The sequence below is a fragment of the Balaenoptera physalus genome, assembly GCF_965194825.1.
Source record: "Balaenoptera physalus genome assembly, chromosome: 1".
In the NCBI taxonomy this organism is placed as follows: domain Eukaryota; kingdom Metazoa; phylum Chordata; class Mammalia; order Artiodactyla; family Balaenopteridae; genus Balaenoptera; species Balaenoptera physalus.
Genome location: NC_138882.1, coordinates 24,663,268 through 24,770,312, shown reverse-complemented (window position 1 = coordinate 24,770,312; position 107,045 = coordinate 24,663,268). Strand labels below are relative to the sequence as shown.

Here is a 107,045-nt window from a genome sequence, read left to right as displayed (position 1 = left end):
AAAATTCAGTGGGTTGTAGTACATGCACAGAGGTGTGCAGCTATCACTGCAATCAATCAATTTTAGAACACTTTCCTCCCTCCAAAAAGAAATATTGTATCTTTAGCAGTTACTCTCAATTCTCCCCCCACCTCCCACCCGTCCCCCACCTCCCACTCCAGCCCTAGGCCGCCATTAACCTATTGTACTTTCTGTCTCTATGGATCTGCCTGTTCTGGACATTTTACATAAATGGAATCATATAATATGTTGTCTTTTGTGTCTGGCTTCTTTCACTTAGCATAATGTTTAGAAGGTTCATCTAGTCGTAGCATGTATTAGTACTTCATTTCTTTTTATGGCTGAATAATATTCCATTATTATTATTATTATTATATTATATACCAATTTTTTCAACAACCACTTTTATTATGAAAGTAACAAAAATCTTACCGTAGAAAAATAATAACTATAGATATAAAGAAAAAAAAAATCACCCATAATCCCAGAGACAGCCACCACTGTATATCTTTCGTTCTGGATTTTTGTCTATGCATATATATTTGTAAATGAGATCACATTGTGAGTCCTGTTTGTGCAACGTGTACTTTTCTTTTGGCTGCACTGCGGGCGAGGCTTGCGTGACCTTAGTTCCCCCACCAGGGATCGAACCCGGGCCCTCGGCAGTGAAAGCGCAGAGTCCTAACCACTGGACTGCCAGGACTGTATTTTTTTTATAGTGGTAAAGTATACATAATGTAAAATTAGCCATTTTAACTATTTTTAAGTGTACAGTTCAGTAGCATTATGTACATTCACACTGCTATGCAAACATTACCACCATCCATCTCAGAACTTTCTCTTTCCAAAAGAAACTCCATACCCACTAAACAGTAACTCCCCATTTCCCCCTCTCCCAATCCCTGGCAACCACCGTTCTCCTTTCTGTCTCTATGAATTTGACTATCCTAGGTACTTCATGTAAGTGGAATCATACAATATTTGTCTTTTTGTGACTGGCTTATTTTACTTAGCATGATGTCTTCAAAGTTAATCCATATTGTGCATATGTTAAAATTTCCTTCTTTTTTAAGGCTGAGGAATAATATCCCATTGTATGTATATACCACATTTTGTTTATCCATTCACCATTGATGGACACCTGGGTTGCTTCCACCTCTTGACTATTGTGAATAATGCGTCTATGAATATGATTGTACAAGTATTTCTTCAGGACCCTGTTTTCAATTCTTTTGGCTATATACTCACTCAGAAGTGGAATTGCTAGATCATATGGTTATGCTGTTTAATTTTTTTGAAGAACTGCCATACTATTTCCATAGTGGCTGCACCATTTTACATTCCTAGCAGCTATACACAAAGATTCCAATTTCTCCACAACCTTGTCAACACTTGTTGTTATCTGTCTTGTTGATTATAGCCACCCCAGTGGGTGTGAAATGGTATCTCATTGTGGTTTTGATTTGTATTTCCCTAATAACTAAAGATGTTGAGCATCTTTTCACGTGCTTATTGGCTTTTATATCTTCTTTGGATCCTTTGCCCATTTTTGAATTGGGTTGTCTTTTTACTATCAAGTTGTAAGATTTCTTTATATATTGTGGCTACAAGTCCCTTATTAGGTATATGATGTGCAAATATTTTCTCCCATTCTGAAGGTTGTCTTTTTGCTTTCTTGATAGTGTCCTTTGAAGCACACAAGTTAACACAGAAATAACTCAATATTTGATAAATGGGCCATGGGACTGGAAATGACCAAACAAATCCCTAAAATGTGGCTATGTTTATTTCTCTTATGATTTATTTTCACGACTTTAGTGACCTTGTCGAAATTTTAGGTTTTTTTTTTTTTCTTTAAGCAAACGATGACACTTATACAATCATGTCATTTTAAATTGGAATACACAATTCGAGGAAAGTTAACAACCTTGTGATGGATGTGTTATCCTAACATCACAGAGGGAAAAACTGAGGCTCTGAGAGTGGGCCGAATTCCTGATTCTATCACCCGGTCAATGTTGTCCTTGAACAAATTACCAGATTGTTGGGAGGATCAAGTAAGCCAAAGATTATAAAAATCTCTCTCATAAATATCCAATAAAGACCCTCACTGAAAATAATAAAGTGCCTTGTTTGCAGTCACACAGCTAACAAGTGGTAGATCTGAGGCTGGGATACAGCTTCAGGCTTCAGAGTGTGAGAAGACTCATTTAGGGTCCTTCTTTAAAATGCAGATTATCAGAGAAATAGCCTAAAAATATTTGTTTAAACAGCAGACCTGCTGTTGTGTGTGTGTGAAAACTGCCTTAAGATAAAACTTGGTTTGCCATTAGTTTTTTTTTTTTTTTTTTTTTTGGCTGAGTTGGGTCTTCGTTGCTTCGCGCGGGCCTTCTCTAGTTGCAGCGAGCGGGGGCTACTCTTCGCTGCGGTGCGCAGACTTCTCATTGCGGTGGCCTCTCCTGCTGTAGAGCACCAGCTCTAGGCGTGCGGGCTCAGTAGTTGTGGCACGTGGGCTCAGTAGTTGTGGCTCACGGGCTCTAGAGCGCAGGCTCAGTAGTTGTGGTGCACGGGCCTAGCTGCTCCGCGGCATGTGGGATCCTCCCGGACCAGGGCCCGAACCCGTGTCCCCTGCATTGGCAGGCGGACTCCCAACCACTGCGCCACCAGGGAAGCCCTGCCATCAGTTTTTTTCATCTTCACATAAGATAGATCAGAATGTGATTAGAAGGCACAGGAGGGGTTAAGTTACCTATGAAGGATTACTTTGTAAAATTTAATTTTTCATCCCCCTCCCCTTCACACCCTGTTTCACCTCCTACCTCAGCAAGCGGCAGTACCCAATTACCCAAGGCACGAAGTTAGCATCCAGTGATACTTCCCATTCCAAAGTGGTGGTGGCAATAGCTAACATTTGAGCCAAAATGTGTTCTAGGAACTATTACAAGGTCCTTATGTTTACCAAGGCACTTATGCTCAAAACAACCCTGTTATTATCTGCATTTTCCACATGAGAAACTGAGGCACAGAGAATTAATAAACAAACTTGCCTGAGATTATACAACTAGCAGCCAGAATCCCAGCCAAGCCTTGGGGATCCAGAGTCCATCCTCTGAAACTCTAGGGTGGCTGGTACAGATATCTCCTCTTCTTTGCCTGCCTGCCCCAACAAGCTTCCTCCTGACTGGTTTCCAGAACTCTCATTTTGTCACACTCCAATTCGTTTCCCACATTTGTGGGAAACAACACAAATGGAAACATGCCAGCCCTATACTTTAAAACCCCACCATCCATTGCTCCAGTGCTCTTAGCAAGTTCAGCTCCTTAGCCTGGGCCGGCCTCTGTGTTCTGCTGTCCTCATCTGTCTACCACCTTTTAACTTTCTGGTTCCTGGAATTCACCCGTGTTGTACTCTCATTGCTTAACTATCCCCCCGCCCGCCCCCCACCCCCCACCCCCCACCCTTACATCCCTGGAGAAAAAGGACTGGAGCTCAATAACGTTTGTTAGAAGAACTGTTGAAAAGCAAGAGTGGTTTATTACTGGACGCAGTTATAGACAGGAATTGTGAAATCTTTCCCTGGGCTTCTTTCAAAACTGGATGAATTCTCATTGTGCTCTCATAACATTTCTATCAGGGTACTTCATCATCTTTAAGTGTCACTGTCGGTTTTTGTTTCTGTAATTCTCTCCCAGCTCACTACATGGTCTAGTGTGAATGGGTGAAAGAGCTGAGCAAAACAGTTCTTCAGCTGCCGACCTAAATGACTAACTTCATGACCTCTCAAGGTCTCTCCTCCGAGCTCCACGCAACTCCGGTTCCGGCATTCGGGAGGGGTGGCCCAGACTCCCGAGGGGTTGCGGACACCGCGAGTCCTGGGCGGGCAAGCTGTGTGGTTGCCGCGGCCTGAGCCCTCCTCCCCGGCCCTCCCCTAGCTCTCCGGAGAAAGGAGGGGATGGAGACGCCGGAGAAACGAGGGCTTGGAGAGCCGCGAAAATTTTACTTCGGGTAGAACCCCCTAGGGGAACGCGGCCGAGAACCTGGGGCTTCTCCCCGCGCCGGGCCTACAGGTGCCGCCTCCCTGCCCCCCTGCCCCCCTCCTCAGCCGGCCGGGGCCTCCTTCCCACCTTCCCTCCTTTTCCCCACTCGGAATAAACAGCCTGCAGTTCCCGCAGTTGCAGCGCGAGACTCGAAACGCGCGCCGGGAGCGAGCCCCGGAGGGGGCGGGCGGCGCGGACCGGGAGCCGGGCCGGGCGGGACACGGCAGCTCGCGCCGCTCCCCCCGCTCTCCCCGCGCTCCGGCGCCGGGCCCGGGTAGGGGCGGCGCGAGACGGGCCTGGCGGCCCGGCCTCCTTCCCCCTCCCTCCGGCCCGGCCGGGGGCGGGAGCGGAGGGGCGAGGCGCGGCCCCACTCGGCGGCACCCCCTCCCCGGGCAGGCGCGGGCGGAGCCGGGCCCGCCTCAGCCGGCAGCGGCGGGAGTAGCGCCGCGCTGCGCCGCACCGCGGGCAGCGAGCTCCGCATTCGAACCTCCCTCGCAAAGACAGTCTCCGCCCCACAATGCACCGCGGCGGGCAGCCTTTGAAAAAGCGGCGCGGCTCGTTCAAGATGGCGGAGCTCGACCAGTTGCCTGACGAGAGTGAGTAGCACCTCAAAGCACCCCCACTCTTCCCGCCGTCCGCCTGCCCCCGGGTTGCATCCGGCCGGGACGGGCGGCCGTGCCCTCTGCCGGGCAAGTGGGCTGACTGCCAGCCCCGCTGTGGTCCCCTAGTCCTTCCACCCCGGTGTTGCCGCCGCGTCGCCGCCTTTGTTATGGTGTCTGTGTATTGGTTTGTGGGGTTGTGTGAGAGCCAGGGCCGGAAACCGAAAGCCCGGGGGCCCAGCCCGGGCGGGGCGGAGGCGGTGGCTGTTCCCCTGGCCCGGCTCGGGCCCCCGGCCGCGGTGGGGGAAGAGCGGCCGCTGGCCGCGGGGGCTGTCCTCCCCGCCTGCACCGCTCGCCCGGCGCGGAGAGACGCCTGGCGGGGTTATGTAACTCGCTTTCGGGGGCCGGGAAGGGCTCGGGCTGGGGAGGGGGTGGTCACAGCTCTCCTTCTTGTCCCGGCCTCTGATCCTGTCCTGTCACAGTTCCTGCCGCTGCAGGCACTTGTGATCATCACTGCCCTCCCCTCCCTCCTCCGGTGTGTCCACCCCTGGAAGCATTTCCGTGTCAAAGGGCTGACCCCTTCCCCTGGGACCACAGGTGGCTGTGGACCTTTCCAGAGATAATCCAGACTGGGTACACAAGTGTTCAGGCAGCCCCCATCCCGCAGACTTTCTTCTCTGCGTATGTGTCTTAGGAATCACGGGGGTACCTTTACTCATGGATGTGACCATCATCACAGGCATATTCAGTACTCTTCCTGACACCCACCCTGTGCGTTGCCTCCTTTAACCACGTTTATTCATCCTGCCATCTCAGACGTGGATGCTCACTTGTGTTTAGTAAGTAAAAGCACTAATTCTGTAGTTTAAGCACAATAGAACTTAATTTTGTAATTTACAATATTGTATCGATATAAAGTATACAAGATAAAGGCATATCTTTCAGTTAATTACAGATGGGTCCTGATGCACACTCACTATTCAGTTTATGTATATGTATCATTTGTGAGAGCTTTTAGTGTAATAGAAACAACTGTTAAATTTATCTGTGCAAGACACTTTTAAAGTGAGAACTGAATACAGCCAATTCTGTTTTCCTTGTGGGGTCGTATATTCTTAATGTGCTATAAAGTTGAAAGTTCAAGTTGCCGAACTGGTGAAAAGTTGTATTAAGAGAGTTTGTGTTTTAAATTTGGTCTAGACCAGCGCGGAATTCCAGTAGAACATTCTCAGTGATGGAAATGTTCTGTTTTGCGATGTCCAGTAGCGTAGCCACTTAGCCATATGTGGCTATGGAACTCTTCAGATGTGGCTAGAGTGACTTTTAAATTTCATTTGATTTTTGTTAATTTAAGTTTAAATAGTCATGTGTGTCTAGCGGCTACTGTATTGGATAAGGCACAGCCGTAGACCACCAATGAATTTTATTGTTTCTTATTTGGAGAATACAGTCGATTGTGATTTAGGATGCTCCTAAATAAAGGTGGGCCTACTAAACACAATGTGCTCGTCATCTGGAAGTCCTTGCTCTCTGTGTCGTAAAGATGTTTTATCACCTCTTGGAAGTCCCACCCACTAGATAACTGTCATTTAGAATATTTGCTCATTATCATTAAACATTTATTGAGGATTTACTCCAGTTCTTTGCAGAGACTTGGGACTCATACTAGGGTTCAAATTACAGCTACACTCTCAAGCTATATAAGATAATCATTTATATTGCTTTGTGACATCTCTGGTACACTAGGGTGTGTGTGGGCGTGCACCTTAGCTTGTGCGATACATGTCTTGTTTAGCTTGACCACAGCTGGTTGAAAGCAGGGATTGCTTTACCTGGTTTGTCACACAGTGCCATAAATCAGGTATATATGAATGCTTAATTTATATGGAACTGAATGTAGGGTAAGAGGCATGGTTAATGAAACTGCAGCAGAAGTGATTTCAGTTTGATACTAGAAGTAGCGATGTGTTTCTTTGCCAGTTTTAGTCAAGGGGGCTAGTTTGTAAGTTATCCAATAGCCAGTATAACATTATCAATAATAAGAGCTACTATTTATTTAGTACTAACTATGAACCAGGTGCTGTGCAAAGCATATTGTATACATTTGCTCATTTAATCCTCATTCCAGTTGAGGTAAGTACTCTTACTGATGAGGTAGCTGAGGCTCTCTTCAGCCCAGATCTTTCCTCTGGGCTTCTGTGCTTAATATCTCTTGCCCATTTCACATCTTCTCTCAGATGCCTCAGAGGCCCCTCAGACTTAATGGGTTCAAGATCTACCTCATAATCCTACTGCAGTACAGAGATACTTCCAGTGGTTCCGGTCGTAATGAATGGCTCCGCTGTGCAGTCGGCTAAAACCTAGATAGAGGTTGTCTTCCACACTTCCCATAATTAAGCCTTTACTAAATCTTGTAACTTTTACCTTCTAAATGTCTCTCGGTTTTACCTACTTCTCACCTTCATCCTGGTCCAAGCTGTCACCATCTCTTCTGCATTAATCGCTTCAGCCTCCCATCAATCCACCACCCCAGCCCTCCCCCGCAACCTACACACAGCCAGAGTGATCCTTTCAGAATGTATGTATGTCATCCTATTGCTGAAAACACTTTACTAACTACAGGACTCTTTGTGGTCTGGCCATTCCCCACCTCTCCAGCTACATTTTGTACCACTCTTCCTCTCATTCTATCCCTTTGAACTAAATTGGACCTTTTTCATTCCCTATACTCACTAGGCTTTCTTTTTTGCACATGCTGTTCTCTCTACCTGGAATGCTCTTCCTTCTTCTCACTTCCGGTTAAGTTCTACTTATCCTTTAGATCCCATTTTAAACTTCTGTCCTCCCTGACAAATAATGCATCTTCTTATTAAATCTTTTCATACCACTGTGTAATTTCTTAGTGGCAGCTGTCACAGTTGCAGCTTTACGTTTGTTACTGTGATTGTTTGGTTAGCTTTGGTTAGAAGCCCCACCAGAGAAGGTGCCATTTCTGTTTTTCTTCATGCTTGCGTTCCAGTTCCATGCATGACAGCTGGCTTACTTCTCTGTTCTTTTTTCATAACCACCCTTCTCTTGCCAGTGACTTCCCAAACATAATGCCCCCACCCTTCCTTGAATATTCTAAATGTTCTACGTCGGGGCTTTTTTACCTGCTGTTTCTACCAGCCTGACGCGTTGCTTTGCCCCCCTGTCCTCTCATGGCTAGTCCTTTTCACATGTTACCTCCTCAGAGAAGCCTTCCCTACCCGCCCTGTGTAAAGTTAGTTACTCCGCACGCTGCGATCCCTTGGTTATTTCCTTTACAGCGGCTGCCACCAGTGTAGCTGTCATTTTATATACTTGTTTATTGTATGTCTCCTCCCACTACAGTGTAAACTTCCCTGAGAACAGAGGCGTTGTCTAGCTTTTCCTTCAATTAACCCCAGTCCCTAGAATAGTGCTGTGGCAGGTATTCAGTGAATATATGTTGAAAGAATGAACATACGCAGTTAAAGCAGGAGTCTAACTTAATTGAATTCACCTGCCTGTAAAATACATGTTCTTAACCTAATCTTTTTTTTTTTGATTGATCAAAGTAATACTAACAATAAGCATGGTCTGAAAATTAGTCATGTACTATGTGCATTTTTCTCTAAGCACTTTTACATATAGTAACTCATTTAATCCCCGTTTTACAAAAGAAGAATAAGTAGCACAGAGAGGTTGAGTAACTTGCTTAAGATAACACAGTAAGACAGTGGCAGAGCCAAGATTCAAACACAGCTAGTCTCCATCTGTGTTCTTAACCACTATGCTATACTATCTCTCAAGAAGGGAAGAAGGTTAAAGGTGGTAGGTCAGAGTCTGCAAGATACAGTCCCTGCCTTCTTGGAGCAGGAATGAATATCCTTACAACTCACACCTCTTCCTTCAGATCTCTGCTCAAATATCACGTTTCAGAGAAGCTAATCATGAGCACCTTATAGAGAAATAGTCTTCCCTCCACCAACTCCCACCCCACATTCCCTATCCTTATTATCCTGCTTTATTTTTTTTCCAGTAGTGCCTACCATCCCGTGATATGTGTGTGTGTGTGTGTGTTTGTGTTTCCCCCTTGCTAGAATGTAAATTCCAGGAGAGCATCAGGAGCATCGGCTTTGTCTGTTTTGCATGCTGTCAGTATCCCCAGTGACTAGAGCAGGGGCCAGGATGCAGTCAGCACTCTACACATATTCACTGAATGAATGAATGGTTACCACTTTTTCTCAAATGCACCATGTTTTTCTTGGTAGCTACACTGACACGTCGTGCCCTGTCTGCTACTGCTGCTTTCCCAGTTGTGTTGTATTTTTTGAAGTTTCTTAGCAAGGCTTTATGGCCTCTCTCCCCCACTTTTCCCCTTACAACTTTACTGCCTTTGGTCATTAAACTTCACTTTGCCATACAGAAGCTGTTAACGTGTCCTGTTAACCATTCTCCACATCTAGGCAGGAGAGTAGGGGGAAAGTAAGAGTGGCTTTGATGTTGGTGGGTTGTCCGACAAGCCTCTCATACTGCCTTGCAGAGAAGTCAGTTGAGGTTTAGAGATCTGAGATACATAAAAATGTTTCATAGCCAGAACCATGATACTTTATCTGTTACTTCTCATTTAAAGTCTGTTGTCCATTTATGTGAGTTGTAAATCATTGCTGCTTTTGTTAAAAACCAAGGAGAATTAATTTGTCTTCTCTGATTCTTGTACTTAGTTCATGTTCTTCTATCTTACTTTATCCCTGAGGTCATCTTTTATTTATTTATTTTTGTGTTTTGTGTAATGTCATAATGGACTGGCTCCTTATAGATGTTGACAGGCATTTTTAACAAGCCACTTACAAATCTGTCTTTTCTCAATATAAGTAAAAGGCTAACCTTTCAAATAACATCACTACTGCCTAGTCTTAGATTATATTTTTTTAAACATAAACGGATGTCAGAGTAACTGAGATGAGAAATAGCTGGTTTTAAAATAAAACAAATTTAAAAATGAGGAATGACAAGAAATAATAATTTGACTATAGGAAAAGAAAAAAAGGTGTTCTAAACAGCTTTTTAAATTTAAAGAGGGAGATTTTGCTCATTAATAATTATGTGAATAATTTCTATTTTGGAGCATAGAAAGGTTTTTTTCCCCTGTTAATTTGTTTTCTTTTATTGAGATATAATTAACATAAAACATTGTATTAGTTTTAGGTGTACAGCATAATGATTTGATATTTGTATATATTGTAAAACAGTTGCCACAGTAAGTTTAGTTACTTACTAACTACTAATCACCACACAGTTACATTTTACTAATCACCACACAGTTACAATTTTTTTTTCTTGTAATGAAAACTTTTAAGATCTATTCTTTTAGCAACTTTCAAATATATAATACAGTATTGTTAACTGTAGTTATCATGCTTTACATTACATCCCCAGAACTTATTTATCTTATAACTGGAAGTCTGTACCTTTTGACCCCCTTCACCTATTTTGCCTATCCACCCCCCCTGCCTCTGACAGCCACCAATTTGTTCTCTGTATCTGTGAGTTTGGTGGGGGTTTTTTGTTTTATTAATTTAAAAAAATTTATTATTATTATTATTTTTTGGCCACGCCACGCAGCTTGTGGGATCTTGGTTCCCGACCAGGGATTGAACCCAGGCCCTCGGCAGTGAAAGTGTGGAGTTCTAACCATTGGACTGCCAGGGAATTCCCTTTCATTGCTTTTTTTTAAGATGTCACATGTAAGTGAGAGAGATCATACTTCATTATTTTTCAAATGACTTGAACTTCTTTGCAGTATAGTTATCCAACTCTGAGATTTTCAATTTACTGCTCCCCCTCTCTCATGAAAACTTCTTTCCCTATCAATTCTCCTACTTCCCCTCACCTATAGATCCTATCCTTTATTTACACCAGAACCTGTAGCCCAGTGTTTCTCGAAATGGGCCTGAGGGGTACCTGCAACAGAATCCCCTGAGGGCCTTTATTAATCATACGGTTTCTGCATGTCTGAGGAGCTTCCTGGTTATTCTAATATGCACTAATGTTTTAGTCAGTGAACCCCTCCAGCTCCCTAATCCAGCTTGGATCTTTAAGTGGTGCACATACCTGCATTCTAGACTTCCAAGGGACTTATTGTCTGCTATGACAGTCCCTGGATCATTTCCATTTTCTGTTTTCTCCACTCTATTACCACTTCTGATCTTTGCCTCAATAAATGTCAATTCCCTTTCTCTTTTCCTTCTCCAGCACACTTCTGGGTGAGGATCCAAAATCACTTCTGTCCCTACTCTTCCTCTTACCTCTCTTTCTACATTTTTCTCTCTTGGGAAGGTCTCCAGTTCTCACAACTTCAAACAAGACTCCCAGATATCTCCAGTTCTTCCTTACATTGTCTGAGTTTTGGTCAATAGCTTGAATTGTCTACTAGTTATTTCTAATTGCACATTCCACTGTCACTTCAACATTGCTAAAACTAAATGTATCACTTTTAACCCTAAACCAAGTTCTTTTTCTCTCACTTTGATTCTGAAGTAATACTGATTTGTTTTCATTGCAGGCTCTTCAGCGAAAGCCCTTGTCAGTTTAAAAGGTAAGAATCATAGCATGATTCTTTTAGGTATGACACAAACTAGGAATTTATTTCATTAAATTTATTTGGATATAGTATTTCTCTTTTCTTTCTAAGTTATGATTTATTATAGCTTTTAAATATTGGTTTTCACTGGTGATAATAAGTTCATATGGGGAATTGGCCCTTGGTTTTCTCCCCCTAGAATTATTGATTAAAGAAGTTTCTAAGTAAACGTTCCAGACATTTCTTACTAGAGTTAAATCATTTATTAAACAACTGGGCTAAGCTGTATTTTTACATAATTGTTTGTTTTTTGAGAATCTTGTCTTCTAAGTAGTAATGCAAGTCTCTTGAAATAAAAGAATGATAGTATTTTTTTCTGAGAAAAAGTTAGACATGTTCCTTGGTCTTGCTGTTTCTTTGTGTAAGTACGTTAGACCTATCCTCTTAATATAATTTATTTTGAAATTTTACCTCTTGAGCAAGATTCTACTGGGTGAGTAAATTTGGAACCAATGTAGATCTTCTCAAAGATTCATTAGTACTTTCAGTTTTTAAAGCTACTGTATTATACTTTGGATTGGTGATCTACCAAATTAAGTCCTTCTGGCTTGAGAACACTTATCTTCCAGGATTACCCTAATTTATTTGCCTAGCAGGATCAACCCCATCCCATCTCTTTTCTTTTGTACTTATTAAAATATATGTCTGAAAAAGTATTCCACTAATTTTTTTCTCCCAATATTAAAGCCATTTCTCTTTTTAAGAAAATACATAGAAGTGATATAAATTTTTTATAGAAAAATTAGAAAATGCTTTCAGGTAATTAGAAGGAAATAAAAATAACTATCTTGTGTATATTCATCCCAGTTTTCTATATCTCTCTCTAAATAAACATATCCTTTTTGTAAACATTAAACTCACCTTCTTTATTTTCATAACACACTTAATTGGTTACTTGATCGGATTTTTTCTGGTTGCATACAACTCTGAAGACGTTTCTTTGAATTAAGGAAAAATAACCCACATATTTCATTTTTTTATATCAAAGGTTTTGCACATTGAAACAGAAATATGCTCTAAATTCAAGGTTAAAGGAGCTTTTCCCATTTTCCCTTGCCTGCTTTCAGTCAGATTGTACTGAGGTAGTTCTTGGCAAATAAGAATAGAGGAATTATTGAAAACCAAAATGAAATAAGCCACACATGTTTTAATATGAAAATGTAATACTTTCAAGTAGCATTGCCTTGTCAAATTATTTACAGAGTTTGACAAAAAAATACAGAAAATTTTTTTTCATTTGTAATAAACTAAAATTATTATGGTCAGTATATTTTTTCCATATTCGTAAATATTTCAGATATATTGCTGTTATTAAAAAGGCCATGTTTATAGTATGAAATCCTTTGAACTAAACTTAAATATCATTAATAATTATTTATTACAGAGGGAAGCTTATCTAACACATGGACTGAAAAGTACAGCTCTTTACAAAAAACACCTGTTTGGAAAGGCAGGAATACAGGCTCTGCTGTGGAAATGGTAAGGAATTAGTTTTTCTTACTCTTTAGACTATGATAGCTAAATTGTCTGTATTATTGTCATGTGCACATTCTTAAAGCACTATAAAAATTTTCCAAGGGTTTTCCCCAACTCCAAGTATTTGTGTCATTAACTGTCATTGAACAGTATTTGATCATGTCTAGATAAATAATCTATAGCCTGTGATAATCTATTCATCATTAAGCATTTGTTAAGTAATTGTAGTTTCTTTAAATAGACAAACCCAAAAAACTCCAACAACCCGAAATCTTACTTTTAATAGATTTTTAATAATTTAATAGATTTTTTTTAATAAAAAGATTGTACCTGGCTCTGGTCCTACAAAAAGATATATAAATAAGTGGTAGGATACTGAAATCTTGTGTAAGTCAAGCATAAATGCATTTAGGGGTGGGAAGTAGAGATGAGCATATAATTGGCGTGACTAACAATTTTCGGGGCCTCTCTTCCTCCCCTGCCCAGCCAGGTAGCCAGGAAATTTTAGGGGTCAATCATGAAACAAGCCTGGAGCTAGGTTAGACAGTAGCTGTCAGTAGCCTGGGCAGCTGGCCACAGTGAGCATACAGGACTCTCCACGCTGTTATCATTTCTGTCACCATCACTCTCTTCCTCCTCTCTGCCCATGGTCAGAGGAAGGGAGCAGGGTAGAAGGGACTTCCTGTCAGGGCTCTGCAGTGTTGAGACTCTCAGTGGGTTTAATTTCACTGGTCCATACCTCTAGCCTTGACCCAGTTGGATGCTTCCCATATGTTGCTAGCCTGCTGCACCTGCTTCAGTTCTAAGTAGGCATGGAACTGTCTTGAATGGTGGGAGAAGGATTTGAAAAATGATGTGGGTGCTATTGGGATATTATTTCTGTTGTTCTTCCCTATTAAGCCTCTGAACCTAGGATGGACTGTAAAATTTTTCATATTATAAATCCTTAAGTGTGTGATATACTTTGGATACTTAAAATTTTTTAGTTCTACATGCACTTATCAAGTATCTGTTATAGGTATCTTGTATTTTTATTTGCAAATGGAAATTTGTCAACAGTTTTTGACAGCAGATCTAGTATAATATTATATACATTTAGATTTACTCTCTAAAGTGATCTAGTAACTTTGTCCCAACCCAGCCCTATCCAATAGACCTATCAGGTGAAACACCCAACTGGTTGGTATTAATCCAAGCGCCAACATAATGAGAACTAGAATTTCCAGAGCTTAATTTTCCTATCTTCAACATTCAAGACTGCCAGTGTACTATACGAAGAAGACTTGGGTTCTAGTTTTAATTAACAGCTAGGTGTTTCGTTTCTAAACAAATTACGTACATATGTATCTTTCTACTTTCTAAAATCTGAAGTTATTTGTGTGCTTTTTATTACCCATTCTTCATCCTTCAATACTGCTGATAATTCAGAGTTAGCTGTATTTTCCAAGTATAGAATTGTGTTTTGGAACAAAAATGGCAGGTGTTTGGCCTTTTCATTAAATAAAAAAATTTCTATCATAGCCTTTCAGAAATTCAAAACGAAGTCGGCTCTTTTCTGATGAAGATGACAGACAAATAAATACAAGGTCACCTAAGAGAAATCAGAGGGTGGCAATGGTTCCACAGGTATGTGTGTGCTAAAATTTTGTTTCATTGAACAGAAGTGAGCAATCGCTCAGTATAATAAAGTTTATATTTATTGTTCTATGACATTTTGAGTAACAGGTTCTTTAAATCAGTATTTCAGCTCAGCTCCTGTTTTAGTTACCTAAAAAAGGACATTATTTTATTGATGGGCTTTAAGCCAGCGTAGAAAGCCAGTCCTCAGTCTTACAAATGCACACTCTTCTTTTTTTTTTTTTTTTGGCCGCACCACAAGGCATGCGGGATTTTAGTTCCCCAGGGATTGAACCAGGATTTTGTGCCCCCTACAGTGGAAACACGGAGTCCTAACCACTGGATCGCCAGGGAATTCCCATGCACACCCTTTTTTTTAAGCATGGAGATAGTGGACATTCAGCAAATGGATTTGGCAAATTGGAATCAGCTTGGCGTTTGCATGGAAATCAGAGGGGAAAACTCATTTTACTTTGTCATTGAGTGAAGTATGTTGAAGACTTCCTTTATCCAAAAGAGGAAAATATAGAGCATGAAATCATATCTCCTTTTTCATTTTTGACACATCTTTTAAAGAAAAATTATAATGGACATGTAAGAATCAAAGGAATGAATGAAAATTAGATAAGGAAATATTAACTTTAAGAATACAATAATTTTCTCCTATGAAATGTATAATTTTTGATATAGTTATTTCCTACTTCCCATTCTTTTTTTTTCAAAAGTGTTATAACATTTTCCAGTAGGATGTATCACAGTAGAGGTAATTTTCTCAACCAAGGATTTGGCATCAAATTAATTAAAGGTATTACCAGCAATATGCCCTACCAAAAAAAACCACAAAAAACCAAAGAACTTTTACATACCTTTATAATCATTTCAAATAGTAAAATATGTTCGTTCTCTGTAAAATGAGCAAAAATATATGAACTTTTTAACATCAGGGACAAGTATGCATAAGCATCTAAAATTCAATTTAAAAATTTGACCCAGTTGAAACTAATACACAGTGTGCATTGCTTGGCTCAGTAGATGTCAGGTACAAGATTGAATGAATACAAGAATAGTCAACAACTATTTCTTGTATTGATTTTAGAAGAGCTGTGTTATTAGGATAATTTGGATCCTTTAACTCTGTTTAGATTTTTTAAATTTCCAGAGGTGTGGATTTTTTTTTCAGTTCTTTTTTTTCCCTCCAACTATTTACTAGGAAAATTTTCAAACATACAGAAAACTCTGGTCTTTGTGACTATGAAACTATCCTGCCGTAAGTCTATCCAAAGCCCTCCTTCCCAGGCGCATATCATTCCTTCTGGGACTATTTCACAAAGGCCTTTCTACTTGTGAGCAATACAGAACAAATATAACATAGGACAGACATGATATGAGACTTCTTGAACTATGTGAAAAAATTTTATATCCTCTGAGTTTTCTCTTTTCTAGTCTTAACATGCCTAGTTCTTTCAGTCTTCACATGCCTAGTTCTTTCAGTCTTCATTTACATGATATGTGTTGTTCCCTTACTTTCCTAGTCACAGCCTCAAATCTGGTGTATTCTATCTGTGTGTTTGTTTAAAGAGCACTATTCAGAGCTGGAAAATTATTAAAAACCAACGTTTATTCAGTACTTAGTATGTGCCAGATCCTGTTCTAAGCACTTCATATGTATTACTTTGATTTAATCTTCAAACCCCCCATGAGTTAGGTTACTATTATCTTATTTCCCATTTTCAGGTGAGAAAACAGACACAGAGAAGTATCTTTTTTTTTTTTTTTTTTAATTTATTTATTTTTGGCTGCACTGGGTCTTCGTTGCTGTGTGCGGGCTTTCTCTAGTTGCGGCGAGCGGGGGCTACTCTTCGTTGCAGTGTGCAGGCTTCTCATTGCGGTGGCTTCTGTTGTGGCAGAGCGTGGGCTCTAGGCCCGCGGGCTTCAGTAGTTGTAGCACGTGGGCTCAGTGGTTGTGGCTCTCGGGCTCTAGAGCACAGGCTCAGTAGTCGTGGTGCACGGACTTAGTTGCTCCACGGCATGTGGGATCTTCCCGGGCCAGGGCTCGAACCCATGTCACCTGCATTGGCAGGTGGATTCTTAACCACTGCGCCACCAGGGAAGTCCACAGAGAAGTATCTTGTTCAAGATCACAAAGCTAATAAGTGAAAGCCGATGCTAAATGGCAGGCAGCCTGTCTTCACAGCTCTACTTTTTTGTTGTAGCTTTATTGAGATACAGTTAATATAGCATACAATTTACCTATTTAAAGCATACAATTCCGTCGTTTTAATATATGCACAGAGGTGTGCAACTATCACCACAACCAATTTTAGGACATTTTCATCATCTCAAAAAAAATCAGTAGCAGTCACTCTCCATTTTCCATTTGTTGAATAAACCCTTAGAAGTGTAATTGCTACAAGGGTATTTACACTTAAACTTTGGAAGATACTACCTAATAATCTATTTATAAAAGTTGTAATAATTTATATTTCCACTAACAGATTGAATATATTTCCTCATACTCAACAGAGAAATCTTTAATACAGTTTTGTATGCAATGAGCCACCAATACCCTATTTTAGAATTTGGGTCAATAACTCAGTAGAAATAAAAATAGCACTCTTTCTGATAATAATACTTTATAATAATTTGATTATTATTTATGCTAAATAACTCATGACATATAATTTTTTTTTACATTAAAAAGTTAATTTTCTAAGTACAATGTGGTATCCTGAATTGGATTCTGGGACAGAAAAAGGACATTAATGGAAAAACTGGAGAAATCCAAATGAAGTCTGTGGTTTAGTTAATAGCATTATACGAATGTTAATTTCTTAGTTTTGACAGACCATGGTTTTATAAGATGTTAACATTAGGGAAAGCTGGATGAAGGGCATATGGAACCTCTGTATTATCTTTGCAACTTTTCTATAAATCTACAATTTTTCCTAAGTAAAGTTTTATACTAAAAAATAAAAAGTTAATTTTGACCTTCACCTACCCTCCAGATCTGCTTCCCTCTTCCACTGGTAACCAACCACTGTAGTTTGATTATCCTTTTAGATCTTTTTAATACTTCTAAACCTTTATATATGTATTCATAGAAAATATATGGTATTGTTTTGTGTATGTAGTTTTAAAATTACATTTATAGTATTATTTTCATGATACTGTATCAGGCATCATTCTGTAATTTATTTTTTCACTCAAAAGTGTTTTTTTTTTGTTTTGTTTTGGTTTGGTTTGTTTGTTCTTTTGGGTTTATTTGCCTCGTGGCTTGCAGGGGTCTTAGTTTCCTGACCAGGGATCAAACCCGGGCCCCCTGCAGTGGAATCAAAAGTCTGTTTTTGAGATCTGGCCATGCTGACTGATTTAGTTAGACAGGATTCAATATTTCATTTCTTTTTACTGTTTTGTAGTAGTCAATCTTATACCATAATTTATTTATAAATTCTCCGATTTTATGGGCATTCAAGTGGTTTCTAAGTTTTCATTATTACAAACAATGCTGTAGTGAACATCCCAAACATACTTGTATAAATTTGCAAGTGTTTATCTAGGGCAGATGGCTAAAATGTGGAATTGCTGGATCACAGGATATGCACATTTAAAGTTTTTAAAGTAGTGCCAAATTGTTCTCCAAAGAAATTGCACTGGCTTATACTTTCAACCAGTAATATGTCACAGTGCCTATTTTACCTAATGCTTGTTAACTCAGTGTATAACCAAACATCTAGATTTTTGCTAATCTCATAACAGCATCTCACTTGTTTTAGTTGGCATGTCATTTATGAGTGACGGTGAGATACTTTTCATATATGTTTACAAACTTTCTTTCCTTAGCTCTAAACTGTTTGTCTTTCTCCTGTTTTTTATTAGATTGTTGGTCATTTTCTTATTAGTTTGTAAGAATTTTATATATATTAAGAATATTAGCCCTTTGGCTGTTCATACTGGTTATAATTTTTTTCACAGTTTGTAGTTTGTCTTTTGCTTTGTTTCTATATTTTTCACCATAGAGGACTGAAAAAATTCTAAGGGTCAGATATAGCTCTGTTTCCTTTTAATGACTTTTTGATTTTATGATTAGAAAGACCTTCCCTAGTCTAACATTTATAGTTTTAGAATTCTCTCTATATTTCTTATTTCATTTTTTAAAAAAATGTTTAAATCTTCAATCCATCTGGAATTTATTTTGCAGTAAGGAATGAGGTAAGACTGCAACCGAATTTTTTTCCTAGAGGACTACTTAGTTGTCCTGGGTAACATTTACTGAACAATCCATCTTTTATACATTGGTTTATAATGCTGCTGCATGACAAGCTATATTCATGTATATATTTGGGATTATTTCTAGACTTTTTTTTTTTTTAAAGAATTCAAATGTGGAAGACCAAGTTACTTTCTTTTTATTCTTTAATTTGTTTTTTGTTTTCTTATAGCTGCGTTGGGTCTTCATTGCTGCACGCAGGCTTTTTCTAGTTGTGGCGAGTGGGGGCTACTCTTCGTTTTGGTGTGTGGGCTTCTCATTGCGGTGGCTTGTTGCAGAGCACGGGCTTCAGTAGTTGTGGTACTTGGGCCCTAGAGCGCGAGGGCTTCAGTAGTTGCGGCGCGTGGGCTCAGTAGTTGTGGCATGGGCTTAGTTGCTCTGTGGCATGTGGGATCTTCCCGGACCAGGGATCGAACCCATGTTCCCTGCATTGGCAGGTGGATTCTTAACCACTGCGCCACCAGGGAAACCCCTATTTCTAGACTTTCTGTCTCTTTATATCTAACATGTCTCTACATGTGCTTATGTCAACTTTTTTTTTTTTAATTTATTTTTTGGCCGCGTTGGGTCTTCGTTGCTGCACATGGGCTTTCTCTAGTTGTGGTGAGCGGGGGCTACTCTTCGTTGCGGCACGTGGGCTTCTCATTGTGGTAGCTTCTCTTGTTGCGGAGCACGGGCTCTAGGGCACACGGGCTTCAGTAGTTGTGGCACACAGGCTCAGTAGTTGTGGCTCATGGGCTCTAGAGCACAGGTTCAATAGTTGTGGTGCACGGGCTTAGTTGCTCTGCGGCATGTGGGATCTTCCCGGACCAGGGATTGAACCCATGTCCCCTGCATTGGCAGGAGGATTCTTAACCACTGCGCCACCAGGGAAGTCCCTCAAATTGTTTTAATGTGACTTTATATTGTGTTTTAATCTCTGATATAACATTATTACTTATCCTTTTTTAAGATTTTCTTAAGTATACTTGCACATTTATTTTTCCATATGAACTTTAGAATCAACTTGACTAGGAAAAAAATTCTGTTGGGATTTTCATTGATGTTGAACTAATATTATAAATTAATTTTGGGGTTATGACGTGTAACATTGGTACTACCCATCCAAGAACTGGTTGTAGTTCTACTTATTCAAGCCTTAATACCCCTTAGTAGACTTTAAAATTTTTTTCCATGTCAATCTTGCACATTTCTTAGGTATATTCCTAGGTGTTTAATACTTTTTGTTCTTGTTGTTTTTGTTGTCATAAACAGGATATTTCTTCTGTTTGATTGTCTAATTTGTTCTCATTGATATATAGAAAAGATAATGATTTAGTTATTTATTTATCTATCTATTTATTTATTTATTTTTGGCTGCGTTGGGTCTTTGTTGCTGCGCATGGGCTTTCTCTAGTGGCGGCGAGCAGGGGCTACTCTGCGTTGTGGTGTGCAGGCTTCTCATTGCAGTGGCTTCTCTTGTTGTGGAGCATGGGCTCTAGGTGCGCAGGTTTCAGTAGTTGTGACACTCGGGCTCAGTAGTTGTGGCTCACGGGCTCTAGAGCGCAGGCTCAGTAGTTGTGGTGCACTGGCATAGTTGCTCTGCAGCATGTGGGATCTTCCTGGAGCAGGGTTCGAACCCGTGTCGCCTACATTGGCAGGTGGATTCTTAACCACTGCACCACCAGGGACGTCCCGATAATGTTTTTTTTTTTTTTTTCAGTTTATTTTCCATTATATTGAAAACTTAAAGTACCGTTGTAGCATCTCTTGTCATCATCAGTGGAAACAAGCCCTTTGATGTACTCTTGCAGGGAGTATACATGACTAATATCCCTTTTGAGGCAGTTTATCTCCTCTTTTGCTTCTTCAGGATCTGGGCTTTAGGGGTTCTGTGGGGCTGATGTTTGTGTAATGACCTTGATATTTCCTGTGTCCTTGGGCCTCTGGTCAGTCTCCTTCAGGCATTGATAATTTGATTTCGTGGCTGTAGGTAGGAGGCCTCAGTTCCTTGCCACATGGATCTCTCCTTAGGGCTGCTTGAGTGTCCTCATGACATGGCAGCTGGCTTACCCCAGGATGAATGATCTGGCACAAGGTGGCCATCCCTGGTTTCACATCAACATGATCTCAGGCACAAACCTCCTTGTTTTTCCGTTTTGTCTTTAAGTTACTTGTTGAAACAACTGGCCCGCGGTCCCAAGGACTGTGGCGGCTTCGGCTGGTGGGGCCCCTCCAGAGCTGGCAGCCTCAGTGAGTCTGCCCTCCCCTCGGGCTCTGGGGCAGTTCAGTTGATAATGATTTTTTTTAAATAGAGATTTTTGTATAACAACTTTGTTTTCTCCCACTTTATTAATTTCTCTTATTCCTTTTAATGGTTATAGTTGATTTTCTTGAGTTTTCTGGAGGAGTCATATCACCTGCAAATAATGGTAATTTTGTCTTCTCCTTTACAATTTTATTCCTTTTGTTTAACTGGCTAATTCCATCAAAGCAGTGTCAAAAATAGGGGTTTAATCAACATCTTTGTCATATTCCTCACTTTAATGAGAATGTTTTTAGAATTTTAACATTGAATATGATACTGACCTTTCTTTTTTAAAAAATTAATTAATTTATTTATTTATTTTATTTTTGGCTGCGTTGGGTCTTCGTTGCTGCACGCAGGCTTTCTCTAGTTGTGGCGAGCAGTGGCTACTCTTCTTTGCAGCGTGCAGGCTTCTCATTGTGGTGGCTTCTCTCGTTGTGGAGCATGGGCTCTAGGCGCACGGGCTTCAGTAGTTGTGGCACGTGGGCTAAGTAGTTGTGGTTCGTGGGCTCTAGAGTGCAGGCTCAGTAGTTGTGGCGCATGGGCTTAGTTGCTCCGTGGCATGTGGGATCTTCCCGGGCCAGGGCTTGAACCCTTGAACCCTTGAACCTTTGAACCCTTGGCCCCTGCATTAGCAGGCGGATTCTTAACCACTGTGCCACCAGGGAAGTCCGATACTGACATTTCGATTGGAATGGGGAGGAATGTGTTTTGAAGGTTAAAGTGTTCATCTGTTTTTATTTTCTTGGTCAGTATTGCTAAAGGTTTGTCAATTTTGTTGATTTTTTTCAAAGAACTTTTGGTTTTATTGATTTTACTCTATTGGTTTTCTATTTTTTCTTTCTATTATTTATGCTCTAATTTTTATTATTTTCTTCCTCTGTTTGCTTTGAGTTTTCTTCTTTCTCTAGTTTCTTAAGGTGGAAGGATAAGTTATTTATTTGAAATTTTTCCTTTTTTAAATATAAGCATTTACCCAATGAATTAAATTTCCCTTCAAGTACTTCTTTAGCTGTATCATTGAACTTTTGGTATATCATGTTTTTTTAGTCATTTTGTCTACTTTTATTCCATTAAGAGTTTTTTTTTTAATGGATATTGAATTTTATCAAGTGTTCTTAGCATCAGTGGAGGTGATCATATGATTTTTATTGTTTGATTTATTAATAATGGCAGATTACATTAATAGTTTTCTAATACTGGCCCATCCTTGTATTCTTGACATGAATGAATTCCACTTGGTTGTGTTGTATTCTTTTGATGTTCTGATGGTGTTTTTTAAGCTTTTTAAAAAAGGAAATGTAATTGACATATAATATTATATTGAGGTATACATGGTGATTTCAATATCTGTATATATTGTGAAATGATCATCACAGTAAGTCTACTATAGTTAACATCCATTACCATAGTTACAAAAATATTTTTCTTGTAATGAGAACTTTAAAAATTTATTCTCATAGCAACTTTCAGGTATACAGTATGGTATTGTCACCGTTCTGTACATTACATCCTCATGACTTATTTATTTTATAACTGGAGGTTTGTATCTTTTGACCTTTTTTTATCCATTTCATTTGCCCCCCTACCCCTGTCTTTGGCAACCACCAGTCTGTTCTCTGTACCTACTGAGTTGGGTTTTTTGTGGGGAGGGAGGTAATGTTTTTTTAGGTCACACATATAAGTAAAATTATATGGTGTTTGTCTTTCTCTGTCTGACTTATTTCACTTAGCATAATGTCCTCAAGGCCTATCCATGTTGTCAAAAATGGCAAGATTTCCTTCTTTTTTATGGCTGAATAATATTCTATATATATATATATATATATACACACACGACATTTTCTTCATTCATTTGTCAGTGGATGCATAGGTTGTTTCCATGTCTTGGCTATTGTAAATAATACTGCAACAAACATGGGGCTGCATGTATCTTTTGGAGATAGTTCATTTCCTTTCGATAAACACCCAGAGTTAGAATTGCTGGATTATGTGGTACTTCTGTTTTTAATTTTTTGAGGAACCTCCATACTGTTTTGCATACTGGCTGCACCGATTTACATTTCCAGCAACAGTTCACAGGGTTCTCTTTTCTCCACATGCTCTCCAACACTTGTTATTTCTTGGCTTTTTGATAATAGCCATTCTAACAGGTGTGAGGTTATATCTCACTGTGCCATTTGTCTGATGATTAGTGACGTTGAGCACCTTTTCATGTACCTGTTAGCCATTTGTGTCTTCTTTGGGAAAATGTCTATTCAGCATCTCTGTCCATTTTTTAATCAGGTTGTCTTTTTGTTGTTGAGTTCTATGAGTTTCTTACATACTTTGGGTATTAATTTCTTATCAGATATATGATTTGCAAACATTTTCTCTCGTTCTGTAGGCTGCCTTTTCATTTTGTTGATTGTTTCTTTTGCGGTGCAGAAGCTTTTTAGTTTGATATAGTCCCACTTGTTGATTGTTGCTTCTGTTGCCTTTGCTTTTGGTGTCATCTCCAAAAAATCATTGCCAAGACCAGTGTCAAGGAGATTTTTCCCTATGTTTTCTTCTAGGAATTTTATGGTTTCAAGTCTTACATGTATGGCTTTAATCCATTTTGAGTTAATTTTTATGAGTGGTGTAAGACAGGAAGCCCATTTTATTCTTTTGCATGTGAAAACCATTTCCCAACACCATTTATCGAAGAGACTGTCTTTTCCTCATTGAGTATTCTTGGTTACCTTGTCAAATATCAGTTGACCATATATGCATGTATTTATTTCTGGGCTCAATTCTGTTCCATTGCTCTAATGTGTCTGTTTTTATACTAGTCCCATCGTGTTTTGATTACTGTAGCTTTGTAATATAGTTTATAATCAGGGAGCATGATGCCTCCAGCTTTGTTCTTTTTTCTCAAGGTTACTTTGGCTATTCAGGTTTTCTTGTAGTTTCATAACAGTTTTAGTATTGCTTGTTCTATTTCTGTGAAAAATGCCATTGAAATTTTAATAGGGATTGCATTGAATCTGTAGATTGCTTTGGGTATTATGGACATTTTAACAATACTCTTCCAATCCATGAGTACAAAACATCTTTCCAAACATTTCTAAAGTTCATACAAATGAGTGATATTTTCTGCAGGTTCTTTCTCTCGCTCTCACTCTGTCTCTCACAATAGTGTCAGAGTCCTTACTGGTCTTTTCTGGCCCAAGAGCTCTAGAAATATTTTTCACAAGTATCTTCTTCTGCATACCTAAATTGAAATTACACTGTAGTGCAAACATGGCGGGGGCAAATATTTCACCCTCCTTGTCAAAATATGTTATGAAATTGGAGGCTTTAACTTTGTAAGAAATAATCAGAATGTATATTTGTTAAATAATAACAAAAAATTTCATTTTGTATATTGTTGAATCTTTTTGAGTACCTACCATAATCTGCCTTTTTACGAATGTATTCACTGTTATAGATGTTCATTTTTACTTAATGGAACTGTAATTAATCTCTTTTTTTTATTGTACAGAAATTTACAGCAACAATGTCAACACCAGATAAGAAGGCCTCACAGAAGATTGGTTTTCGATTACGTAACTTACTCAAGCTTCCCAAAGCACATAAGTGGTGCATATATGAGTGGTTCTACTCAAATATAGATAAGTATGTATCGTGGCTCATATCACAAGTATCATTTGAACCAAAAGTTTAAGATTTTCAAATGTTAAAAGCCTCAACCTTTTCTAGAGGTCTATTTTGATTCTATTTTTTTCCTGAATTTCTTTTTCTATTCCTCATTCTAGTTTGATCCATTTCCGTTTTTCATAGTTTTCTTCCCTCCTCCCCCTTTTGGGGAAGAAGTTGTTATATGTTTTTCTGAAAAATCAAATGAAAGTATAATCTCCATATTATAATTTACAAAGACTATGGAGTGGAGATACCCTAAAAACAAAGCACCATTATTTGCAGTGAATGGGACTTGTTTTATAAATCTTGAGATTTTAAATGCTAGTATAATAGAGAAACAGTTATTAATGGTAAAAGTGATTCAGGAAGATTTTTAGGAGTCTTTCTATTTGGGGGATGATATTCATGCATTTTAGTTATACGTAAATGTTTAAGTAGAACATAGTAAGAGATTTGGGTGAAATCCAATTATTCAACAACAGAATTTATTGAGGAAAAATTCTGATTTCTCATCCACCACAATCTAATCTTATCTAATCCATGCCAGTCAGTGGTGCTTGCTTTGCTGACTGCTTATCTTTATTACCTTTCTCTGCTTTCACCAGTTGCCTACTCTGAACCTTGTGAATCTCATGAACATTCATATTTAAGCCCAAGATATTCATATGTCATTGCTGAGACTGGTTTCCCAAACTCATGAATAAAATTGTTTTATTTTTGTCCACAAATTTTTTCGTAGGCTTAAGAGAGCTCTCAGGGTGTCCTAGTATGATCCGAGTTCTCGATTTCCCTAGAACTAATCTAACCCTCTGGAGTCCCCCAGTTTTCTAAAACTGATTTACCCTCAAAGAGAACTCCCTGGTGATGGTATTACTTTTGGGACAAAGATACTTTGTAGCTACATTGTTTATCCTCACCAGATATAATGGTAATGCCAAGATAGCCTCTGCAAGGATAGACTCCTTTAGGAAATTTTTAATAAAAATCAGTGTCTTTTGGAATCTCAAGCACAGACAGTGTTTCTTGAGTAACTTTTACACATTATTTGTTTCGTAAATGCAAAGGATTTAGTTTAATTTTAACACTTGGAATTTGTGTCTGTTTTGGGTAGAAGTGAAGGTTTGGCATCTTGTGATTAATATGTTGAAAATTGGAATGCATATTTTGAATTTTATGGCTCTTAAGTAACACCTTGTATATTAACCATTAAAATACCATTTCTGTTTTACAGACCACTTTTTGAAGGCGACAATGACTTCTGTGTGTGTCTAAAGGAATCTTTTCCTAATTTGAAAACAAGAAAGTTAACAAGAGTAGAATGGGGAAAAATCAGGCGGCTTATGGGGAAACCACGGAGGTAAAAATAATGTTTTTATTTAAAATAAAATTAATAAATTAGTTGGTAGTATCATTACCATATTGACTTTTTCATCTTCAAAAGGACTAGTACCAAAACACAACTTTCCAGAATAGTTATATGTTTAATATATCCTACTGACCAACATTAATGTAGGTGCTTTTTATACTTAGGCATCTTGTAATTAAATGCACAATTTCATTTTTGTTCAGGTCACAGGCTTTGAACATAATTTTGTTATATTATCTATGCTCCACTATGTTCCAAAAAATATTTAAGAATGCACTAAAAGTCATTTAATGAAGCTATAAGGTTATGCATACATTGTTATTACCTTTTGTAAAACTCTTTTTATCACCTCAAGAGCCTTTCCACAAATGCATGTTTTACTTTATATAAAAACAAATCAAGTGAATATATCCAATATGTTACTTCCTGAGAATTACTTTTTGTGTTAAACTGCTTTTCCTTTTCTAGTGTTATCTTGCTTTCTTAACACATCAGAAAACCTTATATTACTTTTGAGTGAAATTTTGCAATATACTAGATCATTAGTCTCATGTCTGTCAGCCTAGTAAAAGCATGTGTAAGACTTTTTCAGTTTAAATGGTGGGGAAATTCAGAGAAGACCTGGAATTATAAAGTGACTTGGACAAGTAGGTATGGAATTTAGTTTTCATGATTTCTGTAGATGGTAATGAAATTCAAGGAGAACTTTTCATTGAACTGGTAATATTTTATTTTATCCCTTGTATTAAAAGATGACATTGCTGCTGATGTTTTAAATATTTCCCTCATTTATAAGAACAAATCAAAATGTGATATGTTAGTGTGTTTCATATAGGTAATTTATGGTCTTTGGTAATTACTTTAGGCCATTTGGGTGCTTTTTGCTGTGACTTTACATGTTTGAGTAAATTAAGCCACACTGTTTCTAATTATTGTCAGAATGAGAGTCCCTCCTTATTTTATTGTTTAGTTATAATTCTGCAGTTTGTTTGTCATCATAATATTTCTCTTATTAATTTATCCTCTTATGTTACCATAACATTGTTGAATTTTATAGTCCTTTACTTCATCAAGGTAAATTAATAGTTGAAATGAAGTCTTTATTTTCAACAAAAGTTTATAGTTTTTCTTTTCTCTGAGGAGGTTGAGGTACACTACAAATTATTGATACAATATACTTTTCCAAATATCCTAAAAAAAAGTAAAATAAAATACCAAGAAGGAGCTTAACAGGAAATGTGCAGGATACAAATGAGGAAATGGGAAGACATAGATGATCTTGGATTAGGATACTCAGCATTCTAAAATCAGTCCCAATAAAAATATCAGGAGGCCCCCCCCTTTTTTTTATTTTAAACTAGATCAACTAATTCTAAAATTCGCATATAAGAGGAGAAATCAAACAGGAAGATCCAGGAAAATTCTGAAGAAGCAAAGTAATAAAGGGAGACTATGTAGTCTCATACATACATATGTAGTACGTATTATCACCTATTAAAATAGATATAATGTGATCATAATCAAAATGGTGTTGTAGTGGTACATGCATAGAAAGATGAACTGAAAAGGAGAGAAAGCCCATGAAACTAACACAACATTGTAAATCAACTATACTCCAATAAAATTAAAACTAAAAAAAAAAGAGAGAAAGTCCAGATAGAATCAAAGATGTCTACAGGAATTTAATACATGATAACAGTGGTTGCATCTCAAGCACATAGGGGAGAGAGGGGTTAAGTTACTTGTTTAATGGATACTGAGACCACTCTGAAGCAATCTAAGAAAACACAAGTTGGTTTCATACCTCATACCTTAGACCAGGAAAGATTTGAAAAGGATCAGAGATTCACATTTTTAAAATGAAACAGTAAAACCACTAGGGGAACCTGTAGGAGAGTTTTGCTTAATCTTGAATTGGAGAAGATCTTTCTAACAGGCCCCAAAGCTAGGAACCATAAAAGAAAATATCAATAAATTTGACTTCATAAAAATAAAAACATTTTGCATTGCCCCTTACAAAAAATCCATAAACAAAGTCAAAAGACAATAACAGAAATATTTATAATTCTTATCACAGACAAAGGACTAATTTCCAAATATATGAAGAACTATGTATGAATCAATAAAAAAAAGTCAAATAACCTATAATAAAAGTGTCTGTTTATATGACAGTACATGAGAAAGGAAAAAGAAATGGCTCTTCTGAACAGATGAAAACAGTTCAGTCTTACTCATAGTGAGAAATATAAAATAAAATATACAATCAGAATACTGTTTTTTAACTATCAGATCAGTGGAGTTCATAAAGTTTTAATATGTTGGGTTGGCAATGGTGTGGTGAAAAAGTCACTATTGGTGGTGAGAGATTAAATTTATATAACCTCTGTGGAGGGCAATTTGGTAATATCTGTCAAATTTACAAATTTCCATACCCTGTAACCTAGTACTTCTGCGAATTTACATCACAGAAATACTTGTACATGGGTAAAATGACATGTACAGTATTATTTGTAGAAGCAAAAGATTGGCAAAAACCTAAGTGTCCATAAATAGAGGAATGATTAATTAAAGTATGGTACCTCAAAATAGTAGAAAACTCTGAAATCATTTAACTTAAAATCAGAGGAAGTTGGACTTCCCTGGAGGTCCAGGGGTTAAGACCCTGTGCTTCCACTGCAGCGGTCGCGGGTTCAATCCCTAGTCAGGGAACCAGCATCCCTCATGCTGTGTGGTGTGGCCAAAAAAAAAACCACCAAAAAACAGAGGAAGTTTCTAATGTACTGATATAGAAGTGATTGCTGAGATACTTTAAGAAAGCAAAATACACAACAGAGCATATTGTAGCTATTTGGGGAAAATAAGAAGGGAACATAAGCATTTTTTGCCTGTGTATTCCTAAAGTATCAATGAAGGACATGTAGAAAACTCACAGTCATGATCCGATGGAAGACAGGAAACCGAGGGACAGAGGTATTAGAGTTTCCAGTGCCTTTTGAACCTTTTAAATTAGAAGCCTATGAATGTATTGACTATGCAAAAATACTATTTAAATAAAATTTGATTGCTGAAAGTGTATATTATATCCAGAATGTATGAAGAACTCTGAAAATACAGTATTAAGAATCAAATGGGAATTCCCTGGTGGTCCAGTGATTAGGGCTCCATGCTTCCACTGCAGGGGGCACGGGTTTGATCCCTGGTTGGGGAACTAGAATCCTCATGCTGCACTGCACAGCTGAAAAAAAGAAAAAGAAACAGCCCATTTAACAAATTGGCAAAAGATTCGAACAGATGATTCACCAATGATGTAAGAATATCAAATAAACCAATGAGAGGATATTCAACATAATTAGTCATTAGAAAAACGCAAATTAAAACCACAGATTTTCTAGTTGAAAATTTATTAGACTAAGCATACCACATGTTGGTGAGGCTGTGGGGAAACTTGAACTCTTATACACCGCTGATGGGAATATAAAATTGTATAACCACTTTGAAAAAACTGTTTGGCAGTTCCTTTCTTTCTTTTTTAAAAGACTTAATTTTTTAAAAGTCGTTTTAGGTTTACAACAAAATTGAGAGGAAGATACAGAGATTTCCGGTTTACTGCCCCCCCCACATACATAGCCTCGTCCGCTATCAGTGTCCTCTCGCAGAGTGGTACATCTGTGACAGCTGATGAGCCTGCACCAACACGTCATAACCACCCAAAGTCCATAGTTTACATTAGAGTTCACTCTTGGGATTGTACCTTCTGTGGGTTTTGACAAATGTTTAGTGACATATCTACCATTATTATATTTTACAGAGTAGTTTCACTGCCCTAAAAATCCTCTGTGTTCTACCAATTCACCCCTCTCCCCATCCCCACAACTGCTGGCAACCACTGATATTTTTATTGTCTTCATAGCTTTGCATTTTCCAGAATGTCATATATTGGGATCACACAGAATGTAACCTTTTCAGATTGGCTTCTTTCACTTGGTAATATGCATTCAGGTTCCTCCATGTCTTTTCGTGGTTTGATAGCTCATTCTTTTTGGTGCTGAATAATACTCCATTCTTTGGATGTACCAGTTTGTTTATTCGTTTACCTACTGAAGAACGTCTTAGTTGATTCCAAGTTTTAGCAATTATGAATAAAGATTCTGTAAACATCTATGCAGATTTTTGTGTGGACATAAGTTTTCAACTCATTTGAGTAAAAACCAAGGGGCACGATTGTTGGATTTTATGGTAAGAGTATATTTAGTTTTGTAAGAAACTACCAAACTGTCTTCCATTTTGCATTCCCACTAGAAATGAATGAATTCCTGTTGTTCCACATCCTCACCAGCATTTGAAGTTGTCCGTGTTCCAGATTTTAGCAATTTCATAAGTGTGTAGTGATATCTCGTTTAATTTGCATTTCCCTGGTGGCATATAGTGTGGAGCATCTTTTCATACGCTTATTTGCTAATTGTATATCTTCTTTGGTGATATTTGGATTCTTTGATTTCTTAAAGCGTTAAACACACATTGACCGTATGACCCAGCCCTTCCACTACTTTAACCAAGAGAAATGAAAGCATATGTTTGTACAGAAGCCCACACACAGATGATCATATCAACTTTGTCGTAATAGCCAAAACCTGGAAATAACCCATAAGTCCACTAACAGGTGAATGGATAAACAAATGGTGATATATCCATAGAATAAGATGTGTCACAATAAAAAGTAATGAACCACTGATACATACACCAGTATGGACAAATCTTAGAATAATTATGCTGAATGAAAGAAGCCTGAAGAAAGAGTATATACTAGATGATTCCATTTATATAAAACTTTAGAAGATAGAAACTTTAATACAGAAAGCAACTTAGTGATTGCTTGAGAAGTAGGAGTATAGAAATGGGAGGAAGCAAAGGAGGGATAGTAAAGTGGCACAAGGAAACTTTGGGGGGCTGATTGATGTTCATTATCTTGACTGTAGTGATATGGATGTATATTTCGTGGCCTGAAAGCTTTGTTCAAATACCTTTGGTTCATCCTAGAATTTGAAAATAGAAATAAGACAGGCCCTAAAGATAAGAGTATATTCAGTATTCATACTTCAAGACAGGAAATATGATTAAAAGTTTACACGGTGGAAAATCTCATCTTTAAGTCCTGTACAGATAGGCTCACTGGGTCACAGGGAAAATATCATGTTCTTTTGAATAGAGTATTGAAACTGAACGTTGTTCTTAAGAGGAGACCTGGGATCCAGGTGCAGTTTTGTCAAAGGATGGTGAACAAATCCTCCTGCTTTATAGGAAGGAATAATCTAGACTTACGTATCTTTCAGTCTTGCAAGGTTCTGTTCTTAAAAAGACAAAGGTAATTTACTTTGAAGAGAAAATTATTATTGCTAAGAACCCATTTTTAAATATAGTACTTAAAAGAATGAGAAGAATAAAGGGAGTAGTGAGATGAATGGTCTGACTTGAAGTTTTTATATAGGACAGTTATCAGTTTATATGATTTTTATAATTTATTCTAGATGTTCTTCTGCATTTTTTGAGGAAGAGAGATCAGCATTAAAACAGAAACGGCAGAAAATAAGGCTCTTACAACAAAGGAAAGTTGCGGATGTTTCACAGTTCAAAGATCTCCCAGACGAAATTCCTTTGCCCCTGGTTATTGGAACCAAAGTTACAGGTAGGTGAAGATAAGCTTATTACTATTTTGACTTGCAGTTTTTCACCAAGATAACGTTTATTAGACAAATGGCTTTTATATTTAGAAAGCTTAAACTATAATTCTGTAGCAATATTCTGTAGAGGTTACTGTTTCTTCATCTGTGAAGTCTGTTTTTTAAAGAAATTGGATAAAAGTGTACCTTTTCAAAGCAATGTCTGCCACAACATAAACTAAAGCAAACTGCCACAAAGATGAAATTTAAAATAAGTATAATGTTTAAATTTTAAACATTTTGAATTCTATTTTTGCTTCCACATCATTGATTTTCTTTTCTAACCATTTTTACCTGGTTAGTTCACAAACACCATTGTTCTTGTGATCTTTGGGTTTAGAAGTACTCCATTTCTAATGACTGAATAAAACTAAATTATTCAGTAGGTAGTTTGCTCGAAATTTTGTAAAGATGTAAATTCTGTCAATTTGTAGGTGGTGATTCTATGTGTTCACTTCAAGTTACAACACTGAGGGAAATTACCACCAAAACCTCAAGTTTAAGTTAATCCTTAATAATTTGGTGATCTAAAATTACAAGTTATGTAATACAAGAAATAACAAGGTGTTAAGTGGGTAGGTAGGGTAGTAATAGTACTGGAAGTGTTTGAAAAATGGTTGGATTAATCAGAATATTTTCTGGAGGAAAGGGAACCTTGAATTACATATTTATATTACTATTTTCTGGATATAAAAGTGGTACATGTTTCCATTATATTGTAAAAATGGGTAATGAAAGGAAAGGTAGATAATAAGGAAGAGACTGTATCATGCATATAAAATGCAGTTGGAAAAGAGAAGAATGCATTTAATCATAACCTACCATGTATAGAAGTTATAGATGATATATATGGTCTCTCTCTTAACAAAATTAGTCTGGGAGTGGGGGTGGAGATAGAGTGAGGGAGAGAGAGCATTCCTGAAAAAATATGTTAGTTCTGAAAACCCCATATAAATAAGTACAAAGTCTACAATATAACTACGAATCAGAGAAATGCTGGCGTGAATAGAGTGACACATAGACCCAGTTAGGGAATCCTTAAAAGTGAAGGGCTCCAGCATTTAAGGATTGGCCGTACTGTTTGATAAGACTGAAAATTTTACAGTGTCAGTAAGTAGGTACTCATGTCACAATGCAGAATAGGTGGGACTGGATGTGTCAAGATATGAGAAAAGTTTGTAGGAATCAACTAACTACTAGAGCTTTTGAAAGTTTCTGTTTGGTTTAGAGGAGGTGTCAGCATACAATAAAAAATTATGAAACCTATGAAGAAACATAAAAACAGGTTCTGAAGTAAAGACCAAAAGCAGTCAATAGAAAATAGATGCTGGGATGACTCAGATACTGGAATTAGTTTTAAAATATCTGTTATAAAACATGTTCAAGAACTTAAATGTAAATATGGTCATAATTAATGGAGATATCACAGTAGATAAATGGAAATTACTTAGATAAAACAATTTAAAATTGAAAAGTATAGTGTCTGAAAAGAAAAATCTGAATGGGCTTAAAAGCATATTGGAAACAGCAAAACCAAGGGTAAGTGAACTTCAGAATAAATCAATATAAATGATCCATTGTGAAAACATGGAGGAAAAAATGGAAAAAACATTAATAGAGCCTCAGAGACCTGTGGGACAATATTATGCAAATAACATACATGTAATTAGTGTCCTTAAAAGGAGAAGAAAGGCACAATGACATGTGGGGAAAAAAAAGACAAAAGATTTGATTTTTTTTTTTCTTCCAGTTTTTTTGAGATATAGTTGACATACACACTGTAAAGTGTAGTTCATAATGATTTCACTTGCATCCATTACATTTCCCGACCTTGGAGAAGTGGCCTTTTGTAGGAGACCTACTGTGCTTCCCAGCAGCACACTCCCCTCTGGTCACCAGAGCTCTGTGCTCTAGGGGTGCCCCCCGTGTGGGCTGCCTGGGTCCTTCTGTTGTGGTGGCCTGACTACTTGTGGGCAGGCTGGTAGGTGTGGCTGGCCCTCCTTCAGGTTGCTTGCTAGGCCCTGCCTCGTGGAAGTCCTCTGTCTGTGGGGGGGGGGGGCACAAGGTGGCTGGCTGCAGGCGTGAGTGGGGGTTCCTGGGACTAGTGCTGGCCCACTGGTGGGCGGAGCTGGGCTCCCAGATCTAGTGCTGGTGGGTGGGCCAGTTCCTGGCATGGCTGTCTGTAGGGGCCCGGGATATCCCAAACCTGGTTATCAGCCTGATGGTTAGTGGAGCTGGGTCCTGAGGCTGCTGGCTGAGGGGCCCAATATGTCTGATGGCCTGCTGTCAGCCTGCTGGTTGGCAGGCCAGAGCCCCCGGTATTCCCTGGGCTAGTGTCCCATCACTGGTGGACAGGGGCAGTTCCTGGGGCGGCTAGCTGAGGGGCCCAAGGTGTCCCAGAGCTGGCATTAGCCTGCTGGTGGGCGGGACTAGGGCTCAGTGGGTCTTGGAGCTAGTGCTGGCCTGCTGGTCTGTGGGCTGCATCCAGACACAGCAGGCTATAGGGCTGTGGTGGTCCTGGGGCTGCTGTCCACCCAGTGGTGGGTGGGACAGGGCACAGGGGATGAGATCCCTGCGCTGGTGCCGGCCCCCTTGTAGGCAGAGCTGGGTCCTGGGTTCTCTAGCCGCAGGGCCTGGTGTCCGCCCACTGGTGGGCAGGGCTGAGGCCCAGGGGGTCCCCAGGCTGGTACCCACCCACTGGTGGGTGAGCCCGGGCCCTGGGGCTAGTGCCGGCTCACTGGTGGGTGGAGCCAGTCCCAAAGTCTCTGGCTGCAGGGCCCTGGAACTCCCTGAGTTAGTGCGTTGGTCTCTGGTGTGCAGGGCCAGGACCCAGTGGCGGGTGAGGCTGATCCTGGGGCTAATGCTGACTCACTTGTGAGCAAAGCCAGGTCCCAGGGTCTCTGGTGCAGGGCCCTGGGGACCTGGGACTAGTGAGGCTCGTTGGTGTCAGAGGCCGGTCCTGGGCCCTCTGGTGGATAAGTCCAGGTCCTGAAGCGGCTGTGGGCTCAGGGGCTCCCAGCCGGCCAGCTGGTGGGTGGGGCTGTGTCCCCGCCCAGCCAGCTGCTTGGCCTGAGGTGCCCCATTACTCGTGCAGACAGGCCGGTGGGCGGGGCCGGGTCCCAGCCCTAATAAGCTAGAGGGAGGGTTAAAAAATGGCGCTTGCCAGCACCGGTGCCCTCATGGTTGAACAAGCTCCCAGAAATGGCTGCCACAAGTGTCTCTTTCCGCCCGGTAAACTCCACTTGGCTCCTGCCTCTCAGGGAGGCTCTCCAAGATCAGCAGGTGGGTCTAACCGAGGCTCCTTTTGAATTACTGCTTCTGCTCTGCGTCCCAGGACTTGTAAGATTTTGTGTGCACCCTTTAAGAATGGAGTCTATTTCCCATAGCCCTCTGGCTCTCCCGAATGTAAGCCCTGCTGGCCTTCAAAGGCAGGTGTTCTGGTGTTTGTCGTCCTAGTGCAGGACTTCCAGTTTGGAGAGCCCCACGTGGGGTTCAGATCCCTTGCTCCTTGGGGAGAACCTCTACAGTTGTTATTATCCTCCCCTTTGTGGAGGTATTGTTCTTGACTATACTGTGTCTCTGCCCCTCCTACCTGTCTGGTCGTGGTTCCTTTGTATCTTTAGTTGTGGAAGATCATTTTTGCTTATCTTCTGGTCTTTCTCATCAATAGTTGCTCTGTAAATAGTTGTAATTTTGGTGTGCCGATGGGAAGAGGTGAGCTCAAGGACTTCCTACTCCGCCATTTTGGCCACCTTCCCCAAACTCGATTTAAAAAAAAAAAAAAGTACAGATCCACAGTACTCTAAACCCCAAGCCATATAACCCACGTGTAGACAAAACCCATAATTAGACACAATACAGAAAAAATACAGAGTAAGTCTTGAAAGCATTCATTAGAAAAACAACATTATATGAGGAACAGTGATACAAATAGCAGCTGACTTCTTACGGGAAAAGAACACTAGATGTTATGTCAAATGAACTTTTTAGATTGAAAGGATATGATACCAGATGGAACCTTGACTACAGAGTAACAGCACCGGAAATGGTAAATATATGTGTAAAATGGAACTGTTGTGTTTCAAGTTTCTTAAATTTGTAGTGAGAGTATACAGTATTAACTGAAGTAGAGTGTAATAAGTAAAGAGTGAATATTATAATCCCTAGAATACTGAGGTTCAGAAACCTTAGTGTGTGTCAGATCACCTGGAGGGCTTTAAAAAGACAGATTACTGGCCCCCACTCCAGAGTTTCTGATTCAGAAGGTCAGGGGTAGGGCATGAGAATTTGCATTTCAAGAAGTTTCCAAGTGGTGTTGGTGCTGCTGAAGTGGGGCCGTACTTTGAGAACTAGTAAAGGAATTACTTTTTAAAAATCTTTTATTGAGGTAACATTGGTTTATAACATTATAAGTTTCATGTGTACATTATATTTCATCTTCTCTTTACATTACAGCATGCTTACCACCAAAAGTTTAGTTTCTGTCTCTCACCATACAGTTGATCCCCTTTACCCATTTCACCCTCCCCTGTCCCACCCCTTCCCCTCTGGTAATCACTACTCTGTTTTATGGCTGAGTAGTATTCCATTTACGGTAATCACTGCTCTTTTTTTACCGTGGAGTAGTATTCCAGTGCGTGTGTGTGTCTGTGTGTGTAGCATATCTTTATCCATTCATTCATTGATAGGCACTTAGGCTGTTTTCATATCTTGGCTATTCTAAATAATGCTGCTATGAACATAGGGGTGCATATATCTTTTTGAATTAGTGTTTTCGTATTCTTTGGATGAATACACAGAAGTGGGATAGGTAGATCATGTGGTAGTTCTAGTCTTAATTTGGGGGGGAATCTCCACACTTTTTCTCATAGTAGCTGCACCAATTTACATTCCCACCAACAGTGTATGAGGGTTTCCTTTTCTCCCGTCCTTGCCAACCCTTGTTATTTCTTGCCTTTTTGATAATAGCCATTCTAACAGATGTGAGGTGATATCTCACTGTGGTTTTTTTTTTTAATTGAAGTATAGTTGATTTACAATATTGTGTTAGTTTCAGGTGTATAGGAAAGTAATTTAATTATACATATATTTTTTCAGATTATTTTCCATTATAGGTTATTATAAGATATTGAATATAATTCCCTGTACTGTACAGTAAATCCTTGTTGCTTATCTATTTTATGTGTAGTTTTGTTAATCCCATACTCCTAATTTATACCCCCACACCTCCCTTTCCCCTTTGGTAACTGTAAGTTTGTTTTCTATGTCTATGAGTCTGTTTCTGTATGGTATATAGATTCATTTGAATTACTTTTTAGATTCCACATATAAGTAATATCATATAATATTTATCTTTCTCTGTCTGACTTACTTCAGTTACTATGATATTCTCTATCCATGTTGTTGTAAATATTTTACTCTTTTTTATGGTTCAGTAATATTCCTGTGTGTGTGTGTGTGTGTGTGTGTGTGTGTGTTTTATACATATATATAAAATCTCACATCTTCTTAAAGTAATCATCTGTTGCTGGGCACTTGGGTTGTTTCCATGTCCTGGCTATTGTAAATAATGCTGTTATGAACATTGGGGTGCATGTATCTTTTCGAATTAGAGTTTTCATCTTTCCTGGATATATACCCAGGAGTGGGGTTGCTGGAATATATGATAACTCTATTTTTTGTTTTTAAAGAAACCTCTGGACTGTTTTCCATAGTGGCTACACCAATTTACATTCCCACCAATAGTGTATGAGGGTTCCCTTTTCTCCACACCCTCTCCAGCATTTTTTATTGTAGACTTTTGATGATGGCCATTCTGACCCATGTGAGATGATACCTCATTATAGTTTTGATTTGCATTTCTCTAATAATTAACAGTATTGAGCATCTTTTCATGTGCCTGTTGGCCACCTGGATGTCTTCCTTGGAGAAATGTCTATTTAGATCACCTGCCTATTTTTTTTTTAATTTATTTATTTTTGGCTGCTTTGGGTCTTTGCTGCTGCACACGGACTTTCTCTAGTTGCGGCGAGTGGGGGTTACTCTTCATTGCGGTGCGCGGGCTTCTCATTGTGGTGCCTTCTCTTGTTGCGGAGCATGGGTTCTAGGCGTGCGGCCTTCAGTAGTTGTGGCACGCAGGCTCAGTAGTTGTGGCTCAAGGGCTCTAGAGCGCAGGCTTAGTAGTTGTGGCCCACGGGCCCAGCTGCTCCATGGCATGTGGGATCCTCCTGGACCAGGGCTCGAACCCGTGTCCCCTGCATTGGCAGGAGGACTCTTAACCACTGCGCCAGGAAAGTCCCCTGCCTATTTTTTGATTGGGTTGTTTTGGGGTTTGTTTTGTTTTGTTTTGATAGTGAGTCATTGTGGTTTTGATTTGCATTTCCCTAACAATTAGCGATGAATATCTTTTCATGTGCCTGTTGGCCATCTATATGTCTTCTTTAGAAAATCACCTATTCAGCTCTGCTGCCCATTTTTTAATTGGGTTGTGTATCTTTTTGTTGTTGAGTTGTATGAGTTCTTTATATATTTGGGATATTAGCCAATTAATGGATATATGATTTGCAAATATCTTCTCCCATTTGGTATTTTGTTTTTTCATTTTGCTGATGGTTTCCTTTGCTGTGCAGAAACTTTTTAGTTTTATATAATCCCATTTGTTCAATTTTGCTTTTGTTTCCCTTGCCTGAGGAGACATATCCAGAAAGATATTGCTAAGATCATTGTTACAGAGCATACTGCATATGTTTATTTCTAGGAGTTTTATTGTTTGAGGTCTTGCTTTCAAGTCTTTAGTCCATTTTGAGTTGATTTTTGTATACGATGTGAGGTAGTGGTCTAGTTTCTTCTTTTGCATTTGGCTGTCCAGTTGAAGGAATTACTTTTTAAAAAGTGTTAAGAGGTATACCTAAAAAGCCAATAGAGGAATTAAATTTGACAAACTAACAAATACTCAATTAAGTGAAAAGATGACAGGAAAGAAAGAACAGAGGAGTAGAAAATAAATAGCAAGATGGTAGACTTATATCTAGCCCTTTTAAAATTACATTAAATGTCAGTGAACCAAACACTACACTGTAGAGCTTATCAGACTGGATTTATTTATTTTTTTAAAAAAAATGAAGTCAAACTCAACTACAGTTGACCATTGAACAACATGGGTTTGACGGGTTTGAATTGTGTGAGTCCATTTATATGTGGATTTTTTTTTTCAATAAACACACTGGAAATTTTTTTGGAAATTTGTGACAACTTGAAAGAACTTGCAGATGAATTGCTTAGCCTTGAAATACTGAAAAAATTTTAAAAGTTAGATGTGTCATGAATGCATAAGATATATGTAGACATAGTCTATTTTATCATTTACTACCATATTTTATGGTAGTAAAATTTATCAAACCTTACTTCCACAAACACAGTCCATACATTTGCCATTGAGAGAAATGCAAGCAAACATAAAGATGCCATATTGAATCATAGCTTCATAAAATTAACTGTAGTATACACTGTACTACTGTAAAAATTTTGTAGCAACCTCCCGTTGCTGTTGCAGTGAGCTCAAGTGTTGTGAGTATCTGCTAAAAATGCTGTGTGACAGTAATCATTTCCATGTGATCAGTTCATCTCCAGTAAATTGCATATCATTGTAAAAAGTGATCTCTTGCAGTTCTCAAGTATTTTTCATTGTGTTTAGTGGAAGACCATAAACCATGGGGCCCATATGAAGTGCCATAGTGATGCTGGAATTGCTCCTAAGAAGCAGAGAAAAGTCATGACATTACAAGAAAAAGTTGAATTGCTTGATATGTACTGTAGATTGAGGTCTTCAGCTGTGATTGCCCACTATTTCAAGATAAATAAATGAATACAGTGTAAAGACCATTGTAAAGAAAAAAGAAAAGGAAATTGGTGAAGCTATAGCTGCAGCTATGCCAGCAGGCATGAATACCTAGCACTTTTTTGAAATATCTTTTTATCTCATAATGAAAATACAGCTTTTATGTGGGTGCAGGATTGATATAAGAAAGGCATACCTATGGACTCCGATATGATTTGAGAAAAAGCAAAGTCATTTATATGACGACAAAGCAAAAGGGAGTGAAGGACCTAAAGCTGGATAATTTAATGCCAGCAAAGGATGGTTTGATAATTTTAAAAAGAGGTTTGGCAGTCGGCTGGGCGCTGAGGGGTCCTGCAGACTGAAGACTTAAATCCAAGATCATGGCAAAACATCTGAAGTTCATTGCCAGGACTGTGATGGTACAGGAAGGGAAAGTGGAAGGTGCATACAGGACCCTAAACAAAATCCTTACCATGGATGGGCTCATTGAGGACATAAAGCGACGGCGATACTACGAGAAGCCTTGCCGCCGGCGACAGAGGGAAAGCTGTGAAACCTGCCGGCGAATCTACAACATGGAAATGGCTCGCAGGATCAACTTCTTGATGCGAAAGAATCGGGCGGATCCATGGCAGGGCTGCTGAGGCCTGTGGATAGGAGGCCCCATGTGAAAATCCTTATCCAGCTGTCTCCACTTCTTTTCTTTCTCCCACCCCATTTTCTCTTACCTTTCTTACAATAAACTCAATCACATATATGCAAGAAGGCCTGCATATATAGAAGCAATCCCACTAGTCAGCAATGGACACTTTCTTGTATTACGTCAAAGAGAAACCGAGTCCAAAAGTAGTCTGGGAGTAGAATGGTGGTTGCCAAGGGCTGGTGTTGGGAGGAGGGGAATGGGAAATTATTGTTTAATGAGAGCAGAGTTTCAGTTTGGGAAGATGAAAAAGTTCTGGAGGCGGATAGTGGTGATACTTGCACAACAACGTGAATGTACTTAATGCCACTGAACTGTACACTTAAATGATTAAAATGATAAAAAAAAAAAAGAGGTTTGGCTTAAAAAATGTCAGGATGACAGGAGAAGCAGCTTCTGCCAACCAAAAGGCAGCAGACAGCTTCCCAGATGCCATTAAGAAAGTCATGGAGGAGAAAGGATATCTACCTGAACAGGTTTTTAATGCAGACATAAGTGCCCTATTCTGGTAAAACAAAAAACAAAACAAAACAAAACAAAAAAGCGTTGTTAGTAAGGAAGAAAAGCAAGCACTAGGATTTAAAGCAGAAAGGGTGGACTTCCCTGGTGGAGCAGTGGTTAAGAACCTGCCTGCCAATGCAGGGCACACAGGTTTGATCCCTGGTCCGGGAAGATCCCACATGCCACGGAGCAGCTAAGCCCGTGTGCCACAACTACTGAGCCTGCGCTCTAGAGCCCACGAGCCACAACCATGGAGCCCACATGCTGCAACTCGTGAAGCCCGCACACCTAGAGCCCGTGCTCCACAACAAGAGAAGCCACCACAGTGAGAAGCCCACGCACCGCAATGAAGAATGGCCCCCGCTTGCTGCAACTAGAGAAAGCCCTTGTGCAGCAACAAAGACCCAACGCAGCCAAAAATTTAAAAAATAAAAAAATAAAGCAGAAAGAGATAGGCTAACTACTGTTTTGCAAATGCAGTAAGGTTTATGATCAAGACTGCCCTTATGTATAAAGCTGCTAACCATAAACAACAAGGTCCTACTGTATAGCACAGGGAACTGTATTCAATATCCTGTGATAAACCATAATGGAAAAGAATATATTTTTAAAAAAAAAGAATGTCTATGTGTGTATAACTGAGTCACTTTGCTGTACAGCAGAGATTGGCACAAGATTGTAAATCAACTATACTTCAATAAAAAATTAAATTAAATTAAAAAAAAAAAAAGCTGCTAACCTTGGACCCTTGAAGGGAAAAAATAAACACCAGCTGCCCGTCTTTTGGTTGTACAGCAAGAAGGCCTGGGCAACAAAAATTCTTTTTCTGGATCAGTTCCATTGATGGTTTGTCCCTGAAGTCCGGAAGTACCTTGGCAATAAGGAACTGCCTTTTAAAGTTCTTTTGGTATTGGACAATGTCCCTGGCTACCCAGAACCCCATGAGTTTGACTCCAAAGGCATTGAAGTGGTCTACTTACCCGCAGACAAAACATCTATAATTCAGCCTGTAGCCTTAAGTACCTTTAAAGCTCATTACACATGGTACTCTGTGGAAAGGATTGTCAATGCTATGGAAGAGAACTCTAATAGCGAAAACATCATGAAAATCTGGAAGGATTCTATCACTGAAGATGTCACTGTTGTTATAGGAAAAGCCTGAAAGAGCCAGTCAAGGAAAGAGATTATAGAGATGGAGGGGAAAAAAAAAAAAGAGGTTGAGGGTGAAGGGCTTCAAGACACGGATATTTTCAAGAGCTAATGGACACCATAACCAGAGGAATTAACAACACAACTTGATGGAGATGAGTGCTTCTGAATCAGTGCCAGCCAATAAAGAAGCAGACATAGAAGATGCAGTGTCAGAAAACAAATTGACATTAGACAGTCAGGGAGAAGACTTTCAAGTTTCAGGACTGCTTTTGGTTTTTTTTATAGCATAGACCCTTCTATGATAGGGTCACTGAAACTAAAGCAAATAGTGGAAGAAGGATTGGTACCATGTAGAAACATTTTTAGAGAAATGAAAAAGCAAAAAGTCAAGTAGAAATTATGATGTATTTCCATAAATTCACAGTAAGTGTGCCTGACTGTCTTCCCTCCCCTTCCACCTCCTCCACCTCCTCCACCTCTGCCACCCCTGAGACAGCAAGAGCAACTTCTCTTCCTTCTTCTCCTCAGCCTACTCAACATGAAGATAGTGAGGATGAAGACCTTTATGATGATTCATTTCCACTTAGTGATAGTAAATAATCATCATTCCATACAGTTAATAAACTTATCTATTGTGTAGGTGTGTGAGTGTCTTCATGTGAAAATCTAATCACTGCACGGCAAGAACTGTATGAGATGTATTTGTGTCGTCATCATCATGACCTAAGTATTCATCATGTGGAATATTGTGTGCAGGACTTGTATTGAATCAGTCTCCCAAGGCAATAGAAACAAAAGCAAAAATAAGCAAATGGGACCTCATCAAACTTACAAGCTTTTATACAGCAAAGGAAACCATAAACAAAACAAAAAGACAACCTACAGAATGGGAGAAAATATTTGCAAATGATGCGACCTACAAGGGCTTAATTTCCAAAATATTCAAACAGCCCATACAACTCAACAACAAAAAAACAGACAACCCAGTAGAAAAATGGGCAGAAGACCTAAATAGACATTTCTCCAAAGAAGACATCCAGATGGCCAACAGGCACATCAAAAGATGCTCAACATTGCTAATTATTAGAGAAATGCAAATCAGAAGTACAATGAGGTACCACCTCACACTGGTCAGAATGGCCATCATTAAAAAATCTACAAATAACAAATGCTGTAGAGGGTGTGGAGAAAAGGGAACCTTCCTACACTGTTGGTGGGAGTGTAAGTTGGTGCAGCCACTATGGAAAACAGTATGGAGGTTCCTCAGAAAACTAAAAGTAGAGTTGCCATTTGATCCAACAGTCCCACTCCAGGGCATATATCTGAACAAAACTATAATTCAAAAAGATACATGCACCCCTGTGTTCATAGCAGCACTATTCACAATAGCCAAGGAAACAACCTAAATGTCCATCGACAGATGAATGGATAAAGAAGATGTGGTACATATATACAATGGACTACTACACAGCAATAAAAAAGAATGAAATAATGCCATTTGCAGCAACATGGATGGACTTAGAGATTACCATACTAAGTGAGGGAAGTCAGAAAGAGAAAGACAAATACCATATGATATCACTTATATGTGGAATCTAAAGTATGACACAAATGAACCTATCTACAAAACAGTAACAGACTCACAGACATAGAGATCAGACTTGTGGTTGCCAAGGGGATGGGATTGGGGGAAGGATGGATTGGGAGTTTGGGATTAGCAGATGCAAACTATTACATGTAGAGTGGATAAACAACAAGGTCCCACTGTATAGCACTAGGAACTATATTCAATATCTGTTATAAACCATAATGGAAAAGAATATAAAAAAGAATGTATATAGGGCTTCCCTGGTGGCGCAGTGGTTGAGAATCTGCCTGCCAGTGCAGGGGACACGGGTTCGAGCCCTGGTCTGGGAAGATCCCACATGCCGCAGAGCAACTGGGCCCGTGAGCCACAACTACTGAGCCTGCACGTCTGGAGCCTGTGCTCCGCAACAAGAGAGGCCACGATAGTGAGAGGCCCGCACACCGCGATGAAGAGTGGCCCCCGCTTGCCGCAACTAGAAGAAGCCCTCACACAGAAACGAAGACCCAACACAGCCAAAAAAATAAATAAATAATAATTAAAGGTGCTAATAATTTTTTTAAAAAAAAGAATGTATATATATGTATAACTGAATCACTTTCCTGTACAGTAGAAACTAACACAACATTGTAAATCAACTATACGTCAATTCAAAAAAAAATAAAAAGACTTGTATTGAAGGAAGACCCTGAGCTCACCTCCTCTCGTGGGCACACCAGAATTACAACTATTTACAGAACAACTGTTGATGAGAAAGACTGGAATCTACCAGAAGGAATCAGTGAGATGGGTAAGAGGGGTGGAGTTGCTTTATAATCATTATACATACCCCAAGGCTGGGCAACCCACAAATGAGAATAATTACGATTATAGGGGTTCTCCCCATGGAGCAAGGACAACCAATGGAACACTGAAGAAACCAAAGAAGAAATCAAAAGATACCTGGAGACAAGTGAAAACAAAAATATAACAATCCAAAATCTATGGGTTGTAGCAAAAGCAGTTCTAAGAGAGAAGTTTATAGTGATGCTAACCAACCTCAGGAAACAAGAAAAATCTCAAATAAATAACCTAACCTTACACCTAAAGGAACTCAAAAAGAACAAACAAAATCCAAAGTTATTAGAAGGAAAGAAATCATAAAGACCAAAGCAGAAATAGATGGAATAGAGACTTAAAAAAGAAAATATTAATGAAACTAAGAGCTGGTTCTTTGAAAAGATAAACAAAATTGATAAACCTTTAGTCAGACTCCCCCAGAAAAAAAGAGGGCCAGAAAGAAGGAGAAGTCAGAACTGACACTGGAGGATCATAAAAGAATACTACAAACAACTATATGCCAAAAAAATGGACAACCTAGAAAAAAATGGACAAATTCCTAGAACTGTACAATCTCCCAAGACCAAACCAGGAAGAAATAGGAAATATGAACAGACCAGTTACCAGTGATGAAATTGAGTCAGTAATTTAAAGCAAAACAAAACAAAAAAACCCCCAACCTCCCAACAAACAAAAGCTCAGGACTGGATGACTTTATATGTGAATTCTGCCAAACATTTAGAGAAGAGTTAACACCTATCCTTCTCAAACTATTCCAAAAAATTGCAGAGAAAAGAAGACTTCCAGACTCATTCTACAAGGCCACCATCACCCAGATACCAAAACCAGACAAAGATACCACAAAAATAGAAAATTACAGGCCAATATCACTAATGAACATAGATGTAAAAATCCTCAACAAAATATTAACAATCAAATCTAACAATACATTAAAAGGATAATACATCATAATCAAGTGGGATTTATCCCAGTTGATGCAAGGACGGTTCAATAACCACAAATTAATCAATGTGATACACCACATTAATAAATTAAAGAATAAAAAATCATACAGTCATCTACATAGATGCAGAAAAAGCTTTTGACAAAATTCAACATTCATTTATGATAAAAACTCTTCACAAAGTGGGTATAGAAGGAACATACCTCAACATAATAAAGACCATATATGATAAGCTCACAACTAACATCATATTCAACAATGGAAAGCTGAAAGCATTTTCTCTAAGATCAGGGACAAGACAAAGATGCCCACTCTCGCCACTTTTATTCAACATAATATTGGAAGTCCTGGCCACAGCAATCAGACAAGAAAAAGAAATAATATAACCCAAATTGGAAAGGAAGAAGTGAAACTGTTGCTGTGTCACTGTCTACAGATGACATGATACAATACATAGAAAATCCTGAAGACACCACCAAAAAACTACTAGAGCTCATCAATGAATTCAGTAAAGTTATAAGATACAAAATTAACATACAGAAATCTATTGCATTTCTATACATTGACACTGAACTATCAGAAAGAGAAATTAATGAAACAATCCCATTTACAATTGTATCAAAAAGAATAAAATACCTAGGAATAAATCTAACCTAGGAGGTAAAAGATATGTACTCCAAAAACTATAAGACGCTGATGAAAGAAATCGAAGATGAGACAAACAGATGGAAAGATATACCATGTTATTGGATTGGAAGAATTAATATTGTTAAAATGACCATACTACCCAAGATAATCTACAGATTCAATCCATCCCTATCAAAATACCAATGGCATTTTTCACAGAACTAGAACAAATCATTTTAAAATTTGTATGGAAACACAAAAGACCCTGAATAGCCAAAACAATCTTGAGAAAGAAGAACAGAACAGAGGTATCACACTCCTGATTTCAGAGTATACTGCAAAGCTACAGTAATCACAGCAGTATGATACTGGCAAAAAAACAGACACATAGATTAATGGAACAGACTAGAGAGCCCAGAAATAAACTGACACACTTATGGTCGATTAATCTACAACAAAGGAGGCAAGAATATACAGTGGAGAAAAGACTGTTTCTTCAATAAGTGAGTTTCTTCAATAAGTGGTGCTGGGAAAACTGGACAGCTACATGTAAAAGAATGAAATTAGAACATTTTCTCACACCACATACAGAAATAAACTCAAAATGGTTTAAAGACTTAAATGTAAGACCGGAAACCAAAAAACTCCTAGAAGAAAACATAGGCAGGGACTTCCCTGGTGGTCTAGTGGTTAGGACTCCCTGCTTCCAGTGCAGGTGGTGCAGGTTTGATCTCGGGTCACAGAACTAGGATCCCACATGCCACGCAGCGAAAAAAAAAAGTCGAGACCCCGGGCTTCCCTGGTGGTGCAGTGGGTAAGAATCTGCCTGCCAATGCAGGGGACACGGGTTCGAGCCCTGGTCTGGGAAGATCCCACATGCTGCGGAGCAACTAAACCCGTGAGCCACAACTACTGAGCCTGCGCGTCTGGAGCCTGTGCTCCGCAATGGGAGAGGCCGCAACAGTGAGAGGCCCGCGCACCACGATGAAGAGTGGCCCCCACTCACCGCAACTGGAGAAAGCCCTCGCACAGAAACGAAGACCCAACACAGCCAAAAATAAATAAATTTATAAAAAAAAAAGTCGAGATCCCTTGACTTCTGTAACTATCCAAAAATAAATAAATAAATAAATTTAAAAATGAAGTTTTAAATAAATTAAACTACTTTTTTAAAAAATAGATTCCTCATGCGCTATTTCTTTGTTTTTTTTTTTAATTTTTATTTATTTATTTACTTATGGCTGTGTTGGGTCTTCGTTTCTGTGCAAGGGCTTTCTCTAGTTGCGGCAAGCGGGGGCTACTCTTCATCGCGGTGCGCGGGCCTCTCATTATGGCGGCCTCTCTTGTTGCGGAGCACAGGCTCCAGACGCACAGGCTCAGTAATTGTGGCTCACAGGCCTAGTTGCTCCGCGACATGTGGGATCTTCCCAGAGCAGGGCTCGAACCCGTGTCCCCTGCATTGGCAGGCAGATTCTCAACCACTGCGCCACCAGGGAAGCCCCAAATTAAACTACTTTTAAAAAAAAGAAAACATAGGCAGGACACAATTTGTTATAAATCATAGCCATATTTCTTTGGATCTGTCTCCTAAGGCAAAGGAAGCAAGCAAAAATAAACAAATGAGACCTAATTAAACTTAAAAGCTTTTGCCCAACAAAGGAAACCATTGGCAAAATGAAAAGACAACCTACTGAATGGGAGAAAATATTTTCAAATGATATGACTGATAAGGGGTTAATATCCAAAATATATAAATAGTTCATACAACTCAATATTGAAAAAACTACCTGATTAAAAAAAATGGGTAGGGCTTCCCTGGTGGCGCAGTGGTTGAGAATCTGCCTGCCAATGCAGGGGACACGGGTTCGAGCCCTGGTCTGGGAAGATCCCACATGCCGTGGAGCAACTAGGCCCGTGAGCCACAATTACTGAGCCTGCGCGTCTGGAGCCTGTGCTCCACAACAAGAGAGGCCGCGATAATGAGAGGCCCACGCACCGCGATGAAGAGTGGCCTCCACTTGCCGCAACTAGAGAAAGCCCTCGCACAGAAACGAAGACCCAACACAGCCATAAATAAACCCAAAGTTTTTTTTTTAACATCTTTATTGGAGTATAATTGCTTTACAATGATGTGTTAGTTTCTGCTTTATAACAAAGTGAATCAGTTATACATATACATATACATATGTTCCCATATCTCTTCCCTCTTGCATCTCCCTCCCTCCCACCCTCCCTATCCCACCCCTCTAGGTGGTCACAAAGCACCGAGTTGATCTCCCTGTGCTGTGCGGCTGCTTCCCACTAGCTATCTATTTTACATTTGGTAGTGTATATATGTCCATGCCACTCTCTCACCCTGTCACATGTTACCCCTCCCCCTCCCCATATCCTCAAGTCCATTCTCTAGTAGGTCTGTGTCTTTATTCCCGTCTTGCCACTAGGTTCTTCATGACCTTTTTTTTTTTTCCTTAGATTCCATATATATGTGTTAGCATACTGTATTTGTTTTTCTCTTTCTGACTTACTTCACTCTGTATGACAGACTCTAACTCCATCCACCTCACTACAAATACCTCCATTTCATTTCTTTTTATGGCTGAGTAATATTCCATTGTATATATGTGCCACATCTTCTTTATCCATTCATCTGATGATGGACACTTAGGTTGCTTCCATGTCCTGGCTATTGTAAATAGAGCTGCAATGAACATTTTGGTACATGACTGTTCCTGAATTATGGTTTTCTCAGGGTATATGCCCAGTAGTGGGATTGCTGGGTCGTATGGTAGTTCTATTTTTAGTTTTTGAAGGAACCTCCATAGTGTTCTCCATAGTGGCTGTATCAATTTACATTCCCACCAACAGTGCAAGAGTGTTCCCTTTTCTCCACACCCTCTCCAGCATTTATTGTTTCTAGATTTTTTGATGATGGCCATTCTGACCGGTGTGAGATGATATCTCATTGTAGTTTTGATTTGCATTTCTCTAATGATTAATGATGTTGAGCATTCTTTCATGTGTCTGTTGGCAATCTGTATATCTTCTTTGGAGAAATGTCTATTTAGGTCTTCTGCCCATTTTTGTATTGGGTTGTTTGTTTTTTTGTTATTGAGCTGCATGAGCTGCTTGTAAATCTTGGAGATTAATCCTTTGTCAGTTGCTTCATTTGCAAATATTTTCTCCCATTCTGAGGGTTGTCTTTTGGTCTTGTTTATGGTTTCCTTTGCTGTGCAAAAGCTTTTAAGTTTCATTAGGTCCCATTTGTTTATTTGTGTTTTTATTTCCATTTCTCTAGGAGCTGGGTTAAAAAGGATCTTGCTGTGATTTATGTCATAGAGTGTTCTGCGTATGTTTTCCTCTAAGAGTTTGATAGTGTCTGGCCTTACACTTAGGTCTTTAATCCATTTTGAGTTTATTTTTGTGTATGGTATCAGGGAGTGTTCTAATTTCATACTTTTACATGTACCTGTCCAATTTTCCCAGCACCACTTATTGAAGAGGCTGTCTTTTCTCCACTGTATATGCTTGCCTCCTTTATCAAAGATAAGGTGACCATATGTGCATGGGTTTATCTCTGGGCTTTCTATCCTGTTCCATTGATCTATATTTCTGTTTTTGTGCCAGTACCCAAAGTTTAAAAAAAAAAAAAAAAAGGGCAGAAGACCTGAATAGATATTTTTCCAAAGAAGATATACAACATACAGATGGCCAACAGGCACATGAAAAGATACCCAACATCACTAATCATCAGAGAAATGCAAATCAAAACCACAATGAGATATCACCTCACACCTGTCAGAATGACTGTCATCAGAAAGACCACCATTAACAAATGTTGGTAAGGACGTGGAGAAAAGGGAGTGCTTGTACACTGCTGGCAGGAATGTAAGTTGGTGTATCCACTGTGGAAAGCAGTATGGAGGTGCCTCAAAAAAGTAAAAACAGAACTACCGTATGATCCATCAATTCCATTCCTGGGTGTATATCCAGAAAAGATGAAAACTCTAATTTGAAAAGATACATGCAACCCAATGTTCACAGCAGCATTATTTACAATAACCAGGATATGGAAGTAACCTATGTTGCTAATTAAACAGAAACAGACTCACAGATGTAGAGAACAAACTAGTGGTTACCAGTGAGGAGCGGGGTAGGGGAGGGGAAAGATAGGGGTAAGTGATTAAGAGGTACAAACTACTAAGTATAAAATAAATAAGCTACGTGGATGTATTGTACAGCACAGTGAATATAGCCAGTATTTTGTGATAAATTTAAATGAAGTATAAGCTATAAAATTTTGAATCACTATGTTGTATACCTGAAACTAATATAATATTGTAATTCAACTATACCTCAATTTTTTAAAAATGAAAGTGTTTTAATACTGTATTATGAATATGACAGTAAAACTGTATGCCATAAAATTTTTATAATGATTCATTCATTAATGTATATGCCAGGCTACCATGAAGCCATCATACTGATTACACTAGACTACTATAAAGCAATTTGTGTTGCTTTTTCTTCATTATCAATGCATGAATCATTGTACCTGTAAATAAAGATGAATTTCTTTTTCACATTATCTTTTCTTTTTTTGATGTCTAGTTTTAGTAATAGGCACAACATGTAAAGCATTTTGTAATATCATATAAGACAATATTGATGTAGGTACTGAGACATGATTCATCTTGTAAACAGATGATGTAAACTTATGGTATTGATAAAAATATACAATACTATAAATGTATTTTCTCTTCTTTATGATTTTCTTAATAACTTTCTTTTATCCCTAGCTTACTTTATTGTAAGAATACGGTGTATAGTACATATAACATACAAAATATGTGTTAATTGCCATTTATGTTATCTGTAAGGCTTGCAGTCAACAGTAGGCTATTAATAGTTAAGTTTTGGGTTATACTCTTGAGTTAAAAGTTATACACAGATTTTCAACTGCTCAGGGGATATCACCACTCCTAACCTCCATGTTGTTAAAGGGTCAACTGTATGTGCTGTCTTCAAGAGTTGTACTTGAAATATAAAAATCACAGACAGGTTAAAAGCAAAAGAATGAAAAAGATATGCCAACCAAATATTAACAATAGGAAGTTGAAGTGGCTATGTTAACATTAGACGAAATAGATTTCAAGACAAAGAGTATTACCAGAGAGAGGAGATACTTGATAATGATCGAAAGAGCACTTCATTAGAAGAACACAACAAATCCTAATATATATTTATTAGTAGGCCCCTAATAACAGAAGTTCAAAATACTTAAAGCAAAAAGTAAGACAACTAAAGGAAGAAATATACAGGTCGACAATTATAGTTGTAGATTTTAACAACTCTCTACCAGTAATTGAGAACAGGAAAAAAAAAAATCAGTACAACTGTAGAGAATTAGAATAGCACTACTGGGGTTCCCTGGTAGCTCAGTGGTTAAGAATCTGCCTGCCAATGCAGGGGACATGGGTTCGAGCCCTGGTCTGCGAAGATCCTACGTGCTGCAGAGCAACTAAGCCCGTGCCACAACTACTGAGCTTGCACTCTAGAACCCGCGAGCCACAACTACTGAAGCCCGCATGCCTAGACCCTGTGCTCTGCAACAAGAGAAGCCGCTGCAGTGAGAAGGCCGCGCACCGCAATGAAGAGTAGCCCCCGCTCACTGCAACTAGAGAAAGCCCGCATGCAGCAATGAAGACCCAATGCAGCCAAAAATAAAATAAATAAATTTTAAAAAAAAGAATAGCACTACCAATCATGATATCTAATTGATATTTTTTAGAACAGTGTACCCCAAAACTGCAGAATATATAATCTTTGCACATGCTAAGGCTTTGTTTGTCAAGATGAATCATATGCTGGCCTATTAACACATGTCAATAAATTTTGAAAGGTTGAAATCATATACAGTGTACAGAATTTCTCTTAGCACAACAGGATTGAATCAGAAATTGAAACAGTAAGATCTCTGAAAACATCCAAGTATTTGGGAATGAAACATCATACTTTAAATAATTCATAAGTAAAAGGAGAAAATCTCAAGGGAAAATCGCAAATATTTTAAATTGAAAGATAATAAATATACCAAATATAAATATTTGTGGGGTGCAGCTAAAGAAGTTTATAGAGGAAACTTTTACATTTTTAAATACTTACATCAGAAGAAGATGCTTATATACATTTTAAAAAGGTTTAAATTTCTATTTTTACCTTAAGAAGCTAAAGAACAAGCCCACAGCTAACATCATACTCAACAGGGAAAGAGTGAAAGCTCCTTCTCTAAAGATCAAGAACAAGACAAGTGTGACAATATAGTGCTGGAAGTCCAAACCAGAGCAGTCAGGCAAGGAAAAAGAAGGTGTCAAATCCAAAAGGAAGAAGTAAAATAATCTCTGTTTTCAGATGACATGAACTTATATAGAGAAGACCCTAAAGACTCTACAAAAAACTATAAGAACTGGTAAATGAATTCAGTAAAGCCAGGATACAAAACCAACATACAATAATCGGTTGTGTTTCTATACACTAAAGACGAAATATCTGAAAAAGAAAATAAGGAAACAGTCTCATTCATTATGGCTCCAAAAGCAATGGAACACTTAGGAATAATTTTAACCATGGAGGTAAAACATCTGTACACTGAAAATTACAAGACATTGATGAAAGAAATTGAAGAAGGCAAAAATAAAAGGAAAGATATCCCATGTTCATGGATTGGAAAACTTAATATTGTTTTAAACAGTTCATACTTCCTAAAGCCATCTATAGATTCAGTGAAATCCCTATGAAAATTCCAGCGGCATTTTTTACAGATATAGAACAATCAGTCCTAAAATTTATGTGGTACCACAAAAGACCTGACTAACCCAAGGCAATCTTGAGAAAGAGGAACAAAGTTGGAACACTCAAATGTCATGATTTCAAGCTATATCACAAAGCTATAGTAATCAAAATAGTATAGGACTGGCATAAAATAGACACATAAACCAATGGAACAGAACTGAACCCCCCCCAAAAAAACCCATAAATATATGGTCAACTGATATTTGACAAGGCAACCAAGAATACTCCATGGGGAAAAGACAGTCTCTTCGATAAATGGTCTTGGGAAAACTAGATATTCACATGCAGAAGAATAAAACTGGCCTCCTATCTTACACCTCTCACAAAAATTAACTCAAAGTGGATTAAAGTCTTAAATGTAAGACCTGAAACTATTAAATTACTAGAAGAAAACACAGAGGAAAAGCTCCTTGACATTGGTCTTAACAATGATTTTTTTTTGTTTTTTGGAGATGACACCAAAAACAAAGGAATAGAAGCAACAATCAGCAAGTAGGACTACATCAAACTATAAAAAGCTTCTACACAGCCAAAGAAACAATCAACAAAATAAAAAGGCAGCCTACAGAATGGGAGAAAAGATTTGCAAATCATATATCTGATAAGAAGTTAATATTCAAAATATGTAAGGAACTCATACAACTCAACAACAAAAAGACGAACTGATTAGAAAATGGGCAGAGGAGCTGAATAGACATTTTTCCAAACATGACACATAGATTGCGAACATGTACATGAAAAGATGCTCAACATCACTAATCATCAGGGGAATGCCACAGTGAGATGGCACCTCACACCTGTTAGAATGGCTATTATCAAAAAGGCAAGCAATAACAAGTGTTGGGAAGCATGTGGAGAAAAGAGAACCCTTGTGGATTGGTAGTGGAAATGTAAATCAGTGCAGCCACTATGTAAAACAGTAAGGAAGTTCCTCAAAATATTAAACATAGAAGTACCACATGATCCAGCAATTCCACTTCTGGGTGTTTATCCAAAGGAAACAAACTCACTATCTCCATAAGATACATGCACCCCCATGTTCGTTGCAGCATTATTTACAATAACTAAGACATGGAAACAGCCTAAGTGTCCACTGACAGATGAATGGAGAAAGAAAATATGGTGTATACAGTTGACCCTTGAACAATGCGGGGAGTAGGTGTGCTGATCTCCCGTGCAGTCTACATTTCACAAACACTCAGCCCTCCGTATCTGCAGTTACATATCTTCAGGTTCAACCAACCATGGATCATGCAGTACAGCAGTATTTACAACTGAAAAAAATTTGTGTATAAGTGGACCCCTGAAGTTCAAACTTGTGCTGTTTAAGGGTCAACTGTATATACAATGGAATATTATTTGGCCATAAAAAAGGAGAAAATCCTACCATTTGCAACAACATGGATGAATCTTGAGGGCATTGATAAGTGAAATGTCAGAAAAAAAGCAAGTACCCTATGATTCCACTTATATGAGCTGCTTACAATAGTCAACAATTGTAGAGACAGAAAGTAGAATGGTGGTTGCCAGGGGCTGTGGGGGAGGGATGAATGGGGAGTTACTGTAATGGGTGTAGAGTTTCAGTTTTACAAGATGAAAAGGGTTATAGATATGAGTGATGATTGAACAACATTATTAATATTTAATACCACTGAACTCTACACTTAAGAATGGTTAAGATGATAACTTTTTAGTGTATTTTACTACAACAAAATAATTGAAAAAATAATAAATGTCAAGAGAATGAGAAGAGAAGCCATAGACTGGGGCAAAATATATGCAAAGGACATATCTGATAAAGGACTGTTATACAGAATATGCAAAGGACTCTTAAAACTTAATAATAGGATTTTAAAAAAAACCTTAATAATAGGAAAGCTAACAACCTGATTAAAAAATGGAGAAAAGATCTGACCAGGTACCTCACCAAAGAAGATATACTCTCATACTGTTAGTGGGAATATAAATTGGTGCAGCCACTATGGCAAAAAGTACAGAGATTCCTGAAAAAATTAAGAATAGAACTATAACACACACACAAAAAAGAACTATCATATGATCCAGCTATTTAACTTTTGAGTATTTATTCAAAGAATACAAAAACATTAAATCAAAAAGTTACATACACCCCTATGTTCATCACAGCATTATTTATAATAGCCAAGATATGGAAACAACCTAAGTGCCCATTGTTGGATAAATGGATAAAGATGTGGTGTGTGTGTGTATATAATATACAGTGGAATACTACTCAGCCATGAAAAAATGAAATCTTGCCATTTGTGAGAATATGGATGGATCTTGAGGGTATTATGCAAAGTGAAATAAGTCAGACAGAGAAAGACAAATACCATATGATTTCACTCGTATGTAGAATATTAATAAACAAAATGAAAACAAACATAAATACAGAGAACAGAGTAGTATGGTTACCAGAGGGGAAGGAGTTGGGAGAAGGGCAAAATGAGTAAAGGGCGTCTGTTGTATGGTGACGGATGGAAACTAAACTTTTGGTGGTGAGCATGCTGTAATATATATAGAAGTCAAAATATAATGTTGTACACCTGAAACTTATGTGATCTTGTAAATTAATGTCACCTCAATTTTTTAAAAAAGAAAAGATATACAAATGGCAAATAGGCACATGAAAAGATATGCCACATCATATGTCATCAGAGAAATGCAAATTAAAACAATGAAATACCATTATACACCTATTAGAATAGCCAAAATCAAGAACTTGACAACACCAAACGAGAATGTGGAGCACAGGAACTTATTTATTACTGGTGGGAATGCAAGATGGTACGGCCACTTTGGAAAACAGTTTGGCAATTTTTTACAAAATTAAACATATTCTTACCACACAGTCCAGCAGTCACACTCCTTGGTGTTTACCCAAATGAGTTCAAAACTTATTTCTACACAGAAACCTGCACATGGATGTTTATAGCAGCTTTATTCATAGTTGCCAAAAGTTGGAAGGAACCACTATGTCCTTCATTAGATGAATAAACTAATACATCCAGACATGGAATATTATTTGAAGCTAAAATGAAATGAGAGGGAATTCCCTGGTGGTCCAGTAGTTAGTACAATGCGCTTCCACTGCCGGGGGCCTGGGTTCGAACCCTGGTTGTGGAACTAAGATCCCACAAGCTGTGTGGCATGGCCTAAAAATAATAATAACAAAATTCCATGAAAAGAGATGGAGGAACCTGAAGTGCATATTACTAGGTGAATGAATCCAATCTGAAAAGGTTACATACTGAATGATTCCAACTGTATGATATTTTAGAAAAGGTAAAACTATGGAGACAGTTGAAAGATGAGTTATTACCAGGGGCTAGTGGGAAGAGGGATTAATAAGTGGAGCACAGAGGTTTTTTAGGGCAGTGAGACTGCTCTGAATGATACTGTAATGATGGGCAGGTATATGCCCTTATACGTTTGTCAAAACTTATATAATGTGCAACACCAAGAGTGAACCCTAATGTAAACTATAAACTTTGGGTGATAATAATGTTTCAGTGTAGGTTCATCAGCTAACAAAATGTACCACTCTGGTGTGGGATGTTGATAGTGGGAGAGCCTGTTGGGTGTGTCAGGGAGGAGCTATATGGGTTGATAGTAGGGGAAGCTCTTAGGGAGAGTAAAGGTAGGGCATGTATGGGAACTCTGTACTTTCCTCTAAATTTTGCTGTGTGTTTAAAACTGCTCCTAAAAAGAAAGTCTGTTTTTAAAAATCAACTAATGTAATTCCCCATATTTAGTAGCATAAAGTGGAAAAACCACATGGTCCTATCAATAGATAACAAAAAATCATTTGACAGTATTAATGCCCACTCATGATAAAACTCTCAACAAACTAGAAATAAAAGGGAACTTCCTCAACCTGACAAAGTTAATATATGAAAAAAATCTATGTGCAACTACATACTTAATGGTGAAATTTTGAATGCTTTGCCACTAAGATGGGGAACAATGCAAGGATACAGTTACAATCTGTATGCAGTATTCTGCTAGATACAGTGAAATAATCCAAGAAAAAAAATAGAAATCATAAAGTTTGGAAGAAGTAAAACTGTCTCTTTTCACAGATGACATGATTACCCATATGAAAATCCTAAGGAATCCACAAATCAAGGACTAGAATTAATAAGATGAATTTTTTTGCAAGGTCTTTGGATATAAAATCAATATGAAAATTAGTTGTATTTCTGTATAATAAGGCAACAACTGGACAATGACATTTTAAAAAAATGACACTATTGACAATAGCATAGAAAACCTAAATAATTAGAGAGAGAAAACATGTCATGGATTGGAAAACTCAGTATTGTTAAAAATGTCAGTTCTGCCAAGACTGATCTTAGAGGTCAACAGTCTAAATCACAGCAGGCCTTTTCTTTTTCTTTTTCTTTTCTTTTCTTTTTTTTTTTTTTTTTTTTTTTGAAATTGTTGTGCTTATTCTAATGTCTGTGAAAATGGGAAGGATAGTTTAATCCAGAAATAGATCCACACATATGTCCAGTTGACTTTCTGAGGGTACCAAAGCATTTCAATGGAAAGGAAGGGCATTTCAATAAATAATGATTGATCAGCTAGGTATATATATGGAAATAAAATGAACCTTGACCTTTCCTCATGCTATACAAAAAACTTAATCTAAGATGGACCAAAGGGCTAAACATAAAAGCCAAAACTATAAAGCTTCTGTAAGTAAACACAGGGAAATATCTTGTGATCTGTAAGTAGGCAGAGATTTCTTGGATCTGGCAAAAAAGTAATTATCAAAAAAGAAAAATAAAGGTGATTTTTAGGTTTAACTTAGATTTAAAACTTCTGCCCACTAAAAGCCAACATTAAGAAAATAAATAGGCAAGCCCTATACTGGGAAAAAAATATTTCCAAATCATATATCTGAAAAGGGACTATATCTAGAAAACATAAAGAACTCTATTATTTAGTAATAAAAACATAAGTAATACAATTCAAAAAATAGACAAAACACTTGAGTAGAGACTTCCCAGAGGAAGATGTATGAATGGCCAATAAGCACGTGAAAAAACACTCAACATCAGTAGTCATCAAGGAAGTGCAAATTAAAATCATAATGAAATACCACTACACACACCAGAATGGCTAAAATTGAAACTACTGATAACATTAAATGTTGGCAAGGATGTGGAGCTACTATAATTCATATACATTGTTGATAGGATGGTATACCACTTTGGAGTAAAGCATGACAATTTTTAATAAAATTAAACTTATGTCTGTCCTGTGATCCAGCAGTTCTGCTCCAAGGTATTTAAGTAAGAGAAACGAAAATTGCTGTTCACAGAAGGATATGTACAAGAATGTTTATGGCATCTTTGTTTTAACCTTATAGTCAAAATCTGGAATCAACCCAACAACAGGCGAATGGATAAACATAACATGATATTTTCTTACAGTGGAATACAAATTGACAATAAAAAGGAGCTAACTACTGACATATAGATTAACTTCAGACGGTATGACGAGCAAAAGAAGCTGAAAACTAGGGCTTCCCTGGTGGCGCAGTGGTTGAGAATCTGCCTGCCAATGCAGGGGACACGGGTTCGAGCCCTGGTCTGGGAAGATCCCACATGCCGCGGAGCAACTGGGGCCGTGAGCCACAACTACTGAGCCTGCGCGTCTGGAGCCTGTGCTCCGCAACAAGAGAGGCCGCGATGGTGAGAGGCCTGCGCACCGCGATGAAGAGTGGCCCCCGCTTGCCACAACTAGAGAAAGCTCTCACACAGAAACGAAGACCCAACACAGCCATAAAATTTAAAAAATAAAATAAAAAAATCAATAGGGGGAGAGGAATTCAGGTGAAAGGGAAAAAAAAAAAACTTTAAAAAAAAAAAAAAAAAGAAGCTGAAAACTAAAGAATGCATATTGTATGGTTCCATTTATATGAAGTTGTAGAATAGGCAAAATTAATTTATGGTAGAAAAATATCATCAGAAAAGAGGTTGCTCCTGAAGAAAGGATTGCCTAGGAAGGGGGAACTTTCTGGGATAATAAGAATATTCCGTGACTTTAAAGATGGATGATTTCATTTGTCAAAACTTATAGAATTATACACTTGCATTTTCATTTTACTGTATGTAAATTTTACCTAGAAAAGTATATAAACAAACAAAATTCCACATTCCTTGCTGGGAAGAAATTTTTTAGTAAAGAAGGGGTAGTAGACTTTTCCTCAATAACAACAACAAAGAAATTTTTAAAGTAACTATATTAAAGATTTTGCAGTAGGCGCAAAGAAGACAGGTAAAAAGTGACACCAAGTGATTCTTAGTTACAGAGTTAAGAACACAAGAATTTTGACAAACACCAAAATGATGGAAAATATGAATAGTGGAAAAGTCTTGGGGAAACGTCTGGACATGATACTTTAACCACATTGTACAGGAAGTCGTTCATCAGGTGTCCGTTGCTCTGAATAGTTCTAGAACTCTGTGTAGTCAGAGAAGTCAGGGTATAAAAAGAGATTTTAAAATCATTGGTTTGTTAAGAAATTGTAAAATTCAGAACTGTCCTAAAAGTAATGTAGTATGTAGTTTATCTAAATCAAAGGATTATGGGAAAGGAAGTCATCAAGGATGATGTGGAAGATGTGATTTGGAAGATATGATTTATAGAAGTAAATGTAGAGTTAAGATTTGACAGCTGCTGGTTAACCCAAATTCTGAATCCTGGCCCAAAACTGAGGCTCTGACCAATAATATTTAAAGTTGTCCCTTGATGTTTGTTTATAATGAAATTACTTTCTAAACTTGGATTTTTGGATGCCATTAGGTATGTTCACCAGATTCCCAGCAAACCTTCTGTTGTGCTTGAAAAATTGTTTCTTTTTTTTGCATTGCGTATTTGACCTTATAAACGGTCAAAGAAGTAGAGTGACCATATAATTTATCACCCAAATAAGCATCTTCTGAAAGTAGAAGAGGAGGTGCTGTTAATAACTGAAGTAGGATAACAGGTGTAAATGGACATTGTCCTGAGATAATTGGCTAATAGGATTTATGGATTAATAGGATTTACCCTACCGAAAGGATGTTTTTGAAATTTGTTTATTATAAAATATTCTCAAAGCCTTAGGTTAATGCTGATAACCACAACAGCATTTTTTTCTTACTTTCCTGAACTTGGCATTCTGACCGAGAATCTGCTTTTCATCCCTTAGTGACCATGTATACTAACTTAGGTTGCTGCTTTTGTTTTTGTTTTTTTAGCTTTGCATTGTCAACACCAGTAATCTGGAAATGGCTGTTAAGAAGAGGGCTGCCTTAGAGACAAAAGTTTAAGTATTTTTAGAAGTCTTTGAGCCAGTTAAGTAAAACTGGATAGAATTTAGCCATCACTTGAACAGATAGATACTCCTGTAATAATAGGGGAGCCTGACTTCAAGTATAGATCTGTGGTAGAGGGTCATAAATGACATCCATATAAAAATATGGAAATATCTTCTTTTCTTGATTTATAAAGGCAATGCATTCTCAAAAAAAAAAGAAGAAAAGAACACAGAAGTGTAGAAAGTGAGTTTCCCCTAAAGTTTTATGAATCTCCCTCTAAAGTTTGATGTATGTAAGTATACAGTATATGCCAGAACATAAGATGGTCCTCCCTCCAAATTATATTTGAGTTCTTATACTTTTCATATTATAAGTATTCTCTCAGTTTATTTTGCATGACCAAGCCTGCTTGGTGAAGACTCACTGATTTCTGGTTTCATTTTGTTGCGGTTGGAGAAAGTACTTTGTATGATTTTACTTCTTTTAAAGTTGTTGAGACTTGTTTTATGAACTAGCATTTGGTCTGTCTTAGAGAATGCCCCATGTATGTTTCAAAAGATTGTATTTTGCTGTTGGGTTGAGCATTGTGTATATGTTAGTTAGGTCAAATCGGTTGATAGTGTTGTACATGTCTTCCATATTCTTATTGATTTTCTGTTTTATTGTTGTATCAATTACTGAAAGATGAATATTAAAATCTCTAACTAAAATTGTTGAACTCTACCATTTCATCAGATTTTGCTTCAGGTATTTTGGTGCTCTGTTAAGGTGCATATATATTTATATTTGTCATATTTTCCTGATACATTGACCCTGTTATCATTATGAAATGTCCCTCTTTGTTTCCAGTAGTATCCCTTATTTTAAATTTTCATTAATATAGCCATTCCAGTACTCTGTTGTTACTGTGGTAAATCTTTTTCCATCCTTTTACTTTCAACCTATTTGACTCTATGAATCTAAAGTGTGTCTCAGACACATGTAGAAATATATAAACAGCTTATAGATCAGTCTTGTTCTATTGAAGTCAGTCTGCAAACCTCTGCCTTTTTAAAAATTTAAGAAATTTTTATCTAATTGTATTTTTTTATTGAGGTATAATTGACATCTAACATCATATTAGTTTCAGGTGTACAACATAATGATTCAATATTTGTATATATTGTGAAATGATCACCACAGTAAGTCTAGTTAATATCCATTACCACACATAGTTACCAAAAAAGTTACAACTTTTAAGATCTACTTTTTTAGCAACTTTCAGATATATGATTCAATATTATTAACTATAGTCACCATGTTGTACATTACCTCCCCATGACTTCTTTTGTTTGTTTTTTGTACATTTACAATTTAAAAAAATTTTTTTAATTGAAATATAGTTGATTTACAATGTGTTAGTTTCAGGTGTACAGCACAGTGATTCAGTTATATGTGTATACGTGTGTGTGCATGCATGTGTATGTGTGTATATGTATATATATTCTTTTCCATTATAGGTTATTACAAGATATTGAGTGTAGTTCTCTGTGCTGTACAGTAGGTCCTTATTGGTTATGTATTTTATATAGACTGACTTATTTTATAACTGGAAGTTTGTACCTTTTGACCCCTTTCACCCTCTGCTTTTTGATCAGTGGTTAGTCTATTCACATTTTATGTAATAATTGATATGCTTGCATTTATGCCTGTCATTGTGCTATTTGTTTACAATATGTCTCATATCCTTTATTTTCCTTTACCTCCGTTCCTGCATTCTTTTGTGTTAAACAAATACTGTTTAGGATACAATTAGTATACAAATTTTACTTAGTATAGTTATATAGTTAGTATTTGTATATTAGTATACAAATGTAGTATACAATTTTAATTTCTCTATTATTTTTAGGTATTTTTTGAGGGTTTTGTGTGTGTGTGTGTTAGTTGCTCTGGGAAATACAATATGAAGTTTTAACATATCACAATCTAGTTAAGATTAATACTGAATTAATTCTGATAAAATATAGCAGATTTACTCCAATATAGCTCCATTTTCTCCTACTTCCTTTTTACTGTCATCAAACGTGTTACATTAATATCTGTGATAAACCTGAGAATGTAATATTATAATTATTGCTTTAAATAATCTTACTTTTTAAAAATGAAATGAAGAGAATAGAAAAAAAGTGTGTGTGTGTGTATTTTGTACACACCATTTTTTATATGCACCCACATATTTACCATTTCTGGTGTTTTTCTTTTCTTGCTGTGGATTTTAGTTACTGTCTGGTATTATTGCCTTTTATCACAAATAATGTGTTTTAGTATTTCTTCCTAACTTGTCTAGGAGCAACAGATTCTCTCTGTTTTTATCTGAGAATGTTTCCATTTCTCCTGCATTTGTGCAAAATAGTTTCACAAGATATAGAATTCTTGCTTGATGGTTTTTTCTTGTTAGCACACTGAATATGTCACTCTGTTGCCTTCTGACCTTCATTGTTTCTGTTGAGATGTACCTGTTAATTGTGTTGTTCTTCTCCTACATGTGATGAGTCATTTTTCTCTTGAAGCTTTTCTCTTGAATATTCTCTCTTTATCCTTGGATTTTGGAAATTTCACTATGATGTGTCTAGGTTTGATACTCTTTATATTTATCCTATTTGGGGTTTATTGAGTTTCATGGGTTAGTAGCTTAATTTTTTAAATCAAATATGGGAGATTTTTGGCCATAATTTCTTCCAATTTCCTTTTCTCCTTCTTTCTCTCCTTCCTTTGGGTCTCTCATTACAAATATGTTGGTGCACTTGACATCTTCCTACAGCTCTCTGAGGCTCCCTTCATTTTTCTTCAATCTTTTGTTCTCCGTGTTCTTTGGATTGGATAATTTCTGTTGATCTCTCTTTAATAGATCAGAATCCAGACTTGCTGCAATATATTATCTAAAATATTCCCTAATTCTTTTCTTCAAATCTTCTCTTTAACTCTAGAGTTTCTATTTGGTTCTTTTGTATAGTTTCTGTGAAATTCCCTGTTGAGTCATTGTCTTTAATTCTCTGAACATATTTATAAAATCTACTTTTGAAGACTTTGCTAATGTATCATCTTTGTCAGTTTCTACTTACTGTACTTTTATCCTGAGTAAGAATCAGCTTTTTTATTTCATTACATATCTAGTAATTTTTGGTTGAAAACTAGATATTTTAGATAATATATTGTAGCAGCTCTGTAATTTTTTTGAGAATTGTTTTTACTTTAGTAACTTGCCTATGCAACCACTGATGTCTCTGCTCAGTTTTTTTTTACTCTTTTATTTATTTTTAAGCTTGCTTCCTAGGGAATGTTCCTGTGTCTGCATAACTTAGTGGCCAACCAATGACTTAGGCAGAGATTGTACTCAAACATCTTAATCCAGAAAGGCCTCAGACTGATCTCTGTGTGGACTTGGGAAACACATACAAAGTTGCTGTCCGTTTTCAGGTCATCCTTAGCTTTTACTTTTTACCAGACTTTCTTAGGTCTTTCCCACCCAATCACATAGTTTTCCACTTAGGCAAGAATTTATGGAGAGTTTATTTCAGTCTTTTTATGGCTCTCTAGTTTCCAGGATCTCCCTGTTAAATTCCTAGCTATTCTGCCAGTCACCTCAGACAGGACTACCTCTTAGGCTTGCAAAGTTGTGGGGTTTTCTTATTCTTTCCTGATCGAGTTTGCCACTCTTAACTAGCACAGTCACAGGTTTTTACCCACTGGTCCACATCCTGTCTGCCCCTCTGGCAACAAACAACACTGTTTCCATGACCAACCATACATTAGAAAAACTCTTTTTACCAACCAAGTTGTTGGTGATGGTAGAGTGTGAATAGCCTCTTGCAAAAAGGCCACTGAGTTCACCTGTCCTTAACTGAAGCTCTAGCAATTTTTCCACAGTAATCGTTTCTTAATTGTTTTCTGCATTTGGCCCATTTCTAGTACCCTGAAATGGTTGTCTTTGACAATCGTGTACAGGTTTATACAAGTCTTTTGCAGAGAAGAATCACCAACCTCTTCACGCTGCCATAACTGGAGGTCCTTTTCTATATTTATGTTTGTTTATTCAACTTTATTACTCTTATCTTCTGTATACCTGTTTACTTTTCCTTTAATTGGTCTGTCAAAGACTGAGAATGATATTTTTTTTAACGTTTTATTTTATATTGGAGTATAGCTGATTAACGATGTTGTGACAGTTTCAGGTGCACAGCAAAGCAACTCAGCCATACATATACGTGTATCCATTCTCCCTCAGACTCCCCTCCCATCCAGGCTGCCACATAACATTGAGCAGAGTTCCCTGTGCTATACAGTGGGTCCTTGTTGGTTATCCATTTTAAATATAGCCGTGTGTACATGTCAATCCCAAACTCCCTAACTATCCCTTCCTGCCACCCTTCCCCCCTGGTAACCATAAGAGAATGATATTTTAGTCTTCTACAATTGAGTTTTTATCAGTTGATCCTTTTAAACAGTTTTGCATTGAATATTTGTATTTTATTTAAATGATATCATTGGGATTTTCCTGGCGGTCCTGTGGTTAAGACTCCGCATTTCCAATGCAGGAGGAGGCACAGGTTCGATCCCTGGTTGGGCAACTAAGATCCCACATGGCACACACCGTGGCCAAAAAAAATTAAAAAATAAAAAATAAGTACTATCTTTATACGTTTTTGTGTGTATAAAATGTGTCACTTTGCCTAGTTTAATGCCTTAAATGCTACTGTTCTTATATTTTTCACTCATGCTGGATGTTTGCTTGGATTTTCCTTATGTTACTTCAGACTGGATTTAAATAATAGTGACACATCTGTGTGAGGGATCCCCAAGACCACCCCCAGGTTTGGTTTGGTGATTCACTAGAAAGACTCAGAGTACTTGGCAAATAGTTGTACTCATGGCCATGGCTTACCACAGAAAAGGATATTAAGCAAAGGGAAAAGTACATGGAGCCAAAGTCCAGAGGAAAACAGGTGCAAGCTTCCAAGAGTCCCCTCCCTGTAGTGTCACACAAGACTTGCATAATTCCTTCAGCAGCAAGTTGTAGCAGCACTTGTGAAATGTTGTCTTCCGGGGAAACTCATTAGAAACTCAATGCCCAAGGTTTTTACAGGGGGCCGGTTACGTAGGCACCTTCTGCCCAACACATACAAGAATTGGAAAGCAGGTAACCACATTGTTTGCACAGTCTAGGAACAGTAAACCACCTTTCTTAGTATGGGAACAATGGGAACACTCCCAAAATTCAAGTACCCAGAAGTCAACATTATAGGCAACCCTTTCTAAGGTTAGCAGTCTGAAACCTAGTAAATCTTTTCTGCATAGCACCCTTGTCTTTTTTTTTCTTTTCTTTTCTTTTTTTTTCAGTTGAACTACTCCTAATGTTTCATTCATGAGTATAATGACCAAATTTGTTGACTTTTTTTTTTTTTTTTTTTTTGCAATTCAAGGTTTAAAGCAATGATATGATGTTAAAGTATTTTCCCCTTAGTTTGGTAGATATATGATTTCATTCATATATCAAATTAGGGATCACCATTTATAGTTTTGTTTTCTGTTTCAAAACATTTTTTTGTTGTTCCTTTAAGCCTAAAATAAAGTACATGCTTTTTTTGAAACTTTAATAGACAACAGTACTATACTTTCTCCACTTTGAATTACATGCTTGGAGCAGTTTTGTATGTGACAGTTTTTTGTATCTCCTAAATATCATAATGCCTTTTTGTTTCTTTTTTCAGCACGATTACGTGGTGTTCATGATGGTCTGTTCACTGGACAGATAGATGCTGTGGATACTCTTAATGCTACTTATAGAGTAACTTTTGATAGGGCAGGGCTTGGAACTCATACTATCCCTGACTATGAAGTTCTTGTAAGTATTGTTTCATAATACACGTGTTTTATGCCTATTAAATATGTTTTGTAGAGTTTTCTTAGGAGTTGTATTTATGATAGAATCAAGATTTCAAGTCACAGAGGAAGAGATCTTTAGGGGTTTCCAGCCCTGCTTACTAGACTCCTGGAGCAGAACTATACTAAATGTCTTCCACGTTTTCCAGAAGCTAGCATCCCTCTACCAAATTTAGTGTGACACAACTGATCACTCTTGACTAAATAATCTTGGGGAATAAGCTACACAACACTTTCATTTCAGCTGTTGGTATAGTCCTCTTGTAAAATGACTTTAAAAGTATGTTAACATCTTGCACTTCAAAATATATATTTTTATATGTTCCTATTTTATCCTCAGAATATGCAAGGTGGTTGTTAATTACCCCCACTTTTTGCATAATGAAATTGAGACATAAGTATGTTAGGTAATTTATTCAAGGCTTTCAAGCTGGATTCTTGCCCTATTGAGACTGGAATCCACATCTTTTGAACTTCTGATATAGTCCATTAAACTACTGGACCATTATTTCATGATTATTTTTGATTTAGCAATGTCATGGAAATTATATACCTTTCTAATAAGTTAAAATATAAAGGATAAATATAACTCTAATAGTTTTTTTTTAATGAGTAATGAACTTTTTATAACAAAACTATTTGCCTCTAAGCATTATGGAAATTAAATTGTTCACATTTAGCCTCCCCTTTTTCATTTCTTTGTTATAAACTTGATTTTTAAGGGTTGTGAACTTACAATTAAAAATCAAAATTACTTTATCTCCTTAGTGCAAAAATAGAAGAATCTTTTTTTTCTGATCTATACTTTTTAAAAAACTGTGACTCTCTGCTTATTGTAAGGGTTTCCTTATCAAACGTACTTTTAGAGAGGAGTAGGAGAGAAAGGAAATTTGGACTAAATATAGAGCAAGGTATACCAATCTTAATTTTTTTCATTAAAGGAGGAAATCTTTAAACCTCCCATTGCAAAAAAGAAAAATTACTTTTCTGTTTCATTAACGTAATTTCCTTTATGAGATCACCCAAACATTTCTCCCTGGCCAGATAAGAATTGCTTTTAATTACAGTGGGTAATATTCAGATAGTCTTTAACACAGAGACAACCAAGGGTGGCCATAGATCACTTTCCTTTCTTTCAATAGATCACTTTCTTCTGTTTTATGAATTCAACCTCTTAGTAACAGAGTAGTATCCATACTCTGACTTAAGTTCTAGCCCTTTGATCTTTGTAGGTTAATATATTTTATGATAAAATAGGACTGTTATAAAGCTAAAATGATTGGTAAAGTTCTTCAAGTTTTGGGGACTATTTTCTTTTCGCAAAGAGTAATGAGCCTCATGAGACGATGCCTATTGCTGCCTTTGGACAAAAACAGCGACCTTCTCGATTTTTTATGACTCCACCACGGTTACATTATACTCCTCCTCTCCAGTCACCAATTACAGTAAGTAATATTTTTTAGATGTCACCAGTAGTTTAAATGATTATTATGAATGTAAACTATGTTCTTATGAAATACACATCTATTACAGTAACTTCAGGAGGTGCCCACATTATTTTGAGTTGTCAGATATTAAATAAGAAGTTAATAAAGTAAATAAAATAGTTGCTTCAACTCTGGAAATATTTTCCTTTTTGTAGGATTTTTAATAGAATAGTAATTATAATAGAAGTTGCTCTTTATTTAAGAATAAGATACTTCCTTCCTACCATATAGCACAGAGAACTATATTCAATATCCTGTGATAAACCGTAATGGAAAAGAATATGAAAAAAAAAGTATATATATGCATAACTGAATCACTTTGCTGTACAGCAGAAATTAGCACAACATTGTAAATCAACTGTACTTCAATAAAATAAATTTTTTAAAAAATAAGATACTTCTGGGACTTCCCTGGTGGCACAGTGGTTAAGAATCCACCTGCCAATGCAGGGGACGCAGGTTCATTCCCTGGTCCAGGAAGATCCCACATTCCGCGGATCAGCTAAGCCCATGTGCCACAACTACTGAGCCTGCGCTCTAGAGCCGGTGAGCCACAATTACTGAGCGCGCGTGCTGCAACTACTGAAGCCCGCGCACCTAGGGCCTGTGCTCCGCAGCAAGAGAAGCCACCGCAATGAGAAGCCTGCACACTGCAACAAAGAGCAGCCCCCGCTCGCCGCAACTAGAGAAAGCCTGCACGCAGCAACGAAGACCCAACACAGACAATAAATAAAATAAATTAATTAATTAATTAATTTAAAAAATAGATACTTCCTTTTGAAAAGTCAATGGTTAAATGATTCCCTTTTATTCCCACAGGATAATGACCCCTTATTAGGACAGTCACCTTGGAGAAGTAAAATTTCTGGCTCTGACACAGAAACGTTAGGTGGTTTTCCAGTAGAGTTCCTTATCCAAGTGGTAAGAATTGCTCTGAATATTTTGGTTATTTATGAAAAAACTCAATGACTTTTGTGTTATTAAAGTTGAAAATTTTTCTAGGACCAAATATTTTTATACTTTTAAAAATCATTGTGTTGGTTTTAAGAACTCTGTTATTTTCCAACAAGCTTGAAAATAAGTTATAACAGCAAAAAAAGACTTAGAGATCTATTTTTGTTGGGCTTTTCTTGGGTTTGGTTCTTATTATTTTTCTGTGTTAAGGACTCTAACCTTCTAGTATATGCTGTGTGAAACTGAATGGTTAACTGTTCATAAATTTTATAAGTATAAAGGTTTTTATTTAGTAATCTCAGTGCATCCTGCCATTATCAGTCACCTCAACAATTGTGGTGTGTTGGCCAGCTCTCTGGTTAGGAGAAACTTTATTTCTTTTCTGAGACTAGAAATAGCTATTCATTTGCTAAGTACTTATTGATTAGGCACAAAGAAATCTAAGGCTAAATCGAAACAAGTATAGAATTATTATATAGAACAATTTTCTTGAATAGCCTGACTCTTAAGAATGTAATGAGCTGTTTGTTTTGAAAATTAGATTAAATAAATTATTTAGTTTGGTTTTTTATCAGTAATTTAATGTTTTATTTTCTTTTTATTTTCTTTTATTTAGTTTGAACCATAGTCTAATAATGTTTGATTTGTTTCTTTTCTTTTTGTTTGAAAAGAAAAACTACTTGGCTTGGGATAGATAGAGTCTTTATAAATAAAAATGTTTATAGCGTAATCCATTAAAATATTCACAGAGTTACCTTTTACAATTAATGTTATTTTGAGGAAAAGTATTATCATTTATGTGTATGTGTATAGCATTTTTTATTCCTTAGTTGTATGTTGTTAATTATCCTTGGAATACAGAATTACATCTTTTAACTTCCAAAGGTAGATAAGATATTTTTATATGAAAAGTTAAAAATATGAAGAGACAAGGCTTATCATTTTCACAAATAGGACACTTGTGTTTTAAAGAAATTCTTTCTTTTAAATAGTGGAAGTAAAAACAGAGCTAATATGTCATATTTGGGCAAGTGTGTGTAGGGGGAGGTGGAGGGAAGAACAGGGGGTCAGGGAGAGGGAGAGAGGGGCTGGGGGGGGCGGAGAGAGAGAGAGAGAGAGATACACCAGTATCGATACACCAGCAGAGGGCGTCAGAGGCTAAATACTAGTATGCTACTTCTAAAGTATTGATGTTTTTATTGATGCTTAGATGTTTGCTTGCAGTGCTTAATTTTAACTTCAAAATCTACGTGTAAAAGCCTAGTTAAAACACTGCTTTCATTGTTTTAAGCTATCTAGCAGATAAAAATAAAAGTTCTTTTATGTACTTGTCTTTTGTAATATGTAAAGTTTTATGAAACTCAGATCTGCTCTTGTTAAGCTGTGAGATATGTTTTTGTCTTTTTCTGTTACTGTTTTCTTTCTTATAACAAAATAAACATCATCATTTTTTTGCAATTTTTATAATTCATAGTTTACAATGAATTTTCTTTGTGAGGAAACTTTCTTTCCTGGGGTTAGGGATTTTGAGGAATCTAAAAGACTGCCCACTTGTTAGAGAGGACTCAGTTTTGAAAAGAATGAAAAGGAAACAGCGTGATTTTCTATCAAAAACAAGCAAGAAGGGACTTCCCTGGTGGCACAGTGGTTAAGAGTCCGCCTGCCAATGCAGGGGACACGGGTTCGAGCCGTGGTCCGGGAAGATCCCACATGCCGCGGAGCAACTAAGCCTGTGCGCCACAACTACTGAGCCTGTGCTCTAGAGCCCGCGAACCACAACTACTGAGCCCGTGAGCCACAACTACTGAAGCCTGAGCACCTAGAGCCTGTGCTCCGCAACAAAGAGAAGCTACCACAATGAGAAGCCTGCGCACCGCAACAAAGAGTAGCCCCGCTCGCCACAACTAGAGAAAGCCCACGCACAGCAACGAAGACCCAAGGCAGCCAAAATTAATTAATTAATTAATTAATTTTAAAAAAACAAGAAACACAAAACTGAAAATGGGAGAGAGACTGTTGCCTTCATCCCATCTTTTACTGCTTCTAACTCTGAAGAATCACACAAATTTCCATAAAACCCCAACAACTAGAGACAGGATACCAGTCCACAGCTCTGGAGATACTAATGAGGGTCTGTGTTAATAACTATGTAACATATCTCACCCGGCCCTCTGTCTGCCTGTATCAACTTAGGTCAAGTTTTTAGATTTTTTTTAATTATCAAAAATTTAATGCATATAAAAGCAAACAGGGGACTTCCCTGGTGGTGCAGTGGTTAAGAATCCACCTGCCAATGCAGGGGACACAGGTTCGAGCCCTGGTCCGGGAAGATCCCACATGCCGTAGAGCAACTAAGCCCGTGCGCCACAACTACTGAGCCTGTGCTCTAAAGCCCGCAAGCCACAACTACTGAGCCCACGCCCCACAACTACTGAAGCCCGCGCACCTAGAGCCCGTGCTCCGCAACTAGAGAAGCCACCGCAATGAGAAGCCTGCGCACCGCAACGAAGAGTAGCCCCCACTCGCCACAGCTAGAGAAAGCCTGTGCACAGCAACGAAGACCCAACACAGACAATAAATAAAATTAATTAATTAATTAATTAATTAAAAAAGAAGAAAGCAGACAGAGTTGTATAATGCACCTCTAGGTACCGATTATCTAGCTATAACAGTTATCAACAACTCCTGGCCAGTTCAGTTTCAGCTATGCTCCCACCCACTTTCTCTGTTTTGAGAAATCAGACATCATATCATTTATCTGTAAATATTTCGTGATATATCTTTAAGTGGTAAGGGCCCTTTTTTTTTTAAGAGACAACTATATTATCATTATTACATCTAAAAAGTTAACAAAAAGTCTTAATATCATCACATATCCAGTCAGCATTCCAGTTCTCCAGTTGTCTCTTAAATGTTGACTGTACTTTTTCCCCATTAACTTATTTGTTGAAGAAACTAGATTATTTGTCCATAGAGTCTCCCACAGTCTGGATTTTGCTGACTGAATCCTTGTGATAACATCTAACATATTCTTTTGTCTTTTATATTTCATGTAAATTGCTCATTGAATATAAAGATTTGATTTGATTTGGGTTTTTTATTTGATTGGTGTACTTGTTTTTATGTGACTACTTTTATGTGTGGTTTTGTGTTCTAATAGGATACCCATATTATTTTATCTCTTTTTTTGTATAATGTTGGCTGGTACTAATTATCAATGCCTAGGTCAATTCATTCATTAGGATTGCAAAATGGTGCTATTCTTGTTCTTTGTTTAGTAGCTGTAATAGTTCTATAAGGAAAAACTTCCCCTAATCTATTATTTGGTTACCTAATGGCATAGTTTGTATAGTATAGGCAGGATAAATGCTTGACTCTTTGTCTTTGTTTTCCAGTTTATGAGTATGGTCACTAGTATTCTCCAACAATGGTTAATTTTAAGTATCAGTCTGAACTCATGGATTTTAATGTATTTGTGCTTCAGTTAACTGTAGTTATTATTCTGATTGGTCCACACATTGTTCCATTTTGGACCAGTGAAAGCTTATTCAGGTTGACTCCTTAATCGTTTTGACATATCCTGGTTACAGGGGAATTTAAAATATCTTCTTCTCAGCCAGTCTGACTTATAAAATAGTGTCTGTGCTATATTTATATTGGAAACACTAAAATCTGCTAAAATATCTTGGTGAAAACTTAGAAATTTGACATCTACATGATATACTTAAGTGCCTGTGTTTATTCCAAAACATCTTTTCTTCATTGTCTATAGACCAGATTATCAAAAATTCTCATGATTAAAAAGGAACATATCAAGAAATTAAGGGAAATGAACACAGAAGCAGAAAAACTGGTAAGGATATTTTTTTTCATTGTTTGCTTGTCTCATTTTAAAATGGTGGGCAGCTTCTATATCTAAAGATTTTAAAATATTTTATGGAAGAAAACCTTGAGATAAATGTTATTTTTAAATCCTGATTTGCTCTCGCTATCTCTTGTTATACTGAACATACGCTAAGTAAATTAGCAATGCAATACAGTTCATTACCCCAGACCTCCTTATGCCATTGAATAGGATTAATGGATATATATTAGGTTCTTTGACAGTTTGCTTGAGTGTAGAATTCCTAGCATTGGTGCCTCTGACTAAGGAAGTCATATTAGCAGAGGTTATTAAAAGTGATTCAGAGTAAAAAATCAGGAAATATATAGGCTGGTATCTTCAGGTTATCTTGACAGAGCTTATATCCTATTTTATTAATCTAATGAGTATAAAAATATGAGTCAATTTTATTCATAGGAGAGAATTATCAGAGTTTTTTAAAATGTAGAAAATACTAAGGAAATTTTTAAATTGTATTGAAAGTCATAACTTGCTTATGGATTTATAGGATGGTGAATAGATTTTATCTCAAGTACCATCTCCAGTTGATTGAAAATGGTTGCAAGGATGTATGAAAGTAAGGGAGAGCTCAGTGACTGGGCTTGGGGGCAAAGGGCTGTAGCTAATTACCAATGTATGTCATGAATGCAGGAATAGGGAGTTGTCGTAACATTAGTCATCTCTTGTATGGAATGGTGTGGGGGTAGGTGTGGGTAAATAGCTGGACAAGTAGTCACCTAACTGAATGAGGAACAGTCCTTTTAGGATTATGGATTTTTTAAATCTGAACATGACTTTGAATTATCTAATTTGAACCCATCATTTTTATGGAATTGAAAACTGAAGACCAAAGATGTCAAGGGATTTTGGACTAAGATTATGCTGCTATTTAGTAGTACAGGTACCAGAACAGGCTTCTTAGTCCCAGTTTAACTCATTTAGGCATGATATAAAGTTAGTATTGTCAGATACACAGGCTATCAAAGATTGAAAAAAAATAGCCATAACATATTGCCATTGTATATCCTAAATGTAAAAATACTATGTGTTTGCTTCTTTCCTACTGGACTCTAATTCTTATCTTGGTTTCCATCAGTTCTACTTCTACTCTTTATTCTATGCCTTTTCAATGCTCCCCCACTACATTTCCTCTGATCATTTTATCATCTCTTCCATCTTGATGCATAATCAAATTATTTAACTTTCATATCACTAGCTAGGACTTTTCCCTGTATCTAGGTTTCACACCTTAAAGTACTGGACTTGCCTTAGCCTAGTTAGTGTTACCTACTTTTTAAAAAAGGCCTGTTTTGATGTTGGTTTGGCTTCTTGGCATGTGGGATCTCTGTAGAAATCTAACTGGCTTGATAGGCTTTATAATTTATTTATGATTAGAAATAATTACCATTATAAAAATTGAAATGCTGTAAAACTATTTAGTTTAGTATATGGTATAAATATGTTTTTATGCTTAGCATATGGATTTCTTCTTCTATGCATATACTTTCATATGTTGTTTTGTTTTTTGAAGTACAGTTGATTTACAGTTTTGTCTTAGTTTCAGGTATACAGCATATTGATTTAGTATTTTTGTCAGATTGTATTCCGTTATAGGTTATTACAAGATACTGGGCATAATTCCCAGTGCTATACAGTGTATTCTTGTTGCTTATCTACTTTTTATATGATAATTTGTATCTGTTAATCCTATACCCCTAATTTATCCCTTCCTGCTTTCTTCTCCCCTTTGGTAACCACTAGTTTGTTTTCTATATCTGTGAGTCTATTTCTGTTTTGCATACACATTCATTTGTATTGCATTTTAGATTACACATATAAGTGATATTATACAGTATTTGTCTTCCTCTGTCTGACTTATTTCACTAAGCATAACATTCTCTAGGTCCATCCAAGTTTCTGCAAATGGCTTTTTTTCATTGTTTTTTATGACCAAGTAATACTCCATTTGTGTGTGTGTGTGTGTGTGTGTGTGTGTGTGTGTGTGTGTGTGACACATCTTTGTAAACCAGTCAGCTGTTGCTGGGCACTTGGGTTGTTTCCATGTCTTGGCTATTGTAAATAGTGCTGCTATGAACATTGCGGTGCATGTATCTCTTTGAATCAGTGTTTTCATTTTTTCTGCATATATACCCAGGAGTGGAATTGCTGGATCATATGATAGTCTATTTTTAGCTTTTTGAGGAACCTCCATACTGTTCTCCATAGTGACTGCACCAATTTACATGCCCACCAACAGTGTATGAGGGTTCCCTTTTCTCCACATCCTCTCTAACATTTGTCTTTTGTAGACTTTTTGATGATAACCATTCTGACCGGTGTGATGTGATACCTCATTGTGGTTTTGATTTGCATTTCTCTAATAATTAGTGATGTTGAGCATCTTTTCATGTGCCTGTTAGCCATCTACATGTCTTCTTTGGGAAAATGTCTATTCAGATCCTATGCCCACTTTTGGATTGAATTGTTGCTTGTTTTTTTGATACTGAGTTATATGAGCTGTTCATATATTTTGGATATGAATCCCTTGTCAGCTGCATCATTTGCCAATATTTTCTTCCATTCCATTGTTTGTCTTTTTCTTTTGTCAATAGTTTCTTTTGCTATGCAAAAGCTTTAAGTTTAATTAGACCCCATTTGTTTATTTTTGCTCTTATTTCTTTTGCCTTAGGAGGCTGATCCAAGAAAATATTGCTACAATTTCTGTCAAAGAGTGCTCTGCCTCTGTTCTCTTCTAGGAGTGTTATGGTTTCAGGGCTTACATTTAAACCGTTTTGAGGGGGTTTTTTGTTTTGTTTTTGTATATGGTGTGAAAGAGAATGTTCTACTCTTACTGTTTTACATGTGGCTGTCCATTTTCCTAGCACCACTTGTTGAAGACACTGTCTTTTTTCCATTGTATAGGCTTATCTCTTTTGTTGTAGATTAATTTATCGCAGGTGCATGGGTTTATTTCTGGGCTCTATTCTGTTCCATTGATCTATGTGTCTATTTTTGTGCCAATACCATACTGTTCTGCTTACTATAGTTTAGTATAGTGTGACGTCTGGGAGGGTTATACATCCAGCTTTGTTCCTTTTTCTCAGGATTGCTTTGGCAATTAAGGGTCTTTTGTGATTTCATATAAATTTTAGGATAATTTGTTCTAGTTCTGTGATAATTGTCCTAGGTATTTTGATAGGGATTGCATTAAATCTGTAGATTGATTTGGCTAGTGTGCCCATTTTAATAATGTTAATTCTTCCAACCCAATAGCACGGAATATTTTTCCATTTCTTCGAATCATCTTCCTCAGTGTTTTATAGTTTTCAGAGTATAGGTCTTTCACCTCCTTGGTGAAGTTTATTCCTAGAGTTTGTTTGTTTTTGATGCAATTTTAAACAGGATTGTTTTTTACTTTCTCTTTCTGATATTTCATTATTAGTATATAGAACCGCAGAATATTTCTGTATATTAGTCTTGTATCCTGCAGCCTTTCCGAATTCATCTATTAGTTCTAATAGTTTTTGGGCCTAGACTTTAGGGTTCTCTATAGGGTATCATGTCATCTGCAGGTAATGACAGTTTTAGCTCTTCACTTCCAATTTGTGTACCTTTTATTTCCTTTTGTTTTTGATTGCTGTGTCTAGGACTTCCAATATTATTTCCTGAATTTAGTGGGAAGGCTTTCAGCATTTCACTGTTGAGTATTATGTTGGCTGTGGGTTTGTCATAAATGGCCTTTATTATGTTGAGATTTGTTCCCTCTGTACCCACTTTGATGAACATTTTTATCATGAATGGATGTTGAATTTGTCAAATGCATTTTCTGCGTCTGTTGAGATAATCATGTGATTTTCATCTTTTTTTGTTTGTTAAAGTGGTGTGTCACACTGGCTAATTTGCGTATGTTGAACCATCCTTGTGACCCTGGGATAAATCCAGCTTGATCACGGTGTATGATCCGTTTTATGCATCATTGGATTAGGTTTGCTTATATTTTGTTGAGGATTTTTGCATCTCTATTAAACAAAGATATTGGCCTGTAATTTTCCTTTTTTGTAGAGTCTTTGTGTGATTTTGGTATCAGGGTAATGGTGGCCTCATAAAATGAATTTGGGAGTGTTCCCTCCTCTTCAGATTTTTGGAATAGTTTGAGAAGGATAGGTATAAGTTCTTCTTTACATGTTTGATTGTCTGTACCTGGACTTTTGTTTGCTGGGAGTATTTTAATTGTAGATTCAATTTCACTCCTAGTGATCGGTCTTCAAATTATCTGTTTCTTCTTGACTCAGTCTTGGCAAGCTGTATGTTTCTAGAAATTTGTCCATGTCTTCTAGGTTATCCAGTTTGTTGGCATATAACTTTTCATAGTATTCTCTGTCATTTTGTTTGTTTGTTTCTCTGTAGTATTGTGTTTATTTGGGTCTTCTCTCTTTTCTTCTTCATGAGAGCCAGGCTAAAGTTTATCAATTTTATTTGTCTTTTTAAATAACCAGGTCTTGGTTTCGTTGATCTTCTCTATTGATTTTTTGGTCTCTATTTTATTTATTCTCTCTGATCTTTATTATTTCCTTCCTTCTGCTGACTTTGGACTTTGTTTTTCTTTTTCTAATTCTTTTAGGTGGTAGGTTAGGTTGTTTTTTTGAGATTTTTCTTATTCTTGAGGAAGGCCTATATCACTATGAACTTCTCTCTTAGAACAATTTTCGCTGCATCCCATAGATTTTGGAAAATTGTGTTTGTTTTTTTTTTTTTTTAATATTTATTTATTTATTTATTTATTCATTTATGGCTGTGTTGGGTCTTCGTTTCTGTGCGAGGGCTTTCTCCAGTTGCGGCGAGCGGGGGCCACTCCTCATCGCGATGCGCGGGCCTCTCACTATCGCGGCCTCTCTTATTGCGAAGCACAGGCTCCAGACGCGCAGGCTCAGTAGTTGTGGCCCACGGGCCCAGCCGCCCCGCGGCACGTGGGATCCCCCCAGACCAGGGCTCGAACCCGTGTCCCCTGCACCGGCAGGCAGACTCTCAACCACTGCGCCACCAGGGAAGCCCCGGAAAATTGTGTTTTCATTTTCATTTGTCCTGAGGTATTTTCTAATTTCCTTTTTGATTTCATCATTGACCTTTTTTTTTTTTTTTTTTTTTTTTCTTAGTAGCATATTGTTTAGTCTCAGTGTGTTTGTTCTTTCCTGGTTTTCTTTCTGTAGTTTTTATAGTTTCATACTGTTGTGCTTGGGAGAAATTCTTGATATAATTTCTATCCTCTTACGTTTCTTGAGACTTGTGACCTAGTATGTGATCTATCCTGGAGAACGTTCCATGTGCCCTTGAAAGAATGTGTGTGTATTCTGCTATTTTTGGATGTAATTTCCTGTAGCTATCAATTAAGTCCAACTGGTCTAATGTGTCAGTTAAGACTACTGTTTCCCTGTTGAGTTTCTGTCTGGATTGTATGTCCATCGATGTAAATGGGGTGTTAAAGTCCCCTACTGTTATTATATTTTTCTCAATTTCTCCCTTTATGTCTGTTAATATTTGCTTTATATATTTAGGTGTGCCTATATTAGGTGCATGTATGTTAACAAATGTTATATCCTGTCTTGTTTTGATCCCTTTATCATTATATAATGCCCTTTGCTACCTTTTGTTATAACCTTTCTTTCAAAGTCTATTTTGTCTGATATGAGTATTGCTACCCCTGCTTTCTTGTCATTTTCGTTTGCATGAAATGTTTTCTTTATCCACTCACTTTCAGTCTGTATGTGTCTTTTACCCTGAAGTGAGTCTATCAGGCAGTTTGTTGAAGGGTTTTGTTTTTTTTATCCAGTCAACCACCCTGTCTTTTGGAGCGTTTAGTCCATTGGCATTTAAAGTAATTATTGATAGGTATGTACTCATTGCCATTTTAATCCTTGTTTTCCAGTTGTTTTTGTAGTTCTTCTTCACTCATTTCTTCTTTTTGTTTCTCCCATAGTGGTTTGATGATTTTCTTTTTTAGTATGCTTGAGTTCCTTTCTTTTCGGTTTTTGTGTATCTACTGTAGGTTTTTGATTTGTAGTTACAATGGGGTTCATATATGTTGACCTATAATGATGTCTACTTTAAACTGATAATCATTTAAGTTCAAACACATTCTAAAAAGTTCTACAGTTTTCACTCCCCTCCTTCATATACATATATATATGTATATATATATATATATATATATATATATATATTTTTTTTTTTTTTTTTCCCCCACACACACACACTGCACGGGTTGTGGGATCTTAGTACCCTGACCAGGGATCAAACCTGAGGCCCTGGCAGTGAGAGCACTGAGTCCTAACCACTGGACCACCAGGGAATTCCCCTTCATATGTTGTTTTTTTTGATGTCATATTTTACATTCACGCTTATCCCTTTACTGTTTATTGCAGTTATAGTTGCTTTTATAATTTCTTTTTTTTTAATCTAGGTACTGTCTTATTTAAGTGATCTTCAATCCTTACTATATATTTGCCTTTTCTGTTGGGATTTCCCTTTTCCTATAGATTGTTACTTCTTTTCCATTTAGAGAAGACCCTCCAACATTTCTTTTAGGCTAGGTTTAGTATTGGTGAATTCTTTTAGTTTTTGCTTGTCTGAGAAGTTCTTTATCTCTCCTTCTATTCTAAATGATAATCTTGATGGGTAGAGTATCCTAGGTTGCAGGGTTTTCCCTGTTAGGACTTTGAATATATCATGCCACTCCCTTCTGGCCTGCAGAATTTCTGCAGAGAAATCAGTTGATAGGCTTTTAGACATTCCCTTGTATATGACTCTGTTTTTCTCTTGCTGCCTTTAGAATTCTCTATTTATCTTTAACTTTTGCCATTTTAATTATGATATGTCTTGGTGTGGGTCTGTTTGGGTTCACCTTGTCTGGGGCCCTATGTGCTTCCTGTACCTGGATATCTGTTTACTTCTTAAGATTTGGGAAATTTCCAACCATAATTTCTTTAAATACAGTTTCTCTCTATCTTCTCCTTCTGAAACCCCCATAATGTGAATGTTGGCACATTTTATATTATCCCAAAGATCTCACATGTTGCTTTTGTTTTTTTTGTTGTTTGTTTGTTTGGTTTGGTTTTTTTGGTTTATTTTCATTTGTCTTTCTGTCTGCTGTTCTGATTGGGTGATTTCCATTACTCTGTCTTCCAGATCACTTATGTGTTCTTCTGTCATTTAGTCTGCTATTCATTGCTTCTAGAGTGCTTTTATCTCAGGAATTGAATTACCTATTTTTGATTGGGTCTTATTTATAGTTTCTAGTTCCTTGTTAAAATGATCTGTGCTTATAGATCATTTCTCTTTCTTAATTCAGTTAGCATGTTTATTACCAAATTTTTTTTTTTTTTTTTGGCCACACCACGGGAACTAAGATCCCAAGCTTGTGGGATCTTAGTTCCCTGACCAGGGATCGAACCCAGGCCCCTGGCAGTGAGAATGCCAAGTCCTAACCACTGGACCACCAGGGAATTCCCATATTACCAAATTTTTTAATTCATTCTCTGATAGACTGATTATCTCTGTTTCATTTTTTTTTTCAGGGGTTTTCTCTTGCTTTTTCAATTGAGAGTAGTTCCTTTGCCTTTTCATTTTACTTTCTCTGTCTCTGTGAATTTGGGTGAAACAGTTATCTATTGTGGTCTTGAAGGGGTGTCTTTATGTGGGAGTGTCCCTTTGTAGATGGCATGTACCCAGTGTCTTTGGTGTGAAGGCTGAATTTTATGTGGATGACAGCCACATCTTTCCTGAGGGTGTGCTGGCCACTGTCACCTTGATAGGAGGTGTGACTGCTGTTGGAGGAGCTAGAGCCTGTGCAGAGTGAGAGGCAGAACTTCCTCCCTGCTCAGTGGCCATTGCCACCCTGACAGGGCAGAGTCTGTTTCCGAGTTGCTTTGAAAATTATTTTCTAACAAAAATGAAATTATATCATTATATATTAACTTATCTCAGTCTCCTAAAATTTCTGTATTATACCATAATTTAAATAATCTATTACTGGATATTTGAGTTATTTCCATGATTATACTACAATACTGCTACAGTAAATGTCCTTGTCTGTATAGTTTTGTGCATTTGTTTGTGTCTATTTGTAAGATAAATTCATAGAGTCAGCTCTACCCACCACCAGTCCCTCCCATCAGGAAACTTGCACAAGCCTCTTAGATAGCCTCATCCACCAGAGGGCAGAGAGCAGAAGCAAGAACTACAATCCTGCAGCCTGTGGAACAAAAACCACATTCACAGAAAGATAGACAAGATGAAAAGGCAGAGGGCTATGTACCAGATGAAGGAACAAGATAAAACCCCAGAAAAACAACTAAATGAAGTGGAGATAGGCAACCTTCCAGAAAAAGAATTCAGAATAATGATAGTGAACATGATCCAGGACCTCGGAAAAAGAATGGAGGCAAAGATCGAGAAGATGCAAGAAGTGTTTAACAAAGACCTAGAAGAATTAAAGAACAAACAAACAGAGATGAACAATACAATAAATGAAATGAAAACTACACTAGAAGGAATCAATAGCAGAATAACTGAGGCAGAAGAACGGATAAGTGACCTGGAAGACAGAATGGTGGAATTCACTGCTGTGAAACAGAATAAAGAAAAAAGAATGAAAAGAAATGAAGACAGCCTAAGAGACCTCTGGGACAACATTAAATGCAACAACATTCGCATTATAGGGGTCCCAGAAGGAGAAGAGAGAGAAAGGACCAGAGAAAATATTTCAAGAGATTATAGTCGAAAACTTCCCTAACATGGGAAAGGAAATAGCCACCCAAGTCCAGGAAGCGCAGAGAGTCCCATACAGGATAAACCCAAGGAGAAACACGCCAAGACACATAGTAATCAAAGTGGCAAAAATGAAACACAAAGAAAAATTATTGAAGCAGCAAGGGAAAAACGACAAATAACATACAAGGGAACTCCCATAAGGTTAACAGCTGATTTCTCAGCAGAAACTCTACAAGCCAGAAGGGAGTGGCATGATATACTTAAAGTGATGAAAGGGAAGAACCTACAACCAAGATTACTCTACCTGGCAAGGATCTCATTCAGATTCGATGGAGAAATCAAAAGCTTTACAGACAAGCAAAAGCTAAGAGAATTCAGCACCACCAAACCAGCTCTACAAAAAATGCCAAAGGAGCTTCTCTAAGTGGGAAACACAAGAGAAGAAAAGGACCTACAAAAACAAACCCAAAACTATTAAGAAAATGGTCATAGGAACATACATATCGATAATTACCTTAAACGTGAATGGATTAAATGCTCCAACCAAAAGACATAGGCTTGCTGAATGGATACAAAGACAAGACCCATATATGTGCTGTCTACAAGAGACCCACTTCAGACCTAGGGACACATACAGACTGAAAGTGAGGGGATGGAAAAAGATATTCCATGCAAATGGAAATCAAAAGAAAGCTGGAGTAGCTATACTCATATCAGATAAAATAGACTTTAAAATAATGTTACAAGAGACAAGGAAGGACACTACATAATGATCAAGGGATCAATCCAAGAAGAAGATATAACAATTATAAATATATATGCACCCAACGTAGGAGCACCTCAATACATAAGGCAACTGCTAACAGCTATAAAAGAGGAAATTGACAGTAACACAATAATAGTGGGGGACTTTAACACCTCACTTACACCAATGGACAGATCATCCAAAATGAAAATAAATAAGGAAACAGAAGCTTTAAATGACACAATAGACCAGATAGATTTAATTGATATTTGTAGGACATTCCATCCCAAAACAGCAGATTACACTTTCTTCTCAAGTGTGCATGGAACATTCTCCAGGATAGATCACATCTTGGGTCACAAATCAAGCCTCAGTAAATTTAAGAAAATTGAATTCATATCAAGCATCTTTTCTGACCACAATGCTATGAGATTTGAAATCAGTTACAGGGAAAAAAACGTAAAAAACACAAACACATGGAGGCTAAACAATACGTTACTAAATAACCAAGAGATCACTGAAGAAATCAAAGAGGAAATCAAAGAATACCTAGAGACAAATGACAATGAAAACACAACGATCCAAAACCTATGGGATGCAGCAAAAGCACTTCTAAGAGGGAAGTTTATAGCTATACAAGCCTACCTCAAGAAACAAGAATAATCTCAAATAAACAATCTAACCTTACACCTAAAGGAACTAGAGAAAGAAGAACAAACAAAACCCAAAGTTAGCAGAAGGAAAGAAATCATAAAGATCAGAGCAGAAATAAATGAAATAGAAACAAAGAAAACAATAGCAAAAGATTAATAAAACTAAAAGCTGGTTCTCTGAGAAGATAAACAAAATTGATAAGTCATTAGCCAGACTCATCAAGAAAAAGAGAGAGAGCACTCAAATCAATAAAATGAGAAATGAAAAAGGAGAAGTCACAACAGATGCTGCAGAAATACAAAGCATCCTAAGAGACTACTACAGGCAACTCTATGCCATTAAAATGGGCAACCTGGAAGAAATGGACAAATTCTTAGAAAGGTATAACCTTCCAAGACTGAACCAGGAAGAAATAGAAAATATGAACAGACCAATCACAAGTAATGAAATTGAAACTGTGATTAAAAATCTTCCAACAAACAAAAGTCCAGGACCAGATGGCTTCACAGGTGAATTCTATCAAACATTTAGAGAAGAGCTAACACCCATCCTTCTCAAACGCTTCCAAAAAATTGCAGAGGAAGGAGCACTCCCAAACTCATTCCATGAGGCCACCATCACCCTGATACCGAAACCAGACAAAGATACTACAAAAAAAGAAAATTACAGACCAATATCACTCATGAATATAGATGCAAAAATCCTCAACAAAATACTAGCAAACAGAATCCAACAACACATTAAAAGGATCATACACCATGATCAAGTGGGATTTATCCCAGGGATGCAAGGATTCTTCAATATATGCAAACCAATCAATGTGCACCATATTAACAAATTGAAGAATAAAAACCATATGATCATCTCAATAGATGCAGAAAAAGCTTTTGACAAAATTCAACACCCATTTATGATAAAAAGTCTCCAGAAACTGGGCATAGAGGGAACCTACCTCAATAAAGGCCATATACAACAAACCGACAGCAAACATCATTCTCAATGGTGAAAAACTGAAAGCATTTCCTCTAAGATCAGGAATGAGACAAGGGTGTCCACTCTCACCACTATTATTCAACATAGTTTTGGAAGTCCTAGCCACAGCAATCAGAGAAAAAAAAGAAATAAAAGGAATAAAAATTGGAAAAGAAGAAGTAAAACTGTCACTGTTTGCAGATGACATGATACTATACATAGAGAATCCTAAAAATGCCACCAGAAAACTACTAGAGCTAATCAATGAATTTGGTAAAGTTGCAGGATACAAAATTAATGCACAGAAATCTCTTGCATTCCTATACACTAATGATGAAAAATCTGAAAGAGAAATTAAGGCAACACTCCCATTTACCATTGCAACAAAAAGAATAAAATACCTAGGAAAAAACCTACCTAGGGAGACAGAAGACCTGTATGCAGAAAGCTATAAGACACTGATGAAAGAAATTCAATTTGATACCAACAGATGGAGAGATATACCATGTTCTTGGATTGGAAGAATCAATATTGTGAAAATGACTATACTACCCAAAGCAATCTACAGATTCAATGCAATCCCTATCAAATTACCAATGGCATTTTTTACAGAACTACAACAAAAAAATCTTAAAATTTGTATGGAGACACAAAAGACCCCGAATAGCCAAAGCAGTCTTGAGGGGGAAAAAACGGAGCTGGAGGAATCAGACTCCCTGACTTCAGACTATACTACAAAGCTACAGTAATCAAGACAATATGGTACTGGCACAAAAACAGAAACATAGATCAATAGAACAAGATAGAAAGCCCAGAGATAAACCCACGCACCTATGGTCAACTAATCTATGACAAAGAAGGCAAGGATATACAATGGAGAAAAGACAGTCTCTTCAATAAGTGATGCTGGGAAAAGTGGACCGCTACATGTAAAAGAATGAAATTAGAAAAAAAAGAAAAAGAAGAAATTAGAACACTCCCTAACACCATACACAAAAATAAACTCAAAATGGATTAGAGACCTAAATGTAAGACCAGACACTATAAAACTCTTAGAGGAAAACATAGGAAGAACACTCTTTGACGTAAATCACAGCAAGATCTTTTTTGATCCACCTCCTAGAGTAATGGAAATAAAAACAAAAATAAACAAATGGGACCTAATGAAACTTAAAAGCTTTTGCACAGCAAAGGAAACCATAAACAAGATGAAAAGACAGCCCTCAGAATGGGAGAAAATATTTGCAAATGAATCAGTGGACAAAGGATTAATCTCCAAAATATATAAACAGCTCATGCAGCTCAATATTAAAAAAAAAACAAACAACCCAATCCAAAAATGGGCAGAAGACCTAAATAGACATTTTTCCAAAGAAGACATGCAGATGGCCAAGAAGCCCATGAAAAGCTGCTCAACATCACTAATTATTAGAGAAATGCAAATCAAAACTACAGTGAGGTATCACCTCACACCAGTTAGAATGGGCATCATCAGAAAATCTACAACAACAAATGCTGGAGAGGGTGTGGAGAAAAGGGAACCCTCTTGCACTGTTGGTGGGAATGTAAATTGATACAGCCACTATGGAGAACAGTATGGAGGTTCCTAAAAATACAATTACCATATGATCCAGCAATCCCAGTACTGGGCATATACCCAGAGAAAACCATAATTCAAAAAGACACATGCACCCCAATGTTCATTGCAGCACTATTTACAATAGCCAGGTCATGGAAGCAACCTAAATGCCCATCAACAGACAAATGGATAAAGAAGATGTGGTACATATTTACAATGGAATATTACTCAGCCATAAAAAGGAACGAAATTGGGTCATTTGTTGAGACGTGGATGTATGTAGAGACTGTCATACAGAGTGAAGTAAGTCAGAAAGAGAAAAACAAATATCGTGTATTAATGCATATATGTGGAACCTAGAGAAATGGTACAGATGAACCGGTTTGCAGGCAGAAATAGAGACACAGATGTAGAGAACAAACGTATGGACACCAAGGGGGGAAAGCAGCAGGGGGTGGCGGTGGTGGTGTGATGAACTGGGAGATTGAGATTGACATGTACACACTGACGTGTATAAAATTGATGACTAATAAGAACAGTATAAAAAAAATAAAAAAATTTAAAAATTTTTTTAAAAAAATAAATTCTTAGAAAGTACAATGGCAGGGTCAAAATGTATGAGTATTTTAAAGATTTAATTATACTTCTGATTTAACATGGTAGGCTGAACATGTGTTTTCTTCCTATCCCTTACAATTCCATGCAAAATTAGAAATACAAAAAAAAAGTAAATAGAGTACATCGAAACAGACTGCTTAACAATGTCTGAAAGATTTTTAAAATTTTTCTTACGTGTTGTTGGATGAAATAAAAACCTTGGCTAAAAGAGTCTGCATGTTGGAACCCTGAAGAGACTCCAGGCCAAGAGTTGCAAATATGATAGAGGAATGCAAAAGTGAGGTGCAGTACTTTAAAAGGAATTCATTCCATTTCTGTTTCCACATTCCCCTCTTCATCCCAGTGACAGAATGTAAATGTGGTATTTACCCAAGTTAAAGGGAGAGAAAGTAACAGACACTTCTCTAAAGAATTTGAACATACTGCTTGGGAAAAGTTAATGCTGCTTCTGCTTTTGATAATGGCAGACTAGATAATTTGGATTAGTCTTCCTAATCCAGATAGTTGAGAATAGCTGTTTCCTCTGTAATAAAATATAAAAATAAGCTGTTTGAAGAAACTGGAGCATTAATAAGGTATTAAAGCATTATAGGGATAGGATCTAGGAAAAGAAGTAAACTCAGAAGGGGGAAGCTGGCATTTAGGATTGCTTTTTCCTTAGGGACTTCTGCAAGTTGCAGAAAAGGTGGCGGAGAAACTGAGTGGTGTTCTCAAAAGTCTTACAAGGGTGGGGAGGACAAAATTAGAGTCCAGAGAACTAGCAGAGGTTGAGGGAAGCTGGTGAACCTTCCATGTTCTGGGTTGGAACCCCAAAAGGCTACACTGGCCCAGCTTCAAATAATCTTACCTCTGAAATTGAATTAAGATGATTATGGAGCACTAGGACCCCAAGCAGCCCACTAGAAGTAAATATAAATCCTCCTAGAGGAATATAATATCATACTAGACCTGAAATTATTTCTACAGTTTTTAACATACAGTGTCTAATACTCAATTTTAAATCCCAGACACAATAGGAGACAAGATAACCCTAACAAAAATCAAAAGAAAATATGAACAGTGGGCAAATTACAGAGAATGGTATTCTTAGACATAGATTTTAAATGCTTGTTTTGTTTAAAGAGATGAGACAAAATGGAGAATTTTAGAAGAGAACTGGAAACAACAACAACAAAAAGGAACAAATGAAACTCTAGATATAAACTACAATAATCAAAATTAAGAACTCAGTTGGTAGATATAACCACAGCAGATTAGGAACAGCTGAAGAGAGAACTAGTAATTGAAAACAAATCAGAAGAAAATATTCAGACTTAAGCAAGGAGAGAAAGATGGATAGAAAATTCAGAAGAGAGGATAGGGTAAATAAGGGATATAGTGGGGAGTCTAATATGTCTAATAGAGTAACAGAAGGAGGAGAGAAAGAGAATGGGACAGAAGGAATATTTTAAGAGCTGAGAACATTCCAAAACTGTTGAAAGACAACAGGCCACAAATTCAAGAACCCCCATGAATCCTAATGGGATAAATAAAAAGGTAATGACTCCTAGACACATCATAGTAAAACTGCTGAAAACTGAACACAAAGTGAAAAGTATTTAAAGTACCCAGAGTAGAATGGAAGACGGGAAGTACCTTCAAAAGAGTAACAATTTGTTTGACAGGTGACTTCTCCATAGAAACCACAGAGGATGGAAGAGAATGGAATGACATCTTTATAGGGCGGAAACAAAACTTCTGCCTAGTTCTATATCCAGTGAAAATTCCTTTAAGGGTAAAGTTAATATAAGGACATTTGCAGACAAATTATAGAATTTGTTACCAGAATACCTACACTTAAGAAAATAATAAAGGTTTTCTTCAAGCAGGAAAGAAAAACTTGTTTTTTTAAGATACTTGAACTTTCAAAAAGGAATGAAAAACAACAAAAAGGATAAATATGTAGATTAGTCTAAGTGACACCATATAAAATGATAAAATAGTATCTTGTGGCGTTTAAAATATAAAGGTTTAAAAGTACAACAGTTGTCTTTTGGTCAGAGTAAAGGGTGTGTATACACATAGACTTTGATTAATCAAGGATGTACATTTTAATCTCTAAGGTACCTGTTAAAATAATAGTAAAAGATGAATAACTACCAAACTAATCAGGGGGAGATGGGTGAAGGAATGGAACAATAAAATGTTCATTCAGTCTAAGAGAAGGCAAGGAAAGAAAGAAAAGAATGACACCTAACAGGTGGGACATATAGAAGGAAAATAGTAAGATGGTAGATTTAAGTCTAAATATATTGATAAATAGTATTGAGTATAAGTAGACTAAATTTCCTGAATAAAAGGCAAAGATTGCCAGACTAGAGGAAAAATAAAATCCAACTCCTACCATGTGATCCAGCAATTCCACTACTGGTTATATATTCGAAGAAAACAAAAACAATAATGCAAAAAGATAAATGCATTCCAATGTTCATAGCAGCATTGTTTGCAACAGCCAAGATACAGAAGCAACCTAAGTGTCCATCAGCAGATGAATGGATAAAGAAGATGTAGTCAGTATATATGTGTGTATGCATATACATGCACGCGTGCACACACACGCACAATGGAATATTACTTGGCCTTAAAAAAGGATGACATGCTGCCATTTGCAACAACGTGGATCAACCTAGAGGGTATTATGCTTAGTGAAATAAGTCAGTCAGAGAGAGACAAATACTCTATGTTATTACTTATATGTGGAAGCTAGAAAATAAAACAAATGTATATAACAAAACAGAAACAGATGCACAGATATAGAGAACAAACTAGCGGTTACCAGTGGGGAAAGGGAAAGGGGGATGGGCAAGATAGAGGTAGGGGATTAAGAGGTACAGACTACTATGTATAAAATAAATAGGCAACATGGTTATATTGTACAACACAGAGAAATTTAGCCATTATTTTGTAATAACTTTAAATGGCATATAATCTATAAAAATATTGAATCACTATGTTGTACACCTGAAACTAATATAATAATATTGTAAATCAACTGTACTTCAATTTAAAAAAAACACCCAGCTCTATGATTCTTGCAAGAGACACATTTAATATAAAAGGATCCAGAAAGAATAAAATTGTAAATGTATGAAAAGATATACAGTACAAATTTTAAAATAATAACAGAAGGGCTTATAACTATATTAATATCCAACAGTAAAATTCAGGGCAATACATATTACTGGATATAAAGAGGTGTGCTTCCTAATGATGAAAGGTTTAATTCACCATATCTTACTTGCTGTAAGGAGGTGTGGTTCTTAATGATGAAAGGTATAATTTCAGAATAATAACTTGAAATTGACATGTACCTAATAACTTAGCCTCCAGATGTATAAAGCAAAAATTGGCAAAACTCAAAGGAAAAAGACAAATTCACTGTTACAGCAACACAATTTCCATAGCCCTCTTAGTAACTAATAAAATATAAAGGTTTAAAAAAAAAATCAGTAAGAACATAGACTTGAGGGACTTCCCTGGTGGCGCAGTGGTTAAGAATCCTCCTGCCAATGCAGGGACACGGGTTCGAGCTCTGGTCTGGGAAGATGCCACATGCTGCGGAGCAACTAAGCCCATGTGCCGCAACTACTGAGCCTGTGCTCTAGAGCCCGTGAGCCACAACTACTGAGCCCATGTGCCACAAGTACCGAAGCCCGCATGCCTAGAGCCTGTGCTCTGCAACAGTAGAAGCCACCGCAGTGAGAAGCCCGTGCACCACAACGAAGAGTAGCCACCATTCGCCACAACTAGAGAAAGCCTGTGCACAGCAACGAAGACCCAACGCAGCCAAAAATAAATAAATTAATTTTTTTAAAAAAAATGGAAGGAAGAAAGAAGGGACATCACAATACCACCTACAGACGTGAAAAAGATCTTGAGAGGATACTGTGTTATTGAATTTTGTGTGATTGAATTTTGTCCCCTCCAAATTCAGAAGTTGGTGCCTTAAGCCCAATATGACTGTATTTAGAGATAGGGCCTTTAAGGAGGTAATTTGGGTTAAATGAAGCCATAGGTTGGGGCTCAAATTAATAGGACTGGTGTCCTTATAAGAAGAGGGGAAGAGACACCAGAGATTTCTCTTGTGTGCACAGAAGGAAGGCCATCTGAGGACACAAGGAGAAAATAGCCATCTACAAGCCAGGAAGAAAGTTCTCATCAGAAACCATCCCTGCCAGCACCTTGATCTTGAACTTACAGCCTTCAGAACACAAAAAAATTTATTTCTGTTACTTAAGCCACCCAGTCCATGGTGTTCTATTATAGCAGCCTGAGCAGACTAATACATATTATAAACAGCTACCTGTAAATATGTTTGAAAATTGAGATGGAGACAAATTCCTAGAAAAATACAACTTGCTGACATTGATATAATAAGAAATAGAAAGTCTGAATAAGCCTATCACTACCTTATAAATGAATCTGTAATTTAAAACTTGACCACAAAGAACCTACAACCCCAGATGCATTCTTCCATACCAGTGAATTCAACCAAGTGTTTACCATCACCGTCAACTTTCAGAAACTTTTTCTAGAGAATAGGAAAAAAACAAGGAGCATTTTCCAATTCATTTTGTGATGCTTGAATAATTTGATATCAAAACCTAACAAAGATATGACAAAAGAGAATAACTACTAGCCAATCTCATTCATGAATGTAGGTGACAGAATCCTAAACAAAATATTAACAAATGGGAATTTGTTAGTATGTTTAAAAAGGTACATCATCAAAAAAAAAAAAAAAAAAAGGTACATCATCACAGCCAATAGATTTATTCCAGGAATGCAAGGAGAGTTTAACAATTAGAAATAAATAACTGAAGTCTAGAGCCACCGAAGATGATGATGGCCTCCACAGACAAATTATGAAAACAGAATATAAAGCCTGGAAGCTAGAATGACCTAGATATCCAGAAACTCCTCCATTAGTTAGATTTACAAGAAAATTTAATATGGATAGAATATTTCCAGTGGGATGGTGGATTCACAGAACATACCAGTGTTAAGCAAAATGTCATAATTCATATAGCATTAAAACATTACTTCAAGAACTAGGAAGTCTAATGATGTCCAAAGAAAATATGAAACTTCCACAGGCATCTATAGAACAAACAGACAACAATTGATTTTAGAGGATCCCCAGCTTACTATCTTCGTTATTACAGTGCAAAACACTCATTTAATAAAACTGTTCCAACTGGTAAACATGATATGGTCATTCATTGCTAATAAAATATTTAAAACATGTACACATTATGTTTTCAGACAACAGGAGGAAAATGTACCACTCTATTTTTTTTCTCGTATCAAGGCACTGTCATTTAAACATAAACCTGGAATTCAGGTTTACAGGATAAGATCAAGGGAAGACATATCAGAATGCTTTAGAATAAAACTGTTTCCAAAAGAAGGAAAAGCGTAAATCACATGCTTACTTGGCAAAAGAGTTGAAATTTAAATTGTTTAAGGTAGCAGGTAAAATGAATGCTGTTGCTAATTGTGTTGATTTTTGAAGAGTTGCTAACTGCTAGTAGTATCAGAAGTATGTTCAGGATTGTTTGATACCTGTATTCATTAAAAACAAATGGTGGAGAAGGATGGATTTCTATTCACAGTAGCTCCTTTGTATAACATGCAATAAACATGATAATTATTTTGTTCATAAGTTTTGTTTAACAAACCATACCCTAAGTTTAAGTGGAATCATCAAAAAGGAAATAAGTGTATGGTATGTGATTTGAGATTAGTTTTAAAAAGTAAATAAAATGTGGAAAGTACCTTCAGAGACTATGCCATTGCTATTATGTTGATGTAATATATGTACAGCCTTGTAGAGGTAGTAAAAATCAAGTTATATCCTTTAATCTTAACATACCTATTATTTATTCTGTTTTGTATATTACTTGTGAGTTGGAATTTTGCAGAGTATTTCAGGGACAAATACAGATTATTCAATTAGTTTAATTCCTTCTTTGCAGAAGGAAGACTCCCAGGTATTGTAAGGAGATTTTATTTTTAATATATCCAGAACTATTATTTTAAAAACCCTTCAGAAGTGTAGCAATTCTTTCAGATTTATGGATTACAGATTTTCTTGGTATACATTTTTCCCTAATTTTCTGTGACACATCAGGTTAGTGACATTGAACTAATTTAACATTTACATTAATCCCAAGTGATTTTAGCACTGACTAGGAGTAATTTTATCTACCCTATCCCTACCCAGCCTCTGCCCTAACAAATATTTAATTTTATTTAATTAATTTAACTTAATTTTGAAGCTGATAGCTAATTTCTATTCTATTTTTACCAAAATGACCTGAGTAGTTCACTATTTTTCATCTCAAAGAACTGGACATACTACTTTGTCCAGTATATTTTCTGATGGAATTTATTTAAAAAATGGAACATTGGTCTGGTAAAGTCTCCTTTAATTTTGGAAAACTTAATTGTTTATCTAATACTTTACTCAGCAAAAGCAAACTACAGCCAGAGTTGTCAAAATATGAAATTAGATGTTCAAACTTTCAATTTATAAAGCAAAGGGAGGAAAATTATTTTAAAATACTTTAGTCACTTTTATGAAACAAGGACAAATTTCTCAGCCATACACCTGAGAAGTTTTTATCAAGTTCATTCAGAGTTAAAGCTTTGAACTACCTTTTCTTGTCCAGATTATGTAGTATGTTAAAGTCAGTGAAAGTTTGTCTAAGCTTATTGACTTCAATATGCCTTTTCTATTTTTGATTATTAAAATATTTTTAAAATACACATACAAAGCATCCACATAGAAATTAATAGTGCAAGTGGAATTTATTAAAATAGATTTGAATTGCCTCAACACTATTAGATACTGAACTAGCAGTCTCAGTCAGTCTCTAATAATTGCTTTTCCACTTTGGAAATTTGACTTGTCATACATGGACATTAATAATAATTCAAGAGTGGAAAAGGGGATTTATCCCTGAGAGTTCTGTCTTAACCATTTTTAAAACCATGTATTAGTGGCTTTGGAAAACTCTGAATACTATGTTCTCTGTACTCCTTCCCTCTCTCCATCCACCACTATGAAAGTTGGTCTTTTCTTGCCCTGAATATGTTGTCAGAATTGTCATATCATGTTTGTTAGTCCTCTTTTATTTTTGAGATTATGAATCTCTGAAGAAATCTCCTTACTAGCTAACCAGTCCTGAAAGTAGAATACATCCAAGAAAAAAAAAAAAAGTCCATTTTGTGTGCCACACTCAACCTGTATGTGACAACCTAAAGCAGCGGTCCCCAACCTTTTTGGCACCAGGGACTGGTTTTGTGGAAGACAGTTTTTCCCTGGACCAGGGGTGGGGGGTGGGGGGTGGTCTCAGGATGATTCAAGCGCAGTACATTTATTGTGCGCTTTTTCTATTATTATTACATTGTAATAGATAATGAAATAATTATACAGCTCACCATAATGCAGAATCAGTGGGAGCCCTGAGCTCGATTTCACTTGCCACTCACTGATAGGGTTTTGATATGAGTCTGCAAGCAACTGATTTATTATTATGGTCTCTGTGCAGTCAGACCTCTCTGCTAATGATAATCTGTATTTGCAGCCGCTCCCCAGCGCTAGCATCACTGCTTCAGCTCCACCTCAGATCATCAGGCATTAGATTCTCATAAGGAGCGGGCAACCTAGATCCCTCGCATGCACAGTTCACAGCAGGGTTCGTGCTCCTATGAGAATCTAACACTGTCACTGATCTGACAGGAGGCAGAGCTCGGGCAGTAACGCGAGCAATAGGGAGCGGCTGTAAATACAGATGAAGCTTGGCTCGCTTGCCCGCCACTCACCTCCTGCTGTGTGGCCTGGTTCCTAACAGGCCACGGACCAATACCGGTCCATGGCCTGGGGGTTGGAGACCCCTGACCTAAAGCACGTTAGTTGATTATATAGGAGGGATTGATAGGAAACCATGCTTAATTATAGTAACTTATTTAAAAGGGCAGGTTTTTAAAGTAACAGCCTTATTGAGGTATTATTCACATACCATACAATTCACCCATTTACAGTAAGTGGACAGTTCCGTGGTGTTTAGTTTACAGTTCAGTTCACAGGCTGTGCAGGCATCATCATAATTTAAAAACATTTTCATTATCCCAAAAAGAAACCCTGTATTTTTTCCTCACTTCACCTCTAACCACCCCCCACCCCAAACCTAGGCAATCACTAATCTAATTTCTGTCCCCCTATTCTGGACATTTAATGTAAATGTGATCATTTGTGACTGTATTCTTTCACATAGCATAATGTTTTGAAGGCTCATCCATGTTGTAACATGTATCAGTACTTTTTTTTTTTTTAATTTTTTTTTTTATTGGCTGTGCAGCTTGTGGGTGGGATCTTAGTTCTCTGACCAGGGATCAAACCTGGCTCCTGACAGTGGAAGCATGGAGTCCTAACCACTGGACGACCAGAGAATTCCCAGTACTTCTTTTTATTGCCAAATAATATTCCATTGTATGGATATACCACATTTTATTTATTTATTCATCATTGAGGGACATTTGGATTGCTTCCACACTGGCTATTATGAATAAGGTGACTATGAACATTCAGGTACAGGGTTTTTGTTTGTTTGTTTGTTTGTTTGGCTGTGTTGGGTCTTTGTTGCTGCTCACAGGCTTTCTCTAGTTGCGGCGAGCGGGGGCTACTCTTCGTTGTGGTGTGCAGGCTTCTCGTTGTGGTGGCTTCTCGTTGCGGAGCACGGGCTCTAGGCACGCAAGCTTCAGTAGTTATGGCTCGTGGGCTCTAGAGCACAGGCTCAGAAGTTGTGGTGCATGGACTTAGTTGCTCTGAGGCATGTGGGATCTTCCCAGACCAGGGCTCACACCCATGTCCCCTGCATTGGCAGGCAGATTCTTAACCACTGCACCACCAGGGAAGTCCCAATATCATACTTATTAGTGAGTGTTAAAAACTTTCTCTTTAAGATTGGGAATGAGATAAGGAGGCCTACTATCGCAGTTTTTATCCAGTAGTACACAGGAGGGCCTAACCAGTGTAACAAAGCAAGAAAATGAAGTAAGATCTATAGATTGGAAAGGAAGAAATAAAACCATTTTATCCACAGATGATGTGATTGTGTACCTAGAAAATGTAAAAGAATCTGCAGATAAATTATTAGAATTAATAAATGAGTTTAGCAAAGTTGCTAGATTCAAGGTCAGTTTTTTTATTTAAGCAGTTGTGTTTCTATATATCAGCAATAAGCAGTTATAAAATGAAATTTCAAAAATACCATTTAAAACTACATACCTTGATATAAATATAACATAAGATATATTAAACTTCTATATAGAAAACTATTAAATGTTGAGAGAAATTAAAGAAGACCTAAATAAAAAGAGAGATATTCATATTTATGATTTCAGACACTATCTTTTGTAAAGGGGTCAATTTCCACCAAATTTATTCATAGATTGAATGTAATCTCAATCAAAATCCCACCTGGGTGGGTGGGGGTGTGTGTGTGTGTATGTGTATGTATAAGTGCGTTCAAATTGACAAGCTGATTCTAAAATTTATGTGGAACTGCAATAAGGTAGGATGACTTACTCTTGGATATCAAGACTTATTACAAAACTAGAGTTATTGAAGACTGTGTGCTACTGGCACAACATGGACAAAAAGACCATGGAACAGAATAGAGAGCCCAGTAATAGACTTGCACGTGTACGGACACTTGATCTATGACAAAGGTGGTTCTGCAGAACAGTGAGGAAAGAAAGGCCTTTGAAATAATGGTGCTGGATCAGTTGGATATCAGTGTGAGGAGGGGGGTAAATCTCATAACATAGCCAGACGACTGGCATTTTAGATCTAAATGTGAAAGGCAAAACTATGAAGCTTCTAGAGATAATATAGGAGAATATTTTTAAGACATTGGGATAAGAATTTTTTTAATGAAATAAATAGAATATAGAAAGCAATAACCATAAAAGAAAAGATTGATAAATTGAACTACATTAAAATTAAGAACCTTTGTTCATCAAAAGATACAACTACAAGAAAAGAAAAGGCAAGCCACAAAATGGAAGAAAATATTTACAGCACATATAATTGATAAAAAGCTTGTATCCAGAATATATAAAGATCTCTAAGTCAATAAGAAAAATATATGCAGCCCAATAGAAGACAGGAAAGAAAATTGAACATATATTTTTAAAAATAGGATATTCAAATTAGCAAAAAATTTTTTGAAAAGTAGTAACCTCAGTAGTAATCAGAGAAATGCAGATTAATAATACCACAGTGAGATACCACTCACACCCTCTAAAGTGGCTAATATTCAAAGACTACAGTATTAAAGATTGGTGAAGATATGAAGCAGCCAGAACTTTCTTATTCCATCACCTTGGGAAACTATTTAGATCTATCTACTAAACTTAAACAAAGTACAAAATGTCATAGCTGCACTATTCACATTGGCCAAAACCTAGAAGCAGGCCAAATGGCCAACAACAAATAGAACAGTAGAATGGGTGAATATATCATATTTCTACAAAGGTATAATATACAGCAATGAATGAACTAACTACAGATATACACAACAGTGTGGATGAATCACAAACTTAATGTTAACCCAAAGAAGCCAGTAACAAAAGACTGCATATATTGTATGATTGTATTTTATATAAAGTTCAAAAACTGAACTATAATGTTTGATGTCAGGATAATGGTTACTTTGGAGAGAGATGAAAGAGAATTGATTGTAAGGTGACACATGGAGGGCTTCTGGGGTGCTAGCAATGTTCTGTTGTTTGATCTGGGTGGCTTTTTCCCATTATCATTTTGTTGAGGTATCATTGATGTACAATAAACTATACCTGTTTAAAATGTACAATTTGATGAGGTATATTTGTGTGTGTATACATAGAAATATGCGTCCATGAAACCATCACCACAAGCTAGATAACAAATATTTCTATCTTCTCCTTTCCCCCCCAAATTTCCCCAAGCCCTTTGTAATCCATCCCTCCCTCTACTTCAGGCTCCAGCAACTACTGATCTAATTTCTATCATTATAAATTCATTTGTGTTTTCTAGAATTTTATATAAATGGAATCATACAGTATGTACTCTTTTTTTGCCTGGCTCTTTTCAGTCAGTATAATGAGTTTTGATTCACCCTCTTGGTTGCACGTTTCAAAGTTCGCACAATATTGTTCCTTTTTATTGCTAAGTAGTATCTCATTGTATGGCTGTACCACAATTTGTTTATCCATTCACCTGTCAATGGACATTTGGATTGTTTACTGTTTTTAGCTATTGCAAATGAACATTCATGTGCATATGCACAAAGGTGTGCATACAAGAATGTTTATTGCAGCATTGTTTGTAATAGAAAAAAAAAAAGATGGAAACAATATGTCCATCTAAACAGGAGTGGTCAAATAAATCATGCGACAGCCATTCTTCTGGAGCACTATGTAGTTCTTTTTTTTTAATAAATTTATTTATTTATTTTTTGGCTGCATTGGGTCTTTGTTGCTGTGCACGGGCTTTCTCTAGTTGCAGCGAACAGAGGCTACTCTTTGTTGCTGTGTGCAGACTTCTCATTGCAGTGGCTTCTCTTTGTTGTGGAGCACAGGCTCTAGGCGGGTGGGCTGCAGTAGTTGTGGCATGCGGGTTCAGTAGTTGTGGCTCACGGGCTCTAGAGCACAGGCTCAGTAGTTGTGGCACACGGGCTTAGTTGCTCCATGGCATGTGGGATCTTCCCGGACTAGGGCTCGAACCCGTGTCCCGTGCATTGGCAGGCGGATTCTTAACCACTGCACCACCAGGGAAGTCCCACACTATGTAGTTCTTAAAAGCAACAAGCTAGATCTGTCTATATCAACATGGAAAGCTCTCTAAGACACATTAATTGGACAAATTGTGGAATAATATTTATAGTAGGATCTCATTTTTATAAAAAGCTATACATATATGTGTATAAACTGCCTTGAGAAAGTGACTGGAAAGCTGCAGACCAAACTATTAATAATACTGTACTGCACATTTGAAAGTTGCTAAGAGAGTAAATCTTAAAAGTTCTCATCACAAGAAAAAAATTCTGTAACTGTATATGGTGACGGATGCTAACTGACTTATTGTAGTGATCATTTTGCAATATATACAAATATAGAATCATTATGTTGTACACATGAAACTAATAGAATGTTGTATGTCAATTATACCTCAGTTTAAAAAATAATTACAAAATAAAAAATAATTAATTTGTAAAATGACTTACCCCTTCCCTAATCTCCTTGTGACATTCTTTCCCTTCCTTCTCTTTCACTGCATCAGACCCAGTGGCGGAGGAATTCTGACTGATGCAGTCTAGCTTCAGATCCAGTGTGCTTACCACTTATTGGCTGTGGTACATGGGCCTCAGATTCCTCCATATGTAAAATGGGAATAATTATAGTACCCTTCTCATGGGATGGTTGTAAGGATTCAGTGAGATTCTGTTAAACACTTAGAACAGTGCCTGGTGCATCATTAATAGTGCGTGCTGTTAAGCAAAGCATTTAACTTTCCTGGGCTTCAGTTTTCTCATCTGTAAAATGACAAGGCTGAACACGATGATCTCTAAGGTTTCTGTTAACTTCAACAATTATAATACTGTGATTTAGTGCTACTGTAAGTAGTTTATCCCTATCAGTCTGGGTATACTTTTCCCTTCTTAACTGTACTTGTTTCCCTGGTACATGATGATCTGCTTTCTCAGAAATCCTCTGAAAAAAGAAGTGTGGTTAAACTTGGCTTGACTGAAGACGTCTCATTGCAGCATTTGTAGCTGGAGCAGAATAGGTAGTGTAGTTTATTGGAGGTGTTATGAAGAGAGGAAAGGAAATGGAATCAAAGTCCATTTACACTTACTGGTAGGAAGCAAATATGAAATGATAGCAGTGATGATAACAGTTAATATTTACTGAACATTTTCTATGTGGAAGGCAATATACTGGCATATATTATTTCATTTAATCTTTACCATAATCTCGTTAGGTAGATGTTCTTTTATCCCCATTTTGCAGATGAGGAAACAGAGGCACAGAGAAATTAAGGAACTTGCTTAAGGTCACGCAGCTAGTACATAATGGAGTTGGGATTTGAACATATAATCTGATTCTAGCACCCATGCTCTTATCCATTGTGCTATATTGAATTGATTCCAGATGGAGAATCAATTGAGTTTTAGTAACTAGAACACTTCAAATGAATATATATAATTTTTTACCAACTTTTTATTTTTAAAAATGATAGTTATAAAAAAGTTGAAAGATTTATATAAGAAACATATATATAGATTCAACAATTTTGCTTCATTTGCTTCATTTAATCTCTCTCACGCACACACTCTCTCTCTCTCTCTCTCTCTCTCTCTCTCTATATATATATATATATATATATATATATACACACACACACACACACACACACACACATAAACACACACAATCTCTGTTTTTTAAAAAGTAAATGACAGGGACTTCCCTGGTGGTGCAGTGGTTAAGAATCCGCCTGCCAATGCAGGGGACACGGGTTTGATCCCTGGTCCGGGCAGATCTCACATGCCGCGGAGCAACTAAGCCCATGTGCCACAACTACTGAGCCTGTGCTCTAGAGCCTGTGAGCCACAACTACTGAGCCCGCGTGCCACAATTACTGAAGCCTGCGTGCCTAGAGCCCATGCTCCGCAACAAGAGAAGCCACTGCAATGAGAAGCCCACGCACCACAACGAAGAGTAACCCCTGCTCGCTGCAACTAGAGAAAGCCCGCGCGCAGCTATGAAGACCCAACGCAGCCAAAAATAAATAAATAAATATTTAAAAAAAAAAAAAAGTAAATGACAGACATCATGACACTCCTAAGAACAATCTCCTAAACAGCAATAATACCATTATCACATTTAAGAAGAATAACTTTGAGTACAGACTGTTTTAATAACCTTTAGTCTATTTTGAATAAGTCCAATGTCCTGTTAGAAATTGAAATCACATTGTTAAAAAAAAAATTTATCAAAATCTGACTTTTTCTTTTTCTTCTCAGAAATCATATTCCATGCCCATTGGCATTGAATTTCAGCGGAGATATGCAACGATTGTTCTAGAGCTTGAACAACTGAACAAGGACCTAAACAAAGTTTTGCATAAAGTTCAACAGTACTGCTATGAGGTAGGTAATTTGTATGAATTTCCCTTGAGGGGACTGTGACCTCCACTCTTATCTGAAGCTTAATACTGTTACCATCACATTTCAGAAAATCCAAATTAAGCCAACATCCTTTAGCAGAACCATATTTTATATATATTTCTATTCCTTACAGCATCAGTATTGAAGAGTGCTTTATACACAGTGAGCTATCAATTCTGTTGGTTTTTTGTTTGTTTGAATTACAAATGATTATATTATAGCTCTCCAAAAATTTAGAAACATCTAGAAAAATAATTTCTTTTAATTCCACTACCCCAAAGACTATATTTTGGTTTTACTTCCTCCTAATTTTTTTTTTTTTTACCATACATGCTTTTTCTCACAAAGTTATGATCATGCTGTGTATATAATTTTGTTTGTTCCTTTTTAAACTTTATATTTGGGAATTCCCTGGTTCAGACTCCGTGCTTTCACTGCCGAGGGCCCAGGTTCAGTCCCTGGTCAGGGAACTAAGATCCCGCAAGCCATGCGGCGTGGCCAAAACAATTTAAAAAATAAATAAAAATTTAAAAAATAAACTTTACATTAGAACTATAGATTCTTGAACTTCAGTCACATAGATTATAGGGTTATTTGTGAATTATCATTATTGTTATCATTATCATGCACATATAATTATATATATGAAGGTGGTTCAACAGGTTCACCTAAAATTTGAGTTTCTTACTAAAAGGTAAGAATTAAATGATTGTGATGAGTTTAGTGTGCTCCTGCATTTGCTTTCTTAGAGGCTGTATATTTCCAGTAAAGCCACTCTTATTTTTTTTTTTTCACGTATAGTTGATTTACAGTGTTTCAGGTGTACAGCAAAGTAATTCAGATACATATACATATATATGTTTCTGAATTTTATATATATATTATATATATAATTATATACTTTTTCAGATTCTTTTCCATTATAGGTTATTACAAGATATTGAATATAGTTCCCTGTGCTATACAGTAGGTCCTTACTGTTTATCTGTTTTATATATGGTAGTGTATATCTATTAATCCCAAATTCCTAATTTATCCTTCCCCCGCCCCTTGGGAAACCCTTTGGTAACCCTTTATATGTCCCCTTTTCTGTGTCTGTGAGTCTATTTCTGTTTTGTAAATAAGTTTATTTATATCATTTTTTAATCTTTTTTTGGTATCATTTTTTTAGATTCCATGTTTAAGTGATATCATATGATCTTTGTCTTTATCTGTCTGACTTACTTCACTTATGATTATCTCTAGGTCCATCCATGTTGCTGCAAATGGCATTATTGCATTCTTTTTTATGGCTGAGTTATATTCCATTGTATGTATGTACCACATCTTCTTGTTTTGTTCTGTTTTGTTTTTTTCTTATATTATACCACATCTTCTTTATCCATTCATCTGTTGATGGACATTTAGGTTGTTTCCATGTCTTGGCTGTTGTAAATAGTGCTGCTGTGAACATTGGGGTGCATGTATCTTTTTGAATTAGAGTTTTCATCTTTTCTGGATATATGCCCAGGAGTGGGATTGCTGGATCATAATGGTAACTCTATTTTTAGTTTACTAAGGAACCTCCATACCATTCTCCATACTGGCTGTACCAACTTATATTCCCACCAACAGTGTCTGAGGGTACCCCTTTCTCCACACCCTCTCCAGCATTTATTATTTATAGAATTTTTGATGATGGCCATTCTGACCAGTGTGAGGTGATACCTCATTGTAGTTTTGATTTGCATTTCTCTAATAATTAGAGATGTGGAGCATCTTTTCATGTTCCTGTTGGCCATCTGAATGTCGTCTTTGGGGAAATGTCTCTTTAGATCTTCTGCCCATGTTTTTATTGGGTAGTTTGTTTTTTTAATATTGAGCTATATAAGCTGTTTGTATATTTCAGAAATTAATCCCTTGTTGGTTGCATCGTTTGCAAATATTTTCTCCCATTCAGTAGGTTGTCTTTTTGTTTTATTTAGTTTCTTTTGCTGTGCAAAAGCTTTTAAGTTTAATTAGGTCCCATTTGTTTATTTTGCTTTTGTTTCCATTACTCTAGGAGCCGGATCCAAAAAAATATTGCTGCAATTTATGTCAAAGAGTGTTCTGCCTATGTTTTCCTCTAGGAGTTTTATAGTATCTGGTCTTACATTTAGGTCTTTAATCCATTTTGAGTTTATTTTTGTATATGGTGTTAGAGAATGTTCTAATTTCGTTATTTTACATGTAGCTGTCCATTTTTCCCAGCACCATTTATTGAAGAGACTGCCTTTTCTTGATTGTATATTCTTGCCTCTTTGTTGTAAATTAATTGACCATAAGTGCATGGGTTTATTTAAAGCCATCTCTATTTGTGATATGAGATTCTTAAACAGCTCATTCCTTTAGCCATCCATTATCATTCATTTGTATTTTCCGGGTAATTGTCATTTATCTACATAGCAATATGTGTTGTCCTAGCAAACAGAGTTCTCCGCATGGACTAGCAACCGTCCACAAGAGGTGCAAACCAAGCGGTCCAAGATAACATATAACAAAACATGCAGAAGTGGATTGCTCACCAGTCTTTCTGTATCTCATTATGTACGCAAGGCCATATGTGATAGGCTCATTTCCTAATGGAGTAAAATGATGTAATTTTCACAAAGCTCTTATGGAAGTACAATATTGATTTTAAAATAAGAACAAGCAAGTCTACTTCTAAATATATACCAAATATATGTGAACATGTATTTACCAAAAATATACACTAGAACATACACAGCATCACTGTTCATTATAGCCAATAATTAGAAATTACCCAAATACCCATCAATACTAGAATGAATCAGTAAACTGTCATATAATATACAATGGAATTCTCAGCAATAAGAATGAATGAACTCTGGGACTTCCCTGGCGGTCCAGTGGTTAAGACTTTGCCTTCCAGTGCAGGGGGTGCAGGTTTGATCCCTGGTCAGGGAGCTAAGATCCCACATGCCTTACAGCCAAAAAAACAAAACATAAAACAGAAGCAATACTGTAACAGATTCAATAAAGACTTCTTTAAAAAAATGGTCCACATCAAAAAAAAATCTTAGAAATTAAAAAAAAATGGATGAATGAACTCAACTACTCACAGCACCATGGATGAACTCACAAATATGTGAACATATTTGTTCATATGTAAATATTGAACAGATAAAGTCAGACACAAAAGAATATATAATGCATGATTCCATTTATGTAAAGGTCAAAAGCCAGAAAAAGCCAACATATGATACTAGAAGTCAGGATGGTGGTTACCCTTGGAGTATTATACTGGAAGGTGACAATTGGTCTCTGAGGGGCTGGTAATGTTCCATTTTAATCTCGATGCTGATTTCTCATGTTTGATCTGTGAAAATTCATTAAGCCATACACTTTAGGATTTGTATCCTTTTATATGTTTATGTATACTTCAATTTTTAAAAAACTTTTAACTTATTAGAAGACAAGGTTGTTCACTGCAGTGTTACTGATAATCGCAAAATATTAGAAAAAACCTAAATGCCCATACATAGGGAGTTGGCTAAATAACCTATGGCACATCCCATGGTGGAGCAGTGTGCTGCTCTGAGAATGATCAAGGAAGCTCTCTGGGATGATTAGGAGGCACATAGCTACCTTAACCGAGGTGATCAAAGATAACATCAGCAGTAGTGGGACAGATAAACATCACGCGCCTCCTGATCACAATGCACTGAGAAGAACTCAACATCACTTTTGTGGTGTTCCTGCCAAAGGTGTGTAACCTTAGTCTAATCAAAAGGAAACAGACAAACCCACATTGAGGGATAGTATGCAAAATAACTGGCTGGTACTGTTCAAAAATATCAAGGTCATGAAAGACCGAGGAACTGTTCCAGAGTAAAGGAGTCTAGAGAGACAGGACAACCAAATGTTTTAAGGGGGAAAACTAGCTATGTGTTGGGACAGTTGGTGAAATCTGAATACAGACTGTTAGAAAATGGCATTATAAATAGTGCTGGATTCCTGATTGTGATTACTGCACTGTGGTTATGTAAGAGAATATCCTTGGACTTAGGAAATACAAACTGGAGTATTCAGGGGTAAAGAGGCACAGTGTTTGCAACTTATTCTCAAATAGTTAAGAGAAAAAAAATTATATACAGGCAGAGAAAGATCAAATGTTTAAGTCAAACAGTAAACCATAAGCAGTTAGTGAATCTGGGTAAAAGGTTATCAAGAGTTTTTTGTTCTATTCTTTTTTAGAAGTTTTAAAGTGTCTCAAAATTAAAAGTTACCAAAAATATCAAACAAATCAGAAAAAAAATACAGTTAGAGGAGAAAAAACTTCTAAGGTAAGAGTGAGCATCATTTTTGTTATAAATGCTAGATTTATAAAAATCCTAACCTGAAAACAGGGCACAAACACACAGAAATTATCATGGCCTTAGGAATGTACATCTTATGTTTTAATCATCTGTATTCAGCTTGCTCCAGACCAAGGGCTCCAGCCTGCAGATCAGCCGACAGATATGAGACGAAGGTGTGAGGAAGAAGCACAGGAAATTGTTCGGCATGCAAATTCCTCAACAGGACAGCCCTGTGTTGAAAATGAAAATCTGACAGACTTAATCTCCAGGCTTACAGCTATTTTATTACAAATTAAGGTAAATTTCGGAGAACTTTTCAGAGAAAATATTAAGAATATTTTCTTAATTTTGACACCTTAAACAAACTATGCTAATTTGTTGCTAAAAAATTAAACTGTATATTAGAGCAGAGTGTTGGTCTGTATCTGAACTATAATTCAATTAAATTTTGAAATATTTTTTCCTTTAGTGTCTGGCAGAAGGAGGAGATCTGAATTCCTTTGAATTTAAATCACTTACAGATTCATTAAATGATATCAAGAGTACAATAGATGCTTCTAATATCAGGTAATTCATTAGATGTATTCTAATTATTTTTATATTAAATTCATAGTGATTTCCAGTATAAGCTTTAAGACTTTTGCATATTTATGAAGTATTCATATGATTTTTATCCTTTAAATAAATTGTAAACGAGCTTTTCGGTTATATCCAGTCTATTGACAGAGTAGAATTTTCAGATGGATTTTTTTATATAAAGGAATCAGAAGACATACAATATTTAGGTTTGGGTTTAGCATGGATTTCAACTTAGAAGTCTTCCCCAAAGAGAGATTCGTCCTCTCTTTCCAGTACTCCCGTGGCTTCTTTGCTTCTTTCAAATATACTTTTTCAATTACTACTGAAGTAGAATTATGGCTAATGTAAAGGGAAGATTTCTTACTTCCCTGGGGTCATTATCTTAGCTATTTCCTAACTGCAATTCAGCTCTGCTGAATTTTTTTGAAAATTGTTTTTCTTCATTTTGTGAGATAATGTAGTTAACCATGTTTCTTCTTTCTTTAGTTGCTTTCAGAATAATGTAGAAATTCATGTTGCACATATTCAGAGCGGCCTGAGCCAGATGGGAAACTTACATGCCTTTGCAGCAAATAACACCAACAGAGACTGAATAGAAGATTTAATTATTCCAACTGCATAGGACATTGTTTTTGAGAAGTTCTCTTCCTTTATATAGGCTTCCAACACCAAATAAACCTAACTGCTGGAAAACAAGGGAAATTTAAATCTCCAAATAAGGCATTTTAATATACTGTACTGCTTCTTAAACCAGCATTGCTGACCAGCATTATATTTATTTTTCTTTTATTATTCAGCTGCAGTAGCACTGCTTATGTTACATATGTTTATTAGCAAGTACTTTTAAACTGAAAATGTCTGAACATAATATAATTTCATGGAAGAATATGTTGACCATCTTTTTAACGTGCATGAATTCAACCCAACCCATGCAGACAACTACTGCAGTGGAGAACGTGAAGAAACATGGTCTTTTTGTGCATTATGCATGGCGATGTGGAAATTCCATCTAGAAAATTACAACTCCAGTTCATTTAGTTGATCACCACCTCAGTCTTCATAAGATAACATCATGAGATATGGGAAGTCCTCATTTTTAGGAAGCCACTGGAATATAGGTGGGAAATATGGACTTTACAAGTATATATGATATATACTTGCAATGTGACATGGTTCTATAGATCATTTTATAATAATAAATATTTTAATTTATCATAATTTATAAAAGAAACCTTTGTTGTTTGTCTGTTGAAAGAAAATGAAGGAGCAGGAAAGAAACATTACTGCAAGATGCTTAATTTCAGCAAATGAATTTGGCATGTCTCTTCCCATCAATTCAGGGGAAGATGTGCTATTGTTATGGGATTTATTTTAAAAAAAAAAAAAAAGACTGATAACACACTATTTTCATATTTTTTGTTTATTTGCACAGCTTTTGAACCAGATTACTGGTTAAAATCCAACAGTTACACAATTTTTAAAGTAAAAAGATTTTATAAGGAAAACAAATATAATAGCCAGTGCTAGGAAATGGAGAAAAAGGTTTGTATTTGGTTGTGGGCTTTTTTGGTTTTTGGTTTTTTAAGGAAAACCCTGCCTAAGATGTTAATCTTGTAAAAAGTGTGTATTTGGAATTTTCTCTGTTTTAATATAGAATATTATAAAGTCAAAATAAAATAAATTGTTTTCAGATTTGGAGTTTAAGATATAGCTGTAGAAGTGGCTTTGATTCTTTTAGATGTCTCATAAAATGAGACTTTTTATATGTTAATGTATAATAAAATTGAAACAAGATTATTTTCCATTTGAAATTTTTGTATAGTTTAAAAATGCTTCCATATTCTTTGTTGGTATTGTGCCACTGCAGAACTTTAGTGCAGAGTTTATATTTAGCTAAACTGTTATGTTAATTAAGAAATGTATAAATCTTTTATTCTTAATATTTGTAATTCTAAATAAATTGATCTATGAAAATTAATATGATCTACATTTTCATTTAATTAATACAAGTTGATAAGTATTCCTTCTATTTAAAAAGTTTTTAAAAATTATCATTTCCACTAAATTATATTTTTAGGAAAAATGGTACAGATTAATTACCAAGTCATTTTGAATTAAAATATCATTAGGGTTTTTTTTTCCCATCACTGAGTAATCACTGTGGAAAACACTAAGCAAGTAAGTTACTTGGCTTACTATAGACCTAGAGAAGGGTTTATTTTTTAATATATTCTGCCTAGACTT

The 107,045-nt window shown here is 36.9% G+C and overlaps 1 protein-coding gene and 1 pseudogene across 5 annotated transcripts; both read left to right on the top strand.

Annotated features, from left to right (window-relative positions):
* Nucleotides 1-3,483: 3,483 nt before the first annotated feature.
* LIN9 (lin-9 DREAM MuvB core complex component) lies at nt 3,484-106,784 on the top strand. Of its 4 annotated transcripts, none has more exons than XM_082426856.1 (16): nt 3,485-4,068; nt 5,332-5,476; nt 11,206-11,238; nt 12,668-12,762; nt 14,281-14,385; nt 24,436-24,569; nt 25,825-25,950; nt 31,485-31,642; nt 65,792-65,925; nt 67,289-67,408; nt 68,270-68,371; nt 72,177-72,257; nt 99,739-99,864; nt 104,340-104,519; nt 104,692-104,789; nt 105,288-106,781. In XM_082426856.1, exons 4-16 carry the CDS (start codon nt 12,760-12,762, stop codon nt 105,391-105,393), a joined length of 1,473 nt encoding a protein of 490 aa, XP_082282982.1. In that variant the 5' UTR covers nt 3,485-4,068; nt 5,332-5,476; nt 11,206-11,238; nt 12,668-12,759; the 3' UTR covers nt 105,394-106,781. The 4 variants fall into 4 exon arrangements, with proteins under 4 accessions (XP_082282980.1, XP_082282982.1, XP_082282981.1 ...); XM_082426855.1 differs by lacking the exon at nt 3,485-4,068 and adding an exon at nt 4,549-4,634; XM_082426857.1 differs by lacking the exon at nt 3,485-4,068 and adding an exon at nt 4,616-4,634 and having other exon boundaries at nt 5,454-5,476.
* Nucleotides 39,422-40,281, top strand: LOC309644489 (small ribosomal subunit protein bS21m pseudogene; annotated as a pseudogene). The gene has a single exon. The product of its transcript is annotated as a small ribosomal subunit protein bS21m pseudogene (transcript).
* Nucleotides 106,785-107,045: the final 261 nt, after the last annotated feature.

Coding starts and splice junctions, on each gene's coding strand:
- LIN9 (XM_082426854.1), top strand. CDS start 4,556: ATGCACCGCGGCGGGCAGCCTTTGAAAAAGCGGCGCGGCTCGTTCAAG. Junction 25,951..31,484: donor CTTATGGGGAAACCACGGAG/GTAAAAATAATG, acceptor AATTTATTCTAG/ATGTTCTTCTGCATTTTTTG. Junction 99,865..104,339: donor TTCAACAGTACTGCTATGAG/GTAGGTAATTTG, acceptor ATCTGTATTCAG/CTTGCTCCAGACCAAGGGCT.